This window comes from Erithacus rubecula (assembly GCF_903797595.1).
Source record: "Erithacus rubecula genome assembly, chromosome: 9".
Lineage (NCBI taxonomy): Eukaryota > Metazoa > Chordata > Aves > Passeriformes > Muscicapidae > Erithacus > Erithacus rubecula.
The window spans coordinates 31,371,875-31,516,053 of record NC_136660.1 but is presented as its reverse complement, the minus strand read 5'-3'; the positions used below and the strand labels follow the sequence as shown (position 1 = coordinate 31,516,053).

At 41.2% G+C, this 144,179-nt stretch overlaps 2 protein-coding genes across 2 annotated transcripts; one reads left to right on the top strand and one right to left on the bottom strand.

Annotated features, from left to right (window-relative positions):
* Nucleotides 1-29,783: 29,783 nt before the first annotated feature.
* Nucleotides 29,784-94,384, top strand: CPXM2 (carboxypeptidase X, M14 family member 2; the record flags this gene model as incomplete). Its single annotated transcript, XM_079312241.1, has 13 exons — nt 29,784-30,096; nt 48,698-48,807; nt 55,145-55,284; nt 68,469-68,553; nt 68,850-69,000; nt 76,230-76,318; nt 78,983-79,106; nt 80,002-80,198; nt 80,998-81,177; nt 82,328-82,625; nt 86,112-86,251; nt 86,719-86,818; nt 91,643-94,384. The coding sequence occupies 13 exons, from the start codon at nt 29,784-29,786 to the stop codon at nt 91,888-91,890; spliced, it is 2,175 nt and encodes a 724-aa protein (XP_079168367.1). The 3' UTR covers nt 91,891-94,384.
* A 15,091-nt stretch (nt 94,385-109,475) lies between these two features.
* On the bottom strand, nt 109,476-121,938 carry GPR26 (G protein-coupled receptor 26). Its single transcript, XM_079312701.1, has 3 exons — nt 120,952-121,938; nt 116,387-116,500; nt 109,476-111,606 (listed from the first exon to the last, which is right to left on the bottom strand). Exons 1-3 carry the CDS (start codon nt 121,617-121,619, stop codon nt 111,375-111,377), a joined length of 1,014 nt encoding a protein of 337 aa, XP_079168827.1. The 5' UTR covers nt 121,620-121,938; the 3' UTR covers nt 109,476-111,374.
* Nucleotides 121,939-144,179: the final 22,241 nt, after the last annotated feature.

Here is a 144,179-nt window from a genome sequence, read left to right as displayed (position 1 = left end):
GCCTCATCAAAATTTTATACAGCCTTGGGATCTTGGTGTTTCATCAACAAGGCCTTTCCAGATACATAAATAAGAAAAGACTGGAATATCACAAATTGCTTGCTTGCCCAGAGAAAAAATGAAAAGTAGATTTAACAAGAAAAAAAATCAAGCATTTACTCAAAATTTATGGACTTTTATGTACACATTTGGGAGTTTTATCCAACAGCAGCACTGTTGCTCTTGCAGGGAATGAAAATAACTGGAAATTTCCTACATCACTCCTCCTTTCTCCCTGGGGTTCTTCATACCAGGACCTTTGAGCTGAGCTGTGCTCCTGAATGTGTTTCTGGGATAAGTGGTGCAGGGTGTGGGGGATAGGTCACCTCAAATGAGGTTTTAGGGACCATTCTAAACTGAGCATCTTTTTATATGGCAACCTTTCACATCATGGGATGGGAGTTGATGACCCAAGTGGTCTTATCCAGCTTCTTATATAATAAAATCAGTGAAAGAAATGTTTTCTGTTCTGGAGCTCTTTTTGATTGCTAGGATGAAGCTCTCATATAATAAAGGAAGATTTTAATTGGTCATAATAATGTAAAAGAAGGTTTGATCTTTTTGTACTCATCATCCACCTCCCTAGTGAAAATAATGGGTTTTTTCTTTACAAGAGCAATAGACAAAAAGTACTATTTGTAATGAGTTTTTTTTTCAGCCTAGCTATACAGAAAGTCCAGTCCTTGGGGAGGATTAGAGTGAAATGACACTGAGTGATCAATGTTTGTAAATATGAAGAGTTTAAATATGTAAATATGGAGAGGTTATTGGAGAAAAAGGGGGTTGCACAGGAAAATGGGTACAGAGCTGATTTGGTTGTTATTAGCCATAGGAATATAACAATATAAAAGCATAAAAATATCACTTGAGAAAATACAGAAGAAGGAATGAGAATAGGAAGATCTCACCACCCATAATAAGATTTGTTGGAATTTTGGTGAGTGTTGGTCAAAGCCTTGGTTGCAGTCTGGATCCATGGGGATGTGGGAGAAATCCCAAAGAAGCAGAAAGGGCAGAAAGCCCCAGGAGCACCTGTTGGGTTTATATCACTCAGGTTAAATGGGTTAAACACCCAGGTACCTCCCCTGGGGCAGGGAGGATGGGATGTTGTGGATCTGACACTTGAGGAGCCTTTGGCACCTTCTGAGGTGACACAGCTGTGGCCCAAAGCAGAGGGGAACCTTCAGGCAAAGGGTGAGCTCAGCACAGCTGAGTTCACTGATAAGGACAAAGAGTCAGGTCCTGCCTCCAGGGTTCTCCTTTATCTCCTTCATCACAGCTCTGCTCTGGCTGGGCTGTGCTCTGCTCCATTCTGCAAAGGGTGGGATGCAGCCAAAGCATCCCTAGGACATTCATTCTGCACAGGTGCCAATTAATGTCAGTTTTACTCAGCACTCCTGAACAAGGTTCTTTGTTCTTGGACCATGGTGTGCCTACAAGGCAAAAGAAAATCTGTAAAAGCCATTTGGGCACATAAGAAATTCTATACTTTCAGATCATTCCGGTTTAATTAAATGAAAAAAATATTGTATAAAACATGTGAGCTGCTGCTAATGCCATGTATTGAAAAATGCAAAGTCCAAACCCACGAAATATGAGATTTATTCAAATAAAATGTTAGTGCTTTTTCTGAAACTTGCATTTTCCTGTTTCCTACTTCATTTTCATGTTTGCCTTCCCAGCCACGTTGGCTAGAAATGAACCTCTCTTTAAAAGAAAGCTGAGACTCTTCCACGTTAAATAAGCTCAGCTGATGGAGCCCTAAAGAAAATATTAATTACCAGGTGAGTTGTAATAAAATCTGCCATGGCTGGCACAGGCTGCTCTCCAGGCTGGCTCCTGGGAGTTTCTCCTAGTCCCTGGCTGATCTCCAGGTCAAGGCAAGCAGTGAACAAACTCCATGGATTGGCCCCATTATTGCCTCATTATTTACCCCATTATTGCTGCAGGTGTTTGGGTTACTCAGGTAGAGCTCCTCAAAGCCAAGCATTTGCACTCATCCATTTTCACAAGATTCTGCTCACCCTTTTGACCCTAAACCAACACATTTCTGTGCTTTTACCATGACAAACACTACATCAATTAAAAATGCATTTTCTGTTCTAACACCTGAGACTCTCAAGAAATACCAAATCTAGGCTGAGCTAAAGGAGGAGGAAGTGCCAACACAGGAAAATAGAGCAGGCCTTGAATCAATTAGCACCACATGGTTTTATTTAATGCATTTATTATGGTTTCTACTCAAAAGCCAGCCCTTGCCCAGTTACATAAAGCTATCATTTTTTGGATGGCAGGACTGGAACTGCCTTTACAAAATCTGATATTATTTTTGGTTCATTATTCCAAGAAAAGTTACTCTTTTTTTTTTTTTTTTTTTTTTTTTTTTTTTTTTTTTTTTTTTCTAAGCTCAAGGAAGTGGAATGAGGCTGACACTGACAGTTTGGAAGAAAACAGGAACAAATTTTGTAAAATAGTGATTGTATGGGTGAAGTGAAAAGTACAGAGAGACACTGTCACAATTCCAGGTGCCACCATGTTGAGCTGGACACCATTCATGGAGAAAGTGGGACAAATACACAAATAAATGACTTTGCAGCTCCTCAGGGAGCAACACTGGCCTGGAGTCTTAAATCCATCCAACCCCAATCCTTAACTTTGATCATCCTCCATCCCAGTCCCTCCTGAAGGGCAGTTGAGCTGGTGAGAGCTGAGAGTCTGGGAGGGAAATTCTGAGTTATCAGTGTTGGCATTGAGGAGCTGATACCAATGTTCAGCCACAGATTTGTGTCAGCTGGAGGTGCAGCCTTGGGATGTTCCAAGATTATAATGGAGCTCATTGTGTTCCTGCCCTTCTCATTTCCTCCAACTCTTCCTTATTTATCCCAACCTTTTGTTGCCACTTTTCCTGTTCTTTTAACTCCAATTCCCATAATCAGCTGCATCTGATTTATTTTGGGGTTTGGATTGCCCATAGAATCTCAGAATATACATTTCCATATATTTTCTGTATAAAATGTCATCTACTTCTCAAAACTTTGGCTTACATGAAGAATAAAATGAGTAAACTCAGATGGTTAGAAATTTTGAAGTTAGGTTTAAAAATTATAGGAAGAGTGCACATATTAAAAAAAAAAAAAAAAGGAAGAAATCAGCATCTGAACACATCCTCCTGAAATCTTGTTCTCCTTGCTCTGGTTCATGGTTGAACTGTCAAAACTCTCTACAAAATGATTTGTGGATCCACTTTCTGTGCAGAGCTGACATTTTACAGCTGGAATCAAGCACAGAAACAGCAATTTGTGTTGCTGTTGAATATAGGACAACTTTCACTGATTTCCAAGATGCTACCCAAGCAATATGTGACTTTTTTTGATATAATTTTTTTAAAGAAAGAATAGAAAATTCAAATTAAAATCTGAACTGAAATCTATTTTCTAATGAAAAAGCCCTGACCCAACTCTGCCTCATGCTTGACAGTGCTACAGAGTGAGACCTTACAACTAAGAAATTGTTTATTTAAATCACCACAAAATCACAAATAACTGCAAATAAAGTACTTGAAGTTTTCAACTGTTCAGGACCAGAACTCCAACCACAATGGCCTGAGTTTTGAGTCCATGGTTTTATTCTCAGTTAGTAAAACAGAACATGAGTTAGTTAAACAGAACAGTGAGGTTTTGAGGATATTTTCTTTGGGAATTCCTGCAGTACTTACTGTGGAATAGCACATAACATAATCACAACCTTCCAAGTGTTAATTGTTCTAAAAATCAGGATAGAGATTATACTCCTGACATGCAGCCAACTCAAAAATTACCCTCTTATTAAATCTCTAACCCGAGAAGAAAAAACCTGTGACTCAGGACTCATGAGAACATTAAGAAATACAGCAGGATCTTTTCTACTTTTTGTTCCCTCTTTCCTTCAGGGATAACAATAATAGCAATAACAACAACACAGGTTCGACCATTTTAAAAACTGAATATGTTTCCTTGGTTGCAATATAATGACTTTGCTTAGCTTGCCTGGACTCAACATGTCCATTTATAATGAGCTTCTTTATTAGTGTTTAAAGCTAATATTTTTTTTATCAGAAAATTGGATTAATTTTACTTCTTTCTGATGAAATCAGTGGCATGTGTCACTGTAACACCTCAGGATGCTGCATCACCCCATGGCTTGTCCTCCACAGAGAGCAGCATCTTCTGCTGGGCACCTCAGAGACTGCAGGGCTCAAACTGAGGAAGGATTTGGTTCCTTTTTTTAGGGGAACCAGCCAGGATCAGGATTCAAACCTGTACAGGTTGAGGAATGCCACTGAAACCTCTCTGCTGGGCTGAACTTGTTTTTCTTCACTTAAAGAACATGCCTGGATGTGCTTTTTTGCTACTGGGACAACCTCTGGATAGCCTACACTGACTGCAAGCAACAAACCATATTTTATTAATGTACCATGGGTTATTACCAAGAAATGGTAGCAAATTCAGAAAAATCTGTTCTTATTTAAATAAAATAAATGAGCCAGGTTTGAGATTTGCAAAAGCTTTTTAATAATATTTCTGTCTCAGAAGGTGCATTTTTCTCATGCTGATAGATATGATGAAGAATAATCTTATGGAAGTTGCTGGAGAAAAATGAATGTAGGGGGAGAACTAAGGAAAGGAATCTGAAGCAGAAACCACAGTCTGATGGTAAGGGAAAAAGGGAGGTGCCTGTTGTATCTTGTAAGTGAAATTTATCTGTTACACTAACATTTTGAGGCTGTAGTTTGGGGTGCTTTGAGAGCAAATATTATTGCACAAAGAAAAAGAAATTGTGGGGTCCTGACAGTAGGAGTTGCCAGCAATTTGATTCATTGCCTCCAGTAATTCCTGCATGTAAACAGAAGCCCCCCAATCCCACTCCCACACACTCTCTGAGTTTTGTTTTGTCAGCTGGATGAAAAGCCATGACACAGTTTGTTTAAAGAAAAAGCTTTTTATTTCACAAAACATACTTCTCAGGAAGCCACCAGAGACCAGGCTGCAGAGCAGAAAGTACAACAAACAGATCCAGGGTAATCCTTACCCTGAGAATACCAGGGTAAGCAAAATACATTTTCTGATGTAAAAAAATCTCTGCCTTCCTTGGACATATTGTGATGAAGCCACCAAGGATTTACCTTCTGAAATATGAACAGGGATCTTCAAAAAAAAGAAATTTTAATTACTGTTTATCCTCTTGAGTGTGTTCAGGGGGTGTTATTGATTTGCTGTGGTTTTGTATCCACACCAAGAGTGTTTGAATTCACAAATCTTCCTTTTGTGACAATTCTAGATGCAGTATCACAGAAAGGTTTGGGTTGGAAGGGACCTTAAAGTCCATCCAGTGCCCCCACTGCCATGGCAGGGACATCTCCCACTGTCCCAGGGTGATCTAAGCCCAGCCTGGCCCTGGGCACTGCCAGGGATCCAGGGGCAGCCACAGCAAATCTGGGCACCCAATTCCATTGGAAAAACTCTGCCATTAATGTACTGGTGACATTTTCCTGGTGAATTGTGAGATCTTTGCCTTTAAATGCTCCCCAGTCCACACATTTGTGTTCCCATCCTGGCTGGGATCTGCCAGACACATTTCAGACTCATCCTTTACTGCTCAGTGGGGAGGGTAAAGAAAAGTCAAACCAGCCAGAAAATTCCAGCTCCTCCAAGAGAACAGTAAATAGGACACCCTTGGATTACCCTGTTGGGTTTTGGGAACATTTTGAATTCTTCTGGCTTGGTGTTGTCCCAAAAAGTCAAAATTGTTCAGACACATTAATTAAAAAAAAAATAGAGAACAATCCATTTCATTTCTAACTGGAGCAGATCAAAAACACTCTTGCATCTATTTTTCTTGTCCAAGTCCCAGACAACATCCCTCAACTTTGTGTTCTTGGTTCTGTGAGACTGAAATCAGAAAGAGTCAAAAGCAGCCAAATATGGAATAAATATTTTTCAGGGAAGGCGACTTTGAGAGTCAACCCATGATAACTTCCTGAATTACTGTCTTCTTAAACTTAGAGGAAAATTTTGTTACATTTTCTACATTAATAGCTCATTGTATTTGTTTGTAGCAATTTTTCTATAAAAAATTATGTGTAAAGCTAATGATAATTTTAATCCAAATTCTATAATTTTAAATGTACTTTTGATTCACTCTAAAAGTGGAACCATGTGAGTAACCTCTTATTTAATTAAAATACTATTTTTATTAAAAATGAGTGTTTCTATTACATTTTTTTAGCTTTTTCTCTCTTTTTACAATTGGCTCAAAGTCTTTAAAGGCAACTCTGCATGTGGGCTGCATGGGCTTTGTCCAATACAGACTTTGGCCAGTTTATCATTCCAGTAGAGAATTTTTATTGGAATATAAGGTACAGACTGGCCAAAAGAACTTGATTTTGATGTTTCTGTAGGAAAAAAAAAAAACAAACCACATTTGGATGGCAAGTCATTCAGACTAAAGAACAATGACCAGACTGAAAGGAGAAGTTTCTCCCTGCTTCACCCAGGTAAAAGCCTAAATTTGGGAGGATTTGAATTCAGCAGTTTCAAAGCATGCTCATTTTGGTTGGGTTTTTTTTGCAGAAAAGCCTGAATGTTCTGCAGAGAGATTGAAGTCAGCATCTCACTGAGCCTTTTTCAGCAGTGGTCTTTGCCACCCTCTACTGAGGGGGATTTTCACTGTCAGGGAGAGCAGAGATTGCAGCTCAAACACAGCTCTCCAAAAAGGCAGCTCTGATTCCTCCCCTCATTTATCTAGCTCACATTGATCCATTTTCCTCTCATTTGCCCAGTGGAAAAAGCTGACTTCTGTAATTAAAGCATTTTAACCAGAGGATAGGAGAGAAAAGAAAACAGAGGCAGAGGAGGTAAAACACTTGGCCTAACCTTTATTCCTTAATTCAGATGAGACATCAGAGCCCCTTCCAGCACCTAAAGGGGCTGCAAAAGAGCTGGAGAGGGACTTTGGACAGTGCCAGGGCAAGAGGAATGGGTTTTAACTGACAAGGGCCAGGTTTAGATGGAATATTGGGAGAAATTCTTGGCTGTGGCTGCCTCTGGATCCCTGGCAGTGCCAAGACCAGGCTGGACACTGGGGCTGGAGCACCTGGGACAGTGAAAGATGTCCCTGCCATGGCAGGAGGTTGAAACTAAATGAGCTTAAAGTCCCTTTCAACCCAAACCATTCTGTGATTATATAATTCTATATAATTCCTAATTTCCCACCACAAGTTTCAGCAAGCTCCCAGCATTTCTCCCAAAGCATCTTCCAACCCAACAATGTCAGCACACTGAGCCCTCTAATCCATCTGTGCCACCTCCACCAAGCTCCTGTGGGGGGACAACCTGCTTGGTTTTATTCTGCACCTTTGTGACACTCAGGGGGACAAAAATGAGCAAGTCAAAAGTCTGGGAATTCCTCTGAGTGTGAGTGGGGAAATCATCAGGGAAAATCATCTCAGATCAACACCTGAATCCCTTGGCATGGGAGAGGCATTTCCTGGCATTCCATGGAATTCCATGGCATTTCCTGGCACAGCTGGCTGATAGTGGTGACCAGAGCAGCACAAGTTTGACCATGGATATAAAGAATTGTTCCCTGCACGTTTCAAAACCTGTGCCACACTTAGACAAAAATTGCTGTTTTCTTTCCCACTGACTGATTCCAGAGAGTCCCTGGAGCCTGCTGGGTCCCCAAGCTGGTGAGCTCATGATACTTTTAATAATCAGCATTTATTTCCATGTGGCTGGGCTGATAGACAGACTGACAGGATTTACCTTCAGGGCAAATTGCTCTGAAACTGTAACAGCAGCACGGAGGGATTGGTGGTGAGAGGTGCTGGTTCTCATTCTTCAGGGGCAGGATTGTTCTGTGCCAGGGCAGGATGAGAGGTGGGATGAGAAGCTGAGCTAGAAACAAACCCAGTGTTTCTATTTTCATGAACACCCATCACAAAGCTGTTTTCTCCATCCCCTCTGCCTTTGTGCCCAGCCCTTCCTGCTGGAAGCAAAAAATTTCATTTCCCCAATTTGCTCCTTCTAATTGCCACTATTTTCAACACGAGGGCTTTAGTGTTAATTTGATTTTTGCTTCAGCCTTGCTGTTTTCTTCTTATCCCCTGAATTCCCTGAGCTTTCCATGCTAGCATAGCTGGATGCTTTGTTTCTGCTGGTAAATCTAAATTATATTTCCTAACCCCATTTGTATGGAAGATTAGCAGCAAAGCAGGGCTGAGGAGAGGGGGGCAAGTCAATCAATGAATTAACCTCCTGGTTGAATGCCACAACATGTGACAGGACAAATGCATCATGGCTTAGAAATGCAAATTTCAACAAGGGGGATTAGTGCAGTTTATAATGACCCAGAATGTTTGCCTTTAAAAAATGATGCCCCAGATGGATTCAGCCTCTGGAGCTTCAGCAATGAGCCTGCCACATGAAAAATGTGCTCCCAAATGTGGAGACTCCAGGCTCAGTATTGACTGAAATTTATCAGCATATTTCAGAGGCAGCAGAGGGTTTATTCAGTGCCTGAAAACAATATTTAGTTGATTCCCTGGGCTGAGCAGAGGTGTGTGGGCAGAATTGAGCATGCAAAGCTGGGCAAGGGGGAAAAGCAAATCCTTCCTGCCAAGCCACAGAGAGGGCAGATCACTCCTCAGCCTGAAGGAGCAGCTCTGGCACAGGGGATTTGATCTGTGCCCACATGTGGAATTGGGAAATCAGCCATGGCACAGCTGGAGCCTGGGAAACTTCAGTTCTGCCTCTGAGAAGCTGCTGATCCCTGGGAGCTTCTTGTTCATTAATGAGAGAGGAGCATCCTGTGCCTTTCCTGGCACTCTGGAAGAAGGAACATTAACAGAATGATGGGTGAGGATCTAAGATTTGCTGTAAAATGTCCCCATTTCCCTGTGGATTGGCCAGCTGGGAACAGGAGCTGCTTCTGAGGACACACAATTCCAGATTTTCCATCTTGGATTGTCTCCTGGCATCCCCTTTGGCAGGATCACACTTTTCCTTTAGCTGTGTTTAAACTGTCTCACAGGTCAATGAAACAAGAAATTAGGTTGAGGGAAACCTCCAGCTTGCAGAAAAACCCCTTAGGATTTTATTATTCATTGACTGGCACAAACTTATTTCTATTTTAAAACGGAATTTTTGACAATTAAATATTTTTTCAACTCAGAAAACATTAACTGAAATTATTCTTCTGGTCTGAGTAGAAATAAAGCACTTTATTAGAAAAGCTGCACTCAAGTTCTGCTTTAGAGTGTTATCTGTCTTATGTATGAGAAAAACTTCAACCACCTGTAGATTTATCAGAGACAAAATGTGGCAGAAAATACAAGATAAAACTCATGGTGTAGATTTACACTGAGATACAGCATCTGGTGATTTAATCTAAATTAAAGTTTTTGGAAAAATAGAGCAGGACTTTTTTAATATTTTCATATTTTCAAAATAATTTCATTACTCAATTATAATACAATCAAGATTATCTCAATAATTTAGCAACTATTTATTTCCACTACTTACAATATGCAAAATAAAAATCTGGCCTCTTTCTAAAATGCATCTGTAGCTCACACAGACTAAAGGAGCAGACAAAATTGAGATTAAAAACACAAAATAAAAAAAATTAAGCTTGTTACTTAACAACTTCATAATAAAGGTGCTTGCTGCTCATATGACCCTCACTATTAAGTATAAAATGTGTTTTAAACTGGGACTTTCTCATCACCTGGGAAGTGTTACAGCATGAACTGAACTGAACTGAACCCTGCAGAGATAACCATGTTATGTTCTCCACTCTGTTTTGCAAACAGACCCTGAAGAAAGAATTTCTCACTTAAAGGGAGACTAATTATATGACCTTTGCATTTTGAGGATCCATCTGGAGAATTTTAATCACTCAGACAGCATGAATGGTTCAAGTCAGCTCCACTTACAGTCAATTACAACACATAAGCAGTTTTATCATTTGCACAAGCCAGAAAAGAGGCACCTTGATAGAAAAAATGCTGTTTATGTTCCTACTGTAATATATCTATGTTCAGACTGCAATACATCTTGAGATTTGTCTTTTCCCTGATTGCAATCAGGAGATCAGGACACCAGCTCTGATCAATACTGAGTAGCAGGAACAATGTTTGGACAAGGTGGGTGAGAAGCAGTGCAACACATTTTCTAGTTCAAGAAGAAAGACTACCGACTTTTTAAAAAGAAAAAAAAATAATAGTGGGATATGATGCATTGTGCTCTTTTACACAGCAGTGCAGAGTCATGAAATTCCCATAGTAAAATCATCCTGAAGCATCCTCAGAAACACTGACGGAGAAATGAGCCAGGTGGGAAAAGCAAAAAGGGGATGGGATGCAGAAAAGAGAGGAGAAAGTGGGGTTGGGATGGCAATAGAAAAGGAATGAAAAACACCGGTGCAAGTGTTCTGAAATGCTTGTGCTTCCTCAGCTCGTGGAGGTTCCAAAGTGCATTTCTCACAGCCATTAACAGCCACCAGGCTCTGGAGAAAAGCTCTGCATGTTTGTCCTTGGAGGTGACAGCTGAAGAGCCCAGTAAGATCACTTCTCCCCTTTCAAAATGTAGATTAGATCAGAGATAACTTGATTATCTCTGCAACTTGCAAAGATGTTTCCGATGCAAACAAGAGGCTCTCTATCTTCACTTTGTTAAGCAGAACAAATGTGAAGTTTCTCATTATAAGGCATCTCTTCTAGGCTTTAAATTATGTATGGCTTTTTAAAAGTTCTGCTTCATTTCCTTCTCTTTGTCAAATTTACATTTTTTCTATGGAACATCGTATTGCCAATTCCCATTAAAGTTCCCACTGAAGATCCTGGCTGAAGAGTTTACAGGTTTCACCAGTGATTGTCACAGTTCTTCTCAATCATCTTTATCTTCTGACAGCTCACATTTGATAATATCCAGCTGCCTCAGCCACGTGGGCTGAGATTCACTGAATTTTAACTGTTAAGCTTATTAAAAGATATCACTGCTATGGCTACTGCTCAACAATGGTTAGGGTGGGTTTCTCTGCCATTGCTGTGTCAGTAAAGTTGTTTCTTATTAAAACACTGCAAGTGAGGATGTGTAGAAGGCAAAGAGCCTTTTACAGCACCAGAAATGCAAACAAGCTGCATTCTTTAGTTCTGGAGCAGTTCAGTAATTTTCCCTAAAATACTAACTCAGCCTCCTTGTATTTATAAAGATGAATTGATTTTACTGCTCATTATCAGAGAAGCAAATACTGACTCAGTACTGACCCACAGATTAGCAAACATTGCAAAAGGACAAATCAAATTGTTGGCACTATTGGGAGTTTCAGACACAGAAACTCTTTCTATTGCACTAATGACAAATATCAGTCTCAGGTCTGTATCTCCAGATGAATCAACTGAATATTGCAATATGAAATTTAGCTCAGCTCAGAAATGAGAGTTATCTCACCTTTGGGACATGGCAGATCCTTAAACCTGGGCTCATGTGGTGTCTTTGCTTCCCAGAGGAATCCAAGAGCAAAGGGAATGTGTTCCATGATTCCTCTTGGACCCCAGGTCATTAATCAAATTAACAGCTCATCCTTGAGCTTTTAGTAGAAGATTTTATATATATGCATATTTCCACCTGGTTTTTGCCAGAGGTGCTTTGTTATTTTCTTAAATATTATTCATTCATATAAATATTAGGAAAACATTTGGGAGATTTTATTTCAAGACTTGGTTTTCACCCCCTATCTGAAGCTGAACAAAACCATTTCCTGTAATTGCAAATCCACATCAAGATATTCCACCACACTTTGGACAAACTGACCCAGAGCCTGACAGAGTCTCTATCTCTCCATGATTTTTGTTTTCTCTTTTCTGCTGAGAATATGAGGAGGCAGGACACAGATACCTCTAGATGATCCTTAAAAATTCATGTGGAAGTGATCTAAAAGATTATTTCTGCACTTTTCCATTGTCCCCTTTGCTGTAGGAATTTTCTATAGCACATTACTAAGCTTTTTCCACCTCTGCAATGATGGTGGTGACCTGTAGTGCCCATGGAGCCTGAAAATCTGTGGAGTCTGTGGGTGGAAGTCTCTGGGGATACCTGGTACCAGGTATCTGCATAAATATGGAAACAGCAGCAGCAAAAATTGGGTGGGATATTCCCTAGTGTAGAGCACCAAACCTGCTCAAATTTCAGGAGATGAGCGCTTCCCCTTCCTGAACCAGCAACTTTGATTTAATCAGATTCTGCATCCAAACCTGAAACCAGAAATTCCCATGATGGGCTTAGGGAAATCTGTATTAGGAATAAAAAATAGCAACACAGTGCTGATGTGAAATGCATTATGGTTTTATTAGCAGAGACAGCCTCTGCTATCAGATGATAACAGACATGATGCAGCCAGCAGGTGGTTAAAAGGGGCATTTATGGGATAAACATCACCCAGGCCTTCTGCCCCTATTGCTGATCATGTGGGAAACAGGCTGCTAGGGCTGGGGGCCTGACAGAATTTTTAGTTCTATATTCCTTTATGGGAGGAAATTAATATTTTTCTGTTGTGACAGCTGTAGAAGATGCTTAGATGTACCCTGTAATTTCCTTCATCGATCAGTTCAGATTGTTTTTAAATGGGGATCATGGGGCTGCCATATGCTCAGAGACATTCCCAGTACTTAGTTCAGTTGAACAGAGCTGCACTTGCTCCTTAGCAGGTTAATTTTTCACTCTACTGCTGCTTTCTGATGGAGTTTCCCAGCAGTTGGTGGCCTGTTCATTGTGCAAGGGCCATTTCAGTGAACTCCAAGCTCATATGGCAGAAGAGCCTTTCCCACTTCTAATTGCTGCAGACCTCTCCAAATGCAGGTTTTGAGCAGTGACAAGTGCAGCTGAGCAGATCAAAGCACAAGATTACTGTGAGGTGCTGTATTCATTATTTGAAGAAGTCCTTCCTTTGTCACAAGACTCATAAACGTGGCTGGATCTGCTTTTTTCTCCCAGAGGGACATTGGGTCCTTCTCACTCCTCTGAGCACTCAGTGAAGCCTGTGAGCTCCCCCCAGCCTTTCCCTTTAATCTGTAAGGTTTTCTCAGTGGGATTCAAGCTTTGCAGAATTCAGAACATAAGAAGATCCTGTCTCAAATCCCTTTGTGTGTGAAGACCTTTTTTTATTTTTTCCCAAAAGGAGAAATTAGCTCTGAAATGAGAAACTCTGGCACTGAAATGCCCAAAGTTGTTATGAGAAATAAATACTCACAGAAATGCCATTTTTTTTCTTGTTTTTCTCCCCCACCCTTTTTATTGCTTATGAAGGAGGTGGTGGATACAAAAGGATAGTCAATTAAGATGAGATAAAATGATTAAAATTAGATGAAGATGAATTTTTTTTTACAATGAAGGTGGTGAGGCTCTGGAACAGCTTCCCTCATCTCTGGAGACATTCAGGTAGGATGGGGCTCTGAACAACCTGGTCCAGTGGAAGGTGTCCCTGCCCTTGGCAGGAGGGTGAAAACAAGAGAATCATTAAGGTTCCTTCCAGCACAAAGCATTCTGTGATTCCATAAACCTGCTCATTTTCAGGGATGTGCAGTCAGACCCTTTCCCTGGGCTCTTTCTCTTGAAAAGGAACAGATTTCTGCAGGAGGCTCAGCCCAGTGCCTGGGCTCTAAGAGGTGGCATCTCCTCCAAGGAAGAGGAGAAAGAGTATTTTTTAAAGCCTTAATGGAAATGCCAGCACAGGCATTGTATAAATATCACTTGCTGCTTTCTGGGTGTGTAAATCACCTCTGGATCCATTCTGAGTAAGAGATAAAATGTTATAAAGTACTGTACCTGGAAGGAAAACGTGAGAACTCTGTTTCTTTTGCTCACTGCAGCCTGTAGTAACAGCCCCCAGCATGGGAGATATTTCAAAGAACAACATCTGGTTAGAGAGTGCAAACAAACAAACAATTTACACAGGGGCATGTGAGAAGGTTTGACATATGGTATTTATGTATGAAATTCAAAGAGCTGCCTGTATCCAGTTTACATTCAAATACTCCCTATGTCCCACAAAGAGACCCCACGTGTAAACTGGAATAATTTCACTGTATTTACTCATGATGCTGAGCTAAGTAACCTCTAATTGGCAGACTCAGATTATACAGATATCAATCACAATTTTCCCCATAGAATAGATGGATACAGTAATGTTTTCTACAAGAAACAGCAGCAACAAATTCAGAACTGAGAAAAAAATTTTCACTCCACAAAAATGTGAAAATTCCATGGACAGCATTTGCATCAAAACAAATTTCTAGAATACCAGCATATATAATGCAAGAATTAAAATAATATTAACCACCCCAATCCTCAACTTTTAACATTTCTCATAGAGGAAACAGAAGCTGTAAATTTGGAATGGATTGTTATGATAATCCACTTTGATCTACTACATAATACTGTGTAGAAGGAGCGTTTTATTAGGTTATTCCTACAGCAAAATTCACTTTTAAAGACATTCTCACTTCTCTATCACATCTGTCAGCAGTTGAGCTGTTCCAATAAAGTTTAGCCTTGCTGTTTAAATTCACAGCTCATTTCTGTTCTGCTTTTAATTTGTTTTATCAGTTGGTTTCAGCTACCAGGGCTCACAATTCCATCATTTGCTAAGCCAAAAGAGCCCTCTGCTGTTGGAGACCTACTTCCACCCAGGGGACTTCTAACCCACAGCCAAGAGTCCAGTTGCATAGTGCAGAAAAACAAGTTTTTAAGCTTCTGGAAGGCAGAATTTCTTATGCTGGCAACCTTCTCATAGCTTGTTCTGAAACATTTGTAAAAGCTGCCAAGAGATGTGTGGGTTGGCACTGCAAACACTGGCATTTCAGCTGTGGTGGGATGCAAAAATACCTTCTCCCCCTCTGCCTTCCTTTTGAACTCTCAGATTTCACCTGGAACTCATTGTTCTTCAAAACAATATTGAGAAAAAAATGGCTCAAGTTGAGATGTTTAGTGAGAACCAGGCAGCCACAAGGTGTGGATTTGACACTCAGAGGGAAGGCAAATTCTCTGGTGTGTTGGTTCTACTTTGGATTGTGTGTCACAGCATCATCATTCAGAGCAGGAGAAAGACATGAAGTTTCAAAAATGTAAAATTACAGTGCCTGCAAATGCCACCAAAGAAACAGTCCAAAGGCTGTAGCTTTCTGACTGATTTTCAGGCTCTCATTAAAAATGTGGGAACAGACCTTCCACAAAAGCTCTGCCACTGAAAAGTGCAAGCAATGTGCTGGTGGAAACTCCAGGTTTTTGTTCTGTGATTATTAACTGTGAGGGTTTTTTTCTCTTCTGGCTGCTGCTCCCCTCACCCTGATGGACCTGGATCCCCATGGGCTTTTCCTGGGGCTGCTGAATCCTGCAGAACAATCCATGGTGAAAAAAAAAAAAGGCATAGGGAGGGTCCCTCTGACTGGCACAGGCATTTAGGGGCACCTCAAGAAAGAAAAGGAGTGGACAGGGCAAGCTGGCAGCAGACACATCATTAAAGACAGTCCTTGGAGAATAAATTAATATTTGGAAGCCAGGACTGGGTCATCTATTCCAGCCAGAATGAAATGCTACTTTTCCAGATTTACAGCCATTTACAGCTGCTCCAGTCTGGCAGGATCAGCTCAAAGCAGCAGCCCAGAGCACTCAGCTGTGGCAGCAGAGATGGGGCTCACCATGAGCCACCTTGGGGGCTGCATAAAAGAACAGGGATGCTCCTGGCAGCTGATTTTTAAGTATTTATTATTATATTATGTGGGCGTGGTGTTGGGGCTTTGAACCACTTATTAGTGGTTTGTCATTAGTTGTGGCTGTCTTCTTTCAGAGTTAGGATTAACAGAAACATGAGGCATTTTTCTCTTGTTTGGGCTTGGTTGTTTATTATTTCTTATCAGAAAATACAGAAATTAAGACAGCATTTCCAGCTCCGCTAGAAGTAGGGAAAAATGGCTACTACTGCAACTACAAGGTCTTTTAAAGCTAAACAGTTCAATAGAGAATTAACACCTATATTATTTATACTTCTGACCCAATAATTAAATTTCCAGGACCCTTAGAGTGACACTGATTGACCAACCAGAAAATACTGCCTGAAACCCGTGAAGAGGAAGGAAGGTGATGAAGAAAGAAAGAGACACCACCCAAAATCTTCCATCTTATCCCATACTTACCACTGGAGAAACCTCAAATTTAAAACCTATCACCCTGTGCAAATACACACTTCTAATTCACTACACACTTGTGATTTCTAGCTCATTATTCATATTCAGAAACCATCTCCAAGCCCTCAGGTCCAAATCAGTGTTTTCCAGGGGGTCTGTGCCTGGAAGCACAGAAAGCTCAAAAACTCCAGATTTCTGGGACCCAACAATATTATATTATTATTAATTTATAATTAAGATTTCTGTGCAACCTCTTGTAAATGGTTCTTGGAAATGGTGATAATTTCAAAGACACATTCAAGAAACTGAATGTAAATAGGCTCCCCTGAGACAGAGGCTGACCTTGGCTCTGCCGCTGCACCAGTGGCACTGCAGAAATCTCTAGAGATTTCTAAAAACCTCTAAATTTTTTCTTAGAGATTTCCAAACCTCTAAAAAAAATTTGAAAAGTGGACTCTGCTTTAGAGGGCCTCCTGCACTAATTGATGCCCAGTTAAACTGAACTTTATCGTCAGACCTCTCTCACCTTTTCCTGATGTTCAAAGGAGATTCCAGAGTCATAATCTCTTGGCCCAAATCATCACAGCATGTTGATTGCAGCCATGTAATTAACATTATTAGTGTTCTGGATGTGGTAACCAAATCCCAGTTTGATTCTCTAATTAGCCTGTCTTGTTAACTAATTAGGTTTTTATATCCATACTGTGAGGGCGTTTTTTCTAAAAAACTTTTGTTTCAACTGGCCTGGATTATTGGATTTTGACAGAGAATATGGAGACTGCAGAGATTTAAAATTACTGCCACAGATTTCCTTTCCCATATTCTTAATTTTATGAAATACAGATTATTGATGCTCTGGGTGTGGGACAGTCCATAGCTTCAACTGATTTATTAACAGCCAATGCAGAATTTATGTGGGCAGATACATCATAAGTGGATCAGTCACCATAAAACATTATTAATTTTCAATTTTATTACATTGGCTTATTATGTAGTGTATATTATAGATTTTGTTCTGATTTTGAGATTTTGGCTCCATGTTTGAATGCACACAATGATGCCCATGGATTTTAGGGAAAATCAGGATCAATGAGACAAATGTCCCTGGGAAGCTCCTAATCACCCCTGCCCACAAATAACATACAAAGAGAAGAAAGAACAATAAGAAAAGGAAAAAGTAGATCCCAAAATAAGGAAAATTATGGAAACCCAGTGGTCCTCAAAGCACAGAGGGAATCACCCTCCTGCAGCCACTCTCCCAAGAAGAAGCTCCCTGAGCTCACCCACTGTCTGTCTGGGGATACAATAATATTTGTCTGGGCATCTAAAAATTCCATTTACATCTTAAATTAACCCATCCTCCCTGGGCTTGTCACAGGATATGTGCTGGGGGGATCTGGGGACTCAAACAGGTCTGGGCAAGAGGAATGGCTTTTAGAATTATTATCAATACAAGCCAGAAGCAAGAAACTCCCTGAGAGAGCATCTCCCTGCACAGAGGGGGACAATCACACCCTTCCCTTAATTTAGGGGTCATTATTTGTACTGAGCTCATTTGCATGTTGTACTTGAAGGTCAGCTCAGCTGCTGCTGCTGTTTATTTGATGTTATGATCTGCATTTATTTAGAGATTAAACAGGAGCAATTTGAGCTAATCTGTGCTGACCACTGTCATGCAAATAGAAGTGGTAATCATTAACTACCCAGAGCCACTCAGAAAGAAGAGTTAATTAATTGTAGGCACACACACATATCAAGCTTTTATTTAAAAAAGCTGCATGATGACATCAGCTTTCGAGAATGTCAACAGACATTTTAAAGGGTTTCTGCTGCTTTTGTCCAAGAGCATTCAGCTCCCCAGAGCTTCTGGAAAGGGAGTTAAATATCCAATTATAACAATTTTTACCATCCAGATCATGAGCCTATTCTTCAGAATTAGCCTGAATTAATGCAAAGTGTGGAGAAAGGAGAAGTTACACATCATTACCAGCTGCATGTTTTTCTGTACAAACCCAAATCCCTGACCTCAGTTTTAAACCCTCATTAGCAGCATTTGCAGAGGAGTTCAGGCTGCTCCACACTCACCAGCACAGCTCCTGCTGCATCTCTTCATCCCTTTGACATCCCAAAGGACACAGGGATTCATGGCCAGCACCACCAAAATCCAGCACTGACACAGCCAGATAGGAGGAGCCCACAAATGTGTTCATCTAGGGGTACCAGCCCTAAATTCAGGAAATGTGGAGCTTTTTTGAAAAGTAATTAATCTACCTTTCTTTAAAAACATAGCCATGTATGCTTTATGCAAAAATTTATAGTTAGAGTATAACTCAAATTTTTGCACACCAGATTTCCTCATTAGGGAAATGCTGGAATTTCAGTGAAAAGTATAAAATTCTTTTTTTGCTTCACTTTCTTTGGAAATTATTTTTATTTGTATCAACTATAAACATAACTGGCATTTTAGGTGTTCTTTTTTTTTTTTTTTCCTTTTGTGGCTAAGGAAAAACATGGTTATGCTTTATCACCAGTTTAACCAAAAAATTTGCAGAGATGACACCTCAAAAGCTGCCTTAGCAGGAGGGAGGGTCTTGCAATCCCTTTTGTGAATGTGCTTGTAAAACTTATTGAGAGTTTACAGCTTCTTTAGGAAATTACAAAACAGAGTGAGTGCAGGTGACACTATTGGAAAGATGCCAAGAATTTTCCTGCCTTCTCATTAGGATGGTGGAGCACCATTCACAATGAACTTATTAATTGTGACTCTTAATGTAAATTTTAAAAACCCCCAATAAAACCACAATTATCTGTGTTCAATATACAAAAAACTCCTGGGTTTATCCAATTTCCTTATAAAAAACCATCTATTTGAAAAAACAGCACTGAGAACACCAACATATAACAAATGGAACCAGGAACCACAGGAAATTATGGCCACAGGTATGGAGGCCCAAGCTAAAAAATAATTAGGGTGTCTGGAAGGGAATGTGTGGGTGATTCAGATACCCACAGGGCTCCCTGGAAAATCATCCCTTAGATCAGAAATCCTTCCTTACAATGACTAATGCTAGAGAGATGTTCACCCCACTGTAGACCCATCTTTAGCACCCTAATTGGTCCTTTTTTCCTTTAGTAATTGGTCACTTTTGCCTAAAACCTTATAGTGGTTGGATAATTTTCAATCTGTGATATTATTGTTCATTTCTCAAGGTACCCCAGCCCTATAAAACCCCTTTGACACTCCATGTACTGGGATTGCTGCCAGACCCCTTTGTAGAAATAAAGTTGCCTGTGGAGCCTCTGTGCAGCTCTCCCAGATCTCTTTCTCTTGGCTGGCTTGCAGGTCCTGGAAGCAAAATGAAATCACAAAATTCAGAAATTGAATGAAATCATAAAATTAGAGCTGATAGCCCAATCTTTAGGCTTGCTGGCATCTAAGGCACTTGTGGCTGAGGTTGGCCTGGAAAAATCAGGAAAAGCTGTTCCATTTGGAACATTTTATCTGGGTTTGTTGTGGCAACCTGGGGCAAAACCCCCTCCCTGGAGCTCCAGAAATGGAGATAAAACCCCAGGGAATTCCTGAATCCCATCAGGAATTGAGGGGGCCTGAAGGAAGATTTTTGGGGTTCTTGGAGGCCAGAGCTGCTCTGCAGGCAGGGCTCTGTAAACACCATCTCATTAGAGCTTCCTGAGGGAAAATCCACCAGAATTCAGAGCTGGCAGGGGGTTTGCAGCCAGCACATCTCCCACTCCCAGCAGATCACAGGAAGGATGAGTTTGGGGTTGAGTTTGAAGCCTGGTTTATGGTGCTGTCTCTGCTGTGGCAGGTCAGTGAAGGTTTGGGCCTTCCTGCAGCAGGAAGGGCAGAAATGCTGAAAAGAATTGAAATACAGGAAGTTTAAATCAATGACAACAGACACCCGCTTCCAATAACCTTAAAAATTGCAAGGATTTTTTTTTTTTTTCTGGTTTAATGTTTATCTGTGGAATTTGGCTGTCTGTCTGGAATTCACTGTGTCTTTGCCTTTCACTACCCTACTGGCGTGTTTTAAGCTTCTGGGTATTTTAAACATTGCCTTTTAAGTATTTTTTTTTTCTTTTGTGGTAGTCTTAGACAAGTAGGCAAAAGGAATTTGCACATGATTGGGCGAAATAACAAGAAATAAATATTTTCCATTGCAATTACAAGGTTGCTCTCCTCCTGTAAATTATTTATGGAAAAATACACTTAATGCCATTACCCAGATTTTCCAAGATAAAGGGAGATGAAGCTAAGGTTGCTGCACTGTAATCCATTAGTCTGGTATGTGTGATGGATCACAGTCAGAAGCAAACCATGTAGAAAATAGCTGTAAGTGATCCTCCAGCTGAACTTTTGGAGCTTATTTTCCACTACCAAGGTGTGGATACTTGAGGTAGAGCAGAACAAAACTTTCTAGGCACATAACATCCTTCCTCCCTGCTGTGTTATTGGGAGGGAAGTTCCCTTCTCCCTTTGCACTTAGGGGGAATATATGTGGTTTAAATGCAGCCTGTAAAGCTGCATTCCAAGGGCTGATGTGCTGCCTCCATGTCTGGAAGCTCAGTCAGGAAGAGCTTTTGGCATTCTGCCCTCCTGCCCAGCCTGTCAGCCTGTCAGGGATGTGCAAATCACAAGCCAGAGATGTTGGTGTAGTACTTAAGGAGGCTTATAAAACAGACAAAAAATGACCTTTTTACAAGGAAAGGTAATGATAGGACAAGGGGGAGCAGTTTCAATCTGACAGAGGGAAGATTTACATGAGATAATAGGAAGAAATTGTTCCCTGTGAGGATGGCAGGCCCTGGCACAGGGTGCCCAGAGATGCTGTGGCTGCCCCTGGATCCCTGAAGTGCCCAAGGTTAGGTTGGACATTGAGGCTTGGAGCACCTGGGACAGTGGAAGGTGTCCCTGCCTATGGCAGGAGATGGAATAAGATGATTTTTGAGGTTTATTCCAACCCAAACCCTTCTTTGATTCTATGATTCTTCTCTAGGACTCACTGCTTAGGGCTGTTCATCACACTGAGTTCAGTTTTTTTCTTCATATCTCCAATTCCCCTGTCCTAATTAAGTACCTTTGGCTCTCTTCCACACCCTCAAATTGTCATTTTTGCAAGAGAATTCCTGTGCTAAGGTTAGTCTTCAGCTATCTGTCTGTTGAGAAAACAGCTAACTAAAGAAAACAGAAAATTGTTAAATTCACCAATGCAGTTTTCCATCCCCGGGGTTATTAACTTGGCTGTGTTTTTACTATTCAGCTAATTTTCATAGCATGTGAAGGGAATTTATTTGCCATCTCGATTTTCCATTCAGCTCAAATGAAATCCATCAGGAATTCCAGCATCACTAAAGATGAGGGCACTGCAGATGGACAGACTTCTGGGAAAATGAGCGGACAGACAGCTTGGTGACAGGGCAACACAATGGGACAGGCATTTCCAAAGAAACTACTAAATAAATTATCTTCCATGGGGCTTGAGGGAATAAAAATGAAAAAATGATGCTTCTGTAACAGTTTGGATCTGTTGGAGATGATCCAGATGTGTAGGAAGGGTGTGGCATTTCTGTTAAGACTGGTTTTCAAAGAACTGTTCGCAAGTGACTTCTGAAATTCATAAAACATTTTGACCTCATCTGACTGTAATCTCATCTAAAATACATGAAAAGTACCCTTAAAACCTGAAGCTGTCACTGTGCATTAAATAAAAATTTGTGAGTCCTTGATGGAGTTCTCTGGAGAAAGAGGAGCCACATTTTTATTTTCCTTTATTTTCCTGCAAAGAGGCCTTTGGTAACATTCCCTGGAAATGATCTGGAGCCTCACACGAGTTTCTTTTGAGTTTCTGCTGGGATTTTGTCTGAAGTGAATAAAATACAGATGATGAGTGCATTTGAAAATGCCTGGTTATGTTTAGAAAACACGTCCTATTTATTACAGCTCCAAACCACCTGTGGAAGGAGATGGGGAAGATAATAATGGGATTATTATCCCATTCTCCAGGCTGCCAGCCTTGCAGGAGTTCTGCTGATCTCATTCCCCAACCATTGCAAATCTGAAATCTCCCCTGGTGTGGAGCCCTGTGGTCACTGAGGAACAGAGAGGAGCCATAAATCCCACACAATCCTTACTGCAATATTTGTATGGAAATCTGGGAAAGTGGCACTGGGAGCCTCCTTGGCTCTATCACACCTCACCATGTGGAGGAGAACCTTGGTTCAACCTCTGGGCTCAGCCTCCCCCTTGACACATGATGCTAAATATCATAAAATATCATAAAATATCAAGAAGAGGAGCCCATCCCAAGGCAAATGTGTGGGGACCATGAGAAACAGAGAAAGAGAAGATCATAAGCAATAAAAGCACTTTACAGCATCCCTAAAATGCCAGGAAAACACTGCAATTGCTTCCTACCCGTTTTGTTATCAACCCAGTTACAGCAATAAAAAGGGAATAAGAAACTCCCTTGTCTAGGTGCTGATCAAAGGAGCCAGCAGCTCTTCTTCCTCTTAGTCACAAGTGGTTTCCTTTCAAAAATATTATCATTATTTCTCAGATAAAACCATTTAACTCCTGATGGATGGTTCTGGAAATTACTCCCCACTCTGCTGACAAGCTTATCTGGCCTCAAGTGAGGCCGAGATATTTTGCTTGGACTGAGTTTGCCATAACCAGTAGGAAGCAAACAAAACCATATCTGAACTGCACTATGGGGTGCATTTGGCTCAATTTCAGTGTTTCCAAAACCAAATTCAGTAACCTAAGTGATAATGACAACTTTATGATAAAACTGTTGGACTCAATAGCATCCCTAACACTCTTGATCCCAATAATGAGTGGGATAGACAACCACACTGTGAGAGATTTACTTCTAGAGTTCTTATATTTGAAATATACCAATAAAGTTGGAAAAGGGAGATGCTGACGTCCCAAAAATCTCTTTCAACCTAAGCTATCCTATGACTTTTAGAAACAAAATTACTTTGGATAAATTTTAAAATGCAAGGTAATTTTTATACCCTGCTTTTTTTGGCAGAATTAATGCCGAGTCCTGTGTGAAAAAAATATATTAGTGCCTTTCAAACAGTGAAACTTTGTAATTTATGTTATGCCACCTATTAGTAAGAATCTGCATAGCATTAAAACTTCACTGTGCTTTTAAATTCTGTCATTTCACCTCTCAGATAGCCTTGCCCAGCATGCTGGCACAAGCCCTTTTTTAATGGCTGCAAGTTAAATTCAAACAAGTTTATTACACAGCTGTGAAATTATATTGGCATATCCAGTAATGTAAGTCTGACATGAATCTCTGTGTGAGGAGTGAAAACTCATTTCATTGCTTTCCTTTCACATTCATTCTTGCATTTTCTCTGTTTTCATAAGACAATGCACTATGGAAGGCACCTTCAGTATATTGACAAAACTACATGATTGTGAAGATAAAATTTGATTTTCAAATATTGGCTTTAAATATTACTAAATTAATTAGTTTGGGGCTGGAATTAAGCTATGCAGTGACACTGCTATCCTATGAAAATGTTGCATCACAATAAATATTTCTTCACCCAAAGTAATCCCAGCCATGAATATTGCTTGGATCTGAAAGGGATAATTCCTGCCTCTTCTCTCTTTAAAACACAATATTTAAATACAGAATTTTAAGGGCTACTCTCCAGTGATGTGTTTGCCAGCTCTATCACATTGAGCATAACAAATATTTCTACATTTATGTGCCACCTTCAGCTCCCACTGCACTTTCATCCACGACTTCTCAAGCTACACTCAGGCTGTGGATATTGAAGAAATCCCAGGAAAAAAATGACCTTTCAGACAAACTCCACACTGCATTTCCCTGCTGCTGCCTGGGATGTGTTAAACATGCTGCTCACACTCCACATGGCACATGTGCAGCAGTTTCAGTCCAGGAAATACCAGACTGAAATGTGAGAGTCGTTACTTTTTGGGATTCGAATGTTGGCAGGTAGATGGTGTCCATGGGGACTTGCTGGAAGTGGCTGTTTTCATCCAAGTGAACCAAACAGGGATGTTCCAGACAGGCTGTGAGCACAGCTGGGGGAATTTCATCCCATTTTCTCCAACTGTTCCATATAACCACTGTCATCCACTCATCTCTGCTGTCTCAATGCTGTCTCGGTTTCACAGCTAAAATAAAATTTACACATTCAACTTGCCCATTTTTGGACAGTGCAGACAACTCTAGACCATTGACTGGTGCAGAACTACAGTCTTTCCAATGCTGATGAATCAACAAAATACAAATATTACTATGAAAAAGAAATATTAATTCTCCTTTTTGTGGTGCTAGAATTAGAGAATTTTAATCCCAAGGCAGCATCTCCAGTCCTTTTGCTAGTGATAATCCTGCTGGTTTTGGCCCAGCAGTGGCTGCCAAATGCCAGGGCAATGTGTTGTTAACACAAAATCTAGAGACATTCTGGGGCATGAAGAAATGAATTTCCCATAATAATTAAAAAACACAAAAAAATCCAGGAAAACTATTACGTTCTTTCCTGAAATGTCAGAAATTCCTTTTTTTGGCTTTGTTTATGTGACTGGTTAACTTTGCCTTTCTTAAAATTCTGTTTCTTCTCCTGTTTGGCACAGAAAGAAAAAGTAAAGAAAACTCTGGGAAAGTGTAGGTAGAGAATTTTCATTTCTCCAGCAGAATGGGGCTGATACAGATGGATCTGATCTAAATTTCCCCAAATAATGATGATGGTGGGTGCAGTCTCTGCTTGGCATTCACAGCATTTGTGGCATGAACTGATCCATCACTTTGAGGTGCTCAAAACAGGAAAATCCCACATTTTCTGGCTTGGAAAAGGGTTCATGTAGTGAAAATGATATCACAGAACAGGGAAGTGTAAGAGAACAAGGAACTTTTGTTTCCATGGCAATCTGAGCTCCTTCTCCAGACACAAAGGCAATATGCTGAATGATTATCTGAAGGTCATGTTGTTCTTAGGAGGAAAACTTAGGGAGAATGCACTGGGATATATTGCCCAACCAGGATGCACACTGCATTTCTAACCAGTTCAAATAAACAACTGCTGAAGGAAATAATTGCCTTCATTAATGGCATCAGTTTATTTTAAAATCTGTTTGTCCAAAGGGAACAGCAGCCTGCTCAGGAGGATATTTTGTACCATTATTTGATGTGTTCAGAGACAAATGTTGAGATTCTGGGTATATTTGGCATCCCTCACCTGGTAAAATAATTATATTCCCTTTAAAGTTAAATATATCTTAAAAATGAGTAAAATGTCTCCATGTAAGAGCTTGTTTATGTTTCCAGTCATTTTTTTCTGTGGTAGGAACCACACTTTTAAGGATCTACCTTATAAAAAAGTGCAAATGATACTCAGGTGAGCAGAACCTTACATAAAGTTATCTCTAAGTTATCTCTGTTAAATGTGTAAGACACAGGCATCAGAGCCACACAAATGTTCAATGCAGTTTCCTTTGTATTTCCCAGAGTCAGTTTTAGGTTTCCATTTCCTCTGAGATGGTTTGACCTTGTTGACAGCAGGGGTAAATGCTTTATGTGGCAAAGAAAATGGCTTTAGAAAGTGTAATTCTCTTTCCTTGCTCCATTCTGTGCTTCATGATTTACTACAGAGCTGAAGTACAAAAGAACAGAAACTTCACTGCTGTTCAGGAGGAAAGTTATTTTTAGAGTCATTTTGTTGCCAAAGCATATAGAAACCTTATGTGCTACCTCAGAAAGTTACCCTGGAATGGCAAGAAAAACAGAGATGCCTGTTTTTTAGTCTTTTTTTTTTTTTTTTTTTTTTTTTTTCCCAACCACAAAGCTTTGCTCCAACTAAGAAATGATTTTCCAAATGAGAAGCTGCAGGAGTCACTGAGCTGTTTGAAGCTGAATTAAACCTAAATGTGTGGTCACTGATTTGGTGGTATAAATACAAATTAGGATCCTCAGCAAGGACTGTGCTTACAGGTACAGCTTTACTTTCTCCTCAGTGAAATGCTTTCCTGCATCTGCATTTTCCAGAGGCTTTTAGGCTGGAAAAGATCTCCAAGATCATTAAGTCCATCCATTAACCCAGCCCTGCCAATCCCACACATGTCCCCAAGTGCCACAAGCACACAGCTTTTAAATCATTGCAGGGATGGGGACTCCAACCACTGCTCTGGGCAGCCTGCTCCAATACTTAATCACCTTTTCCATGATGAAACCTCCCCTAAAATCCACCCTAAACCTCCCAGAGCAAGGAAGAGCTGGGAGTGACTCCTTTTCCAGAGGTGTTGTTGAAATTAGCTCAAAATGTGTGGCTTGAGAAGCACTAACCCAGTTTAGAGAGCAAACCATCATCTTCCAAATAAATCCTTCTTGGGAACAGAGGGGAAAACCCCACAGCATTTCTCACTGCAGCAGGAGAACATTCCAAGCAAAGTGCAGAATGACTTCTACACTCTCACTGGAATCATTTCAGGGAGGAGGGTGATGCCAGTTACAGTTCTTTCCTACAAAAATCTCAGTTTGCTTTATCTCCTTCCACATCAACAGCAGGTTTGTACAAGCTTTTGTGATAGTTCCCAGGCAAAAGAAAAGAAACAGCCCTTAGGCCCAAAACATCTGAGCCCTCAGTGATCTCAATATTTCTGTGCCACTCTTAGCAGAAAAAGCTCCTTTCTTGTAAGTTGTTTCCAGGATTCTGACAGATAAAGAAGTAGTAAAAACATTTTATGGTGAAGTAGATCAAAATTGTGCCTAGAGACAGATGTTTGTGTGGTCCCAGCTGGCTGAATTAATGCACATCCCAAAAAGAGAGGTGGGTGTGGGAGGGGAAGCAGTGAATCCATACCCACACCCACAGAAAATATTAAAACCCTGAAAAAGAAATACAGGGAGCTGGTTATTTGCACAGGTTGATACTCAGGAATATCTACTGATTAGTGTTTGGATGAATTAGTCTTTCTGAAGAAAGAAAAGAGGGAGATATTTGTGCTGACTGCAGGAGGAGGAACAATGGGCTTAGTGCTCCTCGATGTCCTGCTAAATTCTTCCCAGTGGAATGCAAAATTTCCTCAAATCACTTTCCTCAGGTCTTTAATTAAAGTACACTCAACTTTGAATTTTATGTTATGCTTGGATAGTTAATACTCATCTCTGTGTCCATCTTGAAACACTAGAGTGAGTTAAAGCTCCTTTAGTTACCAAAAAGCCAAGTCCTTAATGACATCATGGAAAAGTTTATTTTTCTACTACTTCTCTGGGTATGTGAGTGTTCATAATGTTTTCAGAGGATTGGCTGTGCTGCAAATGGCAGCAAAATTAAACACATTTTCTGTAGCTTGTGCTCTGCCCTCAGAAATTAGGACCAAGGCAGGAGGGGACTGGGTAGTCTGGAAAGGGGAAACAAAGTAAAAATATTTGTGAAATCACTAAGAGGGGATTACCAGGATATTCAGCCTGCTCCCACACTGCTCCCAGAGGCAGAAGTGACAAAACCATCTATTACAGATAAAAGAGTCTGAAAGTTTGAGAGGAAGCAGCTTTTCATCAAATAAAGTTTATTTATATACATATATATATAATTCAGCAAAGAAAAAGAAAAGTACATATTAGTCTAGTTTTAAAAAATGAAAATTCCTATATTTAAAGTTGAAAGATGCCTAGTGTTCAGATTTAAAAGGAAAAAAAGTTCAGGATAAAAATACAGCTGCATTTTTATAAAAGGAAGAACAGATACAACAGAATCATTACATTCCTTTTGGGACAGCAGCTAAGAAAGCAAGGATGATCATTGCATAGATGGGACAGGATCTCCCCCAGCCTGGAAACCAAATATATCAACAGATACAGGTACCAGGACATGAAATGATGCTTATTATGGTATTAAAATTATGAGAAACACACCAAAAATGTGAGCACAGAGCCAGAATAAAGACTGGGGTAACAGATGCAATGCTTTCTCCCAGCTGACTGGACCGTGGCAAGAAATACAATATACATGATGAAAATATAAGCTGGTATTTTCAACACAGGAATAAGAATTCATATTTCATCTGAGCCAACTGTTGCACATTTCCTTCAGCACTGGAGGTTATTTTAGAGGTATGAAAAAGATGAAAGATAAGATTTTGCTCTCAGACAAATTGATTTCATTAATGATACTGCCTTGCGTGTGTGAAGCACAAAACATCCTGGTCTGCTGGGAAGATGGCTCAGGGAGAACAAATATCAGGATTATCCAAAAAGGGTGAGGAATATATATATATACTGTATATATAAAATATAGTTCTATATTTAAAAATTAAAGTTCTATATCTATAAATTATATAGAAGCTTTTTTGTTGTATGTAAACTAATATAAATTATAACTTGGCACATGATATGTGTTGAGTTGTATTAGTTATAAATAACTTGCTACAAAATAATAAGCCACTGCAAAGCTGTATGATTTAAATTATATTATTTAGACAATAGACTAGAGTTTAAGTTACTTATAAGTAACTTAAAGTTACTTATAAGTATACTTATAAGTAGTTATAAGTACGTATATGTAACTAAAGTTACTATAAGTGACTTAAAGTTTTTAAGTATAACTTACTAAAAACTAATGTAACTATGTATTTATAAAATATAGTTCTATATCTATAAATTAAAATATAGTATTAAAATATAGTATCTATATTATATATAGTATTAAATAGTATTAATATCTATATATCTATATCAAATGTAATTTATCTATAGTATTAATATCTACAGTATTAAAACATAGTGTCTATAATATCTATAGTATTAAATAGTGTCTATAATATCTATAGTATTAAATAGCATTCATATCTATATATCTATATCTAATCTACCTAATATATCTGTACCTAATCTATCTAATCTATCTATAGTATTTATATATATAGTATTAAAATGTAGTATCTACAGTATCTATAAATTAAAATATAGTTTTATATCTATAAGTTACACAGAAATTCTTTTGTTATATGTATGTAAGCTAACTTAAAGAAGGGAGATTGATGCTTGCTGGAGACGGATCCTACGTTGCAAAAGTTAAAAGTGGGGAGGAATAAAGAGCCACAAAAGGGAATAAGTGCAATGGAATGAGGGTGGCAGCGCCAGCAGGTGACCCCTGCCAGGCTGGGGCTCCGGTGCCCACCCCCATGTCCCGGGGGAGGGAAACCCTTCGGCCCCGGGCTGGGAGGCGAGGGCTGCCTGCCAAGCTGACTTTTCTTGGAATAAGCGCTGCCTTGGATGAGCCGAGCGCAGGAGGAGCGAGGAGCCGGGACGGAGCGGAGCTGCGGCGGGGAGCGGCCAGCGGGGGATCCCACTGCCCGCGTCCGAGTGTCCGTGTGTCCGTGTGTCTGTCCGTGTGTCCGTGTGTCTGACCGAGTGTCCGAGTGTCTGTCCGTGTCCTCCCCCCGCAGCTCTTTCCTTTCCCGCTGCCCGAGCTCTGCCCCCTCCCCGAATAAAGTTCCCGGAGCGCCGCGGTGGCCGCGATGATCGCCCGGGGCCGCTCCGGACTCTGCCTCGCTCTCTGCACCTTCGGGCTGGCGCTGCTGGGGGATGTGTCCCGCGCTGTCCCCATGGACGATCAGGATTATTACCTGCAGGAAATTACCAACAGGGATCATTATTACTCCTTCCCATATCCCGGGGAAGAGTTCTTTCCTTTCACGGAGCAGCCCGGGGAGGAAGGCTCTATCCGTGCTGCAGAGACAGAGCAGCGCCCCGGGGTCAAACCGAGCAGGAAGGAGTTAAAACAGAAGAAGAACAACAAAAAAGGAAAATCCGTTCTTGAAACGCCACCAGGTAACTTTCCGCCTTCTCCTCCAGAGTTTGGAGCCTGTTGAATCTCACGCTGACTGTGACTTTTAGCACTAATGAATATCCTGTTAATGGCAGTCTTGGTAATAATAACAAATGGGGTTGTAGTGATGATGATGACAACACATTAAATTTTAATATCCCATGGAACAGACCTGCAGAACTTTTACATCCTTCAAAACAATCTCTTTACTTGAAAGGGAAAGAGTTAAACGGTCGGAATGTATTAACTCTGCTGTACTCTGGCTAGTCTGTGGACTTTTCCTTCTTAATTATTCTTAATTGCACTTGGCAACTGTGAAAGCTGCTGCTCTATAAGCAAAATAACAGAGACAGATTTCATAGTAAAAGCTGGTTATATATAGTGACATCTCACCTTATCCCTTGTCACTTTAATCTAAGAGAGGTTGCTGAATTAATTTCACTTCTAAACCTGTGAATTTCTCTGAGATTTCACTTTGAAGCTCTCCAGAGGAAGATTTGTAAACAGAGATCTTCCTGGAAAAGACTAAGCCCTAACAAGCTCAATTATTGGCCAGTAAAGAAAAACTCCTATGACAAAACAGCCACGCTTAATTCCATTTTCTGAAGTTTGCAGAAACTTGGATCAGCTTTCTCCACCCATTTGTTCCATTAACAACTAATTGCACCACCCCAAATAGTAATCCCTGTCTGTCTGGTAGGTACTTTACTGGTTTGGGATACTTGGGAGTGAGTTTGGTCCATGAAGTGTAGAGTTGTAAAATTTGGGGCCAAATCTCACTCCCCTACAGCTGAACTTCCCTTTACTTCAGGAGGAAACTTTATGTTCATGACTGGGGCATATGGCACAAAATCTGTGATTTAGAACCATCAGTACAGTAAAAGAGGGGATCAGGGGTTTTAGAGTGGCTTTAGCTTTCTCCAGTGACATCCAGCAGATAAAACAAAATATTTTAAATTGAATGTTAACACTAATACAAATTAATTAGCACTTGTACAACAAAAATTTGGTCTTTTATACTAATAAACAGTGATAAGAAATGCAATTTCTAACATCTGGGAAACTGGGGCAGGGAATGGGGCTTGTCAGGGTAACTCCAGGCAGAAGTCAAGGGTGGTGGCAGATGCACCTTGTCCAGGGCAGAGACACCAGACATTCCTGTCCCTGTCCCCTCAGGGCCAGCAGCTTCCCCAGGGGATGACACTGCCTGGACCTCTCAAGAGCTACCTTTTCAGGTTTATTATCTCACTGTGGTCCTTGCAGTCTACATGAGAATGTTCTTGTTTCAATCTGTCACTTGTTTGGTTTTTTATATTTAGGAATAAAAGGCTCAGCTTTCCACCTCCACAGATGGAATCAGGTGGATTATGACAGGACAAGGGGGAACCACTCCTAACTGCCAGAGGGCAGGGATGGATGGGAAATTGGGAATGAATTCCCCCTTGTGAGGGTGGGAGGCCCTGGCACAGGTGCCCAGATTTGCTGGCAGTGCCCAAGGCCAGGCTGGACAGGGCTTGGAGCACCTGGGACAGTGGAAGGTGTCTCTGCCCATGGCAGGGGATGGGACTGGATGATGTTTTTAAGATTCTTTCCAACCCAAACCATTCTATGAATTCATGACCATGGGAAACACTTGGATATTAAAGCTCTGTAATTGGGTTTTTGATTCCTCATTGTGGTGGAGACAATTGAGATTTCCATGCTGTGGTGAGATGTTCTGTGGTTCATCTCTGCTTTCACCTTCCCTGTTGGCTTTTTCCCAATTTTTCCAGCACTTGGGGATACACACTTGATGCAAACATGACAGTGATGAGAACAGAATCCAATCCTTGAGGGATTTAAATTAATTTATCTTCACAGTCAGGCATCATCCTCGTTCCCCACCTGCTGCACTGAGCACAGGGGGAGCTGCTCGTGATGCATCACCAAAAGCAGCTGGAAATGGCTCAACCTCTCCTTCCACAGCAACTTTGGGCTCTTTGGACACAGCTGAACTTCCAGCCATGTGCAATAAGAGGTTTCAAAGCCTCTGAGCACTAAAAAACACAGCCAGAGGCACAACAAGCAACTGATCTCCTCCACCAAACTCCTTCTCCTTGATCCAGGATTTGGGTGATTGATATCGTCTCAGCAAACTGGCTGCTGGATTTATTTATATGGGAGAATTCAGTGGGTTTCCCTGGGAGCAGCTGAACAATTTTGACTGCAAGCCCTGAGGTGAACACCCAGTGAGGAGAACAGGCACCACTTGTTAGAGATGGGGTGAAAACAGGAGGGGTTCAGCAGGAAGTGCCAGGCAGTTTGAGCTGCAGTGTTAAAAATTCTGCCTTTCCTCCTCACCCAGAGCCCAGGGCAAGGTCCTGCTGGGGCAGGAACTCTGATGCTTAGTGCCATGTCCCCATGTCACCAGGGATCAGTTTGGAATGAAAATCTGAAAATCTGGCCCCCACAGAGATGTTTAAATACTAATACATACCTCTATTTACTCACTGTTGGATGTTAAGAGGCCAGCTAGAAATAATAATAGCAGCTGTCAAACAGATACCAATAATGATAACCATAAATCTGGCTGGGTAAGAGTGTGTGTTGTGCTTATATGTACACAACTGTGTTTATGCATCTCTCCAGAAGTGGAATTACTTTATTGGACATGCAGTAAATACCAAAATTTGGGGTTTGTGAGGCTAGCTGGCAGCCAGGACATGTGGGATTAATTAGTTGTAACAAACAATAGCCTGGCTGGGGAGCTGGGATGGAGGAGGAGGAGGAATGGGAGTGTGTGATGTGCCCCTTGGCTGAGCAGCTGGTCCTGATCAACCCCAGCTTTGAATCAAAGTGGAAATCAAATGGAACAGTCTCAAGGACATGGCACTAAACTGATGACACACACTCCATTTATTTCAGCTCATTATTGTAGGTGGCCACAATACAGATTATTTGCAATCTGTGAAATATTAATGTAGAAAAGAGTCCAACTGATGCCAGTGAGTTTGCAATTTTTTTGTCAAAAATATTAGAATCAATATTTGCAAATAGTCAATTCAGGTTAAAATTAAAAGTATCAATCTGCCTTTTTGCCCTTTAAATGCCTCATGAATTAAGTGGTACCAGGTCATCCTTGGAAGGCAAACAGTTGGATTGACAGGTTTTGTGTATATAAACAGATTTCCATTTTCTAATTCCATCCTTATTTGTATTGGCCTCTGTCCAAAGCCCATCCGAATCAGTGGAGTCTTGTTAATGTCAATGTTTTTCTTTTATGAGGCTTTTAATAGATTTTGTTATATGGTGCCTCAGCTACCATCTGTGGGGCAGATCCCTTCAGAGTCTGGAGTTCAGACTACAGGCAAAAATTCACCATCTAGAGATTTATGGGGCTGAGGTGCCCAATAACACTCCTCAGTGTAGCCCAAATCTGCCACAAATCTGTAATTATTTTGATGTGATCTACAAAACTTAAATTTGTAGTTCTTGTAGAGCCATACCTCAATTCTGAACGTATTTAGAAAATAAATGAATTATGTTTATTTGCATGGCAGTGCTCAGAGTGGGGCTTAGAGCACATTTGTTCTGTGTTTCAGAGATCTCCCAGTGTTTGATCTCTGCACATTTGTCTGTGTTTAGCTGAAATCAGGATTTCCTTTGTCTCATCTTGTTTGGTGCTTTCCCCAGGCTTGATGAAACTCCTCAGATGCATCAGTGTTTATTTGCTGTACAAATAAATTTGTTTATTTTTCTGCAATCTTGCCACCTGTCCAATATTGCAATTCTTAAGGGGTTTGGTTTGTTATTTCTTTTTAATTCATGTAGTGCATAGGTTGGGCCAGGTCTTTTCTGGGATGTGTGTGAGGAGGAGTCAGTGAGGGAAGGCAAGGACAGAACAAAATGGACAGTGCAGGCAAACGTGGAAATTATCCAGCAGAGAGAATTTGAATTTATAAAAATGGCCTGATAGTACTTTAATTGAGATGTTTATCAAGGTAATGAAAGCTTGGAGAGAGATCAGTGAGTGAATGAGGAGGGAAAGCTGAATCACAGGGCTGTTATTCAGGAAAAACTGGAGATATTTTGGTGCGAAATGGGGGCGAAGATCTGAAGAGTGTGTGAAGTTAAAACATGACAGGTTTGGGGTGTTACTGGCATTTGCTTGGTGATTTTGTCCACTAGAAAGAAGAAATGTCAGAGTGACACATAAAGCATTGAGCTGACAGCTGAAAGCTCTTGAGACCTGGTCACAAAACCCACCAGCACAGAATTCCTCGTGTGCTGGGAGCCACCAGTGCTGCTCTTCTCTTGTCCTTTGGGATCCCCTCTCTAAAACCTCCCTTCTCTGAGCAGCCCAAAGTGGAGCACTCCTGGGACCTACAACACTGATTTTAATTTTAAAGCTTTTGCTTAAACTTCTCATAATAGGAACTTCTAAGAATGAACTTCCTGGCCCTAGGTGGATATCCCATGAATTTTAATATGACCTGTATTGCATCCTAATTGCCATATGTGACGAGCAATGTGGCTTTTAATGAGCTTTCTTTCATCTACCAGCCTCTATTTTCTCCTCAGCATTTCTAAATTATGCAGAATAATGAAATGTTCACTATTCCATTTAAGAGCCCATCCTTTAAAGAATGTCACAACAAAAGAGGACAAGGGATGACTAAGAATGAATAATGAGCAATAGTCTCAAAATTGGCCAAACCTTTTTGATTAGCATCTTTCCTTACCCATGGCTTCAATGAATAATGTAACATGAGAAAGAAAAAAATGGGAATAAACACATTTGATTATGCCAGAGAAAACTACTTTCAAAGATAATTCTTCCAGCAGCCTTCTCTGAATTCAACCTCGTGTTTAAGGTGAGAAAAATGTCTCTTTAAAAACATCTCTTTAAAAAAGGGATGATTTCACTGAATAGATTTTAATAGTCTCAACCTGAGCCTAGAGTTGCTCCTGAAATGCCAGCATATTATGAGACACTCATTAGCTGAATTCAGTCCTAGGTTTAATGTTATTACCTGTTCAGTGAGCTGACTAGACAGGTCAATCCCATGGCTCACCACCAAATTTCATTTATTTCTTTTGGGTTTGGAATGAAGATTTCTGACAGCTGAATAAGCTTCAAATCTGTCAGAAAGATGAAGTAGTGGAAGTAGAAACTGTGATGCATAAGAAGTAATCTCCTGAATTTTCAATATCTGAGCTGGGATTTTTAAGTCTTGTCCAATTCACTGTCTGTGTAAAAAGCAAACTACCAAAAGACTGGTGGTCTGAGTACAGAGTTGGGATTTAAGTGTCATATTCACACAGTGGTTGCTTGTGATTTTTTTGTTATTATGCAGGGGTGCTCTGGATTTGGTCTTCTTGTCAGGCCCCTGGTAAGGTGATGTTTTATGGCATTATTTGGTCTATGGAAATATAAATCTGTGCCTTTAACACTGGGTTCTCCAGGAAAATGGGAACAAGTAAAGCTCTGATGTAGGCAAAGTGATTTGCCTTTTAAAATGCACTTTTAAATTCAGTGCCTGGAAGATGAAATGAATTTGTCCAGAGGAAAATGGCCAGCCCAAAGACAGGTCTCCACCACTGCTGCTGTCTGATTATTTTCCTGATGAGGATTCCTGAGCCACAACTTCCTGCATCTTTCAGGGTCAAGCCTTGCTCCTCTGGAGCCTTCTTCTGGCTATTTCAGCTTCAAAAAGTGTTTGGTGGGGTGTTTGCATATCTGATCAAGCAATGAGAAACTCCTACATTAAACCCTTAGTAAAACACACTACAGTGTTAATTCATTACTTCTGATGCAACCACATTTACAATTTCCTTGTGACACAGCAAAAGGAGCATTTATTATTCCAATCCCCTGAGGTTTTAACATCCCAGTGTGGGCAAGAACAAGATATTCTGAGTGTCTGCTGTGTGCTGGGAGGGATGGAGCACTATCAGAGAGGAGCAAGGCATTTTATTCTTCATGCACTCGCCAGGCAGTGCTAAATCAACTTGACAGGTGTAAAAGGAAAACTGTTTCTCTTTTCTACTCCTAGCTAAAAATGGCAACGAAAAAAAGGTGAGAAAAACAAGAATAATGAAGAGATGCCAGATGGTGACTCGGGGAGTCAGAGTGCCTGTGGAGGCATCAGAGGGAGTGTGGCTCACTTAAGGCATCTTCAGAGCACTTGGGTTTAGCTGTTAATCCCTCCAGCCCCAATTGAATTACAAAAGATACTCTGGTGAGTCTGCTGATAGATATACAAAGTCCTTTTTTGGACATAAAATGCTTCCCTTCTAGTGGGGAACATCCCAGTGGTAAGCAAGCAAAGCTTTGAACCATCTTATTATGGGTTAAATGGAGACAAGGAAAGACAAGGGATTCATTCCTTATTTGCCCAGTGATTAAATCATTTTTGCAAACAAAAAAAGGCTTTAAGTGACTTTCTGATTCTGGAGGGGTGTTTAAGGAGCTGTCTTAAAATGGGAATCAGCCCCAATGCACTGTAAAGCAGATTTTATAACAATACACTCCAGAGAATTACATGAGATAATACTGCTTTGTCAGAAGTGGAGAAACTCATTTTACTCTTGGCTTAAGAAGAGTGAATCATTTCCCATTCTGACACACAAATGCCCCCAAACCTGCCCTGCCTGGGCTCTGTGGGGCTGTGTTGCTGGGATTTGACATTGCAGAAAAGTGAAAAAAAGCTGGCAAGCTTCAGAGGACCACAGTGACTTCCAGTAGCTGTGACTCACGGCTGGAACTGAGTTGATTTAGGAGTGGAAATCCCCAGATATGGGATTAATCTTCTGTTTCTTTGTGGTTATTTACCTGTAACTGTACAGGTCTGTAAATAACAGTAAATAATAGAGTTTTGTTCCTGCTTTCACACAAGCATTAGCAGAAGGCTGTAATTGCAAAAATGCTTCTGCATCCAACATGCCAAGCAAGGAACACAGTAAAAGTTGTGTACATAAGTTAAACATAGAGCAGTTCCATGTCTTTTTGCTTTCTGCTTCACAGTGTATCTGCCCTGTAGCTTCTAGCTACTGACATAGAAAATACAACTTTCAAAGTGGATAGTGGAAGTGATTAATTGAGCTTTTTTATAGGGGGAGTTGATTACTTACAGATTTATTTTGTGGTTTGCTTTTTTTTAAATGAATTGCCAGGCAGACTTTTTGTGTGACTGTACATCAGCCTGGGGCTGCTGGTGAATTATTTAAGGGATGTACCTGGCAAAACTGTTCTCCTGTAATCAACAGGATTCCCAAAGATCAAATCCAACTGAGGTCTTCCATGAAGGAGAGGAGGAGCCAGGCCCAGCACACAGCCCAGCTAAGACAAACAGCAGAGTCTGACAGCTCTCCTGGGGTGTATTTTGCTCCTCAGGCTCCTCTGGATCATTTTGGATCCCAGCAGAGGACTGCAGTCCAGAACTCCTGCAGGCTGCCCAGATGAGTGACTCAGATCTAGACCAGCTCCTCTGCCTTCCATTAGATACATGGAAATGATAAAAAGAGACCCCCAAAATCTTGATTCCATCTGGTAATGGAGCAAAGGATTGGGGAATTATACATAAAATCAGAAATGTGAGTGATCTCTGAGTGTTCTTCCAAAGACCTTTGCAGATGCTGACAAGGTGAGTCCAGGTTCTGCAGAGCCCAGGAGATGGGTGAAAAGCATGAGCCTCAGGAAAAAAAATGGATAAACTCCTCAGCTGCCAAACTGCAGGAATGAGGGGGGATCTAAGGCTGGTAGGATGTGGGATAGAAAATCCTGCAGACACATCTGATTTGTTCCATATTCCAAATGTGTACTTGGCTTTTTTGGTGTTTGAATGCAAGTCAAATGGCAACAGACATGTAGACCACCCTGCTGTCTTACAAGAGGAATAAAATGGGAAAGTTTTAAAAATATGATAAAAAAAGTGCTAGTGTGGAGTTAGTGCAGATAAAGTGCTGCAGAGCTCTTTGAAAAAGTGGACAGAAAATAGCACAGAACTTTTCCTCTGTGACTTTTTCCATATTTCTGCTCATTAATCCTGAATCAGATTTTTTTCCTTTCCAATTAGGAAGTGGAACAATGAGGAGTTTTACTCTCAGGGAAGCTTGCATTGAAACTTTCCCTATTTCATGGCTTTTCAAGTGTAGAATACCTGTACTTGCAAATACTTTTGGCTCCTGTGGAGGGGCAGGAGGATGGATTTTCCAAGGCAGCACTGGAGTTAATAAGTCCCAAATCATCACCTGAGCTTTTGATATTACCACATTGATGTTTTGCAGTGGATATGAATCTCTTGGTGACGATTTCTCCAGGGAATGGATGTCAAACCTCACAGGGCAGCTGGTAAAAATTAGAGTTTATCTGAATGCACTCTTGAGCATTCCTCCTCAGGTCCACAGGCTGGGAAATGTGTTGCCTTCAGCTTGGATTTTTGGGTTTTCAGATGTGAACACAGTCAGTTTTATACCCACTAATAACCCATATTCCAGTTCATTTGGAGCTCCTGACACACTTTGCTTTGAACCAGTGAAGCCTCCAATGTGCTAAATGTGGAGTCTGTGATTATGAGCCTTTGCTGGACCACAGCTGAATTGTTAAACAAAGCAGAAAAGGTGTTTGGACAGAATGAATTTTGGGAATCTTTCACAGGCTGCATAAGATTACATTATTGTAGGAAGATGGAATAGGGAGAAATGAGCTCTGAACACTCAGTCATTTGGGCTGGAGAGGTGCCCACCCTTGGAGATATTTGTCTGAACCTTGCTTGAGCTGCTTTATCTCCTTTGCTCCATAGCTTGGAGCTGGAGCTTCACACCAGCTTCCCAGCTTAAGCTCCAAACCTTCCCTACAATCCTCTCAGAGATGCCAGAAGCAATGTCTTTCTCAATTTTAGCATTTCTCTTTCTGCAGACTCAGAAAGCCTTGAGAAAATGCTGAGTGTTCAGAATTTAAAAGGTAATAACCAAGCTTTTAAATCCACAGATTCCTGCTGCTTGCTTGGGCTTGAGGCATTTAAATATTTATTTATTGAGTTATTTCTGTAAGCTGGCTTTTCCATTATTAGTTTGAAGGCAGGTAGAGAGGGGGAAGTTGAACAGAGACACTCTGGTGTGTCCAAATGTCATCACAATGGACACATGAAAGCTAAAGTCACCTCAGAGCTGAAATCCTTGGGAAGATGAGCAAAAATAGGGAATCCCACCTGATGAAAAGTGGAAAGGGAGAGCCTGGCTGCAGAGCTTAAAAAAATCACACCTTCCTCTAAAATTGCTTTAGGAAGGAACTGATTCCCTTTGCCAGCTGGGCTCTGTCCTTAGATTTTCCATGTTTTCCAGGGGGATTCCTGTGCTGCCCTGGGGTTTGTGTCCCCTAAATAAGCCCAAATGCCAATTAGAAACCTCTTCCCAAGGGAAGCCTCTCTCATGCACCCCTACAATTCCACTCCTCTTTTTTATTTATTTCTGGGGTTTGGTTTGGAGTGTGGTGGTTTTGCTTGTTGGTTTTGTTTTGTTTTGCTTTTTTTTTTTTTTTTTTTTTAAATAAAAGAGGGTACTCACACTTCAATCCAAGCCTGGATTTGATTCTCCCAGATCTCAGAGATTTAGTTATTTTTGAAATGTTGCTTCTTGATGCTTTGAACTCTTAAATCCTCTGCTCTCAGGGTGTTTCTCAAGGGTGCAACAGCTTGGACACAGTGGGCTTTAAAGGAAACAGAAAGCTCTGTTATATGAGTTCCTAAATCTTTTGCTTTTCTGCACTTCTGGATATATCCAAAGAACCTCTGGTTATTTTCTATGTGCACCTGGCCAATTCTTTATCCCTCCACTGAATCAGTTTTCCACTGTTTGGGATTTAAATGTATAAGTTACTTCTGACATTTTAATGCTGTCTTGGAGCTGTGTGTCAAAGAATACTCAAGAATATTCAAGAATTCAAATAATTCAAAGAATATACAGTCTATCAAATGAATAATCAATTAAACAGAGTAATTGAGAAGCAGAAAACCCAACCAAACTTATTTTTTTCTGTTATTCTGCTCTAGAACTTACAAGCTGATTCCTTTATAAGCTTGAATTCAGGTTTATTGTAACCACACAACTTTCCTCTGGAATCACCGTCTGAGCAACAGCTCCAGACACTGTGAAAACTTGTATGCCTTATGAGAAGTGTTAGGGTTTATTAATTTCTCTTATCATTTCCTATGAAATAATAGCAACAGATGTGATGCTAGGGAAAAAAAAAGTGTATAAATGTCTAAACTTGCTAGAGCAGATGCACCAGGTCTTCATAAAACTCAGACCTTACACTTTATAAAAGGTTTTAAAACCAAGCTGGATTGGTCTGAGGTATTTCCTGTCACAGGCTCCTTTTATAGGTGGAGTATTTTTCCCAGATGTGCAGCCTGGCAGAGGGCTGGGCAGGAGGGAAGGAGGGTGACAGCTCCAGGATCCCTGGAGCTGCAGCAGAGCCTCCCAGAGATGCTCCCTGAGTGGGAATTCCAGGGGCTGAGGGCTGGCTTGGCAATCCCAGCCCATCTCTGAGGGGGTTTTTTGGGCATGCAGCTGTGTCCATGTGCTCAGATGGCACCACTGAGCTGGGAAGATTCCAGATGGACAAGGATGAGCTTTTCCCAAGGCAGCAGAGGAGAACTGATGATCAGCTCAGAAGGATGATCCTCACCCAGATCCCACAGCAGACACACTGCTGCTAGTCTGCACTCTGTTGGCAATTTGAGTATTTTTAACAATATAAAATATGAAAGATGACATCTAACTCTCAGCTGAGTAATCACTCTCAGCTGCCTAAAGGCACAGCTCCTGCTACTTCATCAGCGTGGCCCTGGAGTTCTCTGGCTCAACTCAGGAGCTAAGTCAGAAATCTAAATGGGTAGAAAACATCCTATAAAACCCCAAAGTGAAGAGCCAAGTGGTTCTATCCACATCCATGATTTACTGGTGTTAGGCTTTGAGTACATCATCAAAGGAAGTCAATGTGTCTGTTTCAGCATCATTTTCAACTCATTTTCTGCCTTGTTGAGAAGTTAAAAAAAATACAGCTTTGTCTGTGCTGGAGCTTAACTGGATTAAAATTTGAATAACATGAAGTGGAACTGACTGGGAAGCTGCTGATTTCAGTCTTTCTCAAGTGTAAATTTAGCACTTGGGAGTGGAGGTGTCTGTAGCAGTGGGGATAAAATCTAATGGCTCGTCACAACTAATGAGAACTTTACAGTTTCTCAGGTTTTTCCTGCTCCATGTGTGTGGGTTCACCTGTGTGCAGGGCAGAGTGAGAAGCTGAAAGTTGGGTGATATCAGAGTAGTGCCATTTATTCCAGTGGAATTAGATGTTTCCAGAGGATTTCTGAAGCTGTTCTTGTGTATCTCAGCCCCAGGTGAGCAATTCTGATTCTCAGTGTGGAGCATTTTCTGCCCCTTTCCTGAGTCCTCCCACTTGGATTCTTCCTTTGGGCCACCTCAAATCCATGGGGATTTTTTCCAAAAGCATGGCTGTGTTGCAAAATCCTGAAAAACAGCCAGAATTCTCAGTAAAAGTATATTTCTAGAACCAGGAATTATGGATATTATCCAGTTTATTTATGTTTAAGGGATTTCATGACTGTGCTGTCACTCTGCCCAGGGAATGTTCTATACCAGCTCTGGATATATTGGATATATTTATTGCTGTATAAAATTCCTGCTACAGCTCTCATGGAGGGCAAGGGGAATAATTGCACCAGAAGCCAGTTTTATACTCATACAACTTCTTATATATTTATCCTATTTTTGGTAAAATGCACTCTAATGGGATTGCTAATATGGTTAAACTTGAGCTCTTCTAAGATGTCTCATTTATTGAGCCAGGCTGTATCTTAAGATCAGAGTTATTTCTGTCTTGCTTTTATACTTCTTAATAGTTCTCCAAGTTTTAATGTTTATTTTTGATGGCTACAATTAATGCTCTTAGTGTAGAATCTTTGCTCTTGCACTACACCTCAGTGACCTGGTATTTTTAGCTATTTCTGGCATGAAGATGTGTTTTTAATGGTGATTTTTGTCCTATACTCAGCCATTGTGCAAGTGGTCTGTCTCAGTTTTGTTCTCCATTTTTTTGGCTAAGTCTATTTGTTTGGCTCTGGAAAAAAGAGGATGATTCTCATGTTTTGATGGCTGTACTCAGTTTTGTGGCTTTAGCTGGAATTGTAGAAAGTCTTCACCCTGTGCATCAGAAAAAAAACAGAGGAGACATTTTAAAATTAATAGCACAGAATTCAGCCTTTGTCAAATCTCACAATAAAAATTAAGAACTGATACAATATTTTTCAGGCTGGATTCTTCTGGCTACTAAAGAAAATGTGTTTTCTTCAGAGTGATTAAATGAAATACTTTCTCTGCAGAGAGAGGGGAGATCTTGGCAGATTTGGGTACAAATTGGTGCCACATCACAAATCCCATCCTCTGCCAGGCTGGTGGCAGCAGGAGGCAGCTCAGGGAGTGGATGTGGTGTCTGGAGTTTAGATGAACCTCTCGAGTCTGAAGGCTTGGCCAGAAAACTCCCAGGCACTCTGGAAACTCCTGCTCCAGCTGTGCCAGGAATAACAGGAGCTCTTCCTGCTGAAGGTTTTGTTGCATCTCGAGCCAGCCACAACCTGGGCTTGTGAGAGAGCAAATATGTGAAAAGCTGATGGGAGAAAATGAAAAAGTGTGTTTTTGGAATCTCATTGGTTTAATGTTAAACCTGACCTAAAGAACCCAGATAATTCTTCATTTATTCTTTATTTGGTTTTAAATCTTCAAAAGCAATCACAGGTATATGTTGCAGTGCTGTGATAAATATTTCCTCCTGAGAGAAGTCCCTGATGCTGAAGAACTCAATGCAGCATTTGTTGCTTGTCCTGGGAAAAAAATACAGCTCAAATGCAAAATTAGCCAATAATTAATGTGTTCTTAGGATAGGAAATTTTGGCATCTCCTTAATTCTTTATTTGCTCTTTGGTCTGGGACTATAATTCAATATTTTAACTTCTGTGCAGGGGATTTATTGTAAGTGCACTTTGCTTGCTTTGCTCTTGCAGTGCTCTGGGAATGTTTTTTTTAAAAAAAAGTAAATAAAAGCAAAATGTGGTTGAGGAACTTCAAGCTGCCTCAAGATGCTGCTTCAAATGATCTGGTGGCCTGAATTGAGGCCAGAAAAGAAACCTGTAATTGTTGTTAGCAACACTTCAGATATGAGCAGAGTCAGAAAACCACTCAGACTGAAATTCATGGACATTTTTCCAGGGAAAAGCTGGGCCATAGCAACTGTGGAGTGTGAGTCATGAACATCTGTGGGAATTTCACACTTCCATGATCACATCATCAAAACAGCAACATTTGGAGACCAAATTTGCACCCACACCCCCAGTGCCCTCATAAATAAATATAAATTATTTATGTAATATATATATATATATATATAACAAATTGTTTAGAAAAAAGGAAATTTTATTGTGTTTAACTCAGCCCCTACAAGGCTGTCCATCACAGAAAAGTAATCAAAAGATATTTTCAGCAAGGTGAAGACTGTCAGAAATGTGCTTTTACTGTTATTTCACCTTGGAGGGACATTGCAATATTAAAGTACTTTGCATAGCTGTGACCTAAGCACAACTTTAGCCACAGAAATTAGACTGCCAGAGTTCCAATTAAAAGTTTCTGCTGTTGGAAGATGAATTATCAACCATACTTTTCATAGGAAAACCTCTAAGTTCAGCTGCTAGGGCAAAATTTATGATATTGGCCTCATTAAGATATTTTCGTGCAAGACCATAAGGACCTAAGAATAGTATGAAGGGTATAATGAACATTAAAGCCTTAATTCCCAGAAAATACACACTTCTTTGTGTGCCTAATTTACCTGTATCTGTAGGTAAATTCAAAATTTTGCTTCTTAACTGCATATTGAAGGTTTTATTTGAACAAGATTTAAATCCCATGTCTCCCCTGGGAGAGAAGATTGTCAGCCTGCACAGAGCTGATGTTTCTCCATTTCCAGATCCCAGATCTCTGTTCATGGGTTTAGACCAGCACAGACTTGTAGGAATTGAAGAGGATTGCAGGAGTGGCTCTTATGATATGGACTGGAGAGGAAACATGATGCTTCTCTCTGCCCTTCCATTTGAAAAGCTGAACATATTCCAAAATTGATGGGAAATTCTCTTTATTTAAAATAATTGTTTGTCTGCTTTGCCTCTGAAAGAGGAGGACAGAATGATTTCCTAAATGCATCTTTATTAGATACAAGAGCCATAAAGGCAATCTGGACTTATCTGACATTATATAAACCAGAAGGAAATAAAATAAGTGAATAATTTAGGCAATAGAGATGACCACAAGTGTTTTCCTTATGGGATGCAGAGCAGCTAAAATTGCAGCACAGCAGCTGGAATTATTCTGCAGGAGTGAAGAAAACCACTCTGGCTCTGCAAAAATGGGGGTTTTGACCAGAGCTTCAATTGACAAAGCATGTGGAGGATGAACCTGCTTTCAAATACCCCCACAGATGCTGAGATTGCAAACTGAGCCCCTGCTGGACTAAGGAGGGAGCTCAGCTGCACATTCATCTATTGTCCTTGCTATAGGCAAACCCAGAATAAGAGGGAAATTCAAGTTTCAGGAGTTGAGGTGGAGACTGAGCTGTTTCCCCTGTGATTTTAAGGGACAGGGAATTTGCCACAGTGCCCAGGGACCAGAACTGCCTTGGTGCCCTGGCTGGGGCTCCTGGGAGAAGAATAATTGACAATAATGGACACTGAGATGTGGCATTGCTGAAGGAAAGCTGTTCTGGAAGGAAAACCTCACAAGAGCACACATCCACAGACAAATGTCATTAACTCTGAACCCAAGCCCTGTCTCTTTCTACAGCCTGGAATTAATTCCTTTGATCCACACATCTTATTAATGGCTCATTTCTGAAGTGAACACCTGTCCATGGCTGCAAATCTCAGGAAATCATGGTTGAACATGGGCCAGGAAGGGAGAAATCTCCACAACAGCCCCTTCCCTTTAAGCTTCATGTTTGCTTTTTGTCTCTCTAAACCAGAAATGCTGTAAGTGCATTTCTTTAGCAAGTTCTTATGTGCACAGGACATTTATTTCAATGTCTCAAAGCCACAGTTGAATTCCCTGTGTTTTATAATGATTAAATTTTCAGCTGGTTAAAGAAACAACCGCATAGATGGGTCATTTCCAGCTGAACCCTTTATGCAGCAGATTCACACAATCTCTGGTCATTTTTGCAGTCCAGTTTCTGTAGCTTCCCCAAGGGTTTTTCAAACTGGCACAGAGAGTACCAAATCATTAAGATAGCCCTACTGATTGAGTGGCAATTTTCATTGTTTCATGAAATATTTCTTCAAGTTAAATAAAATATATTAAAGCAATAGTTTAAAAAGTAAAGTTTTATGAATGCCATAGATCAGTTTCTTTTCCCATATGTTTTTCAAAACTAGGCTGTCCTGGTTATATCCAGTAGCTTTTAAAAGCAAGGTCCACACACCCCAACAAAATAATTCATCCAAAATTAAATTCTCAATATGACTCAGATTGGTTTTTTTTCAGTAGTGATATTGCAACTTCAGGTGGATTTTGTTGTATTATAATCAGTAAATTTGAGATAATCAGAAGAGGCTACATTGAAAACATTGTCTCCTCTATCTCTGTACATTACAAATTGTGGTTTTGGTCTATCTGTTCCTCTTTTCATCCCTTTATTGATATTGGAATTTGTATGCATGTGGAAAACATCCACATTCCTAAAGTGTTATTATTGAAAAATTATGACTATAAATAGAAGACATAATTTTATTTAATCAAAAGTCTTCTCTTGTGGAATACTGCATGAATTCCATACATCCAAGCTGCTGCAAACAACAGTCTTGATAATTCCAAGAATATCATCCTCATGCAGGGTTACACAGATGGGAATATTTAAAGGTCTTTGAATGCAAATCCTGCTGCTCTGCTCCCAGGTTGGGATGTCCACTGGAGAAAGAGGAGCCAACACTGGAAGAAAGTATGTTCATTAATTTTCAGCCAAGAATCGGAGCAAAAAATTCATTTTTTTTCTTACCAAGATAAAAAAAAAACCCTTTGATTTGGTTAGTTAGTGAAGTCACAGCCTAAAGCCTAGAGAAAGCAGGTGTTCTTCTATTAATTTATATGGATAACTATAAAAAAATAAATTCCAGGATACTATTAAATTGATGGTAAAGATCCTCATGATTTCACTTGGAATATTGTAAGGCTTGAGCAGATTGGGAAAGGAGAATGTTGTGAACAATTCATTGCAGGGTTTTCACCAGAGTTACCTGTTCTGCCTGTTGGAGTCCCTTCCTACATTTAGGAAATGCTAAATTGAGCATTTTTTAATATTGGCCTGGTAATCTGATGCATCCACAGACAACACAATAATTCATCCTTGAAAAATAAAGAGCAGTCAAGCTCCTTCCTCTGAGATCCATATGACCATTTATTATTAAGCTTCAATTTTTCTAGAAACAGAGATAAACACTAAAACACTCAGTGATTTTTTTTTTCAGCCTGGAAATACCCATCTTGCAGCCTAAATCCACAGGAAACCCAGAAATTCTGCAGCTTTTTTGTGAATTAATAACATTTCCTTCTGAATAAAACCAAACCTGCTTCTGGTACTTCAGGGAACCTCAGCCTGCTCTGCCAGGCAGCTGCCAGGCTCAAAACCATGCATTTCCTAAAGGTTTCATCAAAATAGGGTTTTGCACAGCTGAGAGCAGTGGGGGACAGGGATGTGCATCCCCTGTGCCTGTGCATCCCATGGAGCAGGGATGTGACACCTGGGGTAGCTCCACAAACAGAGACTTCTCAGCTTTTATTTTATAACTCCCAGCAGTACCTGTAGATCACCCCTTGGCTTTGGTGGGAGCAGCATAAACACTGAATTAAATTATATTTTATGAGCTGCTCATGCAATATCAGCTTGCTTTTATTTTTAAGTTCACCTTTCTTTTCAGCTCAGACCTGGCACAGGTAGTTCTGGGTGACTTTTGAGTCTGGGGAATGCTGAGATTGTTCACTGAGGAATATTACACCAAAGTGCCAAAGCATTCCCAGGATTGCACCATGAGATGGATTTCCAAACCTTTCTTGAGGATCAAATTGTTAAAATAGGCAGGCAGCTCCCAACAATGTAGTTTACTCCTAGTAGAGATCTGTCAGAGCCTGAGACTTCTTCCAGTTGGAGTATGATGAAAGATGCAACACTGTATAAGGAAATGAAATTAAAACAATCAGACAATCAAACCAAAATCCTCCCAGCTATGCCTTCCTCTGGCTTTCATTGCACATCCTGTTTCTTCTCTGTTTGGGATAATTGAACTGAAAGCTCTTTGAAATGAGGAGCTGTCTACATTTCAGCTCTTATGTAAGACTAAAATCACTGTTGGTACTTTAGAAAATATATTAATTTTCTAGCTTTTGTCTTTGCTACTTCTGAAGGAGACATTTGGCCCTGGATTTTTGTGAGAGCTTCCTAAGGATGAACAAAGAAGCAGCAGCATGAATTGACAGCCTGTAACCTTTTTCCTGAGGGATTTTAGTTTGTTGTGAACTAAGGAAGAGTCTGGGAAATCTCACATCTTGCCAGTTTGTGCCTAATAATGCAAAACTGCTCCTGATAGTTAAATAAAACCAGGATGAGGTTCTCAGGGACATCCTGGGCAGAGTCCCCATCCCTGGAGGGATTAGCAGAGGTGGCACTTGGGGACAATAGTGTGAACATGGCAGTGCTGGGGGAATGGTTGGACTTGATGATTTTCGAGGACATTCCCAACATAAATGACTCTTTCCTACTTTGATAACCTCATGACATTTTGGTGAGTGATTAAAAAGCCAAACATTTGTCTGATAACCACAAAGCAGATTTTTCCCAACCTCTAATCTTCCAAAGCCAGAGCTCCAAGAACTGCTTTGCTAAAATAATGGCATTTGCACTTCTGTGCAGAATTTGGAGCTTAGAGAGATCATCCTTGGTTCACATTTGCTCTGTTTGTGTTTCATCTCCACCTCTGCAGAGCTCAGCTCCCTCTGGGCTCCCAAACCTCTGGAACAGATGCTGTTGTGCAATGAGAGGGACTCTCGAGTGAAGTTTCCAGAATAGATTTTAATTAGAAACATAACTTCATACAGTAGCTTGGAATGAGTGCAGGGAAGGGAAAAAAAAAAAATCCAAGCAAGAGATGAAAAAGAAAACACCAAAATGAAAAATAAAAAGGGCATTTTGCTGGTGTTTTGTGCTGAAAAGCACTTGACAGGAAATACTGTTCATATCTGTGAAAAACTGAAGCACACAGCAAGCAGTAAGAACTATCTGAGCCCCTGAAAACGGTGTAAATCTGCATTGTCTCACTGATTTTCTGAGAGCTGCCATTTCTCATTGACCTCAGCACTGCTGTTCTCCTTCATCCCAGCGAGGACCCCAGCCAGAATCCAGAAACTTTGAATACTTGTTTGTTTTGTGTTGTTCTGTTGTTTTGTTTGGGTTGCTGGTTGTTTTTTTTTTTTCCTGTTTAATTAAAATTTAATCAATCTTTTGTTTTGTAGATTGCCCTCCACTTGGTCTAGAGACATTAAAAATTACTGACTTCCAGCTCCATGCCTCCACAGCAAAGCGCTACGGCCTCGGGGCGCACCGGGGACGGCTCAATATTCAGGTAACATCAATTTTCCCCCTAAGTGGGAGAATGGCTCCAGGTTGTGCTGCTGAAGAGAGAACCAGTGGATAGTTATTGCTTCTGACTGCTTTGTCAGCTCATGTAATTCAAATGAAGGGGAAGCACTGGGCTTGTGGAAGGGAGGGAGTTTGATGGATAAGCTTTAGGTTCGTGGGCTAGTTAGGAAATTCTCCAAACTTGGAGTGCAAAGGTGGAGGCTGCTCCTTTCCCAGCTCCAGACCATCCCAGCTCCCTTCTCAACCAGCATGCAAGGGAGTTCTCACAGCAAGTTGCTTTTTTCTTTGTTGTTTGCTTGTAGTTAATGACAATGGTTAATTGAAAATGTGGTTTCAAGTGAAACGCTTTCCCGAAGGCAGTTTTTTTCAGAAGCAGTGATTGTACCATCCAAAAAATTCTTCAGTTCAGAATTCTTTAACATACAATCCTGTTTAGTTTCTTTTGTTTAAGATTAAAAATGTCTTTAGGTGCTCTGCAGAACCAAATGCCATTTTCCCACTTCTCGTGTTTCTGTTTCTCACTTTATTATTAGTTCTCTGTCTGCTCAGGGCTGTTCTCTGAATTACAGTTTGTCCAGACTAAAAATGTTAATTTGCATTATAAAGCACAACACTTAAAAGTCATAAACAGGATATCAGCACTGAGACAACAGTGAAAGATCTCTGAAGTTTATTTTATTTGTTATCTTTCATTATTAGACCCCCTATTTGTGTTTCTCCCCAGCTGAAGGTGTTTGATGCTTAGGATGGGACTAGAAGGGACAAGCTCTAACCAGATTTGCCATTCCACATGGTTCCCTCTGCAAGAGGGATCACCCTTGGTTAAAATCCCACTGTGCACAAACATCCCTCTGAGCTTCTCTCTGAGGAAAATACCTGCATACCCCTCCTAATTTATTTTTCAGTGTTTGTTTTAATGTATTAAAGTTGGTCAGAAACCTCAGGAAACCACTTTGGGAAAAGCCAGCTGGGGGGGATGGCAGGCAGCCAGCACAGAGGTGGGAATGGGCTCTTCCTTTCCAACCCAGTGGGCAGGTACAAGGTGAGCTCTCACCTGCAGCCTTCAAATTTATTATATTTGAGAATCCACTGAGGGAGTTTGCTTCTTTACTTGATATTTTCTGCTCTTATGGACACTGCTGAAGGCTCAAGGAAAGATCCAACTCAGGTTTTTCCCAGGCTGTTTGCTTTCTCAGGCCCAGCTCGGATCTTTCCCAGGCTGGGAGCTTTCCTCAGAGATAAACAAGAGAAGGAAGGATGAATAACATAAATTAACACTTGTTGTTGATCACAGAGCAGTGTGTGTGCTATGTGATGTTTTGCAGAAAGCATGATTTCAAAGAGGTGTTGCCTTATTGGACCAATGAGCTTTTTCTATTATCTATGGCACGATCTATCCTATATAAGTGAGGTGACCTTTCAATAAACCACTTCTTCCTGCCTTAAAGAATTGTGTGTGTTGCTGTGTTTTTCACCATTCCTAATCAGACAGCAACACCCTCATGATCACAAAAATGGAATGCAGATGATATTCAGGGGGATTCTAGAGGAACTTAGTTGTTTAATTACAGTCTTGTTTATATAATGCCATAAAACCAAGGACTGTGATGCAAACCTCTGAGGTCTGTTGGTTCTGGCTACTTGTTTTTCATGCTGCTGTTGAAGTTCAATTTATTTAAACACAAGACCACACTGGTTTAGACCAGGAATCCATCCAATCCTGTCATCACCAGTAGTGTGTTAAAATAAATAGAGAGGTGATAAATAAATATATATAATATATATATAAAATAAATAGAGTGTTACCAAAGGCTGATGTTTCCTCTAAATGAAATATCCAGAGAAGCCAAGGGCACAGTCTTTCATTGGGAAGCAAAGCAGAAGAAAAATGTCACTCACCTCTTCCTGAATTTTCCAAACTTGAATTAGAACAATTTTTTTTTACCCCTAGTAATTCCCTAAATGCCCTCACCATGTAGGGTTAATACTACTGTTTAAAAAATTGGCTTGCCTTTATTTTTCTTTAAAAACAGTTTTCTTCAGGCTGACTTAAAAATGAATAGCACGAAAACTTTTCTCAAACTGGAATCTGCAGGTCCCTATCACTGGGGGTTCAGTGCTGCATTTTACTCATTTCTGATTTTCAGTCATATTTAGAGGGAATTTGCTTCTAACCAGGGACAGGTCCTGCAGGTGGCTGATGTGTCAGGTGGGTAATGAGGTCCCTGGTGGTTTCTCTTGGCTGCTCAACACAGGAGTGTGCTGGGGAAAGGCAAAAGGCACTGGGATTTGAGCTGCTTCTTTTCCTGCTGTGCAGAACTGTACTTGAAGGAAAACACTTGGCCCAGCTCAGAAACACTGATGTGCCACTGGAATTCTGTGAACATGTTAAGCTCTGGGTATGGTGACAAGCAATTTTATGGGCTGCTGCCCTTGTCCAGTGATCTGGATATCACCACAGAGCTGTCACAGCGTTCATGGGACTATGCTGTTCCTCCCCAAAATAATACAAAATGCTCTCTCTGCCCATCATCATCTGATGTGAAGTCAGCTGAGAAGCTCAGGGCTCTCCCCAGGTAACTGGCACTGCCTCAATTCCCAGAGAATTTGCAGAATAATTAAGTTTTTCAAAAGCTTTTCAGGGTTTGTTTTGGTTTTTTCCCTTTTTCCTGTTTAGATTATCGGAAGCACATGAAATGAATCAGTTGCTGTGTGCTTTATTCCAGAGAAGGACAGGCTGAGAACTGGATGAGACTTTGCAGGATCTGCCCTTGATGTGGGCCCAGGAAAATCCTGAATCTGGGGATTCAGGTGGGATTTCTCAAGGGCATGAGCCACGGTAGTAGAGCCCCATATTTTGGAGATCCAACTGAAACAGTGGGACAACCAGGAGTAATTTAACATCATCAAGAGAAATCATGGCATAAAATAATATTATCTGAGGCTCTCTGCCTTCAGGGATAAAATTCATTAGTATTTGTCACTTACATGATAATTAAGAGCGGTTGAAATGTGAATAATTTGTCAAACTATGTTTCTTCCTCATTCCATGATTCCATTTTTGTCTTTCTAGGTCTTTTCCCTTTAGAAAGATGCATTATCAAATCACAAGGAAAATCCAAAATTATTGAAGATTTACTCACAGCCTGTGTGTTTTAATTTTTCCCTACTGTCAGTGGTTGCTATAAATACCTGTGATGAGTAATGCATTTTTTAATTCCCTCTCCCAAACTTCCTATGGTAAAATAATTTTTTTGATCATCTGCTGGGAATGAAAAAAAAGAATTTGAGCAGTGGGGGTTTGATATTTGGTGTATTTTTACTGCTGCTCCAGCTGATTTGTGGCGGAAGGCTGGAATTTTTTTCTTTATTTGAATATATTTTGGTAGTATCATCTTTCCCCTCATTATAGAATAGGGCTTTTAGGACACTTATATTGTGAGCAGGTTTTTATTCTGCCTTGCACACATCTAATTTGGAAGAAAAACATGAATTAAAATGCAAAGTCATATTATTTGTAATGGAATTTGTAACCTTCACCTTATTTTCTGGATACCTAATAAGCAGCTAATTTGGTTTAGCTAAATTATTATTTTCAACTTTCACACTTGGGAATAACTTATTTGTGAGTGACAGAAAAAATCTATTTTCCTTTGTCCAAATGTTGGGTTTTTCTTCCATAAGATACTGCATATTGAGAATTTTTTTTTGCATTTGGCTGCAAGTGAAGCACAAACTGGGTTAGACTTGGAGTTATTCTTGAATATTCTGTGAAGGAAAAAAAGGATTTGCTCAAAATTTAGCTCTGGCTTCCAATTTTCATTAGCTCCTTTACTCTCCTGCTTATGAAGATAATTTAAGTACCCATGACATAATTTGAATCTGCTTTTTCCAGGAATTCGAGATTTATTTTCAAAATCCAAGTTAACACCTTACTGAGGAAAGTTATCTTGATCTGTAATACTTGATAGAATACTTGGTGATAACTGTATTCTCTCAGGAATGATCATTTTTCCAAAGAAATTTAATAGGAATTCTAATTGCTAAATGCTTGATTGAGTCTGTAAGTTTTTATTTTGTAGAAACAGGTTTTTGAAGTGGCCATAGGGAAATAAAGCACTTTCAGGAAAAAAAAAATATAGACTTGAAGCTTGAGAAGAGAAATTGTAGCATAAATTTCTAGAGGTTTTTTTCCTCAGAAACATTTCTAAAAAAAACTTCTCACTGATTAAACTTTTTTTTTTCAAGCAGTATTTTGTGCTGATTAGACACAGACACCTGCTTTTTTTTTTACCCAGTGAAAAAACTCAATAAAGCACCAAAAAATCCCCCCCCTTTTTTTTTATCTTTAGATTATGATATCAGATAATAAGAGAGCAGGGAAAAGTAGCAGCATGTGTTTTTCTTTTCTTTTCTTTTCTTTTCTTTTCTTTTCTTTTCTTTTCTTTTCTTTTCTTTTCTTTTCTTTTCTTTTCTTTTCTTTTCATTTTTTTAAATTTATTTTTTATGGCATCTTTGCCCCTATTTAAGGCCAGACTATTTGAAGCTCTGGATAACTGAGACTCCCTATATTTGATATGCAAATTAAGCTTAACTTTATTTAAACCACATTGAAACCATGGATACTCAAAAATGAAATTTAGGTGGGAGGGATTTTTTTATTTTAATCAGCACTTTTTTTTCCACACTTTTTTCTTCTCCTTTCCACTTCTCATTGCAATGTGGAGGAGAAGTCTATTTCTTGATGAGCACCACACCAGGGGAAATACCCTCAGCTGAGAAGGACCAGGGTTTGGGGGACAGGGAGCTTGTTCTGAGGAGCTGGTGGAATTTCCCCAGCGTGAAGGGGATTAGCAGGATGCTGGTTCAAGGTGCTCTGCAGATCTTAACACTTCCTGGCAAGGTTTTAAAGCCTCAGGCTACTTCAAATTCCATCTTAGTTTAAAAAGCATTGAAACCTTTTCTTGCAAAGGGTTATAACTCAGGTCAGTGACTGTTTGTGTTCTCATGTTTTCCCGTTGTTCTGCTCTCCTTGATGAATTTATCTTAATAGGCTTTTTCTCTGTATTTTTTTCTTTGTTTTTTATACAATTTTCTCCTTAAAATATCAGTTTATGCACAGAAGTAGGGAGATTAATTTAATTTTGGTAGATGTTGAAAACCAAATCATTTTGAAGCTGCCTTATCTCAGACCTGAATACCTGAGAAAATGCGAAGTTTTAGGAATTGAATCAGTGTCTTGTGTTTTGCAGCACTTCCTTTAGATGCCATCAGAGCCACACTGGGAAAAGGGATTAACCACAGCATCCTCTCTGAGTTAGAGTCACCCATTTGTGTAGGAAAACTCTGTAAACCTCTTCAATTTCATTTGGGAAATATTTAAACTATATCCATTCTTGGAATTGCATGGATGGCAATGATAAATCCACATAAACCACAGATGAAATACCACAAAAATACACATAACCTCAGAGGGCCACGTGGCAAAGCTTCTGTGCTCTTTAGGGCAGAATCCAGCTTGGTGCCAAACATGTCCTGGGCTTCAGAAGGAAAATAAATCTCTGAAGGCTTCACATGCTATGTTTCATTAAATTCTAGTTCAGATTTATTTGGAAAACAGATTACCCAAAATACCTTCAGCTATTTCTTTGAAAATGGTGGGAAGGCTGTTGGTGGTGGGTTTCCCAGCAAAAACTGGGATACAGGTTGGTGCTCCATTTGGGGAACAGCCAGACATTCCTGAATTTTTAACCTTTGCCACCCTTGCTATGAAAATTAATAATTCTGGTTCTGGTGGGAAGTAGTATTGCTGTTTCTATATGCAATGTTTAACCTTGCTATGAAAATTGATAATTCTGGTTCTAGTGGGAAGTATTGCTGTTTCCTTATGCCCTGCACTCTGCTTTGCTGCTTCCAGGGAAAACAAGATTTTCCAATCATTGACCATTATTTGCATGGGCTGGAAGTGGCTTTTTGGGACTTTCCAAACTCTGCAGACCATGTGGATAATTTGCTGGATAAAGGCTGTGGCTCTGGATCTGTGGCTCTGGATCTGTGCTCCATCAGGCCACAAGAACAGACTGAAGCTCTGTTTATCTTTTCTAATTTAAATTTATATATAAACATTCTTCATTTCCAAAGGGACTTCCCAGAATTTCCTGCCCTGCCTTGAGTATGGAAATATTTTGATGAGGGCCACAAGGGTCTTTAAGTGGTGCCAGAGCTGTGAAGGGGGATGAATGATGTGTTCCTTTCTTTTTCCCATGAAAGACCTTCAGTTCCTCAGCTCTGATTTATGGTCAGCTTTGCCTTCTTTTCAGGCAGGTGTTAACGAAAATGATTTTTATGATGGTGCTTGGTGTGCAGGAAGAAATGACCCCTACCAGTGGATTGAAGTAGATGCTCGAAGGTTGACAAAATTCACTGGAGTCATCACCCAGGGAAGAAACTCCCTCTGGTCGTAAGTATATCTTGACTTTTCTCCATGGGATTCTGAGATTTCATCAATTCATTCCATTTCATTCATTCCTTTCAATTCAAGGAGTTCATGTCCTGGTGTGATTTGGTTCTTCCAGAAAAAAAAAAAAAAAAAAATCAGAAAGATTGGAAATGCTGTGAGACATCGAATGGGGTCATTATATCTGGCATAAAACAGAAATTTAAGGGTAGCAAACTTTTATAATCATGGTGTGCATCTGGGCCTTTACACTCCCTTGTGTTAAACTTCCTCATTCTTTTCCAGTATTTAACTGGATTAGCTTAATTTCTAGTTTCAAATTTTAAATTTAGGTTGCCTCTTTGAGATGTCTTAATCCCTAGGTAATCACCAAGAATTGATGCCATTCCAAAATAACATTTTTATGTGATCAGATAAAACAAACTTTATAGTACTATATATATAAATTATACATACATATATATATACATATATTATATATGTAAACATATTATTTATAAATTTAAATTTATTATTTATAAATTTAAATATATAATTAGTTTTATTTAAAATATGACTTATTTGCATATCTGCATATAATTACAGAAATATATATAGTGGATATATATAAAAATATGCTCTTTTTGAGATTTCTGGCCACTGCTTGTTCTAGAGAATGTGCTCATGGCACTGAGAAATAAGTGTTTTGCCCAGATTTGTCTGCATTTTCTCCTCTGTGACTGTGGCAGAGTGTACATGAGGGATGCAGCAATCAGATGGCAAGAACAGGAACTGGAGGTGAGGATTTGGGGATTTTTGCTGCTCTTTAGGTTTTTGCTTGGCCTTTTAATTTTTTATTGGTCTCACAGCTTTATGTGAGCAGATAATTCCACTTGTGCTGCTGGACCTTTTGCACAAGTATGCAGGAGAAGCACAACCACTCTGACAGATCCATTCTGGTCAGAACTCGCCCTTATAAAAATAATGTGACATGTAATTGAAGGTCAACCATAAAAAAATGTCACTATATCTCAGAAAAAGAATATTTTTCTTTCAACAGTTTAATTTTCCGTAGGTTTTCTGTTTAATTTCTTTTAACGTGGTTGTGGGAGTAGGTGCTTATTTGGCAATAAGGTTTCTATATTTATTCCACATTGTTCTGTGGTAGGTAGATAATTACTGTGGCAAAGCCTTACTCTTTTCTTTATTCATCCTCTTGACATTGCTGTTCCTCTCAACACCAGAGCTGCACTGCTTCATCCTGTCATGCTTCTATTTTTAGTTCAGCTCTGTTAGGAGTTTACAGCAGATCTTGACACTATTTATAGCTGTTATTCACACTCATCTTGGGGTTTTGGGGGTTTATTTTTGATCCATAGAAACACAGAATCACAGAGAAGTTTGGGTTGGAATGGACCTTAAAGATAATTGAGTTCCAATTCCCCTGCCAAGGGCAGGAAATTTTGGTTTTGCCCTCTTACCCCATAAGAAATTGGTGTGCAGAACCCTGAGGGTCTGCAGGAAGAGCAGGTCCAGGCTGCTCCTGGATTTCTGTTCAGATTTGAGGAAAAGCAGGCACATTCCTGCCTGACAGGGGCAAAGATGGTTTCAATGTGCTGTGGGGAGATGTCTCCTGAAAACACATCCTGCAGGACTGAACTGTGCCCCATGGAAGGGGCAGGGGTGGGAGAGAAACAGCCCCAGGAAGGACAGAGGAGTGGGTAGGGCTTGTACTGGGGTGGGCAGGTTCCTTTGTGCCTGCTGTGCTCAGAAAACAAAGGAAAATCCTCAGCTTCCTTCCCTCTGCCTGTGTGGGATCAAACAGCATCCTTTGTGATATGAAAGTTTGTACCAGAAGTTACCTGAGGCACCTCCCAGCTTTATGAAGCTGTGTGACAGGAGGAGAGGGCTCTTATGACTGATGGAAACATGTGTTGGAGAATAATCTTATTGTAGGTGTGAGAGCCAAAAAAGCACCTTTCTGGTCTGTGCTGTACTAGAAGTGAAAGCCTGCCAAGCAGGGGAGCCAAGGTAAGATTTTTATTTAGTCCAAAGCCTTGGAGACTTTCCCAGCTTTATATTTTAAAAATAAAAAAATCAAGGCAGTGAAGGAGGACAGGCTTATATTAGATATTAGGAGGGAACTGTTCCCTGTGAGGGTGGGCAGGCCCTGGCACAGGTGCCCAGAGAAGATGAGGCTGCTCCTGGATCCCTGGAAGTGCCCAAGGATGGAGCCTGGAGCAACCTGGGACAGTGGAAGGTGTACCTGCCATGGCAGGGATGGAACAGGGTGATCTCTAAGGTCCCTTCCAACCTAAAGCTTTCTGTGATTCCATGACACTGGGAATAAGAACAAATAAACTAACTCTTTTATTGAACAAGAATCTTCAACAAAATGAAAAAAAAAAAAAGTATTTTACAGGAAGATCTGCCTGGATCAGATTTGTCCCTGTGCTGGTCCCTGTAGTTTCCTGCTGCTGATTTAATGAGGACATTTAAAATGCCAAGGGAGGGCAGGCAAGGACACCCTGCTGAATCCTCTATCAAACATCCTTGCCCTTCACTGCAGGCTGCAGCACTTGGGTTCACAGCCTTTATTCTCCTGTGTGTGATGCTGCAGCCAGAGCTCCTTTACTGCTGCTGGACTCTTCCTCCTTGGGAGCAGCTCTGGCAATTGGACTTTGTTTTATTCATGACCACCACGTGTACACGTGCAGCTTTGCTCACTGGGGTTTTTTTTGGGCTTTCTCTGCAATGATGAGCTGAAGGTTGCACTTCACACAGTGCAAAGAGCACAAAAGTGCTTGGGGATTCTATTTGCTGGGCACTGGCAGGAGCTGCTTCTCCTCTCCTGCTGTTCCCTGCCTGTCTCCTCTGGTGGGTTGTGGCTCCTCTTGTCCATCCCTGACACAGGAGAGCCCTGGGGAGGAAGAGGAGGAGTTGCAGAAGCAGCTCCTGAAAACACAGATGACCTGATGGGAGAGAAGGAATCTCAGACTGGCTTGTAATGAATACTTGGATTGTTTAATCATTTCCTTCTTAAGGAAAAGTCGAATTTTTTGCTTGGCTGTGAGTCCTGTGATGATCAAGGAGAATCAAATCTCTATCCTCTTTTTATTTTAAAGCCTGTAACAAGCAAAAAAAGGCTTTGAACAAAAAAAAATTGAGGAGTCCTTCCTTTTACCAGTCAAAGCAAGCATGTGGGCTGAAGGGCTGTTGCTGTTCAAGCACCTCAGTCATTCCTGTGAGACCTTAAATCATGGAAAAGTGTTCTTTTGCCACCATAAATGGGCTAATCTGCTTAGATCACCCAGAAGATCTGCAGATGATGAATTTCACAGAAAGAGTTGAACCCAGCTGTGAGAATCAGGACTTCTTTTTGATTTTATACTGAAGATACCCAAAAACCAGGAGTGCTGATTAATACATCAATGCCTTGAAAGTGAGGAAAATATCTGTTGATTTGGGGGAGAAATAATATATGTAATTCTTCATATTGCTGCCAATACATCTTCAAGTTTCAGGAACCAAATATCTTTAAAGAACTGTTCAAGGCTGTAGAGTGGGACACTGGAAGCATCACTGTGGAATTGTGCCATGGATTTAAAGCAATGATGTGGTACTTTAAAATATGCACTCTTGACAGAGAGAAAGAAACTATTAATCACTCTTAGCAGTTTGGCAGGAATTTGAAAAACAGAGTAAACTTGTTTCCCACAAACCAAACTCTCTTCTGATAATTCAGCATCATCTTTTGTATCAAGAGAAAACCCACATGTCAAAAGAGAGTCAGTCTGTGCTGACAGAAATACAAAGCTTCAGGCTGTGTGAATGCAGAGGATGTTTTGGTTTTCAGGAGAGGATGCAGTGTTGCAGTGTGTGAGATGTATTTTCTAAAAATTAACCTTTCAGTCATGGTAAATTGTGAACTCACCATGGAATGACAAAATGGCAACAATAAGAAAAAGCATGGATTAAATTATCTGGGCAGAAAGTTGGAATTCCACAGCAAAATTATGAAATTTTTAGAGAAAAATCAAAATGGACTTACTTTCAAGCATGTTCTCTTTAAGACCTTTCAGCTTCATGAAAATATTGAAGTTTTTTTACTTTTATGCAAGATATTTGTCTTTAGGAAAAAAACCTGTAGGGAGAACATCTTAATTTTTCAAATCTGATTTGGGCAGAGGTTTTTTCCCCTGTGTCTTCCAAAATTGCAACAGCTCCTAAAAGGTTTGAGGAGACACCAAATCAATGGTGTTGCTGGCTGGAAGAAATGACTTTCATTATTGTCTGGTTCTAAACTGACACCCTTGTAAGCTGGTCACTTATTTTCATTAGTGCTGAAGGAACATTTTAACTAGAAGCTGCTGTGGACACCACTGCACACTCCCTACTGTGCCACTTGTTTGATTTCCCTGTGCTGCTCTGTAGGGATAGCAAATCATAAATATCCAGCAGATTGGATTTTGTGTCTGATCATGCTTTTGTTGCAGACAAGATTCTTGTGGTTGAATAGGGGATGATTTTGCAATTTTTTTGGTAGCACAGCCTGGACCTCAGCCTTCCCTCAGCTCTTCATGGTGCCCCAGCATCCCTTTTGACAAACTGTCCTGAGGGAACTGTGGGTCTGTAACAAGCTGGGTGCTTTCCAGAGATACAGTTGAGGATAAATTTAGGTCAGTGCAATTTGCTTGCTTGCATCTAATTTCGGTGGAGCATGGTTCTGCTCTTTAGGCACAAAATGAATGTGTTGCCCCACATTTCAGTTTATTGCTGCACTCACTGGCAGTTTCTCAGAAGCTCAGATTTGGTTTTTAAGCAGTCTTTATGGTAAGGGGGTAATTGCTTGCAAGGCAGTAAAAATCAGAGTCACAGAATCACTAAGGTTGGAAAATGCCTCTAAGATCATCAAGTCCAACACTGCCAGGGTTTTTTCAGCTATTCCTGGTACTGAGGTTGTGGTCTCAGTGGGTTGCTGAAGAGATAATCACCTGAGCATCTTCAGTATTCCAAGAGTAACAGGGGAAAGAGCAGTGCTAATCCTTCCAGTGACACTGTGTAGCATTCAGGAAAGTGGGGTGGATATTCCCAGGTACTTTGAGCCATTACTACAATCTAAGAAAGCAGAATTTTGCACTGTACACATGAAGGGTCAAAAATTCAGCAGTGCAATGCTGCTTGTGAGAGCAGAGAAGAATAAACCCTGAACCTGTCCAGCTCACAATGCTGGCAGTGACTTTCAGAGAATTCCTCCTGTCCCCACACACAGGCTGTGAAAACACCTTGGTCAAACTTCAGCAAGTCCAGTGGATGAGTCTCAGTGCTTTATCCAAATCATGTAACAGAACAAGCAGCTGTGTGCAGACTGGAGTAATTCTGGTGCTTTAAATCAGTGCAGGCTGTTATTTGCCCTGACTGGGTGACAGCACTGCAGAGATTATTACAGCTTTCCCAAACTCAGCCTCATGGAGTGAATCTTTCCAAATCCACAGAAATCATATCAAGTGGAAGGATGGGAGTTATGAAACAACCTGAACTCATTGCAGGAAAAGCTCCCTTGAGATAGTGATGTCAGCAGTTACATGTTATACTAATGTTTATGATGGGTTTACCTAATAAGATGTATTTTTTTCTGACTGTGGCTTGGTGAATCCTTCTCCTGGGCTTTCATGAGCCAGCCTTTGGCAGCTGCACCTCCAGGGCTCTGCATCCATTTGTTTAATTTCAGTCCCTGTGCCCTGTTGATTTTCCAGCCCAGTTCTTGTCCCCTGCCCAGGATTTTGTCACCCTGATGATCTCTCCCCACCTGCCCTGGGCTCTGGTCACTGCCTCAGTGACCAGCTGGGGTGATCCTGCAGGGTGGGGTGCTGACAGCACAGCCAGGCACAGATTTATGCTCTCACAAGTTTGTTTGACAGAAATGTCAGAGCTGATGCTGTTCTGGTGTGGGATTTGTCACGGGGATTCTCTGTGACTCACAGGGAGGGAGCAGGTCACTGCCACCCCCAGGGACAGCTCTGCTCACTCTGCACTCTGCCAGGCTGCTGAGGAGTGGACAGAACCTGCCCTGACTCCATGGGGATGCTCACAAGAGGAAAAAAAAAAAAGCTTTTTATCCTCCAGGGAAGGGACTTGCCATCAAACAAGCCGAATCCTTTTGGAAAAGGTGACTTCCAATGAAATTCTGCATCTGCTGCAGCAGATTACTCACACTTACTCATCCCAGCCTGGATCTGTGTGTTTGGCACGTGCACCATGACTTGTTGCAATGAGAATTGTTGGGTGGGGGTGATGTTGGGGTCACTTGTGCCCTCCCAAACCAGGAGTGGCCCCTGGTCTCACCCAGTGAGACCCTTCAGCACTGCTGTAAATATTCTCTCAGCTGTGCACACAAGTGGAAATGTTTGTTTGCTGGTTGCTCTCAGGGCTTTTCATTTTTCTGCATTTTAACATTCACAAAGTGAGGCATTGCCTCCAAAGTCTGGATTTTTCTCCTCAAATGCACAGCTGATGTATGAAGGTGAGATAGGCACAGATTGAACAGAAAATTAAAAATGCCACAAAAAGTTCAGAAGAAAAGGAATCACAGCTTGGTTGTGTTCAGCAGATACAGAGGATTGGTGTAGAAAGAATTTCAAACTCATGCTGATCTTGTTGCAAAGAGTGGCCCAAAATGAGGAGGGTTAAGATGAAATATTTGGGGCAGGGGATGTCTCTGACCTGGTACCTCCAGGAATTGCCAACAGCAAAAAGAAACATCCACAGCTGGCACCAGATTTTCTAGAAAGTCATAAAATTCTTGTATAAACCTGGCTGTAAGTTGCAGTTCTTGGGTTGGAAAAGTGTTTGCAACCCCAACTCCTGTTTATTGAGTAAAACTTTGAAAAATCTGTGCTGAATTCAGTTCAAGCAAGTGAAATTCTGGCTCTGGGCTTTTTTTCATAGGGCCTCCAAAGAGATGGATTTCACAGCAGTACATTCATTTCACTCAGCTAGAAGCAATTTTAAAAATTAAACATTCAAAGATTTCAATTATTAAAAAAAATACCCTTGCTGGCTAGTCAATCTTCATCTCCTAAATCATATTTATTTTAATTAGTTTGCAAAACTTGCTGGGCTACCTGTGGTTAGCCTGGGCATTTTTTGACTTGGTTTATTTGGAAGCTGTTTGGCAGTGGGTGATTTAAAATTTTATCAGCATAAATATTATTATAGAATATTAATATTAATGGTTTTACATTTAATTGCATCAGAGTACAAATTAATTTTTCACGTAGAAAGACATTTAATTGCCAGCATGCTGATTCTGTTGCATGAGTATCATTTAGCATAAAGCTTGTCCAGCCTTTTTTTTGGTATAGAGAATTTGCTATATCAAGTATTTTGGCATGTCAATTTATTTATTATTGCTGGGTACACATTTATTTGCCTGACTGGTTCTATTTTATATTAATTTTAGTGGTTTGCATTGCAGATAAATCAGGTGAGCCTGGCAGCAGAAGAATAAAATGCTCAGTTGGAGCCAGGTCTGTTGTAATGATGTTCATGGGAGCTCTGCTGGTGTTTGCTGGTCTCATTCCAAGAATGGCAGAGAACCATGGAATAGTTTGGGTTAGAAGGGACATTAAAAATCATCCTGTTCCAATCCCCTGCCTGAGGCACCTTCACTATCCCAGGCTGCTCCAAGCCCTGTCCAGCCTGGCCTTGGACACTTCCACAGCTTCTCTGGGAAATCCATTCCAGACCCTCACCATCCTCACAGGGAGCAGTTCCTTCCCCAGATCCCATCCATTCCCTGTGTCCTGTCCCTCCATCCCTTGTCCCCAGTCCCTCTCCAGCTCTCCTGGAGCCCCTTTAGGTTCTGGAAGGGGCTCTGAGGTCCATCCAGAGCCTTCTCCAGGCTGAGCATCCCCAAATCTCTCCAGATAGGAGGCTGCTCCATCCCTTCAATCCTCTTTGTTGAGCTTGAACTTCTGCTCACCAGCACCTCAAATCACCCACTCACCTTAAATCACGTGGGGTTTCCTTGATGTGGAAAAGCACCCTCAGAGATGAGGATCAGAGTGTTGGATTCATTTCACATGTTGCTGGGTCAGCTTTCCCTGACTGAGAAACAGAACAAACAAATAAACCCAAACAGTTCTCAGCTGGTCCAGTGCCTGCTGGAGCCTGGGCAGGAAGAGCCTGGATTCCCTCCCTGCTTCCCATTCAGCACTCATGTGTTCCCCTGAGCTGGGATTCAGACAGGAAAGTCAGGAAATTGTGTCAGGGAAGGCAGGGCTGGGAGAGGTTTTGTTCTTGTGGTGCTGCCCATGCTCTTTGCCTGTGCTCAGCCTGATGCCATGGATAAGGAAAAGATGATTATTGGGACAGGAACCTGCCAAAGCCATGGGAAATCTGCTTTTAATTCTCTACTTTGATTCAGGTTTACTCTCTCTGTCCCTGGGCAAGTTGTTTAATCCTTCAGCTTTTATTTTTGGATGGAAATGGAAAAGCATGACATTTCAATGCATCACAAGAAACTGAATTAGAAATTGAAGGTGTTCAAATAAGCTTTGTCTAAGGACAGTGCATTTCAGATAAAAATCAAGTAATTAATAATAATTCAAAAGCCCACCACATTAAGTGAAGTTGAATCCTATTTTGATTTTTGCATTTGCTATCTCTGAAAGGAATTGATTAATATTGTCAGTGGATGCTGAGATTTTTCAGATAAGTGCTTCTGAAGAGATAAGGCTGCTTCTGAAGAGATAAGACTGCCATAAATTTTAGAAGGGATTATTTAAAAGGGATGCACCTGAATCCAAAGGAGCCCTGTCAAATCTGTACCTAATGATCTTTTTCCTGCCTGGAGGAAATTTGTGAGGCAGAAGGGGCAGAGAGTTGAGCTGGGGGTAACCTCAAACCCTCTGGATTGTCACACAAAGGCTTCTGGATTGCCTGTGCCTCTGCCAGGAAAGAGCTAATAATTAATGCACTCTGTTTTTGAATGCTGGCCTAGGACTTCCCCAGAATTCTGTGTCCTCAGCTCCATAAGCCCAACAGGTATCTGTATTTTTCTCTCAGGAGTGCATTGGTATCTCCTGGGAGATTTTATAGAGTGAAACCAGAAGAGCTTCTCTAAAGCAACAGCAGGAACATCCTGAGTCTTGGAAAACATTGCAGCTTTCTTTCAGCCTTCCTTAGACAGCTTTATTGCTCAGTGCTGATGGGCCCCCAAAAGATTGGATGTGACAGAAATCCCTGTCTGCAAATCCCAGACCCGAGGAGATGGATCTCAGTGTCACCAGGTAATCACACAGACACAATTCCCCAATACTTCTCCTGGCACCAGGCTTTGCTTTGGCTGTCCTGTTCCTCTGATGGATTGCCACAAAAAAAGCTTTAGATTTCTGTGCCTACATGAATAAACAGGGTGTTTATGGAACTCCTGGGAAATGCTGTTCTTGCTGCAGCCCATTCAGCAGCCCTCGTGTGGCACACAAGGATGGGGAAGCTGCAGCTCTGGGGGAGATTTTGGGAGCTGGATGTTCTTGGGCTGGTCTGGAGATGTGGAAGTGTCTGGGATTTGAAGATACTCAAAGCCCTGAGTATTTGGCTTTGCCAGTTTTTGTTCCAAACCACAGGATCACACAGAGAGCTCCCCTTCCCCAGCAGGGGGATGTGGCTTTTAGGGAGAAGGTGCCATTTCTCAGGGGAGAATTTACAGAAGCCTTCTAAATATTATCAGAAGCTGTTTTTAATATGGATTTTGAGAAAAAAGGGAAAGGATTTAAGCCCCTGGAGGCAGCTTTGCATGGAGTACCAGTGAGAGAAGGATCTGATCCCTGTGATGATTTTATTCTGCTTTTTCCTTACAGGCAAACACAATTGATAGTGCATGGTGTGTGCCTTCATACATTGCATTATTTACCTCATCCATGGCCTCTGAGGTCCTTCTACCCTGCCAGGGGATGCAGTCCATTAGGATTTTAATTGCATTCTGCCTTTGTGTAGCACGTTACTTGTTGCCACTCAAGATGGAGAATGTGCAGGAATACTTGTATATGTTTTCCTTGTGGAGAAGTTTGAACTTTTGTAATGGTAGGAAGTGAGAAAATCAAAATATGTTAAATAAAAGTCCCAGCTTAGAAATGCTACTGTGACAGCAACATTTTCTCATGCCAGTAAAATAAGCTTGTGCTTTTAAAACCTCCTATATGTGCCATGGTTTTCTTACAAAAGTCTGTCCATGGTTGTTGTGGTTTTATGTGACTGTTTGAATTCCTTCTGCATACCTTGAGCAATGAATATGGATGTGTTGTGTTTCCCCTCCTAATCTGATCTGTGCAGATGAAGTGAAAAAAGTTCTGTAATACTTCAGAAGCAATGATGTTCAGAAGCCTGATTTTGAGAGATGGCCAAAAATAGTAAAAAAACCCAATTATGCAAACCTCCCCAAAAAAGCAGCAAGGAAATTTTTTAAAAACCAACAAAAAGCCAAATATAATTTTATGTGCATTGACTATGTACACTGCCACTAGCACTCTCCTTCCAACATGGGAGATTTGCTCTCAAGATTATATTTTTTAGTAAATCAGAAAAAGCTATTTTCCTCTTTTTATAGTTTTGCTGTTGGCCATTTTATAGAATGATTTGGGTTGGAAAGGACCATAAATCCCATCCAGCCATGGCAGGAACACCTTCCACTGTCCCAGGCTGCTCCCAGTCCCATCCAACCTGGCTTGGACAATTCCAGGGATCCAGGGGCAGCCACAGCTTCTTTGTGCCCCCTGGCCAGGGCCTCCCCACCTTCACAACAAGAATTTCTTCCCAAAATCTGATCCAAAGCTACTTTCTTTCATCACCCATGTCCTGGCACTCCGTGTCCTTGTCCCAAGTCCTGCTCCTTCCTTCTTGTCAGCTCCTTTATTTGGCAGAGTAAATCAGCCTTTCTTTAAGTCAAGAATACAGAGAAGCTGAGGGAAGAAAGTTCTTTGCAAGAGTCAGGAGAAACTTATCCAGGCTGCTGAAGTCACTGTTTATTTTGTTGTGTGTCATTTATCATTTTACAGCCAAATTCTAGAGATGCCAGCATGGCACTTCTCAGCTCCCCAGTAAATCTCCTACCCCAGGAGCCCTTCCACTGAAAGGCAGACAATTAGGATTTTCAGAGTGCTGCTAACTTGTTACAGTTGTTTACCAAATACTAAAGTTGTGTGCATTACAAGTGATAGATGTACCCTTCTTTTCACTGCGATAACAAAAAGTTGTCTGCTTGGCAATAGCCAGGATTTTTCCATTTAATCTAACATGAATGGCAAAATCTATTCACTGAAGGAGGCTGGTGAAAGAGTTGCAAAGGACTGGTTTAGTGTCTAAAACAGAGCTGGGTTTGTTCAGTTGGTTCTTTTGGTATTTTTTCAAAATCTCATTTTTTTAACTTTTGGGGGCATTAGTATAGAATGTCCAGAAGTGATTTTCCAAATCCTACTAAACATTTACCTCATCTTTGTTTTTTGATGTGTAAAAACACTCAGTAATCTGTTTTGTACAAGGCTTGGTGAACAGGGGCTGATGGTTTTACTCTTGTTCCATCCTTGTCCCTTTTTGGTCTTCATTAGAAGCCTGACTCTCTTTAGTGAGCACATAAAGGCTGGTTTGTCCCTTCAAACACAGGCACAGTGGACTCAGTGTGGGTGTGTGTGTTCATAGGTAGTTTGCTATTATTAGCTGATTTTAAAAGTAAAACTAAACAAATCTGTTGCATTTGTGCTATAGGAGAGTGGCAGAAAGGATAATGCAACATAGTTCTTCTGTAATGGAGAAGCAAAAGAGAGAAAAGGCTTTATTTTAAGAAACACTACACTCATATAGGGTAGTTAGTGCAAAACAAAATGGAAAAGACTCATTGGCCCAAGAAGGCAACACCTCTTTGAAATCATGCTTTGTGCAAAACATCCCATCTCTCACACACCCAGCAGGTGTTTAATCATTGCTATAATTTCTTGTCCTTGTGCAGCCTGAGAGACCCAAGGCTTCAAGGCTGCTTTTCCCTGGTTCTCAGCAGCATCCTAACAACACAAATCAAAGTTGTATTTGTACAGATGCAGTACAAGGGGAAGTTCTTAGGTGTTTCTGACCTTCCAGGCACTCCTGATCTCCAATTTTTATGCTCTGCTGCTTCTCCAGTACCTGCCCCAAAAGTCCCTTTCCTTCTCTCCAGTGCCAAGAGCTGTCCTGGCCCTGGTTTCACTCCCAGCCATGGGACTGTAGCTAAGCTAAGAACCTGTGCTGAAGAGCAGCCCCAGGGCCCTGCAGGTTGCACATAAATATAGAATTTAATCATCCTGGACGGACTTCATGGTACGAATGTTCCTCCAAGCCACAACTCTCCTCCAAGTCCCTGCCTACTGAAACCAGGGGAAAAAATAAATCACTGCTGCTCTTTTGGAGTAACAAACATGAGAGGAGATTTGGGCATTACCTTCTCCAGCCTCCCCCACCCCTGTACACACATTTCCACAGGTGATGCCTGAGCAGTGTAAAACTCCACAGCTTTTATCCAGAATACAGGAAGCAGCATTTTACATTTCCTCTTCTTTAGATGGATCCAGATGAGGCATAACTGAAGTATTTGTCTTTTTTAGATGAAAGGGGATTTTGTACATCAGTTAACATTGGAAAAATCAGCCTTTTGGGGATTGATCAAGATATTGTAGGAGTGCAGTAGTCCTGTGATCAATTGTCTCTCTGTCCCTATCTCTTGCTAATAAATACAGGAATAACTGCAGGCACCAGTTATTCTTCTATTGAAAGAAATGGAAATTTTGCTGGTTGAAATTCAAAGATGTTTCATCCTTGAGGATTTATTACTTTTTTCCCATCCTCTCTGATAATAACAGCAGAACTAATAAATGTTCTGCAGCTGAAAAGATGATCTTTGAACACTGCATAAATCTGTTCTAGATAAGCCATTTATCCCAAACTCTGCATATAAAAGGAGAGAAGAGCAGCAAGTCTCTCACCTCCTGGAATCCCAGAATATTATCTCACCAGGGTTTTATTTCTATGTGCTAGGCTTTCTGAATAGTCTGTTGAATCAGATTGGCATGACTTTGCCAAATGGGATTTCCACTGCTAGCAGCCTCATAAGGTTGATTATATTAAATAATGTGCAGTCATTCTAAGTCATGAAAAATAACGTATTTATTGTCTTTTTCAAGGAGTAACTGGGTGACCTCTTACAGAGTGTTGGTGAGCAATGACAGCCATGCGTGGACTGTTGTCAGGAACGAATCTGGAGATGTTGTGAGTAGAACAAAACATGTTTTATGAGGAGGGGCAGAGATGGGAAAGCAGGGGCTGGCCACAGGTTATTCAATGGCAGCATCTCTCAGTGGTCCCATTGATTTCAAGACCCAATCCCAAGGTACAGAGACAGAATTGTCCGGGGGGAATGGGGGGGGGGGGATTGCCATCCTCACAGAGCACTTCTGACCTGAGCCACCATCAGCCTGAGAGCAGCTTTTACATTCCCATCACCGAAACCAGTAAGAGGCATTTTGAAGCACTGACATGTCCCTTCCCCCTGCTTGGCTGCCCAGATTTTTGAGGGGAACAGCGAGAAGGAGACGCCGGTGCTGAACCTGCTGCCGGTGCCGCTGGTGGCGCGTTACATCCGCATCAACCCGCGCTCCTGGTTCCAGGAGGGCAGCATCTGCCTCAGGCTGGAGATCCTGGGCTGCCCCTTGCCAGGTAAGAGCCTTTCCTAATTACTGCTGGCACTGCTGACCCTGGAAAGACTCAAAAAAATTTAATTTCCTTTGGATAGCTTTGCTCTGGTGTAATATTTATCTTCAGTGAGTACGGTTATGCAAAAAGAAACAGAAATATCTGCAAGCCCACAGACAGTTTCAGGATAACTTTTGATATCTTGAAGTATATTTAAGTGCCTTTATTAATAAAATAAGATTGCATGGATGATCTAACAAGATTTTCTTTGTTGTTTGGGCTTAAATGCAGTGCAATAAATCTTCCTGAGTGCACATGTACAGTGGAAGAACAGGTTATATATTGGGACAGGCACTTGCAGATGTCTCAAGCTTCTAAGGCAAGAAATAACAATTATATAGCCTGATTTTTGATTTTATTTTTTATTATTATATTGGCCATAGAACTTCCTCAAAATATTTTGAATCCTGTTGCTGAACTAGTGCTTTGCCTGTAAGGAGGAAGGAGGGGAGTTTGGGCTGTAAGGAATTTCTAGAATATTTCAAGTGTTATTAAATCCATCATCATCCCTGGTAAATCAGAAGTGAGGGGAGACGTTTCTGTGCTATGCAAGGTCACTTACAAAAAAAACCCAAACCCACTCAATGCTGTTAATACTGCCAAAGCCATGATTCTGCCAGGCACATTGTGAATAGTCTTGTGATGGATTTATGTCTAAATTTCTGTGTTTACACGTATATAGATATTTTTTAAAAACTATTTTCTCAAATATTTTCTAAATTGCTCACTAGTTATTCCACACCTCTAATCTGTTTTGGGTTTTTTTGTTGTTGTTGGGGTTTTTTTGGTTGGTTGGTTTTTTTGTTGTTATTTTCTTTGATCTCAAATTCTGGCACCATGGGGATTTGTTTTTTGCAGAGATCTGTGAATAGTGTTTTAAGAAATACTAGAGTCAGAAGAGAAAAAAAAAAAAAAAAAAAAAAGCCTTTCAAGAGTCTTTCATTGCTGCTTTTACTGTTTCTGCCTCTGTTCACAACTTGCTGCCTCCAGTTCCTCTGGTGATGCAGGGTCTTCACATGCCAAGCAGTCACAGCTTGATTTTTGTCCTTGAGATGTTTAAACACTCAGGGGAAAAAAACAACCAACCAAACAAAAAACCCCCAAACAACAACAATGGCAAAAACCCAAACTGTTTGGGTCATGGAAGGGATAATTCTCTGCCAAAGAGAACTGTGGGGCAAGCATTGTCATAAAATTTAATCTGTAGATGTGTTATGAAGCACTGAAATTCAGCAGCACACAGACAGCTGCTGTCAGTGGGTAAAAATTCATCCTGGACTTGATGGCTGTGGCCAAAGGTGCCTGTGGATGTGAATTTCCATTTTCAGGAGGATTCTGATTTCTTTTAATTGTGGGTTTAGAACCCTGCACCTCTGTGGGTTGCTTGTTTCCCATTGTGATGGGCAATTGCACAGCCAGTGTTTCTCCTCTGCTCTTGAAAGGGCTCTCAGAGAGCAGTGATTTATCCCAAATTCCTGTGTGGAACTGCTCTCTGTAAACCAGGGTGTGAGGCTGAAGGAAAAGGAACCTTTTTTCAGCACCATGGCTTTTTACTGGCATGCAGGACACACACAGAGCTCTCCAGGGTGAAACAGAGATGACACCCAAACTTTGTTTGGTAGGATAATTTGTAGGGAAATTCTCATTATCCCTTTATCTCCCCTAAAACTGCATCTAAAGAGGAAAAAGCAAACATGTCAGTATTTGGATGGGTCATTTTATTAAGTGCAGCAGGTTTTTACCCTGGATTTACTGGCTTTACACTCATCCAGGGCCAGATTCTGCTTGGCAGTGCTGGCATTTGTTACCCCTCAGCTTCATGGGTCTGTGGCAATGGATGAAGCTGAGAACACATCTCCACTTTCAGCACTGTCCTGCTGAGCTCTTCCAGCTTTTCACAGATCTTGGATTCACATGGAAACAGCATCAGTGCATCCCCCTGGTCGTCATTTATTGAGTTAATTGCCCGCAGTGGCTGATTCAGTATATTCCTGAAAGAAAATACCAGAATCATTCATTGAGAAGCACAATGGGAATGGGGTGTGTTCATTCAAAATGTAATTGGAAAGAAGAACTAATAGGTTTTGATAAGTGCTGACCCATCTTTTTAGCTCAGAAAGAGCTGGCATTTCTTTCTCCCTGCTCATTTTGCTCATCGCACGCGAGGCGCCCGAACAAAGCTGTTCCTCAGGTTCAGGGGTCTTTCCAAGCACGTTTCCTTCCTGTAAGGACTTTTTTATTTTTGCAGCTCCCTCTAAGTGGATTCCTCACCTTTTACTGGTGGCATTTTGCTGGTTGCAAGTTGAATATCTGGGTGGTTTGGCCATGGGAGCAGCAGCTTTGACAGTGCTGTTCTAACGCTCTGTATTGACTGTGGGACTGGAAATCACAGAATGACCAGGCTGGAGAGACCTCAAGATCATTGAGTCCAACCCATGTCCTAACACCTCAACTAGTCAGAAATCAAGGGCTCTTCTTTTCTAGCATGTTTTTTTCCATAAAAATGATCAATTTCCCTAAATTCACCAAAATCATGTTACTTCACACACCTCTAGCCTTTCCAAAGGCATAAGGAAATACCCCAACAACTAAAGGAGGGTGGAAGGAAAGAAACTCATTTTTCATAACTCTGAATTTCTTTTCATGTCTTCTGGACTTGTGATTTTAGGGTTTATGCCCTTAATAATCCCTGAATATATGAAATTATTTGCATTCAGTCTGTGCTCTATATCAGCTTTCCATCAAGCAGGCTCACAAAGGAATAAGAAGAACAGATAAAAGAAAAAACCTGAATAAGATTGATATGCTAGGAAAGGTTGTTAGCACTTTTGGAATGAGGTGGAAATGGTTAAAGACAGCTAGAACCCATTTCTGTGGGTAGGACTGTCCATAAAACCTGCTACATGTGGTAGGTGCACTAAAAAATGGATAAATCATGATAAAACACTATTTGGACAGCAAGAATATGGAAGTTACTTCTTATCTAAGCAGTATTATATAGGAAGATGGTAAATTTTTATCAGTGAAATGCTTATATCTTATCTATATCATAATTTTTTGTTGTGTCTTAGGTTAGTTTGGACAAACAATCTTTTCTAGACTGTTACAGTAGCATGAAAAAAAATTTTTAAAAAAGCTGTGTTGTCCAACTATGTCACTGCTATCTTTGGGCAACAGAAGGGATTTGCTGTTTCACCAAGAGAAATACATTTATCTGTGGAGGAAAGATGCCAGAAAATCCTACCTAGAGCAACAGTCAGTGCTGCCATGTCTCCAAAAAGGGGGCTAAGAGAGGACAAAAACCACAAGCATTTAATTCCCTCTCCACTTTCCAAAAATGCTGGTATTTACATAGAGGGAGACTGACACACACAATCTTTTGCAATTGTTTCAGAGGGATGGGTGTGATTCCCTTGCCTTCTCTTTCTCAACACTAAGGAAGGTCAAAAAGAAATTGCATGTGATCAAAAGCAAGAGAAAATTAGCTGAGTTCTTCATGCATTTATTTATGTTGTAGAGTATTCAAGGTAAGAGGCAATTATTTTAATGGAATAAATTTGTGATGAAATTTAATTTTTAATAGTTCCTATATAGAAAACTATCATGATTATGCCATTTCTTTGAACCCAAGATTTCACCAGCTCTGTAATGGAGCACTGTGTTTTGCAGTGGCTTCAGTCTTATTTTTATTGCTTCTCTCTTAGTCTACCTGGTCAAGTCTAGAGTTGTGTTCACTTTTTGATTAAAATGTGACTTTCCACAAGTATCTTTCATTAGAAATGCTCTTGTAAACAGCAGTTCTAAATCCAGCAAATACTTCTGAGAATAAGAGGAGAAAAGAATCAGTTTATAGTTGAAAAATATTATTTCATTGCTGATTTCCTGTGTGATGTTAATGCCCACGAGCAATGCTCGTGAGGCTGCCACGAAATAGATCATGTGGAAAAAAAATTAGGATCACCTGATGTGGCTGCCAGCAGATTTATTTCAAGATTAACATGTGCTGTCTATGAGATGTTCAATTTAGTGAAGACAAGTCAAATTCACTTAAATTACACAGAAATTAAAAAAACCCAGTCATTTGCGAAATAGCACGTTGGGGTTTTTAAGGCAGTCTAAAGGATTTTAAAGCAGAATATTCTTTTTATTAGAAACTTCTCAGAATCCCTTGGATTGGCTTCATTATGCCCTTCATTTGGAGCACCCCTTCTGAGAAGCTGAAACCTGCTGCAAACATCAGGCATTTGCTGGCTGAGGTGCTGTAGAGATGTAATAAGTGAAAAATCTCTTTTTGGGTTTGTTTGGTTTTTTTTGTTTTTTTTTGTTTTTTTTTTAATCAACTGAGCAATTGGTCCTTTCTGGTATTTTTATGGGAATTTTTCTGAGCCCTCATGGAGCAAAGCAGGTGGGCATTGACCCACTTGAGTTCTGGGGTCCCCAGCACTGGGAGGATGTGGAGCTGTTGGAGAAAACCCAGAGAGGTCTCAGAGATGATCAGAGGGATGGAGCAGCTCTGCTGTGAGAAAAGGATGGGAGGATTGGGAGTGTTCATGCTGGAGAGCAGAAGGTTTTGGGGTGACCAAACTGTGACCTTCCAGTGCCTGAGGGAGCTGACAAGATGGAGAGAGAATTTGGACAAGGGATGGAGTGACAAGGAATGGGTTCCCAGTGCCAGAGGGCAGGGCTGGATGGGATTTTGGGAAGGAATTGTTCCCTCTGAGGTGCTGGCACACATTTCCCAGATTTGTTGTGGCTCCCCTGGATCCCTGGCAGTGCCCAGGGCCAGGGTGGACATTGGGGATGGGGCAGGGACAGTGGGAGGTGTCCCTGCCATGGCAGGGGTGGAATGGATGGGATTGAAGGTCCCTTCCAAACCAGCCATTCTGTGGCCCTGTGAATCCATGATTTAACAGCTTTAGTCACTTGTCCATCTTTACAAACAAGGGAAGGATGAAGGGAACAAGGTGCCTCTATCAACAAACTTCATTACTTCTGATAGTGATGTAAAGACAGATTAGTGGTAGAAAAAAAACTAATAAATATCCCTCTGTATAAATGTGAGTGCCACGGTTTTGCAGGTTTTCTCCTTGGAACAAAGATAATTTCTGTGAATAAATCAGTATATTTCTGTTATAACTCTTCTGTGGTTTATCAGTCTCTTATTCTCAGTTTTATTAATTTTTTTTTTTTTTCTGAAGTGGACCCATCCAGCTGTGTGCAAGCTTTGTTTGCCTTTGTACATTTCAGCTTTTCATGTTCTAATCTGTATTCCTGCTGCAGCAGAAATCCAGTGATCCAAGCAGCTCTGCTACAGCAGAACCTGGCAGAGTACGAGTGTGAATTCCCTGGGGAACTGTCAAATTGAGCTCTGTTGTTGAGGAAGGGCCAGAGATACAATCATTCTCACTGCACAATTTTTTTTTTAAGTTTCCACTAACTCTACAGCATTCACAGTCATTCCCATGATATTAGTGTTTGATGTATGGAAAAAGAGCCAGGCTTTGAAAGGAGTGGGATTAAAGTATCAGGGAAAAAAATCAGTTGCTGTATATTTTGGCTCATGGGGATACAGAAAAACCTTCAACATCCTGGCAGTTTTATGATGTTTATTTTTATATTTTTTACAACGTGGAGATATTTTTTCAATTATGAGGATATTCTGTGGGGCATTAAACACATAGTCTCTTTTGAGAAGAAGTGAGGGTTTCCTTTATGATTTCCATTTCCCATCCATCACTATATTAATGAGTAATTTCTACAAATTAACATGGGTTTTGATGAGATAGGATTTTTTTTTGACATTTTTCAGTGATATTTGTAGAGCAGCCTCCATCTGGCCTTCCAGCATCTCTGCTGTAGATTAGGAAATGGAAGTGGATGGGTCATGTTACTGTGGAGCTTAATGGAACTTGCATGTTTCATTTCATAAATAACTTAAATAGTGCAAAAGGCCCCCAAAATTCTAGAATTTTACAGGAATACTTAGTGGTTTTAATGCCAAAAATAGGAAACTTAAAAATGTTATAAAGTATTTTGCAGTGTTATGAGTTTTCCATAATTTTATTAAGGATTTGTTGCATTTGTTACATATTTTTCCTACTCAGAATTGTTCTTTTCCCCCCCCAAAAAAAGTCACAGCTGACAGGTGATCCTGTTTAAAACCATTTTTTTTTCCTCTAGAGACAATGTCTTTTTGTGTTGCAATAACACAGGATGATACTTAGACTTTTTCCTATTTCACTTTCCCCCCAATAATTTTAAACCAATGAAGATGATTTTATGTGAAGGGAAACAATTTTTCATGGAAGCCTGACAACCACTGGCTTGACAAATGATTACTCAAAATTCCAGACATCCCAGATGTGGCAAGTTAAGGAATGTGTCTGATGTTTTCCAAATAGACTTGTTTGTCTCTGAAAATAAATCATAATAGATTAGGCTGGGAGCACATTTATCAGGAACTTCAAAGCTGAGCCATAACAGTCTTGGTCTGTTTATTGGTTTTTTTTCCAGGTGAAGGTCCTGGAATGTGAAGGAGACAAAAGATTCTTTTCTAACCACATATCTTCCTTTGACACTTCAAAATGAACAAACTATAAACAATATCCATAAATAAGTGCATATGTAAATTTTTAAGTAGCAAACACCTCTGACTTCCACAAGAACTCTTTTGGAAGATAATTAGGAATGTTTAATATGCCCAATTATTCCTTTCCATTTTTTGCAACCAGTGCATGGATTTGGAAAATACTCATCAGGAAAACTAAAATTCCTTGCAATAGTAAATTAATCATTTGGACACAAAACATTTACTGTGGCTTTTTCCTCTAATTTGATTTTTCTTCTCCTCTTTTATCTTGCATCTGACTCATCATTTCCCAATGCCTTTTCCCCTCCTCTGCACCCCTAGTCTGCCCTTCTGCTTTTCTGTTAAGTTTGGGTTTTTTGTGCAGAGGAGCTGTCTGGATAGCTGATACCTCCTTGCTTCTGTTTGGATCTGTATGAATTGATTTTTCCAGTTATTAGAAAGATTTCAAATTAATTGTTTCTCTGAGTTTTGCTTTTGAAAACCTGTTTTAAGCATGCACAGGACAGTGGATTTCAGATTTCACATTCCTTACATGCATGGTGCCAAAGCACCTCTATGTTTGAAATTCCTAAGCACCTGAAAACTCTTTTGTTTCTTTTCTCAGACCCAAACAATTATTACCACAGAAGAAATGAAATGACAACCACTGACAATCTGGACTTTAAGCATCACAACTACAAGGAGATGAGGCAGGTAGGCAAAGAGATTGGTGTGTGATGGAGAGGGGATGGGTGGAGGCTTTTCAGCACTGTGGAACCTGAATTCCACCTCTTCCAAATATTATTAAACTCTGTCTGCAATATGCTTTAAAAATATTTCCCTGTTTTAATCTATTAAAAGGAGCAGTCCAATAAAGTCCCAAAGTCTTAATTTGTAGGTAAACTAATCTGGAAGAGGTGACACTATGTGAGAGAGGAAATATTTTCGTATAATGTGCCACTCTTTTTCTTCCATATGTATTTGAGTGGGGAATGACACAGTGGTTTCTCCTTCTAGTTTTGACTCTGATTTAGCCATCAATTTTCTCATAGATTTCACTGGGTTTGGATAATCAGAATAAACTCTAGAGTCCAATTCCCTATTCACCACTGTGAAAATCAGCAAAAATTCACCAGAAACACCAGGAAAAAAAACCCCTCTCTTAGTATAAATTAAAATCAACCAGCCTTGTTAATCTTGTTCCTTTAACTTCAAACAGCCAACCTTGTTCTTGGCTTTGTTATTGTTTTTAATCTTGCTTCATATCACCACAGACACAAGTGTGGGTTGTCCTGCAGAAATATTTCTGCCCACTTTGTCTTCAGATATAAAGATAATATGTTTGGACTTGATGTGTGTGAATCACTTGCTGTGTGCTGGATTTTCAGTGTATTTATACTGCATGAATCACCACTGGGTTTTATTGAGCAATTGTGTACTGAGTCACGCGTTTATTTTGGTAGAGATTTCATGGCCTATATTTCTTAGCACAAAGATTAGATGAGGAGGAACTCAATTGGCTTAATTACTGTCAAGAACAATAAAATAAAATGTATTTATGTTGTCATTGCACAAAGACAGGTTGGTCAGGTTAGAAATATCTTGGGGGAAAAAAAACACAGGTTGAAACCAGAATGTTTTTGCACTCTTCATACAAGTGGAAAAATCTGTGGCTGTGAGGATTGAGCTGTGTTCTCTCCCAATTTCTGTTTTCCTCTGTGTCAAAATAGTTAAAGTTTTTGAGACCTCATTAGATTTTAATTGCTGGTGGGCAGAATATTGTGGGTTGTATTACAACAAGTCTTATATTCCCAAAACTATTCTCAAAACTTTAATGCAAAATGGAATAATAACTGCCAGAGTCAGCTTCTTATTAAAAACAAACAAACAACAATCAAAACATCCCCAACCTCCAAAATTTACATTAATGTCACTTTTAATAGCTATTTAATCTTAGAAAAATGCTGTTCTCTGAAGTGATTTATTATCAGCACTGAAGGAGGAGGAGATGCTGTTCCCTGGGCCATGTTTTGGAAGCATTACATTGCATTGCAATAAGTCAAGTATTTGTGAGAGGGAGGGATTTTCTCAATTTCAGGGTATTTTAATAGAACTCTCTGGTTAGAAAGATGAAATTTACAGTTTTCTCCTTGTAAAAGAGAATTCAACATTCTTCTTCCAGTCAGTGGGAATGTTCATTGTATCTTGTGTGCAAGATTGTTTTACAGCCCAAAATATTTATTGTGTGTTCATTCCTGTGTATATATTTGTATATATTCATGTGGTACAGGAGATGTTCCATATTTAATGTGGATATTTGAATACAACTTTGTCTTTGAGACAACAAACCCAGGTCATAGGTGAAATATTGTGTCATTTGTAGAAAATGGGAATGAGAAGAAAAAATATGAAATATGTTCATTTTCAACAATGTATTTCCATTAATTCCATTGCATGTTACCAAAAGAGTCACAGTGAATGTTACTAGAAAGGTTTTAAAGCAGGAAAAGCTCTTTGACTCAGAAAATAATCACATGTTTGCAATTAAAGAGATGATGGTGAGTTTACTGAGGCCAATACAAATATTTCCACTGACTGTAATACACTTTGAACTTGGTTCTGGGCATTTTTCTCACTAATAATGAGCATTTCCATACTTCCAACCACTTTTCTAAATGGATGTTCTTGGTATCCTGAGAGCACTGGAGTGCCAGGCACGTCAGCAAAGCTGCTGCACGTGGAATTTTCAGAGTCAGAATTTCTCTGCTGGGTTTCAGACACAACAGGCTCCCCTTCCCTCTTTCCCAGTGTGTGGAGCTGCATGGATGCAGGGAAACATCAGCCAGCTCAGTTTCCTTCCATTTGAAGAAGGTGTGAAGAGAGAAATTAGTAAACACAGGTCTGAGTCAGTAACATTATTTATACAGTATGGTTTTAGCCTTTAGCTAAAATAGAACTGCTTTTAAGGCAATATCTCTACTTGCTGGCAGAGTGAAAAAAAATAATATTTATATTGGGGAATATGTGGCAACCTGCAAAATAAATACAAAAAAAAAAAAAACAAACCCTGCATTTCTGTGCACTGATACCCTGGGTCACCTCAAGTCCCTTACCTATTGCACCTCACAGAGTGTGATGGTTTTAATTACTCTCCATTATTTTAATTACTCCCCATGGCATAATGCTTTAAAAATGAGATAGCAGAGCTATAAAATCATGAACTAAATATAAAACTTTCACAACTAAGAGTTAATCAGAGAAGCAAATGAAGAATTTATGCCACATCCAATATAGAATGAACCAATTCATAGTGGATCTATTTTGATGCTGCATTGTTTAAATATGTTCTTTTTTATTTTCTCCTTTTTCTGTTGGCAGTTGATGAAAACTGTGAATAAAATGTGCCCAAATATCACAAGAATTTACAATATTGGAAAAAGCCACCAAGGACTGAAGCTGTATGCTGTTGAGATTTCTGACAACCCAGGAGAACACGAAGTTGGTTAGGATTTTAATCTTAAATAAATCTGTAGAAGGGGAGCTGGGATTTGGCTTTTCCCCCCTCCTCTTTTTCTATATCTGCACTAATTATCACTGATGGAATTATATTCATGGCAGCAAAGATTTCAAATGTATGTGGGAGGAACCTCAGTGCTGTATTTCTAAATTGGGAAGAGGAGGGTGAGCACAAATAGAAGACATTTTGAATGTGGGATTGGATTCTTTAATGATAATTTTTCACAGTAATAAAATAAAAGTGAACTTTAATATTGGGGGATGGATTTTAGTAGTGAGATTGATGTAGGTATGGATAGAAATTTGTCTTTTTATGTGGGGTGGATGCATTGCAAGCAGGGACAGGTCAAACCTCTAAATAATTTTTCACTTGTGAGGGCTGGGGTTCAATTTCCTACCATGGTGTCATTCTTCAGAATAGAAACTCATCCAGCCTTTTGTCCTTCTCACTGTGATAGTGCCTGGGACAGCTGTTGGAATAAAGGAATTTTGTGCTCTGCTGTGTCCATGGATACACTGATAATGTGTTTAGATTGGTTGTTAGGAAAACTCTATTCTAGCAAAGTATTTTTCGTGTGACTTTTAGACCTTCAAAACTGTTAAAATCTAGATCTAACATGCTGAAATTGTGAGTATAATTAAAGATATATTTAATCAAAAATGGGTTTTGGAAGTTTTAGATCTCACTAATACCTAAGCCCTAAATAAAATAACAACAGAAAGAAATTTATTTCTCCAAAGTGCCGTCCAAGCAGCTGAGACATTTCTCCAGCACTCCTTAAGTGAAATGCTGCTGATTGCCATTGATGCCATTTGATAGAGATTTGATTTACTGCTCTGACTACAACTCTGCTGGGTGGGTTTTTTTTTTTTTTCCACAGGGGAGCCAGAATTCCACTACATTGCAGGAGCTCATGGGAATGAAGTGCTTGGGCGAGAGCTGATCCTCCTGCTGATGCAGTTCATGTGCCAGGAATACCTGGCTGGGAACCCACGGATTGTGCACCTGATCCAGGGCACCAGAATCCACCTGCTGCCCTCAGTGAACCCTGATGGATATGACAAGGCTTACAAAGCGGTAATTGGGATTAGAAACACGCCAGGGAATCCTTTTCTTTCCAGCAGATGAATCAGGAATGCTCCTCTTGTCATTATTCTGTTCAAATTTAAAAATGGAAAGATGGGCACATCAAAGTAAACACAATCCATCTTGGGAAGCAGCTGAAAGAAATAGTTTTTGGTGTGGTGTTGGCTAACAGGAAAATGTAGGTGGAAAGGAGGGTGACAGAGCTGCCAGAACAATCCATCCTGAGGTGTGCAGAGTCATGGGAACACCATTATGGAAAATGGAAAATTCATGCAGTCTTTCTTACAAGAAACCAAGCTCAACACGTGAAAATTTGCATTCATCCCCAACTGAAATGTAATAGTGTGCCTTTAAGGAGAGCACAACGTGTTGGGCATTGTAATAATTCAGTCTGGATGGCTGAAAGACACCAGGAAAAATTGTTGGGCCTGGTTGAATGCACTGGAAAATCTTCCAGAGCAGTCTGCAGGAGACTGGAACAGGAAAGTCAGATTCAGTCATGGGAGGGAATGTGTGCTGTCTCCATTGAGAGATATATTTTGGCTAACCTCAAGTAAATTTTCATGGATTTTCCTTCACCTCATTCAAAATTTCATACAATTTTTTTTTTAAAAGCTGTCACCTGTTTAATTCAGCTAATTAAATAATTAATTTTCCATTTCTCTGTATAGAACTCCCTCTGGCACAATCCCAAACATTCTGCAGGGGCTTGTTGTATTCTGAATAAACATTGATTTTTATTTTATTTCTTTTTTTTTTCTTTTTTTTTTTTTTTTTTTTTAAATCTAAGGGTTCAGAACTGGGGGGCTGGTCTTTAGGACGATGGACTCAGGATGGCATTGACATCAACAACAACTTCCCTGACTTAAACTCTCTGCTCTGGGAGTCAGAAGATCAGAAGAAGAGTAAAAGAAAAGTTCCAAACCATCACATCCCCATCCCTGACTGGTACCTGTCTGAAAATGCCACTGTAAGTAAGGCCAGGAGAGGGGACACAAAGGCTGGGATGTGCTGAGAGAATGAGATTTACATTTCTCAAGAAATTAAATACCTGGGGGTGAAGTTCCACACCTGATCTAAGTCAATAATTCCCTTTTTCTCAGTGGAAAAAAAAAAATGCATCCCCAAAGGACCATCCCCTCCCCAGCTTTTAGAGGCAGGTCTTGAGGAAAAAAATGGTTTCCTAGAGGATTTTCAGCTACTGCAAGAACCTGGAGGACTCAATACCCAAATTTTAGGGAGCAAGGTAGACGAGGACAAGCACAGCATGAGCTTGGCCATGTGGATCAGGCTTCTCCCGAGTTTTGTGGCATAGATCAGCTCTTTGAAAACTCACAGATTTGTCCTGAGATTTTCTTACTTGCTCTTACTTGAAATATATTCTTATCTCAAAAAACACTGTAACAGATCAGGCATATGCAAACCCAGTGCTGTGGCTTATATTAAAGTCGTTTATTGGCTCATGGTGCCAGAAATTTAACTTATTTTGGCCTGACCTTTTAAATATAATGGTAACTATTAATAGCAGCTTCACTGTGGCAGTTCTTAGTGCTTTAGAATCACACAATCATGGAATAGTTACAGTTTAAAGGAGCCGCTGGAGATCAGTCCAGCTCTCTGCCAAGGCAGGGTCACCTGCAGCAGGTGATACAGGAACATTTCCAGGTGGGTTTGGAATGTTTCCAGAGGGGGAGACTCCCTGACCTCCCTGTGCAGCTGTTCCTGTGCTCTGCCCCCCTCATGGAAGAGTTCATCCTCAGGCTGAGGTGAAACTTCCTGTGTTTTAATTTATGGCCATTATTTCTATGTTTAATCCCTTATTTTGGAAACAAAAAGAGGGGGAGCAGTGTCAGCACCTGACACCTGTCAGTTCCTGCTCTTGGCCTCACTCGACATAGATGTTCCTCTTCCATGAATTACTGCTGTGAAGGTTTTAGTTCATCAGGCATGTGTGTGACCTCCCAAGGATGGCTGGCAAGCACCATGATCATACAAGGCCTTCTCCTTGCCAACATCCCTCCTGCTGATGGTTCTCAGCACCTCAAGCAGCACCATCCCATTCAAGCAGCACCATCCCATTCCCAGGCTGAGCCAGAGCCGCTGTTGCCTTTCCCTCCCAGGTGGCGGTGGAAACACGGGCCATCATCGCCTGGATGGAGAAAATCCCTTTTGTGCTGGGTGGCAACTTGCAGGGGGGAGAGCTGGTGGTGGCCTATCCCTACGACATGGTGAGATCCATGTGGAAAACCCAGGACTACACGGCCACCCCCGACGACCACGTGTTCCGCTGGCTGGCCTACTCCTACGCCTCCACGCACCGGCTGATGACGGATGCCAGGAGGAGAGCCTGCCACACCGAGGACTTCCAGAAGGAGGATGGCACTGTCAACGGAGCCTCCTGGCACACCGTGGCTGGAAGTAAGTGTGGAAACCCCAATTAGTGTTATCCTGCTAATTAGGGTGAGGCCATCACGCCCGGTGTGAGTGGCGGCGGTAAAACGTGCGTTATTTCCAGATGTCATTGCTGTCATTAATTCCTGGTGACTGCTGCTGGTACAGCCAAGTTTTCTAAAAGTGCACATACTGAACATTAGCTTTAAGAATTCTGTGCACTCAAGATAGTTTGTCAGGATAAACCAGGCCAGTCCAAACCCCCAGAGAAGGTGACAAGAATAAAGCTGCTGCCAAGCACCACGGGCGGTGTCGGAGCTGAAGCTGTGGCTTCAGGGATCCCCTCAGATAAGAAAATCCTGATTTCAGCCTCCTGCTGACTGAGCTCAGCCTCAGATCAGCCCCCACTCACATTCACTCTCAGCTGTAATGAAATGCCATAAAAAAGCTACTGTTTGCCTGCTGCCATCCTATTTCTAAAACACCTGGATGTCCTTACACTTAAATTTTGCATGGGCTCCACAGGCATTCCTGCTGCCAGGATAAATCACAGCCTGGACCAATCTCCACACTCCCAAGCCTGTCACCCTGTTAGGAGCACAGAGGGGAAGCCATGGTCTGTGGTGTGGCCAAAACCTTCATTTCCAGGAAAGCTCAATTAACCCATTTTTAACAGCATTAGGCACATTTGCCTCTCTGGGTGTGCACTTGGAGCAGGCTGGGAATCAGACACTGCTGATTCATCACAGTTCTGCTCAAAATCCTCGTGTTTTTCTAAGTGAATCAGCCAAAAAACATATTACCTGAAATTAGGAAATGAGACAGGCATCAGTGGGCTGACAACAGGAGCAGCACTAATGGCAAACAGAGGCAGGCCAGTGTCTCTGAAACACAGATTTGGCTGAATCTGGCTCATGTTTGGAACTTGCAGGTTCCTCCAATGCATAAACATTTTGTGATTTTGGACATGGTTTTTATGTTGGCCCATGTGGAGTTAGTGCTGGCCAGCCTTTAAAGGCTACAGTTGAGAATTAGCTTTTCAAATATTTTTTCAGGAGGTTAAAAAGTGTTGTGTGAATTTGGGGGGAAACCTTGAATTCTTAGGTCTGGCACTACATTCCTGTGAATTTCTGCAAATTCTGAAGCATTCTCTGAGAGCTAACTTGACCACTTCATTATCTAATTTATAAATTTAATTTTCCTAAGTGCTACAAGAAACATCATTATGAATTGATCCAGAAAAGATGGCATTGGCCTTGTCACTAAGAGCTGTCACACTGAGTTCCATTAAGGAGAGATGAACAATATAGATGCTGAATATTACCCTGATTTCTCAGGACCAATTACATTTTGGATTTGCTTCATCTGATTTGTTTTATTTCTTGATGATGTTTTAATTGTGATTTATGTCCTGCTCTGTTACATTATGGTAAGACCTCCAACAAAATGCTTGCAGAAGGTCTCCCACCCATCCTTTGGTGTGGGTGCCACCCTCCTCATTGTGCCACACCTTGAAACTGCTGTCCCCTCTCTCCTCATCCACCTGCTTCCTTGCACTGGTCCTGCACAGAAACTTCTCACTGTTTACAACAAGGGAAAATTTAGATGGGATTTTTCTAATTTAATTCAGTCCCTATAGAAGCATGTGCACCACACATCCCAAACACCTCCTCATGCCTTTAAAACCCAGCTGTGCCATCTCCTGCACATTATTTTCAGCAATTTTACATACAAAGTTTCTGCACTGGGTGAACTGCACAGAGGCAAAAAAGAGATTAATTTAATTTCATTTCCTGTGTTTTTGAGGCTGGATTTGCATGTGCAGGCACTAGGGAAGAGTCGCTCTTGGCAACACAAAGCCATTTTCTTAAATACATGTATTAAAACTGAGCAATTACTGTGTATGGCAAAACATTTCACAGCAGATTAAGCAGGATGTTATACAGTATGTGAGGGGAAAATAATTGTGGCTGTTTCTCAAGTGGAGGGGAAGCACATTTATGTGGAGTAGCATATGCCACTGGCTGATGTTTAGGTTTTCCCCATCAACAAAAGCGAAAAGTTTAACATCTGTATTATATAATCCTCCTGCTCTGCTTCCAGAAGGCACTGAGGGCTCATTAAATACTTGACTACTGCTCTGTAGTAATTGGACAGGAGCAGAGATTTTGGTTTAACTCTTCCTGGTCAGAAGTATTCAGTGAACACAACTCAAGCTAATTTTTCCCATTTAAAACATAACAATTTATGATCATTAAAACTTTTAAAATATATTTTCTTATTAGAAATGTAGGTGGAACAAGAAATGAAGCTTACAGAATTTCTTCCTCTAGTGTTCATGTTCTGTATCTCATTATCTGTGTGAGGGTGGAGAATTTATAATCAGGAAAATAATTGTGAGAAAGAGGAGAGAAACCTGGGGAATGGAAATGTTTGAGCTCTATGTGTAAAGACAATCCTCCTTAGTGCTCCAGGCTTTTGCAAAGGTTACAGTGGTCTTTGTAATGCAGAATTAAACTGCAACTCCTCAGAGATTGGAGGCACTGAGGTTCCTGGGGCTTGATTAGGACATATTTCTGATGGAAATGCCAATTGCAGAGCAAGAGTGCAGATCCCAGTCTTCTGCAACACCATGGCAGGGAGAAAAGAGACCCTTTCATTTCTTACAAACCACAGACACCGTATATAGCATAAAATAATTATTACTGCCTTGATTTTTCTGGATTTTCTATCAGATTACTCAGGGAGGAGAGCAGACTGAGGAACTATTTCACCAACTGCTCTGATAAATCACCTTTACACTCCCTGTGAGCACATTGCTGTGTCCTGGCATTCAGGGTTCTGTGAGCTGGGTTAACAGCTGCACAGCCCTGCCACCCAACAGAGACAATTCCATTTGTACCCAGGGCACTCCTAAGGGAGAGCTGCTCTGTGGGCAATGTGAGGATTAGGGATTCTTGGGGCTTTCTTAAAAGCAGAGCATGGATTTTTGCAATGTCAGGATTAGGGATTCTTAATGTTTTACTTAAAAGCAGAGCATGGATTTTTGCAATGTCAGGATTAGGGATTCTAAGTGTTTTACTTAAAAGCAGAGCATGGATTTTTGCAATGTCAGGGTTAGGGATTCTTAGTATTTCCTTAAAAGCAAAACACAGATTTTTGTTGTAGAGAGAGACCTTTCTCCTGGCTGTGTCCCCATCTTCCCCACTAATAGAATCCCAGAATGGTTTGGATTGGAAGAGTCATTAAAGCCCTTCCAGCCTCTTGCTTGGAACAACTTTTCACTATCCCAAGTTCCTCCAAGCCCTGTCCAACCTGGCCTTGAGCACTCTGCTGCTTTGCTACAGAACATTTGGCATTTCTGGAAACATTTTTCCCTTCCAATTCTGCCGGCTGAGCCAGCTGGACGTTTTCCGTTTATCGAAGCAACATTAATTTGCACAAAAACTCAAGACCTGATCAATAGCTTAAAAAGGATATGAAGTTGTTCCCTTTTCCCCCCCATACTGACAGGCATCAATGACTTCAGCTACCTGCACACCAACTGCTTTGAGCTCTCCATCTATGTTGGCTGTGACAAGTATCCCCACGAGAGCGAGCTGCCGGAGGAGTGGGAGAACAACCGCGAGTCCCTGATTGTTTTTATGGAGCAGGTACTCACCAACCCCTTCCACATTCACAGATTTGGGGTTCCTGCTGTTTGCCCTTGCATGAATAATCATGGGGTTGTTGGTATTTTTGATTGGCATATCCCTTCAGCCAAGCTGGTTTGACTTCAGGGAATAAAATCATGAAGAAAATTTGATGTGGGTGCTGAGCCCTGCTAGAAAGAGACCCCAGTATTGTGTCTGTTGCTTCAGCTCTTCTTTTTATCTATAAATCTTATTTATCTTGGATTTGATGCCTCAGGAATCCTAACAAAATTCACAAACTGATTCACAAGTTAATGCCTGAAGGGCTGCTACAGGGTTAATAATGATACTTCACAATGTTGTGAGATGTGAAGTAGGAATATAAAAATGTCATTCACTTATGGAATTAATGATTCATTGTAAGTTCCCAGGAATGCTACTGTTCACTGTTGTGCAAAATTTACTTGCTTTTTTTATTCTCTTCACAGGTCCATCGTGGCATCAAAGGTATTGTGAAAGATGTGCATGGAAAGGGAATCCCAAATGCTGTTATTTCAGTGGAAGGTGTAAACCATGACATTCGCACAGGTAAAAAACCAAAAAAATTAAAAATACAAAACATCAGTGCAAAAGAACAGATTTGTGATTTGAAACCATGCCCACTAAACCATGTTCCTAAGTATCACATCCACATGTTTTTTTGAATGCTCATTTTCTGTACTTTTATCTCTTTACTGGTGTTCTGTGTTCTGCACTTGCTGCCAGTTCCATGCTCTTTGCCACTGAGGTACAGAGTGGCAGATTTGGGCACATAAACTGATTTAGGCCATGGAATATCACAGAACTTTGTGACTTGCAAATCTTTAGTGTTTGCCACAAGAAGTGATCTGAGCCAATAATGAATCTTGGAATATCTAACTTAGTTTATGATTAATTTCAGTGCTACTGTGTCTCCATTGTAAAAGACAGCATTGAATGACAGAAACTTAATTAGGCAATAATGATTCTGCCTAAAATATTTCCAAATGAGACCACTGGGAAATGGCAGTGGGAATTAAAGTAATCAGCTGTTTTTTCTAGTCTTGGAAGCCTTGGCAGTGCTGAAATTCTGCCATAAAGTGTGGGTTGTGTTACTCTGTTAACAAAATTAATGTATTGCTCTGAGTTAATGCAATATGTGATTAATCTCTAGCTTTCTGTACTCTGGATTGCCATGTGAAAAAAAAAAAAAATTCAATAAATGTGCAAGATCCCAAAATCCACCTTGTAAAGCTCAGGGAATCTTGCAGCTATTTGCATCTTGACTTATTGCTGAGCCTCTATGGCTCAAGGTCATCTGCACTTGTTAGTAAAAATAAAAGTACTTATTTCATTCCCTTTAATTTTTCTTTTTAATGAGATGTTTAAGCTCACACTCTGGAATAGCTGTGGAGATGGGAACATAAAACTTCTATCCTGTTTCATATTATCCAGATAACAATACACGTCTCATTAGTCCCTGAAACTAGAGAATTTATGCTGGAGCCAAAAAGCTAAAATGACATGTATAACTCCAGAGAAAGAAGGCAAATTGTCAGTGCTCTTCTTTCATTTATGCCTTTTAAAATGAAAAATATGTCTGTTTAAACCTCTGGGTTGCCTTGATGTAAAAATAGGCCAAGCAGGAGAAGAATGATGGCCACTGTCTCTATTCACATAAGTTTTGTTTCAAGTGAGCTGGGCTCTGCTTTTCACTGCTGCATTAACGTGCCCAGCTGCCCCATAGAGCCAGAGAAAAGCTGCCTGTAAAAGCCTTCTAATACCATTTCAAGGTTTGAGAAAATTCCTTTGCTTCTTCCTGTGGACTGAAATAAGAGCACATTGGTTTGGCTTTCTCCTGGATACAATATCCTGATGGAATGAGAGGGATGCTGACATTCAGCTAACACCATTAATGGGCTAATTGAAGGCATTGATTCCAAGAGCAAGAGCTTTGTGGGAAATTATTCCATTTTCCCTCGATGCAGATGTAATTATTGATTAAGTCTGAGTGATTCCCTGTTGTGACAGTCAGATATGGGCTGGACTCTGTGAGAAAACCTCTGGAAAAGCAGCTCAGTTGGGTGAACAAATGCAGCTTTCCCCCCTCATGATGCCAAGGCAGTTTTGGGAGTTCCTTCCTGTCATTTGGGAAATGACAAAGTAAATATTGATGGGGAAATGTGCAGTGTCTTCCTGGTGAAACACTTCTGTGTCACAGCCAGACTTCAAAGACAGATGCTTCTGTGCAGTTTTCAAAACAAAGTACAATAAATTTAATTTCACACAGTGTCCAGAGAAATTTTTATGAATATTTTTATAAGTTTGCTGTGATTTCAGTATATTTTGTGTACCAAAACCCAGGATTTTGAAGTAGCATTTAGTAATATTTAATATATTAAATATTTATTAGTCCAAGCTAAGCATAATTCTGCTATTACAGTCTCCAGCCTCACTCTTGGCTGCCTGGTCCATACAGAAAAGTTGAGTTTGTTACATGCTTTGGGTTTGCATCACTACAGCCAAGTTTCCTGGAGTTGGTAAAAGAGCATTAGACAGATTTTTATAATGCATTTAAATCAGTGCAGTTTGGTACCTTTAAATGTAAAAATTGCTTTTACACTTTTACTGTTACTTAATTGTAACTAAGGCATGTCCTTTCAGGCTCAAAGGACATTTCTCTTAATTGTAGAATTTATGGAGTAATCTGACATATTAAGTTCTTAGCAATGCTATCTTTGTCCTTTAATGCATTGTTATTTCATCTAAGCAGACATGGCAATCCTTTTCCAGCCCCAGTTTGTGGGTATGGATGCTGTCTGCCTCCAGCCTGCTCCCACTGGAACCTATTATTTCAGCAAAACTCTTATTTACTAAATTTATCTGTGTTTTTAATTGTGTTTCTTTTTGCCATCTGTTCTGAATTTTTTGTTTTGTTTTGTTTTGTTTTTACCTACTGAATTTAATCTGATTTTCAAAAACCCCCAACCTTTTAGCCTGGTATTAAATTCTGGGCAGTGACAGCTGACAGAAATACTCCTGTCTACTTGTTTCTAAATGGAAAGGAGGGAAAGTGCATCCTGCTGAAGGCTTCATACCCAGTTTTGCAATAAATTCCCAGTGGGGTGTGAATGTGTAGGTTTATTCCTGGCCCTGTGTGGGGTTGTGATGAACTGACTGTTAAATGTGTCAGAAAAATGTGGGTCAGGTTTGCAGTCTTGGGGCTAAAGCCAGGCTGGGAGCAGGGATGGGATCTGGCTGCCCTTTGGTGTTGCCAGAGCATTTACAGCTCAAAATGAGCCCTTGGGGATAAATACAAGGAATTTGGGCAGATTTATGGCTTGGCCTTTGTTCAGCTTCCAGCTGACCCAGTAGTGAGGGAGAACTCAATGAAGAATCACTCTTAGAGCCTTCCTGAAAGTGCCCAAGGCATGAGAAACCGAAAATTTGGACTTTATTATTACCCCAAATGTGGTTAAAATTACTTTTAAAACCCCTTATTATATTGGGATGTAAGAATGGACCTGATCAGGTACAATTCTGGCACACTCAGAGGCTGCACTACCATGATATAGACAATTTGCCATTTGTTAACACTTGCTACTTGCAAACACATATTTTTATTTTACCAAACTCTAAATTAAAATGCAGTTTCTTTAAACAGAGCCTGACCAGCCTGAACCTTCCCCAGACACAATATTTTTATGCAAATCATCTTTTTGTTTTTGCTACACTCTGCACTCCCAGTGAGCCAGAGCTGGTGTTAGTGAGGCTGTCAGGTCTCATCAGTGCTAAAAAATCCCAACCCCTCCTCATGTAGGAGATGTTCCATTTCTATTTTTACATGGGATTGCATATTTGAATATGTATTTTCATTCACAAGGAGTTTCTCCAGGACAGAGTGCAAAACTAATTTTAGGTAATAGTTTTTCCCCTTTTTCAATTCACAGTGGTTAAAGTCATATTTAAAAGAAGCACATATGGATACATAAAATGGGTATATCAGAGATCATTCATGGTGAAAGAGAAAAACCCAAAAACTCCTGATTCAATGAGGTGTCAAAATATATTTTTATGAGTAGTTCAGTCGATTACAGGAGCTTGGTTTGTGTATTTACATTTAACCAGGTGGTTAAATGTCCTGGTGAATTTATGTTGTAGGAAAAACAGTGTACTAAACCCCAGTGTCAGCCTTTATAGAAGGGAATATTTACTTACACGTCAAAGTGAGTTGTTATTATGTATTCACACATTTTTCTTAGTAAATAGCACCCAAATCTGTGTCCTGGCAGTCTGGTCAGGGTTGTGTGATGTGGATATTTCACTGGGACTCTTCTGGATCCCTCAGTAAGGATTAGTTTGGGAAAGGTCTTTTCTACCCCATGGGAATCACCAGATTTTGCCTCAGGCCTTTCCAACCACCAAAAATCTGCAGCTGGATTGGAGCCTTTTTTTCCTCATTTGGAAAATATGATTGAGGTGTGTTTTTCTCTAGGGTTGGCAGGATGGGGAGGAGGCAGCCCCTTGGACACCCTCCTGGTGTGGGGATGGAGTGTTTTATCTGTGGTGTCACCTCATCCATGGCCAAGGACTGCTCCTGGGGATGACACAGGGCTGAGAGTTGGATTTGAATGTCCTGTGGGTCCCTTTCCATCCCCTTATCCCCTGTGGTTCTGTGTCCTCATTTAATGGAATCAAGTTGCCCCAGGAAAGGTTTAGATGTGATGTTAGGATAAATTTCTTCATGGAAAGGGTTTTCAAGAACTGGAGCAGACTGAACTGATGCTTGGGAAGGCTGACCTGGAACAGAGACTAAACAGAGCAAAAGGAATAAAATAGGAATTTATTGAAAGGATGCACATTGGGCAGTGCAAGAGCATGGATGGGGCTACACCCACATCAAATCCAAGATGGATTCTGGTCATGAGTTTTACATTTTATAAGTTTTGGTTCATCCACATATTGGGGTCAGTTGTCCAACCACAGCTTCAGGTTATGAAGTCTCAACCCCTTGGCTTGCCCCCTTCCCTTTGATGTTTGATGTTTATGCATTTTGGGTACCAGTTGTCCTTGATCGTCTAGCTGGGAAGGGATTGTTTTGTCAATACCCTGTGAAGAGAACTTAGCAACACCTAATATGAAGTTTCAGAGTTACATACCAAGTGTGAAAAACAAAAAGGCTGAAACCCAAGGCCTCATTTCCCCCTGGGATGTGGTGGAGTCCCCATCTTTGGAAATGTCCAGAATCTGTGGATACGGCGCGCGATGACGCGGTTGGGTGGTGAACACGCTGATTGAGGATCTTAGAGCTGATTTCCAACCTCAGCCTTTCCAAACACCCCTCCCCTCTAGGAGCAAGGCCTGAAGCCCTGAACCCCCTCTTTGTCCCCCCAGGAGCTGACGGCGATTACTGGCGCCTCCTCAACCCGGGCGAGTACGTGGTGGGCGTCAAGGCCGAGGGCTACACCGCCGCCACCAAGACCTGCGAGGTGGGCTACGACATGGGGGCCACCCAGTGCGACTTCACCATCTCCAAGACCAACCTGGCCAGGATCAAGGAGATCATGAGGAAGTTTGGGAAGCAGCCCCTGAGCGTGGCGGCACGCCGGCTGCGGCAGCGGCCGCGGCCCTGGCGGCGGTAGAGCCCGGCTCCGCTTCTCTGTAGTCGTAGTGAGAGTTGCATAGCCCATCTCTTCATGCCTTTTTCTCTGCACGAGGCCTTTCTGCTAGTGGAGCTGGGGGGATGCTGCTGTGGGGAGGGTGCTTCTCGTTTTTGGTGGGGGAAAAAATCGGAAATGAAGTTCAAGTCTAACCGAAAGGAGCCCTCGGTGGAGGGGAGAGACAGAGAGGATGGAGGAAGTGCTTTGAGTTGAGCTGGAGTGAAATGGTTTGGTTGTTGGGTTGTTTAAATCCTTTGTCCATCTGTTTTCTTTAGAAATTGAAGAGAAAGGATTAAAGACAACAACAACAAAGAGATACTTATAAAGGAGAGGTGTTCTAAATGAAAAATTGAAAAGTATATCTAAACTATAGAATCAGTATATTTTTGCAACTCAAAAAATTTTGACGCTCTTTATGTTTTATTCTAACATGGGAGGAAAAGCTGAGAGGTGACAAATTCTGTTTAATATGATAAAAAGTAAAACTTTCTCTTTTTCTCAGAAAGCTCCCCTTTTGATAAGCACTCTATTCCAGGAAAAAAGCCTGCAGTGAATAACCCACCTTTGCTGTCCTGCTTGGGTTGTTTGGATTTGAGGATGCTTTGTGCTGCCAGAGTTCAATGCCAGGAGTGCTTTCTCCTCTGGCTTTTTAAGGCTGCAATTTTACTCCATGAGCTAAACCTGACAAAAAGGTTTTGGAGTCAGGAACTCTCCAGCACTGTGGGGTGGCAGTTCTTCCCTGGTGTGGGAGAAGGACCTGAACAAAGCTTTTCCTGAGGATACAGGGGTACAGCCACTTGTGCCATGTGTGAGAGGAGAGGCTTAGTCACTGAGAGGTGCTTAATTCACAAATCCACTGGTACCATCTCTTTCCTTCATTTTTGGCCCGACTTGAAGTGCCTTTTGTGCTCCTGCACCTCTCATGCCACTTTTCTGTGACATTCAAGGGGTTCTGGGCTCCTCTGCAGGTCTGCTCATCTTTTCTGGCCTTGTGCCTCTGGGGGAGCAGGATTTGTGCTTTATTGTTGGCTTTTGAGTAATAAAATTGTACAGCAGAGCAGGATTGAGGTTCAGGAAAGATGCAGAGCACATTTAGGAAATAATCAACACTGGCAAAGTGCCAGCTGATGAAAATACATTAGCTTAAATGTTATGACCTAAATTGTACCTAAAAAACCAGGCTCAGCTGCATGATTGTAGCCAGACTGTGGCTAAATAAACATCTCTTAACACACTTGCTAGCAGACTGCAGCATACTCTCCCAAATACAATTCTGTTTTAAACATTTTGATTGCTATTTACAGTTTTTGCCAATTTGATAGGGTTCTTGGAAAAGCAAAATATCCTTGAAACTGAGGAAAAAGTACAGCATGAGTAGAAAAATTACTGTAAAAATACCATGTGCCATCTTTATTAATTATTTTTTTTATTGTCAAGGAATGTAGGAAACACATAAAAGGTAAAAGGCTGCAAAATGAAAAACATAATCATGAGCCCTTGCATAGTAAATAATTGTATTCTTAAATTTCTTAGGCAATTTCAGCCCATGCTTGTTCTGCAGATACCATTAAATAACAGCAAAGGCTTCAATAAAACAGAAGAGTGCACTTTTAATTCTCTGTGACTGAAATTATGGAACACCTCCAAGTCAGCATCATTTCAATTAAGTAATAGAAGTAAACAACTCATCCAATCATTCCATCATATGTAATTATATTTTACTTATTTCACCCTCTTTACCACCCTTACAGCATCCTGTGTGCCATATATTTTTGTATAACAAATATAACTGCAGTTTGTCAAGAAGAGATTTTTTTTTTTTTAGGTGAGAAGGGATTAATGATGTCTTTGTGCAGGTAACAAAGTGAAATAATTTTGGAATATGGAGTAATGACAGCAGATAATTTGTTTGCAGTTAAGTTTGACTTGTTCACTGGCATATGTAGATTTTATGACCATCATGATAGATCAAGAGCACACAAGATTTTTTGAGTTATGAATGGAGTTTTTTGGGTGGATTCTCTCTGGAGTCCCACAAAGGCATCTTGCAGGGTAGCTGGAATGCTCTGGCAAAATTGAAATAAAATAGCCAAGTTTAAATGGGATTGAAGGTGGAAACCACTGCCTTAGTCCTGGCAGGTGAGGTCTGTCAGCCTTGAGACAATGGTGTGAGAGTTTAACTTTTCAAACCTTGAGGTTCCTGTGCTTTGTTTTCAGAAATGAGAAATAGGAAATTATTTTTCATTTGATGACAAGAAATGAATTTGATGGGGAATCCTTGGACATCTGTTGGCTAAGACTGGGTGGACTCTGCTTGCTGAAGGCCTCAGGTGCTGGGGACAGTGGCTTTGGTGTTCTCTCCTGCCTGTCTCTGGTGCTCACACGAGTTTGGGCACAGCAGAACTGGGACTAATGCATGTGACCTTACTCCATGTTAGTCCAGGCATTCCTAAATAAATGGCCTAATAGCTGTCAAGTGGAATTGTCTGTGCAATTATTTTCTGATTGTCCAGCACAGGAAAACACCCAGGCTCCAAGGAATTTTACCAAGAATATCAGATGTGAATATCTTGTGCTGAGATGTTTATGCCTGCCCTGGATGTAATGATACCAAACTGATGTGTGCCCTATTTACTGCTGTAGTTATGCACCTGGGAGTTAAAATGTTCCTTTCCTCTGAAATACACAGCACCATTATTTAACCTTCAGACACATCCAAACCACAAACCAGTAAATCTGGATACCAATGTTTTCTGTTTATCTGCCTTTTCCACCTCTTTAGAACAGGTGGGTTTTTTCTAAAGCCTGTGCTTTAAATTTCTTTTCCTTTTAGTGTTGGAGGAAAACAGACAACCCTGCAGAGATGCCAAGAAATAAATCTTGAGGGTGGATTCAGCCCTTTTGTAATTACAGATCTATTTGAACACCTTATAGCAGTTCTCTTATGTGAGAACTTTGCTAAATCTTGATCATCCCTGATAAAAAAGAGAAAAATACAACCCCTTCCAAGTAATAAGAAATTCAACTGCACAACCTCACCCACACAGGAAAGGTTGAACAAATGAAAGGTTAAAACAGGAGATCCTCCACTCTGCTTGATAATACCAACCATCAGTCATCTGCTCCCATGCAGAGCCCTGACAATCATAAAACACAGTGGGAGCTGCTGGCTTCTCCTTAACTATCCCTGTCAGGTTATCCAGCTGCTCATTTTTATTGGTGTAATTATCATCTGGGTTTTTCTCATCCAGCCTGATAACTGCCAGTGCAGTAACCTCCCAAAAAACAGCTCTCAGCAGCTGCAAATCCCACTCTGGTTTGGGTTGGGAGCAGCTTAAAATCCATCCCATTCCACCCCTGCCATGGGCAGAGACACTTTCCACTATCCCAGGTGCTCCAAGCCCTGTCCAAGCTGCCTTGGACACTGCCAGGGATGGCTGGATCAGGTGGGAATCTACAGAAGTGATATCTGCTTACAGACATTGGTATAAATGTAGTGTCATTTGGTAATCTCTAATCCAAGTTTAATTTGCTGGAGCAGAAGAGTTTTTTATGGCTTTTACCAGGAGGTGGGTAAAAACACTGATGAAAATGGATGTGAATGAAATCATTGTCTGTGCTAGTTAGGAAATCCATCATTTCATTGGATATTTTAAGCCTGTCACATATTTTCAGCTTCTGTCACCATCTACTTTTCCCTTCTCTTATCCATGTATCCTTGTGGGTTTTTTCCTCTAACTCCAGCTCATTATTCTCACAGAATTTGGGACACATCTCCCAAAATGTTGATTCCAGCAGTGAGTGACAGTGACCCAGCCATATTTCCTCTCTCTTTTCTCACACTGTGGCAGGTGGTTGATCTTTATGAGAAACACCAAAACAGAGATGAACTTGAAGCAGAACACAAGTGAACCCACACTTTTGCCTGTGCTGCTTTGTGTTATCATATAGACAAAAAGAGATTTTATTGGCTCTTTCCAGTCCTTAATAAACAGCTATGAATCCTCTTGGCTTCAGGTGATTAAATTCTAGAAGTTTTAGTGTTTTCTTCTGATACCTCCTTAATATTCCAAGTTTAAATCATATCTATACATTTAATCTGAAGTGTTTGCTGCTCATTAATTTCCTTTTGAAGGTCATTAAACTTTAGGTCACATTTTTGTATTTCACTGTAATGTTGTAAGATTTTGTTAGCAGAAAAATTTACATTCAATGAAGCCATGGCAATGAATGCAATCTTGTCACTAAATAACCATTCTCTGCCATCTTCCATTGATAAAATCAACATTTTGCAGCATCCGTGGTCACTTTATAGCTAGGTGAGGTCTACAAATTCACCAAGTTCACACTGAGATTTGCAGAAAAATTTGTTGATCATTTTTGTGGCTTCTCCATCCTCTTAACCTTACAAAAGACTCAATTTTGATGGAGATTACAGTTTCCATTAAAATTTTAAACATTGCTCACATGTTTGAGTTTAATTATCATCTTGGTTTTTTCTTATTAGGCACATAAAGAATATTTTTATACATTTCACAAATTTCAGAGGGGCTGTATTGACTCAACAATTTTTGGTAGAACATTTCAACTGAATAGGCAAATGAGTATTCTCATCAGTAAAAAATTAAAAATAACTGGACCTTGGAAAGCTTGTAAAAAAATTCCAGGCAGTGAACACAAAAGTGCTTTACAAGTGCATGTTTTTGATATTAATCTGCCTTTTCAGGTGTTTGAGTGATTTTGTTCACCTGCTGGGTGTCACACTCAGTGATGTTTAATCCACCTTCCCCTGGGTGGTGGTTGGTGATTTCCACAGGCTGGATTAACCAATATCCAGCAGTTTTCTGCTCTTTACAAAACTGATCCTTCAAGCACTTGCCTGTCCCAGGAGCATGGCTGGAGTGCCAGCATCCCACCTGGAGACAACACTTGGATTTTCACATTACAGCAGCACTTTTGAACCTGTTTTTTTTTCCCCAACCAAAACACTACAAAGAGCATTGCACTGTGTATTCTGAAATGCTAATGGTGTTTAGAGAAAACAGTAACAATTCCCACTTGTTATGATGCTAAATAATCTCAACAACCTGATATTTTAATTATTCTAGTCATTAACTCTTCCTTAATTTGCAGCAGCTGCTTTCTAAAGTTCAATACATCTCTTATGTCAACAGCACAATCATTCTTATTAACTCTGCTGTCCCACAAGCAACAAAAAAGAGCATTCAGAGTAAAATGTCATTTGAAGATTAAATATTCATCCAGCCTTATTGTCAGCAAGTAAAAATATGAAAAATGGAATTACTTTTTGTGGTTAAGATGTGACAGAAATTCAATACCTGGGTTAGTGAGGAGCAATGCAGAATAATCTCACTTAACCAGAGCAGGGGGATTTAAATCTGAGATCTGTTTCTTACCACAAGGATCTGGGTGTGGTTCCATGGTTAAAATCACATTGCTGTTTATTCCAGTTTGGTGAGCCCCATAACTCACAGGGAATGGAAACATTCATTTGGGTTGGCCAAGCTCTGGCCCAGCTCAGGGATCATCTCCTGACTCCAAGGTTGTCCTCACAAGCAGAACAGGTGAATTTAGAAAATGCTGGGAAATTAAGGGAAAACCAGATTCTGTTTCTATGACCCACCCTGTGTCTGCCTTATTTTTCTATATTTGGCTAATGAAGGGCAGCTGGAGCCACTGTAATGAACATAATGATTTCTGGGAACATTCAAACCCCAGTGATTGCACTGAAGGGCCAAGACAATCCATCAAGAGCTCCACCAGAGAGACATATTAAATCTCCTTATTCAGTTTAATTCTAAAGGATTTTGCACCTGTTGGTTACTATATGGTCATTTTTAAATACTGAAACAAATTCCTTGTGTGTTAGAACTTTGAGAGTTTTTCTTCAGAGATACTTATCTGCTTTTACTTACACACTTACTGTGATTTTTGCCCTAAAAAGGTTATCAACAACCTTTTTGATGACTGACTCTGTAAATTTGGGTAGTGATGATCCTGATAACATTAACACCCTCAGCACTGTGTGCAGAACATACCTGATTTGGAGAAAATCCAGCATTTTAAATGAAAGTGTCCATAGAAATTAATTGCTGATTTCCATTTCAGCTTCAGAAGTCATGTATCATTCTTTAAGCAGCATGAGTCTCCAGAGGGTGCTTTTCACATTATCACAGTCTTTAGATATTTTATTAAAGCCTTGACTGCTGCATGATTGATTAAATATAAATATAAATATAAATATAAATATAAATATAAATATAAATATAAATATAAATATAAATATAAATATAAATCAATAGAGCTTCCCTAGAACTCATCCCTGTCTTTTGCAGGGAACTTGGTTTTTGGGAAATGAGACCAGAAAATTGTGAGATTGGAGTGGGAGAAACAGAACCTCTATTACAGAGGGAAAACTCAAGGGTGGTAAAGAAGATTCCCATTGAAATCTTCTAATCCTGTATTTTTCCTGAATAAATTTGCTTTTTTCCTGAATTTTCAAATAGTCCTTGTTCCCAAAGCAGCCACTGAGGTGAACAACAAAGGACATCATAAGTGGTGGCATTTCAAGATTGCCAGTCCAAGACAGAGAGTTCAGAAGCAGATGGTGGCAAATTATATTTCAGCAAACGCTGATAACAAGTTTATCATAGAAAATTACTCTGAAATTTGGGATCTGGCAGAAAGCTGAGTGGGTATTTTCACATCAAAGGACCTCAAAGCTGATGAAAGCCCAGGGTAGGAAATGGGATGGTCAGAGCAGCATTCCTTTGATGAGTTTGTGATTTGACAATCAACTGTTGATTGAAATGTTGAGGATGTTGAAATCACCCATTTCCAATTTAAAATAAAATAAATCCCTCTTATTAGAAAGAAAAATATAAACTATGGAGGGGGAGGAAGGTACAAATCAGGGTGTTAAAAATGAAGTAGAAATGAATTTCTGTGACCCACAGCAGCAATGGGGTGTTTGTTTGTGTGGGCACACAAGAAATGAGGGGGGAGCATCAGCACTGCAGAGCTGCCAATTGTTCCACATTAGAAACACCAAATTGTACAAATGCAGCCTTAATACAGGAAAAAACTGCAGTCCCCAGTGTTTATCAACTTCCCTGATTGTATCTCCTTGAATTTCAGTCAGCCGAAGGACTCAGGAGGTAAAATAGTGGTTATAACATCCCTCCCACCATCCAAAAAACAGAAAAGAAGGAAAAAGGAAACAAACAAAACAAGAGCCCCACCCTGCTGATGGAACCCCACGGTTTCCTATGATTTGAAAATATTACCTTCAAACATTTGGGAATTTGGCCCCAGTTCATGCCAGGTTCTAAAGAGACTTTAGAGAGGAAGCAACAGATTCTCATCTGCTGGAACCATACAAAGCCTGCTGATGTTGAGATAGAACTGCCCAGCCCCTTTGTCACTGATAGACTTCCTCATCAGTATCCCAAAGCTTGCCAAGAGTTACTCTTTATCTGATTCCCACAAGGAAAACAGGATTTTCTACATGCAAGTTCATGACCCAGCCACACCTGGATGTTTATCAAAGGTCCAGCACATTACATTACAAACATGTAATTTGAGATATCTTCTGAAATTTATAGAGCCTTCCATGTAATAGAATTGTTTGGGATGGAAAAGTTCTCTAAGATCTGAGCCCAACCCTCCCTCCTGCCAAGGCCATGTCCCCATGTCCCCATGTCCCCATGTCCCCATGTCCCCATGTCCCACATCTACAGAGCTTCTAAATCCCTCCAGGGATGGGGACTCCAGCACTGCCCTGGGCAGATGTTCCAGGGCTGGACAAACCTTTCTATAAATAAATTTGTCTCAAATATCCACCTGAGCATCCCTGCCCAGCCTGAGGCTGTTCCCTCTCCTCCTGTCCCTGTTCCCTGTTCCCAGATCCCAAATCCCCCTGGCTGTCCCCTCCTGTCAGGGAGTTGTGCAGAGCCACATGGTCCCCCTGAGCCTCCTTTTCTCCAGGCTGAGCCCCTTCCCAGCTCCCTCAGGAATTCTCCAGCCCCTTCCCAGCTCTGTTCCCTTCCCTGGACACACTCCAGCCCCTCAATGTCCCTCTTGTCATAAAGGACCCAGAACTGGACACAGAATTTGAGGTCCCCCAGCAACCCCAGCACAGGGGACAGCCACTGCAGAGACAATAATATTTTATTTTTAATGGTTTAATACCTCAGTACCCTGTCCAGAGAGGCACTGGTTGGCATTGAGGCTGTTCCTGCTGCAGGCTCTCTGCACACATGAATTAATGATGGTAAGAGCTCTGATAACCTCCTGAAGATCAGGCATTGCCACCAGCCAAGGAGCTCCCTGCAAAGTGTCCCTTGGCATTTCAGCCACCATTTGTCACATCAGCTCTCTCTAATCAACAGTGCTCCTGCCCCTCTAGCCCAAAATACCTGAAATATTTTGGATAACTCCAGTGACTCAGCAGCTCTCTAACCTGCAGACAGGCAGGGGGTAATTTGTAAGCAAACAGACCTAAATTCAATCAGCTGTTCACAACAAATAATTTGAACATCTCTGTGTGTGCAGTTAAAGCAGATCATCTAAATGTGAAAATGATGGCACGTACAGAATCACTTTAATGGGGTGATTAAGAGCTGTGGGCTCCTGGGGAAAGCAGAGCAGCAGTGTGTGCACCTGCATCCATTAAAAGGAGCAAAATCTAGGGAATAACAAGCTGTAACTTGCCACCTGTGGGGCATGGGAAGAGCTGGAAAAAGAGAAAATCCAGCATAAGACAGCCTGGGGTCACAGTGGATATTCACCTCCCTCCTAAAATCGATGGAGATTTTGGAACACACATAGAATTTGGGTTATGGAGGAAGAAAAAGTAAAATTAGAAAGGCACAGGCAGTATCTGTGTCACCTCATCAACTCAGTCTACTCTGCTCATTTTTACCTTAACAAGAACATGCCTCAGTCTCTGGAAGAAGTCTGTGAATGCTGGCCAAAAAGTAGAGGAGAAAACAATCGAAAGTAACTACAAGTTCTTCTGAGATGATCTCACTGCCCATGTATATTCATTGTTTGCTGCTAGGCAGAAATATTCTTTCAGTCCTCTTGACGTGGAAGAAGTGGAAATTATAATTACAAAATACTGATATCTTCTATAAAATTAATTGACCAATTTTTAACAGATAATAGATTTTATTGCCTCTGTAGTATTCCTTCAGAGGAATATGTTTGTAAATCCCATACATATTTATAGGTGCTACAAATATTGAAGTATATAAATATGAAAAAATGCATAGATATATATTCCCTTCCTCTTCCTTCTTTCACACTGCAAAAAATGGACAAAGCATGGGAAAAAATATCTGGGACAAGGAAACCCAGGCTGCAATAGCTAAGGCTGGCAAGGTCACAGAAAAAGATGATGTGTGACTACCAGTGACAAATATCAACACTAATGTGAGTTTATTGACAAGCACAATGGTGGAGATGGCCAGGAAAGTGAGGTACAGGCCCTGCAGTGCACAGAAACTGATAAAGTGATTTATCATCTAATAAAGGATGCTGGTGTGTCCCTCCTGGTTTGGATGTATGCCCTTAAATTATCAGGCAGCATTTCTTTACATGGAACATCTACCTGCTGCTGAACACACCATTATTTGGGGAATGGTGTGAGTTCATCATCATTTACATTTTTCTTTAGATTCAGATACCATCTGCTGCTCTGTTTTCTTTTGCCTAATGTCACAGTCATAAGCATGTAATTACCATACTCCTACTCATTTTTTTTCATGTTCTTATTCATTCCAAGCTTAATTTCAGTCAGATTTTGTCCTTAGCTTTCTTAAACCCTGCAATTATTAGAAGACACTTAATGGGATCAACAGCAACGTTTCATGCTGCAAGGATAAATTTTGAAACAGATTAAATGAGGACAAATGACAAAGCACTGAAAGCAATCTTTGGATCAGAAATAATGGAAGGAAAAAGTAGCCTTGTAAAAACTCACAAATGTTGATTTTGTATGTATTAAAAACCCTAAATCTCAGGGGTTTTTCTCATAGTGGTAAAACAAGAATTTGTAGCCCTGGGAAAGTGTAGGCCTTGGTAAATATTAATGGAGGAAACTGCAACCATGGCTCTTCTCTTCTGTCCAAGCTCAGAAAAAACTCAACGTGGATCTGTTCTGACCCTCAGAGTCCTGCCAGGTTTGCTGTTTGCCTCTGGGTTATTCTGTAGTTTAAGGGGAGTTATAAAAGCAAGGAGAGGGATGTTGCACCCAGGCAGCTGGTGACAGCACAGGGGACAGTGGTTTTTAACTGAGACCATCTTCACAGGGAGGAATTCCTGCCCAAATCCCATCCAGCCCTGCCCTCTGGCAGTGGGAGCCATTCCCTGTGTCCTGTCCCTCCATCCCTTGTCCCCAGTCCCTCTCCAGCTCTCCTGGAGCCCTTCAGGCCCTGGAAGGGCTCTGAGCTCTCCCTGGATCCTTCTCCTGTCCAGGTGAGCATCCCCAGCTCTTCAGCCTGGCTCCACATCAAAGCTGCTCCATCCCTCTGATCAAAATGGATATCCCTGTGATGTTTGCACAGGATATTCCAGCACTCCTGCTGGAAAACAATCTGTGCAAACACACAAAGGATGTCAATATCAGTTTGGGTCAGCTGCTTGTCATAAATATCCCAGAAGCCATGGAATAGCTCCCAACCTTTTCCCTTCAGAACAAAAACCTTTTCCTTTCCCCTCCTCCTGGTGCTGTGCTGAGATTTGCTGTGCTCCAGAGGCAGGAGCAGGGTGGCTCAGGGACACACCTGAGCTCTTTATTTTGTGCTCTTTATTTTGTGCTGGGATCTCCTGCAGCTCTGCCTGGGCTCCTCTCCTGCACTGCACACACTGCCAAGCACAAAGGATTCAATAAACATTTGCATTGCTTGAGGTGCTTTGCCATGGTGGGAATGTGCCCCTGCCTTGCTGGCAGTGCTGCTGCTAAAACCAGGCCAGCAAAAGCTGGCATGAGGCTTTTAAATTGGTTCTAGCATGATGATAGCAAAACAAAAAAAAAGAATATAATGATATAGATGTCCTTAGAAACTTCCTTACAATTTCCGGGGTAATTATTCTGTCTCTGTTAAATCTCCAGGTGAAACTTTCTAGGAATTAATATTCCTTTGCATTTGCCTTTGTGCTGTGAAAGACAATATTTAGGTCCTTCCTAAAGGATGGAAAAAAAGAGTTGTAATGGAGACCAGACCAAAATAAAACCTCCCACAGATTCAGAGAAGGAGCAGCATCCCAGAGAGGCTCACATGGTGTGAGCAGCTTCCCTTGTTTGAGCCCAGGATGGAGCTGAGATTTGGGGAAATGCCTTTCCCCTGTGTGAGAGCACCATTGTTGTACTGAGGTTTGCAGAGCCAGCATCTCCTTTCAAACACTGAAATTTTGCATGTGGAGCCTGATTTGTGCCTTGCTCTCAGCAGAAATTAAAAGTGGCTACAGGGCTGAATGTGAATGAATTATTTCCCCCAGCCAGCCCTGCCAGGGTTTGTGAGAGCAGGGTGTTAATCTGTGGGTCTCCTGTTAGTGTGTGCCTGGCAGGGAGCTGGGGCATGCACAGACAAAGGTGGGGAAATAGTTATTTAAAATAATGGGGGGAAGTGGGAATAAAAGACACAGCACAGAGTAATGGTGTTGGTTAAATCAGACATTATTTGATGTCTGAGTATTTTCAGCTCTTCTGGGATCTCTTCTGCTTTTCTACAGTGGAGATTTAACACCTGTATGGGAAGCCAAAGAGCCCTTAAGAGGCCTAATCTGTGCACTGGAGAGGAATTCAATCTTCAGCTCAAATCTCTGTCTGGAGATCAGGGAGAAGATTGGAAATGCTGATGCCAGTGAGTGGAAGGTGTCTCTGCCCACAGCAGGGGTGTGGAATGAGGAAACCTTGAAGGTCCACTCCAATCCAAACTATTCTGTGATTCCATGTTGTTAATAAAATTCATTATTAATTAGTAAAATATTAATGATCAATCTCTATAAATAAGAAAAACCCATTTGGGGACCAAGAATTTGGGCTCTACATGGACAATGCCAGACTCTGCACTGTGAGCACCCCAAGTTTTGCCCTTTGCAGGGTTTGCCACTTGGGTGGTATTGAGGAAGAATCTTCAAGCCAAGATTTTTCTGTGGGAATTCTGAGTGGGGGAGGATGTTCAGGGAGCAGGAAAAGGAAGCCCCTTGGTTTCACACCAACCCTGGAACCTGCCCAAGGTGTCAGGGAATAACTAAACTTCAGTAGAATTACATGTGCTAAGGCTAAACACATATTCAAGACTAGACATAAGCATTGTGTATTCAGATTCTCCAATTGTTCTACTTGTGTTGCTCATATTGGAATCTATATTCCATTGAAATGGACTTTGGAACTGCCTTCCAAAAAAAAATGGGAGGGGCTGACCAGGTCATATCATTGCAATGGCACCACAGGCTTGACTTTTACAACAATGAAGTGAAACAGACTTTTTAAAACATTAATTTTATATTAAAAAATAGCTCATGCCAAGTCATTTATCATAATCACATTTCATTAACAGTGAAGTTAACAAAATCACAATATACAGATTTAGTATGTATTTATTTATATATGTCACTTTGTAATAACCATTAACTCTATGTAATAAAAATATATTACAACATCTGATATGTATCCACAAAGCACAAGCCATTGTAAACAGAACAGACAGCACAGGCCCCATTATTCAAATTCTGAACTCAGGAATAATAATGATTTTGTTCTATTCCTTTAAACTGTAGGACAGAGGATTTTAATTGTCTGCCTTTGGGTTAATGGATTTATTTCTCTGCAATATCTCTTGGGAGACTCTCAGAGTTTAGCTTACCTGGGACCCTAAAATCCATGTCAGCTCATGGCATTCCTAAGTGTTGTCATTACAAAGAGGTCTGTGCAACTCTTTATCCATGCAATTTAGAAAGGTTTCTTTTATATTCCCATTTTCCCACTAAATAAATAGCCCCCATAATTACACCCCATTCTTATACAAAAGAGTTAAATGCAATAAATTATAGTGGAATATTTATAATAATATCATAATTTATAATAATATCATCAAACATGCCCTATCTACAGCAGCTATTAATGTTATTTCATAACTATCTTCCTTCAGACTGGCTCTAGGTGCTTTTAGAAATAGGAAACCATCTATTTTCAAAACAAAACAAAATATTTTAAATACAGAGACAGAACTTCTTATACCTGTCACGATATGAATGATCCTTACTCACCCAAGCAAACCCCCTCCCCTTGCAGCAAGGAGTTGTAAAACCAGCTCCTAACAATTTTTTAAAAATCAAATAATCTTCTAATAGTCTAATCTAGGGACAAATGTTTATATCCAACTGTATCTGGAAGGATTGGTAATAGGTTACATTCCTGCAAGAATTCAGAAGAGAATGATTAGTGATTGCCAAATATATGGAAATTTTAATCCTAAAATAATCTTCAAAAAGAAAAGCGTTGTGAAAAAAAAAAAAATCTAAGGATTAGAAAAATGCCCTGTGTATAAATAAAGTTAATCAAGGCACCTCTTAGTCACCTATTTCTATTTTCCAAGGCAATATGTGATAATAGTTTTCAAATGTCTTATCTGGGAAGCCCTGTGGTTTCTGCTATAAAAAGACCCATTCTTCAGTCTGGCTGATGCAGGTAGCTTTATTTTATTTAATGAGGCTGGGCACAAAGCACAGGGAACTGGTCCCCAACCTTGTCTCATGTTTGCTGTGTGACCCTGAGGGCACCAAGCATTCTACTGACTTTTTCCTCACAAAAGTCACTCAATTAATGAGATTTCTTCCTTTGTATTTTTTTTTCTCTCTATTGGTCATTGATCCCATTAGCAAAACAGCAGGAGAATTCACCTGTCTGTGCACAAGGGTTTAGTGATCAGGAGGTAAATTAAAACACTTTGGTATCTGACAGGGGTTTTAAAAGTTTTTTTGTTCCAGATCTCAGATTAACTCAAGTGCAATGCAGAGCAGGACAATGGGATGGGCAGAAAGGGAAAGGCTGCAGCCAGTTCTGCATTCCCACTAATATCTCACTGGGATGCGCTGGCATTTCTTTAGAAAGCTCTGGATCCAAATCCCAAGGGAATGGATGCTTTTGATTTTTTGCTCTTTGCATGACTTTTAAAGAAGGTTTGTTTTAAAGCTCTGATTGTAGAACTACAGTGACTAGAAAAGTCTATAATGCCAGAAAGATGGAGAGGAACTTTGGACAAGAGCAGGGGGTGACAGGACAAGGGGAAATGGATTCAAACTGACAGAGAGTGGGTTGAGATTGGGATATTTGGGAGAAATTCTTCCCTGTGAGTTGGGACAGGGTGCCCAGAGCAGCTGTGGATCCCCTGGACCCCTGCAGTGCCCAAGGCCAGGCTGGACACTGGGCTGGAGCACTGGGACAGTGGAAGGTGTCCCTGCCATAGCAGGGGTGGGACTGGATGAGTTTTAATGTCCCTTCCAACCCAAATCCCCTCTATGATTCCATGAGTAATAATTCCAAATGGAAATCCTTTTCCTAACATGACTTCATGTGCAAATAATCAGCCATATGGACTCGTGCCTTTGGGTATATTGAATCCATGTGAAATAGCATTTCTTCTTCAAAAAAAAAAGTTATTTTACTCCACAATTGCCATCCCTGCTACCACAGCCCTGATGATTTTGCTTCTTGGCACACACATTTCTGAAGGGCACTTGGAGCCTGTAGGGCTAATCCTTCTCCTTAGAAATATAGACATTTATGATAAACTACAGCAACTTCTCCAGTTCATTAGATCAGGAGTGTTTGCTTAAAAACCAGCAATCTTAAATACATATTTACACCAAACACACCAGGAGTACAGGTCAGAACTGACATTTTACAGTCTGCAGCAGCTCTTTCCTCCATGTAAACTTTTACACCCTCCCAACAGGGACAGCTGCCTTTTGGAGCAGGATGATTTTCCTAAAAAAAAAACTTCACCCATCAAAAATGTTCACTGTGTTGAATGCTGAAAGCATAAAAAGCAAATTAGAAATAAATAGATTTAAGGCTATGATGTCATTGTTCTCTTATTCTGGTCTGGGGAGGTTACACAGACAATCCCTGATTCTGCAGACACAAAATCCAGTGCTCAGCCCTCACAATCCAGCAAAGCAAACACAGTGACTCTGGGGTCAGGATCTAACTGAGCTTTTGTGTTGATCTGTGAGTTTTAGAGTCGAGGAACAAGGAGCTGACAGAGATTCTGAAGGCTCTATCTTTGCTTTTAAGCTTTGTTTAATCAGAAGAACACTGAGTGTGGGGAGATCTAAGGGCAGTGAAAAGCAAATTCCAAAGGTTTGTTCCAGAGATATTCACTGTACACATAAAAATGTGTAGGACAAGATATTCAGAGCCTTCTTCATTTAGGATTAAGAGAGGTGAGGGAGATGTGAAACCTTAGGCATGTGGGTCCAGAAAAATTCACATTCTGCAAGTGACCTAAACCTCTTGGATTTGAGAATTAGACTCTGGACATTCAAACATGAGTAGTTTCCACATAAACCACCTGAAAACCATGAGAGTCTTCCCAAACCAAGAGGATCCTTCTATGGCAGCTGTGCTGCTCTTGCAGCCTCAGCCCAATCCATGGCACAGCCACGGGGCTTTGACAGGATTTTCACCTTTTTCTTTGGGAATGAGGGAATGGCTGAGAGACCTGGAGAACTCTCAGGCTGGGAAAAGCCAAAGAATCCCAAATCACTGCAGCAGAGCCAGTTTGTACTTCCCAGCCTCCCTGACCCCTCACTTTTGAATCCTCTTAAAGATGTTCTGATTCAGCTGGGTTTTGTGGTTTTTTTTTTAATTTAGTTTCAAATGTCTTCTCAAAGTTATTTTTTAAAAAAATATCCTTGCCAGAAGATTTTACTGTTGACCTGAAGCAGACCAAGATCATTTCCTAGTGCACTGGCAAAATTGAGAGGGTAAATCACTGCCAGAGGCAGGGATGTGGCTTTTGAGGGCTTTTGGGGGCTTTTTGGGGTTCCTTCCAAACTCAGCTGTCTGGGTGCTGTGATATGTGTGGCTACAGCTGCAGCAATCATCAGGCTCTATTAGGATTTGTCTGGAGCATTTTTAATCTCTAGGTTTTTGGGGTTTTTTTCAGACATAAGGGTAGTTCTAAAAAGTCTGATTTAGGGCTACTGAAAAGAGGTTTTTAGGGTCATCTACTCAAAGTGTATAAACAGGGATAAAACTTAGTTATGTGGTTGCCTGACATTGGAAGTGAGCACTTGCACATCAGAGAAACTCCCTGAATCCTGTTTACATCCTTCCATTTGTAAATACCATAAAAACACACAGAGAAGGGATCTATAAACTCTGGATAAAGTTATCTAATGGACCCAATCATCAGGTGAAACCACCATTATTTTGATTTATGTCAAGAGAGAGCCTGGCCCTTAATAATTGTTCAACAAACCCTTCTCAGTCCCTCATAGTTTTTGCCAATTGCAGTTACCCAGATTTTCACATTCAGACTGGCTCAAGAGCATAACAGAAACCAGGACCACAATTCACAGTCAGGGCTCTGAAATGATGCAAAAACCATTGAAATGAACAAAGGGAAAAAGCTCAGAATTCACAAAACAACAGAGTGGACAACATTCTCTTCATCATCTGCCAGTGCTCTGCCTGCCAAATTTACAAGAGATGAAGGAAATGTTAATTGAACATGCATGTGAGGAGCAGCTCTTGCATGTGGGTCACAGACACAACAAACAGAAAATGCATATTGCCCAGATTTTGCACATGCAGCTCCAGATTTTGGGCACAGGTTGCAGCCAAACTTTACAAACTTTTTCAAAAATATTTAAGTTACAGATGGAAATTTCCCCACCTCCCCCCTTGCACACACGTGTGTTAGACAAGAGAACAGCTCTGCTTCATGGGCAGAGATAATAAATACTGTGCATTATTACATTTACCAGCATCATTTTAACTCACTCCAATCAGAGTGTTGGATAGTACATGTAATACTCAGCAGACAGATAGTTACTCATATCTACATTCATCACTGAGACACACATTTTAGAAAATTTTGCCAGTTGCCTGTAAGGATTCAGCTGAAAATCTAGCACTTAACAAGCCACAGTATCATATTTTGAGTATCCTATAAAATGTCATCAGGAAATGTTGGGGTGGCATTTTTATTTCGTGTACTGAGGCAGTTTGTCAAGCACCAGCATTTACAACTCCTGCTTGCTTCAGATGGTCAAAATATGACAGAGAGCTGATGCAAGGAAGGGGAAATTATATCTATTCTCTGTTATAAGATTAATTATAGAAGAAAGGCACCATGAAAGAGGGACAAATTTTTAAACACATACAAGGGGAGAGATTTATTGCTCATGGTGGGATATAAATCAACCAGTGACTGACTGTGATGCACAAGCATAATGAGACAAGTCCAGTGCTGTATTCTCCATCTTTTACTAGACATCCTAAGTGGACTATGTGTTTGGTTTTTTTTTTTCTCCTGGGAAATTAGCTTATTCTCTTTGAATTTGAAGGTTTAAATGTTTCTGGAGCTGCCCTTATTGTCATACAAACCTCCCACTGACTTTGGCATCAGCTCCATGGGTAAGTTTACAACAGCTGTGGACTTTCCTGGTGCAATTTAAGTCAAACATGCTCAAAATGGAGCTTTTTATCTTTTTAACTCAGTAACAATCAACTTTAGAACATCCTGTATTCTAACACAATCCAATCATCAATATGTCTTGAATTTCCTAAGAAACAAATACTGAACTGGGTGTTTTTATCTATTACACCTGAGAAAATTATGCTAAACCTAAAAAGCAAAATTATTAAGATGAGGTAGACTATTTAATCTGGCTAAGGGCTCATTTGAATGCAGTGTTTTAAATGTTAATTTAGGCTTTCTTAAATTCTGTGGCTATAATTATGTGTGGAGTTTATTGTAATCATGGTATTTTTTATAACTGAAATTAAGAATAAAGCTGAAATTTTTTGATTTACATGGTAGCTGATAATCTTCAGATAATAACTGAGGTGTTATCCCACATTCACTGACTTTGGTGTGAAGCCCCTCACTGAGTCCCCAGTCTGGGCTTTGTATCACAGGCCAGAAAATTCAACAGTGGACATTTTTTGCAACATGCCAAGCCCTTTTCTTGCATGAGAGAAGGTAGCAACTAAAAAGCAATCCCACTTTTTTTTTACAGCTCGAGGCCTTATTTCCTCAGAATGGGATTGACAGTTGGAATATGAGCAGGGATAGATGGCAGCACAGCCAGTTGTGCCAGCTGTTACTGAAGCTGCCATTGCATTATGAAGACTAATTAACCAAGCCTATTAAAAAATCTGGGCAGGAATCTGAGTGCATGGTAAATGTTAATAATGTTCCTATGCAGAACTGCAATCCAGTGCTATAAAGGTTTGTACTGACACCTCCAGAGATTTGCACAATCAGATGTGGATTCAGATTATTGGCTCCACTTTCATGGTGGAGAGGGGGGCCTATTATTTGTGCTCCATTTGCTTTGGAAATTATACTTGAAACTCAGATTTAGGCTCATCTTTCCTTTAAGCAGGAAAAAAACCCCATGATTAATAACTCCTCAGAAAAAGAGATTTGTTATTTTCCTCCTGGGCACAGGGCCCAGATCTGCAGCTTTGGGCAAAATCCAGCTATTCAGAGCTCAGATATATGGAAGGCAGGCAGGAGGCATCCTGACCTTTCCACCCTGTCTGCCATTTGTCTTCTCCTGAAATTTAATGGAGAGAATATTAGTGGGATTCTGTGTGAATAACTTCAAAAATTTAGAGAAGACATGGCTGAATCCAGCACACTCCAAAAGTGGTTTTTATCCTCCTTCAATTCTTTGGGATTCTTCCTAAAATATAAATCAGAAAAGGCTGAACTGTGTTGGGTGCTGGATGAATATTTAGTTTGGGGTTTTTTTTAAGCTTTTCCCATTAAGATATTTTTTTACACACAACCTTCTCAAGCCATTAGGTTAGGGTGGTTTTTGTGATGCCACATTGGCATCAGAGGGAACTTTACCTGCAGCCAATGACAAACACAGCACAAATATCCCTCTGCAGCTTTTTAGAATAATCTTGAGCCAGCAGCAATTTGCTCCCATTACCTTCATGAATCCCTCTGCTGAGGACTAGTTTGTTATCCACAGATGCAGCTGCTGATGGAAATCAATGGGAGATTTGTATTTATGGAGCCCGACCACGGATCAATAACGCTCTTCCAGTCGGAGGGAGGACGAGCAGCCTGCATGTCACTGGAGGGACTCAACCCTGCCCACAGCTGCCTCCCCCAAGCTGGAGAGCTGAGCAGAGCTCCTAGGGGAGTGCTGCTGTCCCCCAGTCCCCCTGTGTGTGCCAGCCCAGCCCCTCACTCGCCCCGCGGCGCGACGCTCCGGCTGTGCCGCTCGCCCGCCAGCGCCGAGGAGTTGATGGAGCTTCTCTTGAGCACCTTGTTGATCATGTCCTTCCACGTCTTCTTGTACTGGTGACGTAGCAAAGAGTACACAAAAGGGTCTGAGACAGCTTTGCTGTAAGCTAAGCACTTGGAGATGATGCCCCAGTGGGAGTTGATGTGGACCACGGAGGATAGTTCAACAAGTCTGGGGAAAGAGGGAGGGGGAAAGAGTGAACATCCAAAATTACAATAACCCACCCCAAACCCTCAAATTATTGCTGGGCAATTGCAACTATAGAAACTATAGAAAAGAAATCCCTACTCATGAAAATGTGTATCTTGTCCTCCTCTTATAAATTTTAAAGGCTGCAAACATAAACTTGGGGTCTGTTTGACAAAATGCCATTGTTTTGTCTCATGGGAGTCAAATTCCTCTGCTGTGAGCAAACGAAAAACCCAGCATCAGTCTGAACTCGTAGTTCTAGGCCTTCTCTAGAGCATCTGAGTCACCTCACTATTCCCACCCAGCCCTCTTGGCCAGTCCAGCCCCTAAAGAGAGCTCCTTGTCTTTAAACTCTTTGTCTGAATCATAGAAGGAAAATTCATCCCTGAGAGATGGATTGTACCTGGAATTAAAAAAACTGGCCAGTTCAAAGGGCAAGGATTCACATTTGTAACAATTTCAGCCAGATAAAACTTTTAAATAATATGGGGAGGGGAAGAGGGAAGAGCTCCATACACTGCTCATACCTCACCCAGATATTTCACTATGTACTGAGAGAGCAGAGAGCATTTTTGACAGGGAAATATTGATAACTCCCCACGTCTTTGAGCACCATCAAAGGGCAGCTCTGTTCAATATGCCTCTATAGCTGTTAAAACTATTGATTTTTATAGAGGTCAAACAGCCACGTGTGCTGTTGCAGAGCCACACATGGCAGATGAGATCTTTGATGGACCTGTCTGCAGCAGCAGATGTTCTGAAATCTGCCTGGGAAATACTTCAGTGGCTCACATTTCTCCAGACAAGGAGCATCCTCAAGGGTGGTTCCTGCAGCAGCAATGACCATAATGTTGGTATTTCGAGGACTTTTTTTTCCTCAGTCATTTTATTCCCATTTCATAACCTTTCACTACAAATCATTATTTAAAATAATTCTGTCAATGTGAGGGACCTTTCAGGTGACATGGGAATGTCACATGGAAATACTTGGGAATTGTTTGTGCCACTCCACTGGTGCTGCTGGGCTCAGAAGTTCTAAGATCCCAAAGAACCCTCATCTGTTCCATTTCTCTCTCATCCCAACTCAAAAAATGCTCTTTCAACCTCCCCTTGTAATCCATGGTCATTATCTTTCCTACAAAGATCAGAACTGAGACATGATTTTCATCTGCTCAAGTTTCCAGGTGGTCTCATCTGCTGTATTCCCTCTTTAATGAAATGCAACTTATGGCATCCACATTAACACGTTCTAAAATGAGAATTGACAATTTGGAAATTAATCATCTACCCAGTCACATTTGCTTTGTAATCTACCATGAGCCATCCTTGTTGTTCTCCACTTCATTTATTCGATGCCTGCTTCACATTCTGAATTTCATCATGTTGGATTTCACTTGGATGATTTATTTTTACTGAGTGCTTTACAGATGTGAATTTGATTATGTTTAATTAAATTCAACGGATGCCTTGAATAAGCAAAATATGACAAATTTGTGTCTGAGGCTCTGTCAGTCAGTTCTGGGAGACATTAGCAATCTCCATTTAAAGCACATCAAGTAGACACTTCAGGGTTGCAAGCCTAGACTTGCTAATTTTACCTTCATTGACTGATCAAATGAAAAGCCCACACTTTTATTAACAAAATCTTAAATATTTTCCTTGCGTTCTGTAAGCTTCCTTGACATTTACACATTTTTCAATTCTCATGTATTATTTTTTATGGTAAATTAAGTTTTCTGTTATCAAGCAGCAAACACAGAAATGTAGCCAAACCCTGAGCTATGCATTTCCATTTCATGTACAAACAATTAAATGTCAGCCTTTCAAGGCACATCACAGGATTTATTGCCTTTGAAAGGTTTTGTTTCTCATTTGTGAGGGAAATTATATGCACAGCTTCCATTTCCATGAAACGTTTCAGCCTAAAAGAGACATTTTCAGTGAGGGAACATTAATATTTCAGTGCTACCTGTAAATTAAATTTTACAGTATCAACTACATAATTCCCTGGCTTGCTTTCATAAGCCTCTCTTCTACTGTCTGCTCTTCAAACCCTTTTTATTTCAAAGCTGTAAGCTCTTTTTCTGTGATATATTGCTCATATTTAGAAGCTTCTAACTGTGTAGATTGTGTCATTTCACATGGCTAGCCAATTATTTTATTTCCCCTTCAGTAAACAAATGAGAATGCCATGTTGAAGAGTGTGACCTTGATCTCTACACACATCATGCACACTGCAAATCCTTTATTTACATGTGCAGTTAATCACTACACTGAAATATTTTACTGAGCTTGTGCCCACCCAGCTGGGATGCTGAAAAACACAAATCCCAAAAGAATTCTGAGCTTCTGTGTGCCCAGGCAGGATCTGCACATGCAGAAGGCAAACAAGAGTTTATAAACAGGGTTTGCTTACCCTCTATCCCCCAGAGATGATACAACAGAATTTTAATCATTTTCTGCCTGTTCTGTAACCTGAGGGCTTGGGACTATGAACTTCTGCCTGCTATTACTTCAGGATTTTTAATTTAAGGCCAATTTCCTCACACATTGACAGCACTTATTAACTTACATGAGCAAAGTTCTGTATTTCAGTATGAAATGCCTGCAGTTGGAAATGAATATTAGAAACTTGTATAACTTATCTTCATTTTTCTTATGAAAAAGTTCCTTGGAGAAAAGTGGTTTGGAGCAAGTATATTTAATTGCATAATGATAAATATAGCAAGGGAAGAGATGTGTACCAGTGGGTTATTTAACAAAACAAAAATAAGCTATGCCTGGAAATATCTGATGTGGGGGATTACACCTGTCATGATTCTGATACACTACTTAAGGTCATCCACTGAACTAATTAGAAGGGTGTTTTATTGATAAATGAAGTGCTGAAAAAAATCTGATTTTTACCTCAATGTGATCTGAAAAACTCTGTTTTTTCTGGTTTACCCAGAGAAGCATTTATCTGTCTGGGGTCATGAGCACAACTCCTCCACTCGTTCATGGAATATTTTTAGTGTGGAAACAGGAAGATGTGATAGTAAAACCTTGTGATTTGCTGCTGTCAACCCCCAGCTCAGGGAGTGCTTAAAGCATGTTTAATTGAAATATATTGCTGATAAGGGGAGGCTGAGCAAGGCACTCCCTGTCCTGAGCTGTGATTGATCATGTCCCTCTTGAGAGAGCAAAGCACTGGACATAATCCAGAAATTACTACTTGCTCACACGATTAAAATCCAATTTTCCCAATCCCCTTGGTGCCCAGGGAGGGCAGGGATGAGTGTGCTGAAACACCCAGCCCTGCAAATGTCCAGAGAGATCCCTCAGGGGATTCCTTTTGCACAGGTCACAGTCTAAAAGAACAGGAATGTGGGAGACTTCTCCCCTCCTGACATGCCTGACCAGCTCCCCCTACCCCAAAAAACATCCTCATGCACCCAGGCCCTGCATCTGTCCTCTGCTCACCATCACCCTCTGAGGTGAAGCAGTTCATTAAAGTGATCCTTGTACAGACTAAAGGGAGGAGGCTCAGGATTTCTCATCCCCCTTTTCTGTATTTTGAGGCTACTGGGACACAAACTGGGATGCCAAGGAGTGAAGAGGAGGTGGGGAGGTGGTGCCTGAGTGCTGAGATGCCTCTGGAGGAGCACAGAAATACTCCTGACAGATCTGGTTAGAGCACTCAGTGTCACTCAGATAAGCTGCCAGCTATTCTGCAACTGGGAGGATTTTCTTTAAGTTCAGAGAGCCAGCATGAAATGAAAATTAACCATTTGCAAAAAGACAAATACTTCAATATCTTACAGCTTGAGGATTAAGGCTAAATGTCCTTTCATGCCATTTAAGTGTGTGGCTTGAAGTGGTGTCTTGTGGCTACGAAGTGAAAGGGAAGGTAATTCTAGTAAATTACTTTAATTTTATAATTCTGGAAATTTAGGGTATTACACTGGTTTTGAAAAGCTCAAGGTTGGCCAAATGTTCCAATATACTAACTCTTAATCAAGATTTTTCAATTATTTTTTTCAAGGTGAATCTGAGTTTGACTGAGGTCAGCTCCACTAATTTCTACTTAATAGTATTGGAATAGGAGCTATCTTAACTTTTTTTCCTTTCTCTGTTGTGCATAGCAGCATCTCAGTTTTTTCCAAAATCTCATATTAAGGAATACAAGCTGTAAATTTCCTTCAACAGCTAGATAACTTTTTTTTTCTGGATGTACTCACTTCCTAACACTTTTTATTTCATAGGAGAAATTTAGTGTTTCCCACAGGAGCCATTTCCAAAGATAAACTGCTGGATAGACATCTACCATAAATCATGAGGAGATTCTTCAGTTATGAGCACAGCTTTGATATTTGATATTTATGACTAATAAACCCTAACCAATCAGACAAAACTGTTGTGGATTATGTTCACACCTCAGCTGAATCTTGTTGACCAAATTTTTACACTCTGAGCTATTCAGGTGAGTGTTTCCTGGACTGGGAAGTCAACCAGAGCAGTGGGTAACAAGAACAAAAAAAAAGTCTGCAAAACCTAATGGACTGACTTCCTAAATCCCTCCCATGCAAGCAGCACACTGACTGGGCTGAGTGATCACTGTGACATTTCACATTTGTTATTTCAGTAAACGCAGCCTCCGCTACAGGAGTGAAACCACACCAGATTTCCACAGGAGACTGGGATCCTGCCCTGGCTCAGAGTGCCCAACTTCCCTGAGCCAGGAGCACCTCAGCAGCCTTTCCCAGCATGTGGGCTCACTCACCTGGTGATGACATAAGGTGCAAAGCAGAGGATGAAGGTGCCAATAAAGGTGCTGATTTTCCTGGTCGCGCGCTGCCGCCGCCGCCTCTGCTCTTCGAGACAGCGCTCCCGCACGCTGTGTGACACCCAAACAAACACCATCAGTCACTACAGCCTGCCACACCTGCACTGCCCCCACCACGGGGTGATGGCAACAACCTGCTGGAATTGCACAAACAACAGCTGCACTGCTGTTCAATGGGACAGCAGCAAATATCAGTGCATTGTCATCTTGCCCTCCACGAAGTTACTGATAAATTGTGCACACACATTCCCATCATATCAATTCATCCATAGTGAAATTGGTGAAATTCGTCCTTGAATTCAGTTTGCAGCTCCTTTTTTGAACTACTGTAAGCTGAATTAGCAGGCAAGATGATACTCAGAGATTTGGAAAGTGTCCAGAGGGGGATAGGCAGCATGCTTCTTCCCTAGAAACAGCAATTCCAGCACCACTGCCTTGGAGAGGAGAAACTTCCCAGCAAGATAACCAACAAAACAACAAAATCCTAATGGGGAAAAGAACACTCTGAACCTTCAGCCCAACGTGGGAGCTGCCCCTGTATCCCATAGCTGTGAGCTGTGTGGCCACAAACATCCCATCAGATCTGCAGGGCTGCAGTGCTGAATGCTCCGCAAAACAGGAATTGTTTCATGAATCCACAGTCCTGGGATATCCTCACTGCTCACCTCAAGCCAGCCCTGTTTCTAACTATACAGGTGCAAATTAGTCACACCTTGGGTTTTTTTCCTATGGCATTTTGGGACAAGAGCTTTTCCTTTGAGTTTTGTGTTGGTGCTCTCAGCAGCTCTGAAAGCCCTCAGTGTGCCAGCAAGGAGCACAGGGCTGAGACCTTGCTTTCAGTGCAAAAAATCCCTGAAATCAGCACATTCACTCATGAAAACTGTTGTTCATGTGAAAGCTCATCCTCTTCCTCTGTCTGAGTGGCTCCTGTGCTCCCCATGGTTTCAGGGAGGGTGGATGAGTTCCTGTCTGCTCCAGGCAGGTGGATGGGGCAGCACTGATGTCTCAGTGCCAGGACTGCCTGTGCCTCAATAAACCCCTTTGGAAAGGTCAGATCTCACAGAGACACAGTCACTTCTCAGGCAAACTGAATGGGCTGGTCCATGTCCTTTTATATATATTTTTATTATTATTATTATTTTTATTTTTTTTAACCCAACTGTTTGGCATTGGTCTTCCCATTTTTGTTGTAAATTTTTAATTGATGACTCACTCTCACAGCTCTGAGGCTCATGGCCGTACCCTTACATTATTTACTTCATCTGTAAATGTTTTATCACCATCCAAACACATGTTGTGTCCTGAGGATCTCAGTGTTTCAGTGATCTTGTGGCAACGAGTTCCCCTGGTTTTGTTAAAGAAAGTGTTTCTTTGGTTCCACTCTAAACTTGTCTTACATTGCCAGGCCCCAGCTATCATGCTGCAATGAAATAAATATTTGAGGAAAAGTTTGTTCTTCTAACAAATTGTCTTTCTCTTAAAGAGTATGACACATTTAAAGGTGTTACATGTTCTATGTGTGAGTTATTTGCAGCTAGAAATGACAGCTGAGAAGGGAAAAAAAAGAAATCCACCTTTTCAAGGGAACTTATGTGCTTTCAATTCTTCAAGAGCTGGAGAACTTGGAGTATTTTGATGTGCAGAAAAATGATCTGAGAGTTTCACAAGCTTTGTTTAAGAGCTGTGTCATTAAATTCACAATATCCCAAGCCCATGGCAATACAGGAAAGTGAATCTCCTAAACAGGATCAATTAAGGTGCTGTTAGGCAGGAGTGGGTGCTGTAATTTTTGTCTCTGTTTCCCCAGTTACATCTTTTCCTTTCTGGCACATGCAAAGCTGTCTCTCACTCCTGGAGCTCACCCATGACTCTCCTGGTAGACTGAAATCCATTTCTTGTGTTCAGACTTTCCAGATGTATCCAATAAATACCACATCACAGAGAGGGGTTTTTTTTATCTCACTTCTTCATGTAGACAATGTACACAGATTAATATTTTGTTTTTGCACACACTTTCATGCACTAAGATAAGATACATGTGAGTTCCAGTAGTGACATCAGTAACAGAACAGGATTATTGACTAAGCTTTCACTTAAAGATTTTAATATCCTGGGAAATCTGAGCTATATCCCTTTGAAGGTTTGGTATTTTAAACAAAGTTTATGGGATAATGGACCTTAAGATGTAGAGCTGGATACACCAAAAAGATAGTCTAGATAAGTTGAATTAAGAAATACATGGGTTAAGCACTTAAGTGAAGTTTTGCCCAAATCTCCCACAATACCCAAGATATTTTGGTGTCAAGAACAAAGAAAAAGCAGAATCCACTAAGAAAGCCTGAGCTAAGTTGAAATGCCACGTGCCCCAAGCATTCACACAAATTTGTAGGATATTTGGAGGTTTCATTTGTGCTCATCTTGAATGATCTTTAGGAGATCACTCATATCTCTCTGAGTCACAGGTAATAAAGCCATCTGTCACAACACTGTCACTAGACCCCCCTGCAGGTGCATTCTGAGGCACAGGAGGCAGAAAATTGTCTGTACTCATTTCCCAGTGTTGAAAGTGGACCCTGCAAAGAGCCAGAGGAGTCAGAGCAGTCCAAAGTGGGATTGCAAACTCTGTTCTCCCATTTGGACTCTCCCAGCATGCAGGGCTGTGCTGTCAGGTACTCCAGAGCACCCTGGAGTTGCCTGTTACATAATGCCAATGATGCCTTGGAAATGTCAGGCATTTCTGAGCATCACTGGCTGTTCCAGCAGAGCTGCAGCCCCTGTGCAGCTCTCACAGGAGGGAAGGTGACCAGATCTGCCCCTTCCAGCAGCAGGAGCTGTCCCTGGTGAAAGCAGGAAAGTGAAGTACCCAGTTCTGTAGGGTAGAAAAGAAACTAAAACTCTCCTTCCTTAGAGAGAGGCATGAGAATAAGCTGATGCCAGAGGTAAAGGCAGAGGGGCAGGTTACTCACAGCAAAGTGACACTGCTCTGTCTCCCCTGAAGAAATGAAACATCACTCCCCACTGAATCCATCCCGCAGTGAGAGGATCACAAAATGCACAAACACCCTCAAACCAACCTCAACCAGAAAAAATGCAGAGGAGGAGAAGCAGCACTGAGATTTTTGCCCTTTTACTAAACTTTGCTGTGCAGTCCAGGCATACTTTTAGCATTAGGCAAAATGAGTGGGGTTTCAGACAGCACTGGTGGGTTTCTGGCACTTTCCTGGGAGTAACCACCACATCCCCTCATGCTGCAGGAACTAGGGCAGTGGAGGCACAGTTCATCAACCAGACAGCACACAGGGCAGGAGGGTGTTCTTTCCTCAGTGTGAACTTGGGAAATAAGGGAAGATTTATACCTGTGTTTCTCAAGAGCGGCAGCAAGACTTGCCCAAAGTTCTGCTCTGCATTCTTGGTCAGCAGACAGCTCAAACAGCTTAACAAGAGAATTCTGAGCAAATGTTTCTGTTCCTCTCAAATGTGCTGCTCTGCCCTGATCCTTCCAGACTTATTTGTCTTAGCCTCAGGCATCCCCAAGCCGTGACCTGTGTTTGAGGACAGCCACATGTGCTCTGAGCCCTGCAGCTCTGCTCCTGGCTGCCTGCAAATGGAGCAGAGGGGAGCAGGGATGGTCAGATGGGATGTGTGGGACTGCCCTCTCTGTCTGCTCTCTGCTCTCCTCTCCTCCAGGCAGATTTCTTCCCTGTGCCACACACCACAGCCTGCATCCCTTCCAGATCTGTACATCGATTATTCATGAGAGATTTGTGGCTTGTGCATAATCCCTGGTGTGACTTTTGCACACATTCCTCTCTCCCTGTTTGGTTCTTGCCTTCCAGCCCACAATCCTGCCAGTCTCTGGGGACTTCTCTTGTCTTGAGGCACAAGGGACTTGCCTAAAATCTCTCATTTGAAATGAGTTTTATACATCCCTTGTTTCTCACATTAACATTGCTGCCGAATTCTCTCTCACTTAAGGTTTAAGTACAGGCGTTCCAGCACATGAATTTTGCAGATGTAATTCCCTTAAGGATTCTGCCTTCAGGAATGATAAAGTTACTGAGAGCACAGCAACGGGGAAAGTGCTGGGAAAAGGAGCAGCAGGCAGTGCTCAGCTTTCCTTCCAAACTCCAAGGGACATGTGCAGCCTCCTCCCTCTCAGGGATCCAGCAACGGGGTTTGGGCTGACAGTGCCCAAAATATGCAAAGTTATCGACCACTAAATCCACCTTCAGAGACAAAGGGCAGAGATGTGATTGCTGTCTCAAAGGAAAGTGCATGCCTGGCCAAAACTGCCTGTTCGTTTGCTCTCCCTCCCAAAACAAGTCCTTGAGCCTAACAAAAAATGAGTCCTGCACCCAGAGAATTAAACACAAGTGAAAAGAAGCATGCAGAATAGAAACCTGCTGGAAGGATGGGTTTGTTCCCCCTTCCCCATCCCGTGCTGTGAGACAGATTAGTCTCTGTTTACCACCACACTGAGCCCCCTCCTCACAGCTGCCTACCTGGGGTGGATGTCCACAAGCAGCACCAGGGTCTGCATGGTGATCACATCGATCCGCTTACAGTGGAACCGTGCCACCTTCAGCACCTTGAGATACGTGAAACACAGGACCACGAGGGACAGCAGGAAGCTGAGGGCGTGGAAGACCCCCGTGAAAATCACAAACTGTGTCCTATCCTCTGGTCTCTTGTTGTAGAGCGTGCAGGAGGCGTAGAGGTGATGGAAACCCAGCCAGGAGAGAGAAGCTGCCACGATGGGGAAGGACGCCGAGTGCAACCACGTGTAGCTCAGGATGAGAGCAGCGTCCCGGTACCTCATCTTGGAGTGGTAACTGAGAGGGAAGACCACAGCAATCCACCTGTCAATGCTCAAAGCTGCCATGCTCAGCATGGAGCTGGTGGTGAGGAAAGTCTCCAGGAAGCCCACAGCGTGGCAGAGCTGATCTCCTCCCGGCTGACTTTTGTAAATGATCCCAGCCAAGGTCAGGGGCATGCTGGAGACGGCCATCAACAGGTTGCAGAAGGTGAGGTTGAGGATGAACAATCCCGGCACCTGCTTGCGGATGTCGGCGCTGTACAGGAAGCACATCAGCACCAGCACGTTGGCCAGCAGGGCCACGAGCATCAGCAGCACCACCGCCAAGGCCAGCAGCAGCTCCCAGGTGCTCATGGTGCTGCAGTCACAGCAGGGACATCGAGAGGGGGACCATGGTGCGGGGTGCCCCCGGCTCGCCCCCCTCGCCAGCCCGCCTGCCCTGCATGCCCTCCCTGCTTCTGGAGGAGCTCAGCTTTCTCCTCCAACCTCCCCCTCCTCGCTGCTCCTTTCCACGTCAACGCTTCCCGAGACGTGCACAGAAGCACTGGGAATGCCCATCAAACTGCAAGGAGGGCTCAGGAAATATCAGCAGGGCTGAACCACTGCCTGCCGTCGGTCCATTCTGAGGAGCTGCTCTCCTCAGATCCCTCCTTGCCAGCCCCCAGCTTGCGAGTGAATCTCCCTTGCTTTCTGCCTCTCCCTCTCTTTCTCTCCCCTCCCCTCTCCTCCAACCCTCGCTCCCTTCCAGGCTGAATGCAACCTGCTTTTTATGATCACAGATAAAAACCCCATTAATGGATTAAAGCATGCACACTGCTGGTGATTCGCAAACGTGATTATGTCATCCCTGCTCCACAACCCCTCCCCTTCTCCTTGCGACCGTGACTAGACTTTCCTCAAGAGAAATCCCGTGCTTTCATTTAATTCATTTAGCCATTAATTTGCAAACGAGCCTTGTAACCGAATTCCTGCACTCCGGCGTGTTCCCTGCATTTCAGCGCATCACTTGCAGCGCTGCTGCTTGCTCTCAGCCGGGGCAGGGGCTTTCTTTTCTCTTCATTAGCTGTGCTTTAAGAGATGGGGGGAAAATGGATTTATTCTGCTACTTCTCTGGAGCTGTCATTAGGCTACGGGAATGGTTTTGCTGCTCGGGTTCAGCACTTTGCAGCTCGTTGTCTCCAAATGCCATGCGGAGGAGGAAACTGATTGCTTCCCCTCCTTTAAAAGCAGGGAAATCCAAGCCCAGGTGCCAGAGCCACTTGCCCAAGGCCACAGAGCAGGTGAGGGACAGAGGCAGCATCGTGCTGCAGGTGCCTTTATTCACTCAGCCCTTCTCCTCTCCAAGAGTTTCTCCCTCCTCCTAATCAAAGCCTCCCTCCCTGTGAGATCAAAACTCAAAAGCAGCTTGGCAAAGGAAACAGGAATGAGTCTGGCTTGCACATAATTGGGTGTCAAAATTAAGTTTGTTATAAAGGACGGAGTGGGAGCTGTTTTCTCATTGCTTCTCCTGTCTCTTTAAATCAGTTTTAACTGGGGAGGCTGAGAGTTTGTGAGCAATCAGGACAGCTTTCTGATCAAGGCAGCCAGGCTTTAATCCCTGCACAATAAGAAGGCAAAAGACAGCCTGCAGCACAGTTATTGGGGCTGAGTAAGTGGCTCTGCACGTGTAGGAGAGCTGGATGCTCGGGCAGTTTTCCCTCAGAGCCCTCCAGAGCTGAGCATCTCCACAAACAGCAGCTGCTCACTGCAGCTCAGGAGCAGAGCACGCTGCCAGAGCTTGGCATGGTGGAGAAAAAGCCTCTTTCCCTTTAGTTTTGGTTTGTTTTGTTTTCAAAAGGCAGGCTTTAAAGGGCTGATAGAGCCATCAAAGGAGCAGAGCCCAGCTCTGTCCCTCACCCCTGAGAGCTCCCAGTCTACAGAACACAGCTCCTCATATTGAGGGGATCAGGACAGAGCTGCAGTGTCTGTCTCTTTTCCAAAGTCAGTGAAGTGGTGGAGTGACCATCCCTGGAAATGTTCAAAAAATGTGTGGATGTGGCATTTCAGGACGTGGCTTGGTGGTGGTATTTGGGTGATGGCTGGACCTGGTGATCTCAGAGGGATTTTCCAACCTTAGATTCTATGAGAAAAGCCTAAAGGTGACTCCTTCTTTAAAAATATAGAAGAGGTGGACTAAGGAGAAGATGAAGGTTCTACTGCAGAACCTCAGCAAGTTTCCTCCTTGGGTGGGAAGCACCAGCTCTGCTGAGAGCTGTGTCCTGGCATCACCAGCCTGGGCAGGGTGTCCTAGGGACAGTCAGGGACAGCTAAAAGCCTTAAGGCAGCCTCAGGACTACAGGAAGGTCTTGTGTGAGCTGTCACTGTGAAGAAAAATATGGGAAAACTTGCTAAGAAGAAGAACAAGGGGGAAAACATGGGAAATGCTGGTGATACATATATGAGAGTCAGGTACTCAGTGGCAGTGGTAAAGGGGAAACTCACCCCCAGCTGGCATCAGGGTGATTCCTGACTCTCCTTTCCACACTCAGCCTCCTCCTGGGCTCAAATGAGCTCTGCAAGGCTCCCAGCTGCACAATGACTGGGGAATTCAGGATTTCCCCTGCCTTCAATGCACAATAACCCATGGGTTTATCAGGGTGGGTTCCTGGCACAGCGTGCTGTTATCCCTTCAGTGAGCTGGGGAGCCTCCAGGATTGAAAAGCTCTGCTCCTGAGTAATTCCCTGCTGTGACAGGGGTCTGGCATCAGTGTCAAGCCTGGGTGAATAGTGGGGAGGAAATTCATGCCCGGAGAAAAGGGATTAGGGATGACAGTCAGGAAAAGAGGATTCTCCCTAAGCAATAGATGTGAAATAATGGGGGGCAGAATGAGAGTTCAGGGAAGCTGTGATGGAATGTGGAAGGTGAGGTTTGGGGGAAAATCTACAATCAAGGGGAAAACCTTTGTAAATATCAGGAGGAAGCTGAAGTTTTCTCTCAGTGAGCAATTTGAGTCTCAGTGTGTATTTTGTATTCTGAAGGCCCAGGTGATTTACATAACTCATTCCCCTGCTGCTAATCCCTGCAGCAGGGGGGGTTTGCTGAACACTTCTGGGTTTATTTATCATGTGTACCTAAGAGAGCACGATGGACTCCTGAAATGGCTCCATTTCATACAAACCAGGAGGAAAGAATCTGCTGGGCATCTGTCGAGGGTTAACCCAGCTGGCAACCGAGCACTGCTCAGTCACTCCCCCTTCCCCAGGGATGGAATCCTGGGATGGAACCACAGAGTCATTTAGGTTAGAACAGACTTTAATAGCATCAGGTCCAAGGAAGCTCTTTAGGCACTTGTGTGAGTAAATTTTGGTTTCTCTTCAGCCAGTGTTATGCAAACCCTTGGCAGGGTTGCTTGATGGAGACAGAAGCCACAGGTCTGTGTGTCTTTGGGGTGTCCCCACACCTTCACTGACCAAAAATTAATTTACTTAGCCCCTACTCTAGCCCCAGATAATGAGCATCCCAGTGGATTCTTGCCTGGCTCCTTCCTCAGCAGGTTCCATATGTGGAACACTGGGACCAACTGGGCCAGCCAGTTGGTTTCTCATGGGCCACCACTGGGGATGTGGGGACAGAAACCCTCCAGTGCTTCATCCCTGGAGCTGAGAGTGCCAGGACAGCTCCACAGCTGCTCCCAGAGCCCCCCTGCTGCACTCTCCACGCTCGGGCTGGCAGCACTGCTTGGCTGCATTACAGAAACATCAGGAGGGCAGGCACAGGGCTGGTGCTCCTGCACCCCTGGCTGGGCTGAAAGGACTCCTAGGGCACCTAAGGAAACCAAACAAGCCAGGAAGAGCAGAAATCCACGGGAAGATTTGAGTCAGGAGGTTTGTGGGTGGATGTGTGTGTAGGTGGATGCAGCACTCTCTCCTCCCTGAGCTCTGGAGCCAGGTGAGAGTTTCCTTCCTGGGGACCAATTAGGGGATGAGCAAGCTCAGTGACTTGGTCCCTCTGTGTTATTCTGGCAAGTGCAGGATGTAAAATGACATATTCCAGCACAAGCTCTGGTTCATAATTCATATTTTAGAATCAGGCCCCATCAGCACCATCAGTGATGCAGATATTGAGTCACACTTCATATGGAGCTGTTAGAGCAGCATTCTTTGAAAGGAGAGAGTGCGTGGATGTACCTGCTTCATTTGGCTCACCTCAAAGACAAAAAGGGGGGCTCAAAATAGAGCTTGGGCATTAGATTTTAATTGCACTGCCATTTCTCACCCTGGGAAATATTTATTACCAAAAAATAACTAGCTACATTTAATGTTTTTAAAGATGTAAGAGACTTCTAGTTTGGTTTTCTGATTTTTTTTTTTTTTTTATTCTCAGCCTATTTTTACTCCTCGCCTCTTGCTTAATGCTAATGAATAAAAGAGTAACTAATGGGAAAATTAACATCTTTGAGGGATGTTGAAAAACTCCAACTAAACAAACAAAATTCCATCTTATTTAAATGGAATTGAATTAATATATACATAACATTGCAGCCTGTAGAATTATTCAGCACACACCAACTCCCTTTCTGTTTGAAACTTTTCTAGAAAGAATGATTTCCAGCCTCCAGGAACTGTTGAAATATTATTATAGAATCTTAGAGTGGTTTGGGTTGGAAGGGAGCTAAAAGATCATCCAGTTCTACACCTCCCACTGTCCCAGGTGCTCCAACCCCAATGTCCAACCTGCCTTGGACACTGCCAGGGATCCACAGCTTCTCTGGCACCCTGTGCCAGTTTCCCATTTCCCTTTCTCTCTCTGGGATGTTTTTTGCAGCAGCTGAACTGTCTTTGCAATCAGAGCTGCCTGTGAATTGATGTGGCAGCCTGAGCTTTGCTTTGCCTTGGGAAGTTGGTTCTTGTTCAGGGGACCTGGAAAGGGCTTGAAGAGATTTAGGGACCTGTATCCAAGTGGGAACTGGAAGGTTTTTATTCAGGAAAAGGAATTAAGCTCTGGTAATCTCTCAGAATGTCACCTATGTCACCCTGGGATTTAAACTGTCCTGGATATTTGAAATGCAGAGGAGGAAGGAAGGCAGTTGCTAATTTAAAGACCCCAAATATTCTTGGCTGTCTGAAGACAGGTAAAGCAAATTAATTCCCAATTTTTTAGGAGGAAAGGCAGGACTGAATTTGCTAGATGTTACATTTTATATTGGTCCTATATGAGATATAAGTGATATAAGTGACACCTGTCACATCTACACTGCTCTAGATAGAACTTGCTCACTTTACCCTGTACTCCTTCAAAATGTCAGAGCAGAAACCACTTTTGTCACACTTGCTCTTTTTAGATGTGTGGTATTTCAGTTTCCTCTTGTTTTAAACTGGGCTGGCTCCTTCTCACTCAGCAAAGATGAAAATAGAGGCTTGAACAGAAGGCTTTCAAAATGATACATAGATGTCAGTGCCTGCTTCTATATAAAAAGTCACACATGAGCATGCACCCTTGTAAACTTCCATTTAGGAATTAGCTAAGTATTTTATTTTCATAATTTCCTCTACTATAGGAATTTTATGTGCATATTCTTATCTATCCACTTCTTTGCATGACATGTCCATTATTAATCTTGCAATCTTGTGGTTGCAATATTTGAATTTTGGTTGGTTTGGGGTTTGGTTTGTTCATATTTTTGGGTTTTTTTAAACTGAACAGAATAGCATTTCTGCTCTTTCTAATAAGTTCTGCAGAGGAGGAGGTTATGATACATGTGGGGATGATCTAACCAAATTTGTCTGTTTTATTAACGAAGGATATTTGGATCTTTGCTGGGCTGAACAGTTTGGGTTCAAAAGTGCATTTAATTCCCATGAGCACATGTATTTTTTTTTGTAGAGCTTGTTTCTTTGCCTCCCTCGCTCTGTTGGGATTTTGGACTTCAGGGCTCAACTCCTTTTGTGTCACCTACAAGTTCTGCACAACTAATTTAAATATACTGGAAAGCTTATTAATGTTATTCTAGCTCAGGGAAGGAGACTCCAATTCATTCTCTCAGAGACTAAAAGACTCATTGCAAAGCAGTCTATTAAAGGCTTAAATTATGTCCCTGTAACAGCCCTTTTGGGGTTGTGATTCCCTTGGATCTGTGATATATTGATGAGGTCTTATAAGGCTTTTTTCACTGGCAGCTTTTCTACAAGTCCAGGAGGTTTAAGGACTTTGAAATTCTAATTTTAATTATTGATTTAACTGGCTTACCGTGGTAATGAAGGAATTATGCAATCCCTGCAATAAACTCAGCAGCCTTTTAAAAATACATAAGTTATTTCCAGGCCATAGTATGGGAAGCATTATTAATGAGGTGTGGCCTGCCCTTGCCATCAGTTTGGCTTTTTCATTTTAAAATGTTATTAGTGTAAAAGGGTTTTGGTTAGAACCTATAAATCTCAGTCAATATTTTACAAGCAAAATAGAATCAGAGAATGATTTGGGCTGGAAGGAACCTTAAAGATCATCTCATTCCACCTCCCTGCCATGCAGGGACACCTGCACTGTCCCAGGTGCTCCAGCCTGGCCTTGGGCACTGCCAGGGATCCAGGAGGTGAAAACTCACCACACTCAATTTCTGTGTCAGTGCAATCTGTGTCCATCAACCTTAACCAGCAGGATCTGAGACTGACCCTGGAAACCACCAGAAATGCAGCTGTACTGGCCTCTCCTGTAATCCAGGAGGATGGATCAGTGGCTGCTCTTGTCTTCTTGTATCAAATTATTGAGGTCACAATAAACTGGAAGAGCAAATCCTGAGATCCTTTATTGACACCAAACAGGATTTCAGCTCTGGGATGTCCCATTTGTAGCTGCACCAGCTGCTTTCTACAACAAACATGACATTCATTCTATGGCAGGTCTGTGTGAGGGCTCTCCTTGGGCCTGGAGGAGAGCACATTCCATAAAAAATAAATGCAAAATTGGTGAGTTATGTTAAATTCCACAAGAGTTAATATATATATATTTTTTAATTTAATATCTCAACCCAAAGAGTTCTGATGTCTGGTTTTAGGAGTTTCATCCTTTGCTAAGATGCAGTTTGTGTTCAAGAGTTCAGCACATCCCTCATCTCCCTTCTAGACAGAACACAGGGATAAAACTTCTCCAAAACAGTCACAGCCTTTCAGTCAACTCTAACTCTGCCTTGTCATCTCCTTTAATTTTATGTTTAAAATAACCCAGACAATGAAATAGGAAATATTTGCCTCTTTCTATGGTTTCCCTGTCATTGGCCCATGTAGGTTATACATGGAATGAAAGAAAACTCAGACAGAGACAGGACCAAGCTCAGCAAGCTCCTGAGGAAAAAATTTGGAAAACTACCCAGTGCACAGCAGAACTGTGCATTTATTAGCTGTAAATGAACAGGGATAGCTCCAGTTTATTTTTACCTGGCCTGTCTCAAGTGAGTTCTCCCCATGGAAAAAGTTGAATCAACATTCATGTAGAATGTTTCTATGTCTACTGGTTAATCCATTTGTCTTTTTAAAATTCTCTTCTGATACCTGTTCAAAGAAAACATGAGACAAGAAAAAATCAAGTACACAGGAAGATATAAGATAAGAGTAGAAGGAGCAAGTGAGGACAGAGAGATTGAAGTGAGCTGTTATATCCTTTATATCATAATATTCTAGATTTCTTTTTTTTTTTAATTTTCTCATATTAAATTTCACCTGATAGCTGAGATTCTAGCCACAAAACCTAATTATAATGCAGAAAAGAAGAAAGTGGTGAAATTTTGTCTTATGTCCTTAATCACTCTTTGATTTTTTTATCAAGCCAAGGCATAATAAACATCACCTGCAATTATCTCCCACGCAGAAAGATGATTTCCTTTTGTCAGGAATAGCTGTCAGGCAGACCCAGGAGCCCTGGTTTTTATTACCTGGGGCTCCAGGAACACCTGCATTTTCTTGGCAAGCTCTGGAGACAAAAATGCTTTAACAGTGTTCATGTTAAGAATTTCCTCTGCAGTGCCTCATTGATCTGGTAGCTGTAAAGAGGGAAAAATAAAAGGAGTTGCTGATGGATTTCTTTTCCCAGTGTTGAGCATCTCCTGCTCCTCATCACTAGTTTTAGCTTTATTAAATCAAATCTAAGTTCCCACTTTTGTTATTTGTATGAAAGCCAAAACCCCTAAAGATTTGGACAGAAAGCTACAAATGGGAATTTGCTTTTCTCACAGTAGGCTGATCTTTTTTTCTCATGTGAAAGAAAAAATGTGAATTATCACTAACAAAAGGGTTTTGCTTTTTTTTTTTTTTATTTCCATATAACTCAATTAACTTCAAGGAGATATTCCTCCTCATCCTCTGGGTCTGGGAGGTGGGGAAACAGTGCAGGAGGAGCATCCCTACCTCAGGAGACACAGAAAATGTCCCTCAGCCCCACAGCCAGATGATGCTGGAGCTTTCTTACTTCCAGGTACACTGTTTGAAATGGAAACCACTCTTCAAAACAGGCTTTAAGTGCAGAGAAATTGAGGTTATCTTAACACAAATGTCTGCAATGTTTCCTCATTTGCAAACAGAGCTGTTGCCTTGGATTTCCAGCTGTCATCATTCCTTCCCTCTGGACATTCTTGATTCCAGCTGTGTAAGGTCACAATGGTTTTTGAATTTATTTTCTTCTAATCTTTCTTGCAAACCTTCCAACATTTCTTCCCTGTTAATGGGGGGAAGCAACCAAAACTCAAATCTCTGCCACTTGCCTTCATTTTTTCCCTCATCAGAGCTCTTTAACATCTGCCTTTGGTGCTGACTTAAGGGAAGGGAAGTGCACACACAGAATAAAAAGTTCAATCCAATTAGTAGAAACTGCATGTCTGCCCCTCAGGAAATCCTCTAACTCACCCTGGCAGGGCAATGAACCCTTTCAGACCATGGGATCACAGGATGGTTTGGGTTTTAAAGGTTATTTCCTTCCCAGTGTGTTACATGGAGGTGGCAATGGGATTGAAAGGGCAGAAAATCCAAATCTTCTGATTCCAAAAACTGGAATATTCCTGCCCGTGATATTCGGGTAGCCCTTGGAATGATTTCCAATCTTGTAAGAATTTGCACATTTTAGGGAGAAGTAAAACCTGCCTAAAAAGATTTGTTGGGTTGTTGCAACTGGAGGAGATGAAAAAGCAATATTGGAACAAACTTTTGGGCTTTATCAACAAACAGCTTGCTTGGTTTAATAAAGTGTAATTCCAGAGATAGCCAATCTCCCTTTGCAGCAGGGACACCCAAAGTCTGCATTCCCAAGCTTTCCAAAGCAAGATGAAAGCTCATATTTATCCACTGAGTTAGGAATCAGCTAAAATCAGTATTTTTATTTTAAAGTATGCTTTGGGATTCATTTTTTCTTTATAAGCCTCACAGGATGAGGCCTGCACTGCCAAAGCCCAGCTTTAAGATGATTTTTTCTGACAAGGCATGCATCACTGAGAATATTCTGCTGTAATGGGAGTGATGGCACAGGTTTGTAGCACTGGGAACACAAACCTGCACTGACAGAGGCTCAGAGAATCCCTCTGTGTCCCACATGTGTGTTCCTCAAAAGCCACTTTGCCTCTGTGACACCTCAGGAGGGTTTAACCCACTGCAGATTTGAGCCAAACTGTGATTTTCCAGCATTTATTAGCAGAGTCTGAGCTGTGGTGGCACAGGGGATGAGCAGTGAGTAAAATCCCTGGTGTGGGTGGTGATCCTGGATGCAGCAGTGAGTATTTACTCCTTTTCTCAGATCCTATGAGGTGTAGGGGCTGTAATTGGTGAAATCCTTTTTTTTTCATCCCAGAAAGGACTGGAGGTTCTTTACAGCCCTCACTTGCTCCCAGTTATCCACAGAGATCCCAGAATAAGGGAGGTAAAAATCCCCTCTATTCTCCATCCCTGAGCTCATAACAGGAAAACTGGACTTACAATCTTCTTCTCCTTCTTCCACCTCTCTCTCTCCTGAGCATAACTCTGGCTGCTGTAACTGTTCTTGGAAAATTACTACAGATAGACAGAAGTACAGAAGAAATACAGATAAATCCATGAATATCCCAGGATTTTACCTTTATCCACCAAAGGACAGGATTAGTTGCTGTGCAACTTTATTAAACACTGCTGGGTGACTTTCAGCAGAGAAAACTGAATTATAATGGGAATGAAAAACAGTAAAGGACCTAAAAAAAAAAAATAACCACCTCCAAGAGGCAATATGTTTCCAAACAGAACTTTATCTATCTTAGGGGATTCTGATAGCAAAGTTCTTAATCTCATTTCCTTAATTCTTAATTGTCCCATTGTAGAATTCTATACTTGGCATGTAGAGAGCCAAGGAAGGATTTTCTGATAATTTGATTTGCAGAAAACATGGAATATGTATTTTCATTGCCCAGCTCCTGGGTCAGGAGTATCATATTAGCTCCAAGAGAAATTAAGAGAAGGATTTTGCCTGTTTGGGTATTAAAGGAGCATTAAGGATTCTAAGGACTGGGTTCATGTGAGCACCTGGGTTCATGTGAGTTGGTAGTGGTGGTGTGGACTTGGAAAAGTGGGAACTGGGAATGGTGACACTCCTTCCAAAAACAATGTCCTGCTCAGACTTCCAGCCATCCTAGTAAAATATATTCTAATTATAACCTTGGAGTACTTGGGCTCTCTCCTGACTGCAGCCACCCTGTTTATCTGCTGCTGTCTCTACCAGAGGAAACTGCTGTAAAATATCACTAAATTCTCCTTTGGTGATTTACTGAATTTATATGGAAAGAGCTTCACTGTATTTTTTTTTTTTTTAACAACAATATCTTTGTTCTGTTTTCTCTAAAACTGCTCCTCCTGAGCTGGCTGCCTCTGTTAGCCCTGAGCATTTTGTTCCCAGATGAGTGTGGCAGCACTGCTTCTTCCCTCAATGCAGCAGCACAAAAGGCACAAGCAAAATGTGGTCTTTTCTAATAGGATCTGAAAAGCTGCACTTTCTGGGTTAAGGTTGCTTTTTGTCTAAAGAAAAAAATCTCATAGGTAAGAAAGACATGACAAAGAAAAAGGCTTTCTGAGCTGAAACACTGAAGAAAGTGTTCAGGAACAGTTAATCCCCCAAAAGATATTTCTTGAGCAATTCTGGCAAGAGCTGATAGAAAAGGCTATTACTTATGTGTCTTGATGTTATTTGCAGCATGGGCAGCAGTTGTCAAGACACTAGTCTGCTGCATTTCAATATTTTAGGTCACTCTTTATGCTAAAATCAGGATTATTTCTCATTCATGTCACTTCTCTCCCCTGCTCATTATTTGATTTAGACATCCATCCCTATAGCACACAGTGTTTAAGGCCTGGCCCTGAGCTTGCTGGAGTAAAGAGTGATGTAAAGATCAGTGAGAAGAATTTGAGGGCTTTTAATTAACCCTTGTTAAGCTTTGTCAGCAAACAGGGGAAAACTTCCCAAACAGGCAAAAATAATTGGCTTTAGTTGCCTTCCTGCATTAATTGGGAAAGAGTGAGCACTTCCCAAAGAGGCAGACCATGAATCAAGTTATGAAACTCAAACATTTAACACATTTATACCAAATAAAATGAAAAAAGTGAACCCAACAGTCATTTCCTCAGGACATTGAGGTTTGTATGATCTCAGTCACCCTGAAGTGACACCCCAAAATCAGCACATGGAATAAGCCACTATTTTCTCTTGATGGGATTGAAAGATGAGTGACAATCCAGCCCTGTAAGTGCCTGATTTAAAGCCTTCACCCTCTCCCAACACAAGTGCCTGCCAGCCTAAAGGGTTTTCCAATCAATTTTTACATTAGTTGTTGATAATTGAAAACCTTCAGCATGAGTCTGTGAAGATCTCTCCATCTTTTCATTCTTCAGGGGAAAATGATGAGCTCTTGTCTCAGACTGGGTCCTTGTGAGTGTCACATCTGCTCCTGTGACCATGGTCAACCCTGAATAAGGTGTAATTAAAACATCCTGATCATCAAGGAATTCACCATGGGAAAATGGAATTCAGTAACAAGTTCTACTCCTTAACTGAGTAAATGCATTCAGGGGTAGGAAAGTAACACCAATCTAAATTTGAAGGTCAGGCTGAGACCCTTTTTAGGAGTTTGACCTCTTATTCCTAAGAAATGTCCAAAGAAAAGCACATTAATCCTTTCTGTGAGCTATGGCACATTTCAGAAAGGGAGCAGTTGTATTCTGCTTTGCCCCAAAAACCAGAATTATATGCAGTCAGATTTCTAGTCACTCTAATTCTTAAAAAAAATTAATTTCTGCTCATAAACATGAACAAACTTCCTAAACAGCCATCATTCTTTAACAGATAGATTTTTACATTTGTGTGGCCCTTGTTCTAATCATGACTTTAAGTGAAATAAAAGGACTAGTAGGTAAGATATGTTACAATCTTTAGAGCTAATTTAGCTAGTTAATTATACATACTCAGCTTCTTATCAGAAAATTATCAGCCTAGAAATAAATGCTCTGTAGCCAAGGTAATCACTCAATATTTCATAAACTGTGTAGGCATCTCCTGCCATTAGAGCTCAGTGACAGGGGAATTTCAAAGAGCATTTTGGATAAGGGCTGATACACACCCAAGTGGTTTGTGCAATACAGACATGCAAGGATAATTTTCCAGCTCTGAGGAATAAAACAAGATTAGGAAGCCATGACAAATGATCCAAAACAGTAGAAGTCCCAAACATCATCTCCAGTGTAATAGAGGCTCAGCCAGCAGACTGGTTTAGAAATTATTCTCTGTTCTCTTATCAACAGCCCAGAGATTTTCACCTCCCTCCTGCTCCTCTGCCCTTTCTTGTGGCTGCCACAGCATTAGGAAACTGCTTTTCCATGTGATTTATCTCCTAGACTTGGAGAACCACAGTGAAATCAGCTTGGTGTCTGTGAACCATCATGAACCCAGGGAAGCAACATTCAGATGTTGTGGGCATCCTATGTTGGGCCAGGCTGAAATCCAGATTTGATTTTGTTTGACAAATCCAAATTACACACTCTGACTTGGGCCCATCCAAACCTTTTGCTTCCATTTAAAAAGTTAAACCCAAATGTTTTGCTGTATCCATGCTGCTTTCAACTTTCCATTCTGCAAATCACTCAGCTTGCTGACTTCTCAGCTGGACTCAGGCAGAAAACATCAGGCTGGAAAAAGAGCTGGGGAAAAAAAAATATGCTTATGCTAAACCTAATTGGCAGCAGGAAATAATATCAGATTTCTGAAAAAAAAATGTTTCTGTATGACAGCCCTTGCTGCTTAACTGGCAGAGAGGCTGAAAAATGTGGCTGGGGTTTGTCAGACCTTTCAGCTTGACAAACTGGGGACAGTCCTGCTGGGGTGGGACAAGGGGTGAGGGTTTGGAACTCAAGGAAGATCAGTTTAGATCAGATTTAAAGATGTTTTTTATAATGAGGGTGGTGAGGCCCTGGCAGAGGTGCCCAGGTTTGCTGTGGCTGCCCCTGGATCCCTGGCAGTGCCCAAGGCCAGGCTGGACACTGGGCTTGGAGAAGCCTGGAGTAGTGGAAGGTGTCCCTGCCCTGGCAGGGGTGGCACTGGGTGGGATTTAAGGTCCCTTCCCACCCAAAAAAAATCTATAATTCTTTGTTTCTCTGTGTCCCAGACTCCTGCCTTTCCTGAATTAAGTGGCTCTGTTTGTCACAGATGCCAGACCAGCAGCAGGGAGGTGACTGAGGAGCAGGGAACCCAAATCTTTTCCAGTGCTTCCACAATTCTGCAGCTCCCCAGGAGGTGATGAGCACACATGTCCTTATGTAAAGGTTCTGCTATTTAAGGAGTGTTAACTGCACACAGAATTCCTCTGTGCCATTGCATTTTCTGCCTCTTCTGTTCATGAGTGGATTCCAAATGGCAGCACCTCTGTGCTCTGTCAAACCTCACCATGGTCCTACCCCATATGGAATGTGTTAAATGCAATTAAGTTCATATTTAAATTGGAATGAGAAGTAATTGACAGTCAAAATCTGGGAAATCATTTAGACAGAAAAGAAGTGGTGAGTTTTGCTTCCCCATAAACTTTCTAAGAGTTTAAATATCACGGTGCTCTAGGAGACTTTGGGTAAAATGTTATGTTTGATTCTCAAAAACCAACATGAAAATGGCATTTGGAGATGGGAATGGTTTTGTTCCCACAATGAAATCCTCAGCAAACATTATCCTCTCCTCCTTGGATTTGTGTGACAAGTTTCACTGGCTCAAATCAAACATGTTTATTTCCAGAGAACCCTTTGAAGAAAATTCTTCTGAAATGAGTTGACTTTGGTTGTTATCCTACACTTTTTCATTTTTCATTAACTTGACTTATAACAGCTGGTATTTAATGAATAATTACACAGTAATGAAAAATACATCTTGCATTTAAAGAAAGCTTTATGCAGATTTGTTAATCAATTTAGACACTGTATCTTATTTGTTTATAGCACATCTCCCAGTTGGAGTGTAATTATCAAACTTTGCATCTATATTTAACTGCCTAAATTGAAGGAAATAAAACAGAGTTGAAGCAACTAATTGTCAGTGTTACCAACCAATTAGTATTCTGAAAGATTATTCTGTTAAAGCTTTTCCATTCAGTATAACTCATCTTAAACACCCCTGGGGTTTGGTGTTCTGTCCATACTCTCCAGGTATTTTTCAGCTCTAGCTGCAAATTGTGGAAGAATAGGACTAATAAGTCCCTTTGGAAATGAACATGAAAATATCAGGCAAATAAGTGAAATTACAGATTAATTCTCAGTCTCTTATTTCTTCTAACACCTGAGATGGGCTGGAAGGACTGAACATTGTTATATCTTCTTTTTTTAAGAAACAGGTATTGTAGTTGATCCAAATAACTGATAGAAAAAAAAATAAACAAGCATGTTTTGTTTTTTGATTTACAGCAAAAGTAAGAAAGAAAAAGAACTTGCATTGTTGCTGTTCTAAAATGTGTTGCTGGTATTCTACATGACATCGAAAAGCACTTTTAAAAGGTCATTTAGCACATTAAATAAATGTCTGCACCAAGGAATGAGTGTCTGTACCAAGAAATCCTGACAAAATTCAGCATTATGTTCTGAAGAGCAATAAAACCTCACTCCCTGGTTATAAAATGAATTCAAATAAAAATAATTGAAAGATTTGGATTTTCTTCCTGTGGTCTGCTCTACTTGAAAAGTACCTCATCTCCCATATTATGGGGGTTTTACAGTTCCTTAAAATGTTCTAAGGAAGAAAGATTAAACATAAAGAAGGAAAAGCTCCTGCTGTAACATTAAAAGGGACACAGCAGCTGGGTGCAGATATGAAAATCAGTGTATATCTGGGATGGCAATAACAGTGGACCTAATGTCACATTACTCCAAATGCAAACATGCAGATTAAATGAGCCACAAATGTGCCATTTCTCAAAGTCTCCAGGAATGCAGCACTTCCCAGTAAAACCAGAATTTTCTCAGAATGCCAATTCAGAAGAATCCAAAATTGCAGGATTCTCTGGAAGAGATGAGGAGATGAGCTCAGGCTGTGCAGCAGGCACAGGCATCACTGATCATCACAGACTCATTGCTGCCACCCTGACATCAGAGATGCCCAGCAGGGAATGGAGCCACAGGAACCCCAAACTGCCCAAACCCTAAAAATCACTCCTGCTGGGCTCCTCCCTCCTCTCCGGGGGATGTGCTGACTTTTCCAGGTGGTAAAATTTGGGCAGTAGCAGCAGGTATTGAAAAAGCACTGGCTGCTCTCTGGAGGCTCTGGGCTTGCTGCCCAGGGGGGAGCATTGCTGCTGCACATCAGCTCCTTGTCTTCTTTCCCATTGCAGGGAGAACACGGGGATTTTTGGGGTGTCCTGTGCAGGACCAGGAGCTGGACTTGATCCTTCCCACCCTGGAGATCCTGTAACTCTCTGATTCCCCTGGGTCCTCTTGCATCACTGCACTCTCAGAAGAGCAAAAGCAAATTTTGACCTCTTACCACAGTGTAAAACATGGAAAACTCTGACCATGTCACTTTTAAAGCATGTGTGTGAAAGAGTCTTGAGTTCAGCAGCTTTGGAGCTGCCTGCAGGGTGTTTCCTAAAGTGGGAAGGTGTTAGGGAAGCACTGTGCTCCACTCAGCTCCTGTAGCACACAGGTATTTTGTGCCATAAAATAAAATCATACCAGCTAAATAAAACCTGTGTATGCAATGTGAATGTGGGATGCAGTGGGTAGAAATCCCTTTTTTATTTATGAGTTGCTACTTTTGGCTGAAGACACGTGCAGTGCAGTAGGGGTGGCTCAATTGGGGCAGAGCAATCCAGGGAGACCAGGGTTGATCCAAATGGATTTGGATATAGAAACAGGAGGGAGATGTGGTAATTGCAAGTGATGAACCTCTTGGCTGCCTGTTTCCCTGATTGCTCTCTCAGTGACAAGTCACTTTAGGGAGGAAATCCAACAGTTTGTGGCATTTTGCCTACAGGGAGCAACTTCTAGGGATGGGAAAATGTCAACCCCTGCTAAGGAAGGAATCGTTAATTCTTCTCCAGGAGGGAGGAGTGTTAATTGCTAATGAGAGCAGGGCTGTGAGCAAACTTCCTTTTGCTTGCACCATCTTCTGAAGATTTGCTAATGACTCTTCTGCCAGCTCAGAGCCTTTGATCAGGAAGGGTGAGAAGTGTCTCCTTGTCTGACCCTGGGAGAGATCAAGCCCAGTCCCCAGGACCTTCCCTGGGGCAAACCTGCCCTCCAGCTCTGCAGAGGACACAGGGCAGGCTGCCTAAAGAAGCTGAAATGAGATATCTACAGAGATATTGAACGGGTACTATTGGCTTTGGCCAGGCATTTTTCCCCTCCCAGACTCATCCCACTTGGTGTTTATCAGCTCCATGCTCTTGTGCTACACCTTGGTTATGGAAAGAGAGCACAAAAAAGGAGAAATCCAGTGGAAAGCTGCCCCTGCCCGTGGCAGGGGGTTGGAACTGGATGATCCTTAAGGTCCTTTCCAACACAAACCACTCTGTGATTCCACAGCAGGATCTGATCCTGTGAAACTCTGTGCCAGGCTCAACTACTCACAAAAGGATGGAAAAGCCCTTTTGGGCCTCAGAACACAGAGGGGGCTCACAAATCCTTCCCTTGATGCTCTTGGTCTTTAAGAATTCATACAGGAAAAAAAAAAAAGGAGATGATCTGGGGGAAAGGCCATAATTTGCTGCTCATTTTTGAGCCACAGACTCCAGAATGCAAGATTAGCTATGTCAGGCTTGTTTGATGATGAAATCCAGATAATATCCTAGCAAGAGCCATGAAAACAACTCTAACTGTGCTGTGAATTGACTGTCCCATAATATAATATAATATATAAAGAGGCAAGAACCCCAAAATCTGGTCATTCTCGGTGAAGACTTTGGCAAAACCACCCTGCAGTCAGCCAGCTGAGGTGATGTGGGAGTAATTTTTGAGAGGTGCATTAGTACACTCTAATCAGTGTTGCTTTAAATCTACCAGGTTAAACATTTCTGCACAAAGCTTATTTTGTTCATACATCCTCCTCACTTAGAAACATATTTTAAACAGACACACTCCATTTTTAAAGACTTCTATAATAATTTATGTGCCACAAAAAAGGGGAGTTTGCCAAAAGAATCATTTTATCTTGCTTGAAAATGTTATAAGGTAAATGTGAAGTTATGAAGTCTTATAACACTCTTATGTGTCAGGAGCTTGATGCAGGATGAGATTTAATGGGAAATGATCCTAATAGTGTGGTAATTGCCAAAATAGATGAAAGGCCTAGAGCTGGCTGCAGCAGGAACAGAGGGGAAGGCAGTCAGAGGGGAATCAGCCACACAAATCCCACTGAGATGCAGTGGATTGTCTGATTCTGCTGCAGCTCCAATAAAAATCCCAGCAAAGAGAGCAGTGATGGATCTTTTACTCTTGTGAAAGGTGTGTGATTTAGGGTTGATGCCATTGCAGTGGGAGCTGGGACAGCTCTGATTCCTGCAGGAATCTGGGGAAGCTGCTGGGGAAATGCCAGAGGTAAAGAAGAGTTTCCCTTCCTGGAGAGCCCACTCTGGGATAGGAAGGAGCAAAGGGTTGTCTGAGCACAGCAATTATAACCCAGCCCCTGGAAAAGGTTCAGGGAAAGCAAAGGGCTTTAATGGGGAGGGCATTTCCTTCCTTGATTCTCCCTCACCTCTGTTTCAATTAGAGAAAATTGCTGTTATCACTGAGATTGTTAAGGAAAATACTTGGAGGCCTTGAGCTGTCACACAAAGTACTGGAAATGCCATAATCATCAGGAAATCCCTCAAAGCAGAGATTTCTCATCTCAGCTCCCTGTCAGAGCTCCAGAGCAAGGAAAAAGTCTCCTTAATTGCAGGGGACACCCCAGTAAATTGGCCCCTACACCCAAATTGCTCCCACAGTTTGGAAAAAAACCAAAAAAAAGATAATTCTTGCAAGGAGAAGACTCTTTCTGAGTTGCCAAGGCAATGCCAACCCCCTGGATAACTCTGAGAGCAGCAGCAGCAGTGAGTTGGTGAAGTTCCTCAGCCAGAGCAGGAATTTCTATGCTCAAGGATGATTCTCCTGCTGAAACTTCTCTTCCCCTCACACATGATCCCTTGGAGCCCCCTTCACCACAGAATTCCAGTGTTAATTCCTTTGTGCAGCAATCAAGTGAGTCAGGTCTGCCATCCTGAGCAAGATCAGAGGCAAAATTATGAAGGAAAAAGTGAAACCCACCAAACTGGGAATAAATCCCATCTAAAAGCACACATGAGGATTTAAAAAAAAAAAAAAAAAAAATTTTGTTTGTTTTTTAGGGTCATTTTTTGGGTGTTTTTTTTGGCTTTTTTGGGTTTGTATTTTGGAGCTTTTGGGGTTTTTTTTGTTGTTGTTGTTTTGTTTTGTTTTGCTTAAATCAACCTCAATTTACAATGTTGAGGTTGAATATCAGCAGTGTGGTGATGCTGTCAGGTTTTTAAGAACATACTATGCCAACTATTTCAGGATTGTACCCCATTATTATTACTATTATTATTATTATTATTATTATTATTATTACTATGTAATAAGCTCCTTCAGCCAGAGCATTCACAAATAAATAAACCAACAGATTAAGGGCAGAAACCACCTTTCTAAAAGGATGTGCTCCATTTGCTCTGGACAGGTGTTGCTAATAATAGAAATATCATGGAATAATTCAAAGTGCAGCAGAAGGGTTGAGTGCTGGAGTGCACAGGGCAGAGATTCTCAGCTGGACAGACACTGGAATCATCAATCAGACACTGGAATTGTTATTGGATACTGCTGGGAACCAGGGAAAAAGCAGCCTTGAAGCCTTGGATCTCTCAGGCTGCACAAGGACAAGAAATTATAACAATGATTAAACACCTGCAGAGGTGTGAGAAATGTGATGTTTTGCACAAAGCATGATTTCAAAGAGGTGTTGCCTTCTTGGTCCAATGAGTCTTTTTTACTCTGTTTTGCACAAACTACCCTATATAAGTGAAGTGTTTCTTTAAAGCTCTCTCTTGCTTCTCCATTACATGAAGAACTATATTGCATTATCTTTTTTTACACTCTCTTATAGCCAAAATCCAACATGGAATCACCAATCAGACACTGGAATCACCAATTAGATATTGGAATCACCAATCAGACACTGGAATCACCAATCAGACACTGGAATCACCAATTACACTGGAATCACCAATGAGACATTGGAATCACCAATGAGACATTGGAATCACCAATCAGACACTGGGATCACCAATTAGACACTGGAATCACCAATTAGACACTGGAATCACATCACCAATTAGACACTGGAATCACCAATCAGACACTGGAATCACCAATGAGACACTGGAATCACATCCTCTCCAGTTAACTGGGGAAGGGAGGAGGCAGCCCTGGGACCCCCTCCCCAGCAGCAGGGCTCTAACAGCATTCAGTGCCTGTCTCTGGGGAAGGGAGCATTCCCTTGGAAGGATTACCTCTCCAAATGCCAGGCACAGTATTTATTCATCAGCAAATGTGCATTTAGGGAGCTCAGCTGGCTGCCCTGTGCTCGGGCAGCTCCAGGAGAGCCCTCGCAGGGCACTCTGCTTCCCGGGGATGCCAGCAGCTCCTTCCCTCTGCTGGCTCTTTTCCACCCATTTGCTCACTCTTTTCCATCCCAGTTAGCTCTGCCTAGCCTGGAGGGAGTGAACTAGATTCTCTTTCTGGGGCATCATCAAAAGAAATGTTTACAGGATGGCAGACAATCACATCTGTGTGAATCTGGTGGCAGCACATGTGCGCTGCTGTGCCTGGCAGAGATTTGAATTTCCCTGAGAGCACAGGGAAGAAAAATTATCCAGTGCCCCCCACCTCAAGCTCAGGACCACTGCACAAGCCCTGGCCAGGTATCAACACTTTCTGACTGCTTGGAAACAAAAGCATTTAAACTGGGACTAATTAAAGGTTATAAATCCCAGGGTACTATTTAAATCATGTTTTGAAACAATCTTCCTCTGAAACTTCCTTCATCAGCTGCCAGATTATCAACTGCCACACAAAAGAGAAGTTTGTATCTCCTTGGAACAGATGTGTCAGCCAGAATATTAAAATATTCAAAGTAATATCCAGTTAACATGTATGTTTCCTGAGGCAGAAAATATTTTTCCTGTTTCATAAGGCACCAAATTGACTCTCAGCAATCAGACTTCACTGACAGAAATAAAACTTCATTTTCCATCAAACTCCTTGATTTCCAACTATAGTTTTTCCAAACAATCTCTCCTTTAGAGCAGATATGCTGCCTAACAGCTCAGTCCAATGCCATGCCAGGTAAAGCCAGGCTGGCTCAATGCTGGAATATTCTCATGGAAACAATTCCTCTTTTCTGAAATTCGCACCCAAACTGGCCAAAGAAACAGGCACATGCCAATAGTGGAAGCACTCACTCACATTTATAGATTTAAATCACATCAAAATTGTATTTTTCCTTATGCATCCCCTAGGTTTAATAATAATTCATAACAAGTTTATCTTTCACAATATTTGATGTTTTATCTGTAAGACTTTGGTTGGGGCAGGGGGACATGCTCAGCTTCCAGGTGGTGCCAGCAAACTGTTCCCTCCTGTGAGGTGAATCCTCTCCTTGTGGGATGTGTGAGAGACTGGGAACTGAGCAGCCACATCACCTCCTGTGGGATGGACAGGGAGAAATATGGGAATGGATCTGGTGGAAAAGGTGAATATGTCACATATGAGGGGCAGTGAAATTATTAAGTGGGGAAAAGTCACTTTAGCAAACAAACTTTGGGCTTTGCTAGGATGCAGCACTCCCACCTTTCTACTGGCAAAATTCAACTTTTTGACTTTCCTCTTACCAAGAAATCCATTGGTCTTTGACTGCACAGGTTTATTTTACTTCTAACTCAGCTGGAGTGTAAGCATTCCAAAAGGGTTTATTTCCATGTGCTCATGCAATTCCTCTCACCAGTATTTTTACAAGGCTGTTTTATTTGTGTTTTGTTTTATTTATTGAAATTATGTGTGGTTTATTCCACCTGTGCTTTATTGCAAGAGCAGCACAGCTATCTGAGAGGTTGTTTCCACTTTTACTGGAAAGGGTTTTCTGAATATTACCTTTGGATTGGCAAATTTTCAGTAATTTGCACTCTCAGCAACACATTGCTATGAAAATTGGATTTGGGCAATGGGCACTCCCTGAGTTCCTTTACTTTCAGTGTAATGGCTTTAGCTGGAAGTTGAGCATACATCATCCTCCCAGCCACTGCTTTCTGCTCAGCACCAGCTGCACCTTTGGGGTCCCAATTTTTTAAGCCTTATTCATAGGGAAATACCATCACTTTGACCCACAGGGAGTTTAAGCCTCCATTAAGAAACTGCTGTGAAAATTAGGGGATAATTTAATTGTGCTTAAATATGATCCCCAATTTTTTTTTCAAATTACAAACTGCTCAATTAATATTTTTGTTTACTTTCTGTCCTTGAGCCCCAGATTTGTATCTCTTAAAAGTATCCAGATATGTGAAAGATGGTTTCAGATATAAAAGAAAAAAAGATAGAAAAGGAATTATGGATGTTGATTTTAAATCCTAAAAAGAGGCATGGATGTAAAGCACTTTCTCCATTCCCATACCACCAAATATCCAGACATAAAGCTGCTAATGGGTCCCATGCTGTCACTATAGGAAAGATCACAGAGGTGTGTCTGTCTTACCTGAACCCATTTAAAAGTAGAATTTATCACTTTAGGCAGCTGAAAGAAAGAAATTGTTGCAAATGACATTTTTTTCAGCTATCCCCTGCCTTTGGATGGGGTGATATTGATGCTCCAAGTCATGGAGCTTGAGGATCCAGAATAACTAGTCCAGATTTTCAATTCTCTCACAGCAGTGAGATGTTTTCTCCCTTGGATTTAAGAAGATTAATTAATCTTGGTAGTCATGCCTCAGGAAATATTTGTTAGGAAAACAAAGAAAAATAACTATGTCCACTTCTGTGGGGATAGTTCTTCCTGTAAACAAACACACTTGCAAGTAACAGAACTTAATTACTTCTCCCAAAGCCTCTGAAATCCCTGCTTTATCCTTCTGCATAAAGACCCATTGCTTACAGTAATTTGCAAGAGCTCTGAAGACCTAATTTTGCACACTCCAATTAATAATATTCTAGAGAGACAGCAGATATAAACAGTTTTTCTAAATTAATACTCATGATTCTCTTCAAGCTTTTAATCAAGGAAGACAGCATGACACCTCCAGAGGCTTGTCTGCCATTGTGTTGCCAATAACATTATATTGTCCTAGTCAAAATGTACTTTATTTCCCTATTCTCATGGTGTTTTCAGCTCCTTATAAATTGCTTCTAGTTATTAGTTTTGTCTGTGGTTGGTCTTCA

What these genes read in the sequence shown, in the direction of transcription:
- GPR26 (XM_079312701.1), bottom strand. Translation starts at nt 121,619, where the DNA reads ATGAGCACCTGGGAGCTGCTGCTGGCCTTGGCGGTGGTGCTGCTGATG. An exon ending in CTTGTGGACATCCACCCCAG is followed by an intron (nt 116,501 to 120,951) that starts GTAGGCAGCTGT and finishes GGTGTCACACAG; the next exon opens with CGTGCGGGAGCGCTGTCTCG. An exon ending in GCACCTTATGTCATCACCAG is followed by an intron (nt 111,607 to 116,386) that starts GTGAGTGAGCCC and finishes CTCTTTCCCCAG; the next exon opens with ACTTGTTGAACTATCCTCCG.